Genomic DNA, 144,179 nt, shown 5'->3' on the forward strand with positions numbered 1-144,179 from the left:
AAGAAATTTAGGGACAGCAAGGGCTGAGAAGTGAGGAAATGCAAGGTGGATCATTTGAAGGGAAAAGGGTTGTAAATGGAAGAGCAAGAGGGAAGCGTGGTTGTCTGGAAGAGTGAGCACAGAGGTTCGTGGTGGTATGGGGACTGCGGATGCAGTAGACAAAGAAAAGAAAATGCCACGGGATAAACACTGAAAGGATGTTTTTGTAGCTCCTGAGTGAGAAATCAATCCGCAAAAGCTACATGGCTTCCCTTAACTTCAGTTATTGACTTGTCGGCCGGGGGGGAGCTGCTACCTCAGAGATGGGCTCAGTCGCCCCGCAAACCCAAGCCGAAACACTGCCAGCAGCCACAACACCTGAGGCGACCAAACGCCTCTCCCGCCCCGACGCCGCTCCGGAGACCCCTCGAGGCAGCCGGGGGAGCCCGTCCGGCGGGGGCGCCGCAGACCCGCTGCCTCCGCAGGCGGCGGCCGGCCGGGAAAGCGGGAGCCCCTCTCGGCCGCCCGGGGCCGTTTCCCGTGTGAGGGGCCCCCGGCCGGCTCCCCGCGCGGCCCGAGCCGCTAGGTGTCGCCGGCGGCCGGGCCTCCCCCCCGGCCCCTCCTGCGCTCCGGCTGCCGGCGGGGCTGGCTCAGCGCGGGCGGGCGGAGGCGGCGGCAGCCCGCAGCGGAGAGGCGCAGCCCGGCTCAGCTCGGCTCGGCTCGGCGCCGCGCAGCTCTGTGCCCGGCCCGGCTCGGCTCGGCCGAGGCCGCCCGCTTCGCTCTCGGAACCGCTCGGCGGCCGGCTCCGGAGCACGGCCCGCGGCCGCTCGGCGGCGGGGAGCCGCGGCGAGGCGACGGCGGCGGGGGAAGCAGCCATGTTGGAGCGGGGAATTCAGTGACTGGCCTCGGGGAGGCGGCGCGGCCGGCGGCGAACGGGGGGGAGGCGGGAGGGGGGCTCGGCTCCCGGCAGCGGCGGCGGCGCCCGGACACCGCTCCAGGGCGGAGGAGGGGAAGGAGAAAGGGGCAGAGGAACCGGCCCCGGCCCCGCGGAGCCCCGGCGCTGCTGGTGAGTTGGGGCCGCGCATTGTCTGCCGTGCCCGGGCTGCCGGAGCGGGGCCTCGGCCTGCGTGTGCGCGGCGGGGACGGGGGGACAGCGGGGAACGGGGACGGGAGCGGGCGGCGGGCGGGGACGGAGCCCCCGGCAGGGCCGAGCGGGTGCTCGGGGAGCCCCCGGGGCCGGGGAGGGCTGCGGGGGATTTCCGCTGCCCGCCGGGGGCTGCGCCGCTCTCCGGGGCCGTCCCGGAAAGCGAGGCCCGGGGGGGCGGTGAGCGTCCCCGGATTTGATTGTATTGTATTTTATTTTATTTTTCTGTGGTCCTGAGCGTGCTCGTAACCCCCCTTTCCCCGCCGCCCCCTCCGCTCCAAGCGAGGCTGCTTTCTCCTGACAGCTCCCCGCCTCGCAGCCTCCGCACGGATGACACACTCGCGGCTTGCAGGGCTCCCCCCCCACACACAGACCCCAAATAACGCAGGTTTCTGCGCGGGGCGTTTTGTGCCCCGAGCTTGGAGTTCTTCAGTGACAGGATCCGTGAACATTTGCTGACCCTGAACTTCGGTGAACTCCTTTTCTCCCTCCCCTTCCTCTCTGAGAAATGTAATGGCATGAGGCCAGGAGGAGCAAAATGGTGCTTCCCTGGCAAGGGAGGTGGAAAGGGGTTGCCATTAGGTGTGTTGGACGTGTCAAGGAAACTTGCGCCGCTCGCTGCTTCTCCTTAGGTCTTCGCAGAAGTGGGTTATCCTTAAGAGAGGGCTGACCCCGATCCCCTTTGTCTCGTTTCTGCGTCAGTTTCGGGAATTGACCAGAGTTGTTTTAAACTCCGGACCTTCTGGGGTACTATTTTTAATGGTGGTTGCCAGTATTGTGGGTACTGTGAGGGAGACAGGGCTGAGGTGTATCATGGCCCCAAACAACTGAATTTCAGAGGCCTCTGTTTCCCTTATTTTATTTCATTTCAGTAAGGAACTTACGCGTCTGCTTTTTTTCCTTTTGTAATTTAGCAGATCGATAGCAACTTTCTTGTACCTATCGTGGCATAGATAGGAGCAGAGGAAGCCTACTTTGACATTATTCCATTCCCTCCCTTCCTTTTTAAATTATATTAATTGAAGTGGAAACTAGGTATCCAAAGGTTAAATCCTTGGAAGATGTGGGACAGAAGAAAACTTCTATGAAATTAGAATTAGTATGAAATTCAGGTTTGTTTTCACGTTATAATTGTGTAAAAGTAATGTAGGTGATCTGGTATTGTTTGTGCTTAAAGAAATTGCCATATTGCGGTGTTGTAGGAATTCTGTACGTTCACTACACTGCTCTTATTACTTACATCTGCAATTCAGTAAGCGACATGAGAAGGACCTGTTTTGAGTAATTAGCGCAGAAGTAACAGATACGAAAACATGAAGTCATGTTTGAAATGCATAGTGAAAAATTTCCTTAAAATTGTTTATACTTGAAAGACCGAACTGAATTTACTCCTCCAACACAGAGAAATCATTATAATGTTAACTTGGCGTTAAGAAGGCCGCTTAAATTTGAAAGATGAAAGCATCCTTTTTTGATGGCGTTATTTGAATGCCGCTTTGACAATAAAGAGCCTGGCTTACAGAACCTTTATTAAGGAGAGCGCAGTGAAGTTCATCCCTTGGTTTTGCATGCTGTTTGGTGCAGCCTTGTGTTTACCCAGGTTGGAATTCTGCACAAATCAGTAGGTGGGGTCTGCCTGCAGCCCTGCTGAAGAGCTTGCAAATTGGAGCCTGTGTTGTCTGAGCAAATTACAGTTTGAGAGCACAGGGTCGTTTGTTTTAAGCTCGACCAAGGATGTAGTGCATTAATTGATCTTCTTAATATATAAAACACCCCTAATGCGTAGCAAAATACTTAATATGTTGTTCCAAATACAATTAGGTTTAGAATAACTGAAAAACAGAACAGGGCTGTGTTTTTTCCCTGAATGGCTCTGGCTTCAATTTCTGCGTAACACTGCAGTATAAAAAAATACGAGATTGCTTATGATATGGATGTTAAGATATCCTGTATGCCTGTGTTATTGTTACAATGCAGGGCTGTTGATACTGTGCAGTATTTTTCAGCTGGATTGTTAATGTATATGTTCTTCTAATTTCTTAGATAACTACCTGCTGCTGGAAGAATAAAAAATGTTTCACTAGTCTTAATAAGTTCTGGTTCAGTACGGTATATTTGAGTAAGCCAACCCTAAAAGTGCAATCAGGAAAGGCTTCGTTGGAGACTGAACGCTGTCTGCATTAAAACCTTTCCTGAAAGTTGCTCCTTCCACATTCAGTGGAAGCAGTGGATAATTTGCTCACTGATCAGCCTTTATTTATTAGCCAAGAAAACTAGTCAGCTGTTTCTTTAAAAGGCGTATACTAGTTTTGTCATTACTGAGTCTGGTAGCCTGGTGTAATCTGGTGTGATGTGAAAATGGACATCATGACTAAAAGTCAAGCTCAGTAATAATAAAGCTTCTCTAGTGTAAATTCAGTGTTTGTAAACTTATTCGATGTTGCTTGTAATCCTTAAGTTACAGGTATCTTAAGTTCTTAGCTCTATGCTTTTTAACGCTCGCTTTGTTTTTTACAGCAAGCTCTTTGTATGTATCTAATGACTCAGCTGGACACTACTGTGATCAGTAACACTTCAGAATTTAATATAAATCACTACTCCACAACTTTAGCATTTAAAATTTTTTTTAAATGCCAAATGTTTGCTCAACAATTCTATGGTCTTCGTTCTGTTTGTGCTGTCGAATGCTGTACTTCACATCTAAAGAGCCAGCTGAAACACTGTGTTGCTAGTGATCGTTGCCTTTTTTTGCAGTGCACCTAATTGTAGCAATGACATCTTCATTCTGAGTGTAAGAACTGGAATTTTTTTGGTGCCAGTTCACATGCTGATAGAGAGAGTATTTTGCTGGGATGTTAGGGTTAAAAACATTTTATATTTAAATATTTTGATCATTGAGCAATAACTATTTTTTTATTAAAAAAACTTGAAGAAATTTAAGACTATGTTTTTATTTTATTTTTAATCTACTTACGAAGAGCTTTATATCCAGCTGTATGTAACTTTTGGGGCCTAGACACATTTTTCTCCATTAAGTGAGGAAGAACAGATACTACTTTTTCCAGAAATACTGTGGAATGCTTGTTTAGTCAAATGGCTAGCTATAATTCTGTATCAAATACAACTCCATCCATGTGCGCTCTTAACTGACGTGGTGGATTGGTAATTCTCACGGGGTTATTGGTTTCCTGGCCTCATTTTCATGGACATACCAACTCCAGAGTTCAGCTGAGCTTGCTAACTTGAATATCGACCAACAGCGGTTTAAACCTCAAGCCTTTAACCACTGATGCTGATAATCACGAGGAAGAAACAAAACTGAAACCTACTCTGTTTTTGCCAACTTGGAGCATAGAAACATGAAAAGAAAAAATTCTACTTCAGTTCTGTGATCCGGTTATGTGGAAACTGGTAACTTTAAAAAGTGCCTCCAATAGGTTGCACCTGGCTAGCTTTTGATTCATCATTTAATTAATTATTATTTTTCCCACAATATAATATCCTCTCTATATTCAAAAAAGTGCTGGGTTTCAGTGGAAGAACCAGTGAATGTTATTTTTGTAATTAAAAATGACAGTTTAGAATAGCACTGAAGTGTAGGCTTAGGCTGTGATTATGACCAGAGTGAAGAAAGAATGTAGTCTTGAGAAGGTGATTTCTTGTGTACAAGTTTTACAGTATTTTTGCATTTATATGTTTTTGGAAAGCATTAGGTGTTACTGAAGCAAGTCTGAAGTCACGCAGGAATACAGATTTATGTTTAGATCTTGGCCGCTTTGTGGGATCGTGCAATTTGTGCTGCTACGTGAAATTAGAAAGAGGTAGAAAGAGAGGTTAATTGGGTCATTTAATTGTTTCCATGGCAATGAAGAATTCTGATTTTATATTTGCTGTTGTATTTTCTGATCCATTGTGAAGTTCTCAGACAATAAAGCTTTTGCCACTTCTGTGGAGATCATTACATGCCAGGAATGACTGTATTATCAAATCCTTTAGACACACCAATACCAGAAATCATCATAACTCTCTGTTTCACTGGCATATTTGGGCTTTTGAGGTCTAGTGCCTGTTTTTAAAAGATTATAAATTTCTTTCATTAGGGAACATCAGGTTCTCAGAGGGTGCTATATACAAGCACAAGTGATAAAAAGAAAGAAAATAATGTGAGTAGCATGGTCAAAAAGAAAAAAAAAAAGAAACTGTCAAATCACACCTTAATTTTTCATGTGGTGGGGCAGAATTAGACATACTGATTTTAAGAAGAAGGAATATGCCAACTTTATGAATATTTAAATAAATAAATGCTATGAGGCTTCTGAATTTAAGGACAAATTTCTGGTTGCTAATTTCTCTAATGCCTTGAAAATACAGTGAGTTGAAAAACACAGTTTTATCCAAGGTTTTGACTGTGACACCACCACCACCCCTTTTCGTTTTAATTTATCTTCTCTGGAACAATTATTTGTGCATATATTATGATGAACAAGGCTGTGTTTTTCTACCACAACAAAGAAAGACGTCTTTTCATTTATACTCCTAGCCACGGTTCTTGCCTGTCTTTGTATTTTAGGTTGGACTTGCTAAGTATCTTGTATAAGCGAATGTTACTATGTGCTCTCTAATCATATTTCATTTAATTATAGTCTATTCCTTATAATTGTACTCCTTTCTCTGCTGCTGTTTTCAAGGCATACTAGAGTTGCATGATGGTCTCTGATTCTTAACAGCTGTACTTTGTCAGCTTCACTAAGAATACTTGCATGCTTTCAGTTTGTGTTAAAGCTGGCAAGATCATGGCTTTTCCTTTGCTCTGTGGATAAGGGCGTTTTGCAGGCCTGTGTCTCTTCTGATATTGTAGTGAACCTTTGTAACGCACATAGCCTTCTTCCAGAAATGTCTCTTTCCAGGTGTTTTTGGCTTCCTACTCTCACAGTACTGATACTGGTATAACCTGCTTTGTTTGCATTTTGTTCAGGTATCTGCAATGTGTTTTTATACAGCAATCATTAAATATCATAGTTAGCGAGGTCTACAGTAACGGTACTAATTGTTACTCCCTAAAATTAAGATCTTTGAGAAATATGAATTACCAAGAAAACCCATTGTCCTATTTGGGTTAAAAAGTTAGTCATCTGCAGAAGTAAAGAAGCCAGCTGACTAAAACGTAAAGAAGTTGTAAGTGGATGTGATCGATAAGGAAAGCCAAAGACCGTGATGAGGAAAAACCACGCTGTCTCAGACTGTGAGAAAAAGGCAGGATGTGTTTTAGGAAGAAAATAAATTTTAGCAAGTCTGTTAGCCCATTAAAATGCTGAAGAAAATGGTGGCATTTGATGATACTCAGAAGAAGTCGATGATGATCATTAAGTACTGCTATATTCGGAAGTAAAACCAGATGATAGTCATGTATAATGCTTTGCAACACTTCCTTAAAATAGCTTGGGGGTGTTAAACAACAGCCCCTGAAATTGTGTAGTAAGAATTGTAAAATGTCGATGGGGCGCTTTCTGAAGTATTACTGCTGTTGATGTTTTTCAGCGTGTCTCAGAACGCTGGGAAATTCTGTAATTAGCCCAAATGAAGATTTCTTTCAGTGTTTTTTAAAAGGTAGTAATAAGCATAGTACTGGGTACTGACAGAGAGGGAGTTTAAGTAGAGGAAAAGAATATTGTCGTTGAGCACAGATTTATGGAAGGCTGCTCTTGTGAGAATAACTTTTGAGTCTCCTGATAAGATTACAAACTGCGTGTGGTATAATATTGTTGGTACCGCAGACAGGCTTCTGTAAAGCCTTTTAGTTGGTTGTTTCGTGACATTTTGACTGAGGGACTACAATGACAGGTCAAACGTCTGCGTACGAAACGGTGTAAAACCTGGCTGATAATGGGAATCAAGTGGTTCGCTATAAATAGGTGCCGTTGCGTAACTGCGTGCGATGAGGGCTCGGCAGTGTCCAAGTAGGCTTCGGAGGGAGCTCGGTGCGCGCCGTCAGGCGTTTCCATTAATGAAGTAAAAGAAAGTGAAAATTGCTGATGGTTTTTGGAGATTGCAGAGAATGGGGAAAACAATGGGTACTGCAGAACGGGTCATTAGCGCAGGGGGGATGCTTGCAAAAATGGCAGTTTCCTGGTTGTTTGCTTGATGTGACATTTATTTCAGGCTCTAAAAGATTGAATACAGTATGCTAACTATTAAAATAAATGAATGATATTTTATAATTATAACAATTCAAATGTAAGCAGTTATTAATATTAGCCTTTGGTTTGGGGATTAATTTTGTAAAGCTTCAGAGTAGTTTCTCATGCATAATGCAGGGCAGATAATAAGTTCTGATCTGCATTCAGTATGTGGGCTTTAGGGAAAGCTTTTATTTATTTTTTTAAGAGACAGTGTTCATAAATAATGTACGAGAGGACAGAAATCAATTTTAAAATAATAAAATACATTTTATTAGACTTCCACCGATTTTCTGTACATCCTAAAGCTGAATTTCTGAATGTAAAATTCATAAATATTCTGTATAGGCCAAAGAAGTTGTGGCCTTATAAGTTTAACTGCAGAAAACTAAAAGCCTTCTTCTAGGCCGTCCTTAGCTTATTGCAAGAACCACGTTCTCTGTTCTTTCTCTGTTCACAAAGATCTAGTTGTCATAAACATAAGCAGAGTGTTTAAATATGCAGGAGGGCAGTTGCTTTCTTAAGTACTACTCAGTCTTAAAACTTTGCCATAAATATCTTACTAAATTGTTTGTGTCTCTTTGCAAAAGTATTTCATAATTCACCTTATTTATATTTGCTCCAAAATCTAGGTATAAAGCTTAGGTCTCCCAGTATGATCGTGGGAGACTATGCTTGGCCTTGTGCTGCCTGCAAATACCTTCTGTTCTCAACCAAGGGCTTAAACCAGCGTCCATTTGGCACACTTACTTCCAGCCATGGTTGTTCTCCCCTTGGCTGGCTGGCAGCTCTTATCCCCAGCATCCTTTTACCAACAGGTATTTTTGCGACGGTCTGAGGGATATGCTGGGGAGCCAGTGGAGGTTAAAATAGGCATTTGGGTTCAACTTCAGTTTTGTTTTTACCTAAGTAATAGTCACTTTCTGCAGAATCAATGGGAGAACAACAGTCTGTGATTATTTAATTTTATAAATATCCTGAGCAGATGGGAGAGGAAACTTCCTATTGTACAGGGAGGAAAGGAGGTCCTCAACTGCTAAATATATCGAGCATATATTCTGTATAAAAGTCTTTTTTAAATGATGTGTAAAACAGCAGCTCAGAAACTTATTTTGGTACTGAATAAGAAGGGACAGTGGTAAATAGTTACTGGTAATACGTATATATTATTAATTTTAGTTATGGGTCCATCTTTGAGATGGGAGTTAGGAAGGGAAATAGGATTTTTTTTGTTTGAAGTCGTTCGTGTTGCAGGAGAGAAATCTAAGGAAGCTGAAGATAATATTTTTTCGTGAAAGTAATATTTAAAAACTGAACTACGTGAGCTGAAATATGAGATATGATCCTTGTTGCAGATGTCTGCATAGACAGCAACAACAACAAAGTTAATAACTGCAGTGGTCATCTTTTAAAGCGGCCCAGTAGGGCATTTGTGCAGGGTCCATCTCCTTTCTGAAGAACTGGTCGCCTCAGGAGACACAGGAAGAGGTCTCTGGCTTCACTGAAGCTGCAGTTTGGATTTAAACCACTGAATTTTACAGAGCGTTCGTGAAAATAATTTCCTGTATTTCTCATCTGTACAATACTCAGATAAAGCATTTTTAGAGGCAATTGGAAAAGTTTAAGGTACTCCATGGTGTTTCATTACCTGTGTCAAGATGATTCAGTAGGTTATGGCAAAGAAGCAAAATATTCTAAAGCTTATGCTATTTACCTTCAGGATTAAACAAGATAAACAGCTTACAGTGTTCCCGTTTGCACAAGTCACAGTATTTTTAAACCTGCTGCCTGTAATACTGGGTTGTTTATCAGGAAATGCAGTTAACCTAAATGTTTTATTGTGCCTTGTTTCTGCTTCATCTGGATATAATTCTCAAAAGCAAAATGTTTGGTCTGTAAGCCAAAAAATAGCTTCTAAAATGTATTAAGGGAGAGGAAGGCCATTTAATATTACGTATACTACTTTCTTCTGGACAGCGCAGGAAAGACAATGTAATAGTATATCGCAATTTGCTCAGTAGCTGTATGCTTTTCTTTTTGAGTTTTGCAATTTTAAAACATTAGGAACAATACCAAGTAGATTGTGAGTTCTGAAGTTACAGACTTGATATGCTTTTCTTAGTAAGCTTAGTTTCTGCACTTTAAAATGTGTTTGGTTTTAGTTTGTGTATAAAATGTAAAGTGATGTTAACAAAGTATTCAGAGCCCGCTTCCTTTAAAATGGGATTTTGTTTTGGTATTCTTACCTAATAGGCGTTTTGGTTTCCTGCTATTTGTGAATATTTCTGTTAGTGGAAGAGGTGGACGTTAGTTGATGGATTTAAGTCATAAGTTGTTTGTCATTGTTATGTTATTTTGGGGGTGAATAGGTAGCCAGTGATGATTTGCATCTGTGGCTGTATCTGAGCAAAACACCTATATTACTTCTAATTATCTATTTCTAGGAGTGAGAAGAGATCTTGGAAACTATTTTAGCAAATAGTTTTATTTTAACAAATAGTTTCTTCTCATCTAAAATATGAACTGTGCCAGATTGGCTGATTTGGGTGTTTTGTTGTTGTTGTTTGTAAACTTCTATCTGTAAAATACTGGGGGGAAGAGGGAAGAATTACATGACTGATGGCGAAGAAGAGGAGAAGGTGGCTGGGGAGCCAAGAATTTTCTTACGGACAGTGGGAAACTGTTAGTTGACCCTGGAATTGATACAAAACTGTCTAGTAAGTGCCTCAGGTGCCTAAAGATAAATAATGTACACCCCCTGCCGCCCTTGCTGTTTATGAAGTTGGATCTTTAATACGTAAGCAAGAAAACTCACAGTTTCTTTTTTTTTTATTCTTCACATCTACTTGCAGGTGCCTAGTACAAATTAATATTTCATCTGTGTGATTAGTAGTGAAAGTGTATTTTAATATCGAAATAGATACCTGAATGATCTGTTTTCATTTTATGTCTCATGGCAGTTCCAGAAACCAAGGTTGCAGGGACACGTAAAAATGATCTTTTTCTGTATTACGAGAGCCTGGTTGTTAAAATACATGCACTTCAAGGTAAAGTAAGGTTACTGAAGACTTGAGCATATTACTAAGCTTGTATCTGATGCTCATTACTGACTTTTAATGACATTACAATGCATAAAGTCAGTTGTAAAATTGTCGCTTTCCATGATGAGATTGACACAGTTGCTCCTGGTAACTGAACTTGTAGCTTATTTCAGAGCTTCTTTGTTGGTATTGCTTGGAAGATACGACATCATAGCTCTGTCTTACTTGTATATTGAGAATAATTTCCTTGAGTTTCATTATTTGTAAAGTTTTTTTTTCTGTTGTTAATCTTTTTTGTCTATTTTAGGTAACCTGTTGAAGATGTTATTTTAGTATACAACTGCAGCAGGTTTTGCATAGTAATGTTGGTCAGTTTTCATGGGAATTGGTGCCATCAGTAGCTAAAGAAGTATGTAGGGACAGATTATGTTGAATTTTGTGTGCTTGAGGCTCCTTTAAGATACTAATCCTCAAGGTGTGAGCGTGGGGACGTTTGGAAAATCAGCCTTAACAGTGTCTGCTGCAGACAGCTGTTAACAGAAGTAATGTCCCCGCAGGCTTGGAAAATCTTGTCATGTGTGGTAGACGTAGGTAAAGACATAGACTTCTCTAAGAAACTAGTGGAAGAGAAGGAGAGGTGGTGCATCTACAAAATACTGGCAAGCCAGCGTTATGGTGACACGATGGGATATTTCTCCTTGTCTGGGGCTAGTTGGTGTCTTGCTGCCAGATTTTTTATACCTAGGTAAGTGGATCTGTCCTAGACTGATTAACCCACATTGGTGCTTTACATCGCAGCCGGAGTGTCCGCACGGGTGAACACCATCCAGGGCTAATACAGCATTAACTTACTGCTTCATGCGGCTCTGCAGCATGGGCTGCTGGCTGCCTGCTGTAGGAAATACCCTCTCTTCGCCACGTTGGGTAACTGCAGACTGCAAAACACGTCTTTGTCACTTAGGGAGGTTTAAAAAAAAAAAAGAAAGCTCTGATAAAGCACAGGAAGCAAAATTGTTGACGGAGAAAATTCCTTTTCGGTATAGTCACTCTTATGAGAAGAGCCACGCCTCAAAGGTGATATATTTAACTGTTAGTGGATCCCAGTGACAGAATTGTTTGCCCTTGTATTCAGATGTTTAAAAGGGATGAAGAAAATTACATGGCTTAATATTCTTCCAAAATTATGTATGATACTTGCTATATTATTTGTGTTACATTCAAATGTATAAATATGTCTTTTTTATGAGTGTAAGAGACTTGAGAAGAATCTGTCCCCTTTTGTTCAAAAACTGGAGATGTTTCTGATGGTCTTTTTTTCCTTTTTAAGTCCTGACAAAGCTCTTCCCACAGCCTGCACGAGTCTTGCTTTTTCTGCTTGAGTCTCGCTTTTTCTGCTAGACGGCAAGTGTATTCCTGTTGGCTGTAGTTACCGCGACTCGTAAAGCTTAGCGAGCGTTCTCGTTAAACAGAAGTAAAGGGAAGCTGCACCCTGTTGTGGAGCGCAGAGGTGAACTTGTGTTCCCTGCCCACCTGTGGCTGGGCCGCACCGCCGGGCTCCTGAGCCCAGCCCCAGGGGCAGCAGCGGAGGCCGGGGATGCGAGCGTGTCGCTGAGGCGTCTGGGCGTGCCGCTTCGCACCGGGGTTTAGCCAAGTGTGCTCTTGTGAAACGCTGGAGGTCTGGTGGGTCTGTTTTTGTTTCAGTTTGAGCCAGGGGAAGGTCTAGAGGTTGTGTCAGGGCTTTGCTTTCTGGGCCGTCAACAGCGTTTGGATGTAAAGAGTCAGACGCTCGTGTTCGTCCACTGAAACACGGTGTTCGTGAATCAGACCTTGGACCTCCGTACTGGAGGGCTGCTCTGAGAGGTGCTGCCTGCAGTCTTGTTCATGATACAAGCTGGTTATGTGTGCTAGGCATAATTAAATGTTTCGAACTTCGTTATGCCATAGGGATGTATTCATTTTCATTAAATTCCCGTCGTGAAACGCTGTAGATTGATCTACAATGTCATAGAAAAGCTGGAGGTGATTACTGGACGGTGCTGTAGGGTCACCAGTATTAGGATAAAGGAGATTGAACTGAAGCTCAGAAGTGTTCCGTTGTGTTGGAGCCATGCTGGTTTGTTCCATGCCTGGCTCTGAAACAACAACTCTTCGGCCAGCACCCAACACATCTCGGTTCACTTCTGCACCTTCCTGCTCATGAATGGATCGCTGCCTTCAGAATCGTGCCATGAGCGCCTCTTACTCATTCGTTACTTTTACTGATTCTCTTTTCTTTCCTTTTGAATACCTTCAGTCCTTAAGTATGTGAGATGATAGCAGGGAACACCTTCAGTAAGGTTTAAACTTCCAAAAGGCAAAAAAGCAGCTCTTATCCTTCACTTCCAATATAGGTTTGGTTTAGTTTTGTCCATCAATCTTTTGGGAAGTGCTGTATTTCCTTTTTTTTAAAAAAAATATATATGTAGGGAACATCATGAGGTATGCGATGTTGTTCTTGGGCATGTTTGTATGCGTAAATCTTTGGAGGTTTTTTTTTTTTTTTGCTTGTATTTAAGTAATTTGGACACTGCTAGAAATTATTTATATTTGACGTTAGGCTTTTTAATAAACTGAATTTTAGATGTTTTTAAGAATTTAAAATAGAATACTGTTCATAGAATAATTTTAATTTGCCTTGCTCTTCACATGGCAAAGTTACTTCAAAGTTATTTCAAGCATCCAAGTCACTAAGTGACAAAGTCAGTGTTATTTCCAGCCTAGGGTTTCTTACTTACATGTGTGGTGAAGAAATTTATTTAATCAAATAATTCCATTAATCGTTATTTAGGAAGACTTAGGAAAATGATGGGGGTTTCACAGAGAAATGGAGAATAGCTCTAAGATTTTGTATTACTCTAATAGAGATTGAGACTTGTAGCTTCTGATCCGTAATTTTGCTTTTTGTTTTGTTTATATTAATTTTAGATGGATACTGACATTTCAGTATGCAATAATACAATATTTAGGGTTATTCATTTTTCTATAGTATAACATGTTTAATACAGGTTTTTAGTTTTCATAGATAATATTTGCAACTGCTGTTGTATATACTTTTGTAAGTACTGATGAAGTCTGGAGTCTTCATCTGAAAATTATATATTTTAAACTCAGTTTAAAATTGAATATGTGTATTCCTCTCACCTTACATAAATTCCTGGAATGGCAAAGTAATGTTTGAAAACAATAGAAAGTTGTCGTATAGAATGATGTAAATCAGTTTAAGTTTGTGACGCTACTTGAAGACAGCTTATCTATTATATTTTTTGTTTGTTTTTTCTGAATTGTATTTTAAAGGTGATCTGCAATCTAACACTAAATTCAGACTTAAAAATAGAAAGTGCGATCTATTTTAAATGATAGTTAAATTCATAGAAAATAGAAAGGCTGATGGATAGAAGGACATTATGACCTGGTAGAAAACAGAAGGTATTTAGGATTATAATAATCATTGGTGGGTTTTCTGTACTATAGGCCTTCATGTTTTGTTTGAGGTCTTGAAGTAACTTCCGTATTTGTGACCTATTTTTCGATTTAGTTTGTCATTTGAATTATTGAAAATCCTACATATGGTGTATTTGGAATCTTTCTTACTTCAAAGAAAAGTTTCAAGGGTTTCTTAAGATGCACATTCACATACATTGAGAGGAGATTATAATTGCAATTCTGTGGCTGGGTGAAATTCGTATGTAGCAAGTGAGATGTAAAGAAATGTGACCCCATTTGCCTCCCACATGCAAGACCATGTTCTGTAAGCAATATCTGCAGTTCCTTTTGTTGTGCACTACATGATTAGTTAATGTACATTGGGCATGTTTTAAATGGATGTCTGGCATATCAGAATATGATACTGTGTAAATCATAAATACTTTATTCAGTATTTTCACTGCTCATTACACAGAATTTTCTTGCAGCACTTGAGAGGGTAAATGAATTCTCTGAAGACCTCAGTGCTGTCATCAGCAATACCTACTTGTTTATATTCTTGACTGTATGGGCTGTACACAGACTGCTTTTTGAAATAATAGTCCACTATGTGAATAAAGAATATCCACACCTTTGTCAAGCTAAAGTGTAATGTAAATACTAAATCAAGTAAAAATACTGTTCATTTTTTTGATAGTGAAACAGCCTCTGAAATGTAAACGTTGTGTCTCAGATCAGCAGCATTAATAATTTAGTAGGGATAAAAGAGAGTGCTGCTTCTAAACAGTTTGTAATTACTCAAAGTTAATTGTTTAATTCAGTTAAAAGGGGGAAGTGAACATTTTCTTGGTATGCTAAATGGCGTGCTAAAATGAACCTGACCAGCCGTGTAGCTGGTGATGTGCTTGCTGTTTGTCAAAACACTGCACTGCAATGGACTGATAAGCTTGGGACAGTTTAGGGCAGTTTAATGAGATAGTTGTGCCTTCAAGGTGTTTTTATGTATACAATTAGATGAACAGCAAGGGTTTGAGTTAAAAACAAAGGTAGAGGCTGTGTTACAGGAGGTGGCCATGTGTCCAGCGGGCGCCTGTGGGATCAGGCCCTTCCCGTTGTGGCTGTGCCAAGGCGAGCCGGGCCGCCACCATCACTCCCGTTGTGGTGTCTCTAGTGGATGCTTTCTGCAGCAACAACAAAACTAGCTCACAACCTCAAAGCTCAGAAAAGCATCTTAAATTGCTGCATTAATCCTCTTCTTTGTAAGAGCAGTATTTGGTAAATGCCTGTGTTCCCATTCCTGTCTCTACTCTTACTACATTGATCATTTGGTTGGCGGACTTGTGTATAAAACCTTAATGTTGGTACCAAGATATCCATCTGTACGGAAGAGATTAGGCTGAGTGTATTGTGAGCTACAGGGGAATGAATACTATTCATTTGTGGGGTGAATATTTTACCTAATTGTGCTATATCTCTTTTAAGGATAAAAAAATAAGTTGCAGTTTAAGAGTAAAAAAGCTTTGAGATGAATACCTATTTACGGTCTCCTCCAAAAGCCATGCTTACATGAACATAACTGGTAGCGGGCCTTTTATTTTTACCTACTTAAAAGAATAATGTACAGTTATTTCAAGAGAAGAGGAATTATTTTTTATCATAAAGACTTCAGAGTATAGTTCGGAATGTTCTACATGAGATCTATTGTTATTTTATTCTTTTGAATTAGCTGATGAGTTAGCTTGACAATACTGTTGTCGAATGTTAAGAGACTGACGTGAAACTTCTGAAAAGCGTTTGGCAAGATGATAAAATAATGGATAGACAACAAAAATTACAGGAATATTTAGCATTACCAGTTTGGTGGCTATGCCCAAGAAAAGCATTACAGAGTAGATGGTACACAAAAAAGTAGGAATTTCATTATTAATGCTACATATGTAAGGAACACTAAGCCACAACAAACCTTGTAACTGTTGTATGCTTAAGATGCTGTCTAACATTGTTTGTAAACTGCTAGAAAGTCACACTAATCCTAGTCTTTCTGCAGTGTTCTTTAAAGACCAGGCTGATTTTATGCTCCATGAAAAAAAAAGGAAGAGAAATTTCCAACATAGATTATACAGCAATAAGAGTGATATCCTTCTGTGGTAAGACATTTCCTTAACTAAATCTAAATGTTTGTATAAAAGCTAGTACAGTTTTGTGTTCTTGAGATGTTTGGTTTTTTTGCATAAAGTTGTGATGTGAAACACAAACAAAAGCTTTCCTTTGCTACATTATAGAAAGGGTTCTTGAACTGGAGATGTGTGCATGGCATTATCCCCTGCCTTTCTGCAGAAAACTCGATTGTAACCAGCTCTGGTGGCACATGTCAATGTCTTCATATAAAGTCAGGGTAGATTTGTGTGTGTTCAGGACCAGGCTGTTCTGAAGCCGAACAAACTTGAGTAATTTTTTTTCCTATTGCATTATACGTGAGTTTGAATAGAAAGGTGGTAGTTTTTTAAAAAAGTAAACTGGAAATGACTGTGCATAGCAGTGACACCACTTCCTTTAGCCTTGTCCCCGTGCTGTTTTCCACGTGGTCATGAGGCTGGAGTAGAAAGATGGCCTCTTCCACAGCCCAGCTTCACTGAAGGAGCTGTCCTGTGGGAGGGCTGTGGACAGGATGGTGAATGCGTGGGGCTTTTCTCTCTGAGTGATAAATTTTTTAGAGAAGTTCGTGATCAGTTATCTCCTTCTCTTACCTCAGCTGTTCGCTGTGAAGATATCTGCTGTATGTGCTCATGGACCTAAACATTAACGTGTTGTTCACCAAAAACGTGTGTTCCAAAAAATTGTGTGTTTGCAATTTGGCCTCCCAGTTAACCTGCAAAGTGTGCATAGTGTTTACGTGATGACAAGGAGACGATTAGGTCTTTCAGTTGGCTTGGTGACTGAATTAGGTAATTCACAGAGGATACTCAACTGAAAGTAACAACGTTGGTGATAAGTCATTGGAACTCACTCATTAAAAGCCTAATTAATAGGAAGCCTTTATTACACGCTTACACATCATATCTTCATTGTGTTTTACTAAACGTCAGTTAGGACAATACGTGATTGAAACGTTTTGAACAATTTCTCAAGTATCATAGCAAGTTGTGAAACACATGATGTCATTCCTGTACGTTACAACAAAGCCAGTTGCTTTGTGAACTTGTTGGGCGGTCTTAAGCAAATACTTTCAATAAGAGGTTTTGCTGATGAACTGCAGTGGAAATGAATTTCCAGAAATAGTTTGTGGAGTAGTGGATAGAATAATTATTGCCTTCTGTTTGTTTTGATAGTACTGGAGAGACTTTGATCCTTACTCTTGTTTTCACGTTGTTGTGAAGACTGAACATCCTGGTACGAGGAGTTCAGCATGGTGATTATAACTGGATGTGTTTTTGCTGTGCCTGAGAATGGGAAGTTAAGACTTTGCGCTAGTATGAAAGCCACTGCAGGTTATTTCCTTCCTCTTGTGTTTTTTGTTTTTTTTATTTAAATGTTCACATTGCTCTGTGTTACGGTGAGTAAAATATAACTATGTATATTTTGAAAAGATGATAAAAAAAAATGTAGAGTATATTTCAAGTGTTCTGAAATCATCAGATTTGGCTTTGAAAGTGCACTTGGCTTCTGCATGTATCACCAGCATTGGGATCCCGTGTTCATGTAGCTTTTTAAAAAAAAAAAAAATCCAGTCTGGTTTTTCTCCAAAAAAGCTGTGTTCTTTTTAACAAGAGCAACAAAAAATCTGCTAAATTTTTATACTTTATATCATATTGCTGTGTTATACGTGTGCCTTTTAAAAGGTTAATTTTCTTTACATTCAAACCTTTAATCAACTGAAAGTCTCTTCTGCTTGGCTTTCTTACTCATCTCATGTTCTCATGCTTGAATGGTAAGCAAGAGCAAACCTCGTCTGGAAAGAAACAGGATATGTCGTTTATGTAACTCTGTTATAATAGATTTGTGGAACATGCAGAAAGTATGTGTAGCAAGAATAGGCTTTAGAAGTGTTAGTCCCAGCATTTTTTCCTTTTGTAAATCATTTTAATGTTGAAAAATTTAGTAATGGCATATATCTGAACAAGTCAATGTTAGTTTTATTAACGCTATAAATAGTAAATTCCGTAATGGGATGATAATATTTTTACTGTGGATGCACATGGAGTGTTGAAGAGTTTTGGAAGATGCATGTGGGAAGGACAGCTCCCATCAGTCTGTCAGGATGCCTTGGGTCTGAAACTGTAGGCGTGTCGGACATTCAGCACGTGATCTCTGCGTTTTTCTTCCTCTGATGTCTAATTCAGGACAAGTAGTAAATTTCATGCTAATCTTCAAATCTTCCAAATTGAAAAATTAGAGCTTTTCTAGCAGGTTGTCAGGAAGCTGCATGTTTAATTACTTCAGCTGAGAAGTCAAGTTTGCAAATACAGAAATTCGTTCAGAGCCCCGTTGAAGGGAGGTGCTCTTCAGGCATCACTTTATATACCAGATGTGGTGTAAATGTGTCGATGCACAGCAATACATGTTCTCTACATGAAACCAGCTTAAGATTAGTATGTAGGGAGGCAAGCAATCTACCTGTAGTTATGTTCACATGTTCAGTATAATTTTTTTTTGTTTAGTGTCTAACACGTAGAGCTCTCTTCAGCTTATTCCACGTATAAACTGATTCTTGGGAAGGCACTAGATCTATTTGTACAGAATTTATGTTGTATATGAGAGATTGTCCTGGTTTCAGTTAGGACAGAGTTAATTTTCCTCCTAGTAGCTGGCAGGGTGCTATGTTTTGGATTAGAATGAGAAGAGCGCTGATAACATGCTGATGTTTTAATTGTTGTAGAGCAGTGCTTACACCAAGCCAAGGACTTTTCAGCCTCTCTCTGTCCTGCTAGCGAGCAGGCTAGGGATGCAGCAGGAGCTGGGAGGGGACAGACCCAGGACAGCTGACCCAAACTGGCCAAAGGGGTATTCCATACCATCTGACGTCATGCTGAACAATATATAGGGGTGGCTAGCCGGGGTGGAGGGGGGGCCGGCTGCTCGGGGATAGGCTGGGCATCGGTCAACGGGTGGTGAGCAATTGCATTGTGCATCACTTATTTCGTACACATTATTACTATTAATACTATTATTATTATTATTATTGTTATTCTTTTCCCTGTCTTAATAAACTGTCTTTATCTCAACTCACAGACTTCACTTTCCCGTTTCTCTCCCCCATCCCGGAGAGGGAGGGGGGAGGGTGAGCGAACGGCTGTGTGGTGTTTGACTGCCAGCCGGGCTAAACCACAACAGAGGTGTACAAGAGATTCTTGTTGAAGAGTTGATTAGAGTTCATGGAAACATCTTATGGGGAAATTGGGTACTGGGAAAAGAGGTGTCTCCATGCTTGATTTATTTCAGATTTGCCTTGGTAATGTTTGAATGCATTTGCTTTTTTTGCTGTCAAAATGTCATTATTTGGATCTTTCCCAATGTTTTTATTCGACTGATAGGAAACAGAAGGGAAGGGACTAATTGGTATGAGTCTGGAAAACATGCTCTGAATACATGTACAAGCATTTGTGCATTCCCATCCAGATTTCCAGGGTGTGAGATATGTGACGATAGGAGCATCATTCTGGGAATGTAGTTAGAGCTCTTGAGGGGCCAAAATGTGTTGTCTTCCTTGTTGCTACCAAAGGAAAGTGCTGGTACTTCTCTCCTTGTTACAGATTCTCTTAAATTGTTCCTTTATAATGAAAAGCTTGTCTTGCTAGTTCATTAGTAATTGCTACCTCCTACTATCTCCTGTCAGCAGAGGGATAGAATTGCCTCCTACACCCAGGAAGAAAAAAGAAAGATAGTGATAAAAGCTAAATTTAAAAGAAATTTGAGAAGAAATAGACCAGGTTAATCTTTAGTTCTGCAGGACAGCAATTCTTTCTGTAGATTTTAAGTGGAAATAAAATCATTATTTTCATGATGGTGGTATCTTTGGGGGTCCAGGCAGCACCGATGTTATTAGGCAGAAAATATTTCCACAGATGTTGGACTTGCTAACATGCACTGACACTGCATATTTGATGAAGACCTTTCTAAGTGGAAAGGTATCTGCAATTCAGAAACAGTTGCACCTGATACTCTGGTTGCCTCCCAGCAAGAGGGGAAGGCACTTCTAAAACTTAGTAAGAACATAAGCTGCAAAAGCTTGTGGATCTGTTTGTGCTTGGCATATTGCTGGGACAGAATAGGTAGCGACACTTCAAACAAAAACATGAGAGGAAGAATTTTCAAAACTCTAATGTGATGACTTTTTCATCATCTCAGATTCTGTCTGTGCTGCAGTCACAGCAGTAAAGATACTTCACCAAGCTATAAAATACAGGTTTGCATACTGCTACCCACAGCAGCAGTTCCTTGGAATTAGTTGTGAAAAATGTTACAAAACTTTCTATGAAGTCTTCCAGTCTCCTCCTTTCATGACTTGAAGCTTTTTATTCCCTTCAGATTGCAGGAATTTCCTTTTCACTTTTTCACATTCCATTTAACTTCAATGTTCAGTGGCTATGGTAAATATTTTTTCAACAACGAATCTGTTCCTCAGTCTGTGATTGCAAGTGGACAGCGAAGGTTTATTCCACACACACCCCCCAAAAAACACACCAATTTACTGCTTTAACTATAAAATACAATCTACGTATACAGGGGGAAAAAATAGTACATGTAATGCTGAAGCTGGGGTGTTTGACTGGCACGGTGTTTGTTGAGGCTTTGTGAGGCAATGGCTTATTTTGAAACCATGTGTTTTGTTGGATTGTAGTCACCTGTTGCAGGTTTTCAGGACTAATATGAATGTATTCTACTGTCATATTGAAATAAAGAATAACAAAATGTATTATGGGAAATGATATTTGATGATCGTCATAATACTTCTCTTCCATTGTTGTTGTGTGTAGTTTTTTTTTCTTGTGGGGGTAGACAGCTTTTAACTTCCGTGTGTATTCAGGTAAGTATATGAGCTTAAGTGATCACGATGTGTTTGAATCATCAGTGAGACTTATGTTATAAAACAGGTTACGTGGCATTACTGACACTTTATTCCATTGAACTAGAAAATTGCTTGCAACCTCTTGACTTTAGACCAAGCCTTCTTTTTTTCAGCCCCTGGAAAGTCAAGTAGTTAGTTTTCAATGATTCACTTTTGTCTTGTTTTCTTTTCTTTAATAACTTGGTTATTTTGCCTATTCCCTAGATATCAGGTGTTCACAAGCATGTGGACAGTTAGCATTAATTCACTTCCATATTGTCAGCCTGATGGCAATATTGAGATAAAAGTTTTTATGGAAAAAACAAATACGAAAAAGAGAGAGAAGAAAAAACTAGCGCATTGTTATGTATGCAGAGTAGGAATATGATTTGTTTAGATTCCTAAGATTTTTAAGGTTAAGATTTAACTCTAATACGTTTGTGTTAATTCTCTAGTCTATACAATAGGTACTTATTGAGTCATGGGGATAGAGTAACTATTTCGGTGGTTGATAAACAAATTGATTCACTATTTCAGATTTGCCATTGATGTGCAAACTACAAAGTTTAGTTGGAACAGCCAAAGTATAGGTGATCTTTATTTTTCAAAGGACTTGGTTGTGTACATCTCTGATTTGATCACTGTTCATTTCGTCCGCTTTTCGTCAAGATAACTTACTTAATTCATGTTTGGGAACTTCAGAAGTATGATACAGGTTTTTATATATTTTATGTGTATCCTGAAAAGAATAGGGTTTCCTACATAATTCACTCAGCTTCTCTCAACATTAAAAATAGAATAGGGTTTTGTTTTGACAATTTCTCATTGTAAACATGCAAAGCTGGACATTTTCATTTCCAAGAAAAAAATGTAGCTGATGTTTGAACTAACTTTAGCCTATCTTAAAATTGGACATTTTAAAAATGATTGCTAGATGAGGAAAAAGGTCAGTTCTAAAAGTATTTGTCAAGATGTCTGCCATTTATTCTGTAGGTTATTTCTGATGCTTTCAGTAGAAGCCTCACTCACTAAGTGCCATTTAGTTCTTTAGATATCAAAATTCTTCTTAGTGTTGCTTATTTGGCTGTATGTACATCTTTCTTTACATGCAGAAAGATGACCTTGGGCAGAGCTGGGGAACTGATATTTCACATATCTAGTACAATTACGAAGCACCGTGACACACGAGGAAAAATAAACTGAAGAGCAAAAATGCATATGGAAGTACACTTATGTAAGGAGAACGTTGTAAAGCTATGCTGGCATAGTGGTGTGGATTTTAAAGGCACTCATAGGGTCTTATAAACACATGCAGTTAAGAAAACATTGTGGTCTTATCTGGAACACGAGACTTCTGATACTGTAGAGATCATGAACAGCTGAGAGATTAAATCCATTGTCAGTGCTCTTTCTTATTTTGCTTGAAAGGTTTAGTTTTTTTTGTTTGTTTTAACTGCAGAGAGTCAGGTTCAACTTGCATGTGGTTCGCAAGAGCTTAATGGGGTTCTTTTTCGAATGCTGCATTAGGGTTAAAAAAAAAAAAAAAAAAGAGATGAGCACACACACCAAGTCCCCTACCTTTAAGGCATAATCAAGATTCTGAAAGCTTTTCTGAGCAGTGTCCTTCGTAATGGAATCTGGGTCTGAGCAGAAGAAACTGCAAAATGTATTTACATTCTTCCATTGTTAGAATAGCAAGATGTTAACTTCTGAATGGGGTTTTAATATTTAATTATACGGTTATACAAGATAAAGTAATTATGGACGAGGTAGTGGGGAAGAAGATGGAAAAAACAGATTGTAAACCCAAGTTCATGTGTAATGGTTTGATGTCAGGATTTTAGTTGAACTTAAAAATTTGAACTTGAAATTGAAAATTTTGAAGTTGAACTTTTCTCCTGAAAATTGTCAGGAAAAAAATAGTATGTTTCCGTATTATTGACTTACCATGTTGTACAACTCCTTGTGGAATTTTGATGTTTAACTTTTCTGAACATATTTCATGTTTCAACTCATTGTAAACTTCTTATCTGAGCTTTTAATCCAAAGTCGTCTACTGCATTACTTAAAATGATCCCAAGAGAGAGTTGAAGATAAGCTACGTACCTTTGTCCAGAGTAGTCTTCCTTAAAGATGAGTATATAGGTATATTGATTACATTATTTTCTTTCCAGAAGTGCTGTTTCTGGATTATGTACTTTTTAACAGTAGTCATGGAAATACAATGAAGATAATTGCATGCTTTTTCCATATTCATGTTAATATTTATTACGCTTCTTAATAAATGTATCCATTTGGGGCACAGTGGTGGGACTAGCCACTTTCAGGGGTGAAAGCATCAGGTAGCTGGTTAACGTCAGTGTCTGTATCGCTATATTTTTTTTCTATTTGATTAGGTATCTGTTGTTTAGCCATACCTCCTCTTACATACAGTCAAACTGTGCAAATATTTTAAATATCTGTACCCTCAGTAATAATACATTCATTCCTAAGTAGTATCTAAGCAGTCTTTTCTCTTTTGCTGTTCACTCAAGTTAAAATAGTTTAAAAAGAAAACAGTCTTGAGAAAAAGAACAGAAAAATCAGCACTGATCACCATACGGCTTTTAACTGTAGCTTATAGAATTTTCACAGTAAAGAAGAATCTCTTTTGCTCCCAAGAAATCAGTTCTGTCATTAATATTTAGGCTTAAGAATTGCGTTATTGTATGGCTGTTAGTGTATTTCCCTCATTTTAAGGATTTAAAACACTTTGTTGCAGGTTAGTAATTTATAGTATTTGAAATTTTAACTGTAATTACCACAGCCACATATGAATATGCATTGTGCCAACTCGGAATTATGTAAAATATCAAACCTTCCTGTCAAATTGGCTGAGTCATGTATTTTTCTCAACTTTTTCTTATTTAGTCGAAGCTATTTGAAATTGAAGAAACTCCTATGCAGAGTACAAGATAATTAGAAATAATAGCACACTTCAGTATTTTTACTTGAATAGTTTCATCTGCCTGAATTTTAAATTGGCCGTCTAGTTTAAGGGGCTGAACACAGATGGCAGAGTAATGGGTGGCTAGCAATCTACTTCATATTTGAAAGGACTACCTTAATTTCATGTGCAAGGTAATAGAATTTTAAAAACACAGACTAGAGTAATTCATATTTTTTTCTACTGAGGGCTGTTTAAAAACAGTAGAAGATTTATATTTTAAAAAGTTTTGGTCAATGGAACTGAATTCATAGCTTAAAGTGGTTTGCTTTTGCTTTAGAATATATCTGATTTAATAAACAAAACAATATAGTAAATTTTTTTGCAACATATTGAAAATGTTAGCTAGGCTATGCAAGAAAGAAGTTTGTGTACTGCTTTGTCTCTCATTCTGTGTAAGAGTTGTCATTTGTTTTTATGCTAGCATTCTCGCATAAATCATGGCATGTCTTTTGCTGTTTCAGTAAAGAAATTGTTATTGATTTACCTACGGGGGATGAATGAAAATGAATTCAGTTAAAAAAAAAAAAAAACTTTGAATATTACCTTATTTCTGAATAAAACAAGATTTCTATTTGGATTTGGATGAATTGGAACAGAATTACAGATGCAAAGTGTTTTGAACAATTTGTACAGGGAAGCCAGAGAGCTCTGCTGCTTTGCATTGCATGAATGTGTGGAGTTTTGATCTAGTAATTAGATAGCCCAATACAGTCTTATGATGGAGACCAAGTCCCTGTTACCATTTTCCCTTTTTATTGGTGAGAGAACTTGTTGCATGTAGCTTACTCTAGTACTTTCTTCCTTTACTTTTCTTTTAAATACCTTGTGACTTTCTTCTCTTCTTCTCTTTCTCCCCTCTTGTCATTTCATAGTTTGCATATGGCTGCCGTTCATTCCTAGTTGCAGTTCAGTGCTGAAACATCCCTCTTCAGTGGCTGTAGTTGCTTTATCATGGAAGCATCGATTTACTTTTAGCCTTGAAAATTCTTTTGTTGTAACCTTTTTCAACTGTATATTCCAAAGTGACTTCCCTAACAAAAGGAAGCTTTTGTGTACTGCTCCTGACAAGTAATTTGCGAAGTCTTTTTTTTTTTTTTTAAGTAGAGGCAGTATTGGTAGTATATTAGAAATGAAAATAGCTGATACTTTTATACTTTTTTTTTTTCCCCCCTAGGGCTGCATGATGATAGAACTGCATTTCTCTTCAGTGGCTCATATGCTTTAGTGTAATTGAATACTGATAAGCTGAACAGACAGTTGAAGTAGCTTTTACGTAAATTATAATGTGGACAGCAAAGTACAAGTTAGAGCTGTTAAACACGAGTCTTTGAAAAGGGGTTAGAGTTGTGGTCTTCATAACCTGTACAGTTTTCGCATGTTCACTTGGCTGCTTGCCCCTTCCATAGATTTCTGTATCAGATTTCTCCATTATCAGTTTTCTTTTATCTTTGTTTGGTTTCAGTAACAGTAACCAAGATAATATATATTTTGACTTGTTCGTTCTCTGGAAATTGAACTAAATTATTAAAATTTTAATAAATTGTTAAACAAGAATATATACTTACATTTATAAATTATGAAATAATCATTTAACAACATCTCTTTATTGCAGCAAATTTAGCCTTGAATTCTTGGAAACTACATTTGCTTTCATTAAATTGAGTATGTTTTATTATTATTTTTTGTGTAAAGCAATAGTGTATGTGCTTCTGAAATCTTAGTCAGACAGAAGGCACTTCATATGTACCATGTTGGCTGCCATCAACAACATTCTCATACAACTCTTTTTCTCAATAATGTTAATGAATTCAGAAGGGAAATCTTTCATAATCGGGTAAAAATTTGTCTCTGTTGTCTGCCTGCATGTTCAATAACTACATTTTTGACCCTGCGTCCAATAGCAGAGGTAGCTAAGTTGTGAAGAACACAGCTCTCCTAATTTATGGAATAATTCTCTAAACATTGATCGTCTTGCTATATTATGACATCTTTATAGTTCTCTGGTGGATTTTATTGCCCCATTTTAGGTTCTCATAATTTAGTATCCTGAGCTCTTCATCTGCATTATGTTGGAGCCTCTCCTCTTAAATAGGAATGCATTCATAAAGGTGGAAAGTATAGTTGTTGGGACAGCCTCAAGAATTAACAGAACTGACTGTAGAAGTATCCATAGTACCTCCTTAGAGCTGTTGAAATTGTTTCACTTCGTGTTTTGAGGGCAGCAGAGAAAATAAGGTAAGGTGGTTCTGAAGTTCCAATAAGGAGTTCTCGAATGTAGTAAAAAGAAAATTTTAAAAGCCCACTGGTGAGTTCATTTATCTCACAAAAGGCAAGTTTATGCATGCCTGACCAAGTAAAGGAAGGAGGAGAGTGTCAGCCCACAGTCCTTCCTTCACAAGGAATCTTAGTCTGAGGTCACCATAGCTTCACAGTGAAAGAGCCGCTGAGGCAGTGGGGATCATACAGAAGAGCTAGGAAATCCCCAGATTATGTCAGAAATTATGTAAATACAATCTTTGTGATACCCTAGTAAAAATCCCTCCAAAAAGTGTTTCTTGTGATCGCTGACAAACCTTGATCAGAGATAGACACTGGAGGGATGGCGACATAACTTGACTACTTTGTGCTTTTATAAATTACTAATGAGGAAGAGATGACTATTCCTTTTGAAGGCCTTCTCTTGGGTTCCCTTTTATTAAACAGAAACGTAGACTGATTTTAATGAAAGTGAAACTGCAGAAGTACAGGCACTGCAAGTGAAAACTGCATTGCTCCATAGCAACTTCTCAGAGTATTTAATTTCAGGCTCAGGGATCCTAGTTATAAAAACAAAATGAACTGCAGTGTAAGGGATTCTTCTTGTTACTCTTCAACAGTAGCATGCTTGGGTGGTAAAATAAATTTTCTGGTACATGCATCTAGCAACCCGGAGACTCCAGACAGCAAATGGCGTTATGGAAACCAAGTTACTGCAAGAATGTCATGGGGAAGGAGGAAGGACTTACAGGAGCTTGGACTGCTTTCTTGGTGTAGAGAAATATTGGTCCTACATGTCCTTGAGCAACTCTGCGGGACTGTTTTGAGTTTTAAGTCATCTGGTGACATCATGATAATGGTTAGCGCTCATTTTTTTTCTCCCCTGGAGTTTTAGAGCAAAACTGCTTCAGCACTTCTCTGAAAAAATTGCTTTCAGGATAGATCTATATTAGACTGTGACATAAAATGTTACTGAAGTTATATTCTCTAGGGAATGTTGAGTATCTCCCTGTATAGGCAGTAATTCAGGTTTACCTATTCATAAAACATTTTCTTTGTGAGACAAATCCTGCCGTTTGGCAGCATTATCCAGGTCACTGACAGCAGTGGCAACATCAGCCTCTGCAATGCGATTGAGATTGAGAATGCGAATTAGTTTGCTGCGGAAGGTATCATCCATGGCAGGATGAGACTGCCTACGTGATAGATTCTAACAGCAGAAGAGTGATCACGACAGTAATTCAGAAGAAATAATTTTGAAGACAAACAAAATTCCACTTCCTCCTTCTGGCAGGAAAACAAAATAGAGCAAATGGGCCTGCCCAGCACGATGATGTGCTCATTAACAGTGCTATGTACGGGCTGTGTGATCCTTTTACTGCTTTCTTCTCGTAATGAAGTACCCAGTTATCTTTACTCTGGCTTAAAGGATCCTAGAGAAATTCTGATTTCCGGTGTGTACACCTGCTTTTGTTGACAGATCAGTGTTGCTTACCTGGTATTAGTCACAATTATTTTACCTGTATGAGTTCTGTTTAAAAAAAAATCTGGAGTGTGATTGTCTTTATGTTTTTGTTTGCTAATTTTTCATGTATGGTTTAATATTATTGATTGACATTAATAGTTGCTACTCTCCCAGTTTCCCCATATATTAATGCTGTGTCACTTACTTATAGATTAGCCCATTGCCATTTTACTGCTTGCCATTTGTCTCCTGGTTCCTGAGTCTAGCTGACCTCTTATTACTGCCAAGGGAGATGTGTTCATTAATCCGGGTCTTTGCTGAAGGCCCGGAAGACTTGCTGCCTTCAGGTAGAGAATTGCCCCTACTGAGAGAAGGTAATGTAAAGTCTGAGTAGTGTCCTTCATGTGCTGTGCTATTTGCCCAGCCTGGAATGGAAGAGGCCTCGCAGCTGGTTAGCCAGACTTGCCCAAATTGCGTATTTGTAATTGAGTTGTTTTGCTTCGTTCCGGAATTTGGGAATTCTTGTCCGGACAGTCTCAGTCACTTGGAGGCAGAGTAATATTTAAGACTGTGTGTAGAAGCCACAGAAAGAAGAATTACCTGTGCAGAGAGGGAAAAGTAACACCCAGTGGTACAGAAAAATCCTCATTCTCCAAATCTCTTGTGGGGTTCTTGTCTGTACACCAACAGTGAAGTTGTGACAGCTTGATGTATGGCAGTTGCCTTATTTTGTATGTTTAGGTGAAGAGGTACTGTTTTTTTTTATCTGCTCCTTGAAAGTACCCTGGAAAGTACCTGTTGTGAGGTTTGATGGGGTGACTTTATTTGGGAGCGGGACGTCACTGCAGCAGAAGCATGAAGAAGAACCGGCGCATGGTCATTACGTGGTGGGAACAGCCTGAGCTATTCGAGGATGAAGGCGCTTGCGCTGAATGCTTGTTCTTCGCTTCATATCCATTTGTTCTTGTTTTCCCATGTCAGCTTTCCTTAACCACGTTTGCAGAGTTGTCCTTTATATTATTCATAGGTTACATTTATGCTATCTCCCAGTTTTTGATAAGCAAGGCTAAATAGGCTAAAGGCAAAGCTCTGCAGTTTTTTTGGGCTACCTTTCTAGTACACAGCAGCAATACCGCATTGCTGGACAGTCTGATGTTGCGTTTGATGTACACTAGTGGTCAGTGCTCTACTTCGAGGAAGGTATTAAGTTGACTTAAGCAGTCTCATGCTTTTTCTCCTCTGCCTTGTACAATATGTTGCCACCACCTTGCTGTTGTCAACACAACTATTTATGGATCCAAACATAGATCAAAACTCTTCTTTCTTTCCCAGGTTCTCAGCTAGATCATGATTTGCATTAGGCGTAGCGTCTTATGTGTTTAGTATCTTTGGCAATGGGTACTGAAATGAGAGCAGGAGCACTCCGAGTCCATGTGCGTGTCCAGTTGACCATTAAATGGCAGCAGGAACATTTCAGACAGATGTAGCAGCATTTGTCTGAATGTTGCAACAGAACAAATTGGTCCCATGCTGGGACATCTTGACTGCTATGTAAAAATTAATACAGCAGAAAAATTTGCAATTGACTTGTTGTTCAGAGCTTGTCTGTTAGCGAGGTATTTCTGGAGTTGTATCAATTATAGGATTGGAGAAGGAAAGAAAATATACGAATTTGTGAGTTTTAAAAATTACTGAATCACAGCAATTTATACATTTATTTAGGTAAAATACATTTATTAATTCTAATGCATTCTTGAACCACAGTTCAGAGATTGTTCATTGCTAGAGTGAATTTATTTACTCCCTATTTAGAACTGTCTTTATAATCTCTCTGTGGAGGTTTTACACATACTGAGCCTGACCATGAAAAACTTGTTTAGGCTATTGTTTCTGTCAGCAGTGACTTTCTTAGTTTTAGCCAAGGTATTCCATCTGTGTATTGTTTCAGAAATACTAATTGTACCACTGTTCATTGTTATCAGAAATCTCTAGAAAAGCAGAATATATTGAGCATACGTCTAATGCATTAAATAAATCTCCAAAGAGCCTGTTCTATCACACCAATTTTATCTTAATATCTTGTTTTATGTCCTAATGTAATGCCTTCAGTGCATCGGCTATTAAATGTGGCCGGTCATTCTTAATAGGGAAAATATCGTGTATGTTGTAGAACATACCGTAGAACACACTGTTTATGTTGTCTCTTTTTAACGAACCGAAAATTCTCCGTGTTGTTATACTGTGCTTTATTCCCCCCCCCAAAAAAAATTAAAAAATCAATTGCTTTATTTCCTTTGCAGTTTTTTTTGATGAGTTGCCTTTTGCGCACCTATAGAAGTATGAGAGGATTGCATCCAAAGATGTCTTCTTAAACCATTCCTGACATCTTTGATATTACTCATATGCACAGAAATGTATACATACAGTAATTGTGAAAGAGCTTGGTTTTCCGTTTTTTTTTTGGTTATGGGTTTTAATGTAAGGCCTTTTCGGCCAATTGTAATTCATTTCCGTTTTAAGAGAAAAAGACCAAAACTTTTTAAAATTTTGCTTAGAAATTTTTGTGACTATTATTTGTTTAGCCAAATCAGTGATGTCTTTAGTTTTTATCTTACTTTACAGTGCTACAGTGGTTTTGTTGTATTTTGTGGTGCTTGATTCATGAATATTGAGATAAGTTGAAGATTTCATTGGCCTAAGTCTTAGGCTGTAAATGTAATTTTTTGTTTGTGTGCACAACAAAAAGCAAGTATTGAAGACGAATCATGAAAGTTGCTTCCAGGACAGGTGTTGCTAGACTGAGAACTACTGGAAGTTAAGCAAAGGTGCTCCTGTGTGAGATTCTTCCCTTTTGTGCCCGAATCCTGGCAATAAAAGAAACCCTTTTGAAAGTCCAGACCTTTTATTGATAAAATAGTTCAGGCCCTCAAAAGAGTGCAGTTCATTTTCAGTTTTAGAGTTAGTATTCTTGAGCCTTGAAGAAGTTTTCTGCTAAGTTTTCTTCCAAAGACCGGCTCGTTTGCAAGGCTAAAGAAAGGTGGTCCCAGAAGTGATGACTGCAACACTGTAAATTGGTTACTAAAGCAATCTCCGTGTTAGGGGGCAGCAAGCTTTCCGTGCACAGTTTTTAGACATATATTTTTCAGAAGTTGTGTTAAGGCACTTTATGTGTATTAATCCAACCCAGTCACATTACAGACATTTTGGTTTCCAGTACTCGTTATATATTTAGAGATGGAAAGTTCCATGGCTCATTGGTAATATATACGTTATATTCATGTAGTCTTCTGGTTTTTGCCTTCCCCTCCAAGAGGGAAAAAAGACTTTCGGTTTACGGGTCTAGCAGCAAATGCAAGAAGCTGTGCCAGTCAGCTCATTGATTTTGTTGGCTTAAATGTCAGCCAATTTAACCAGATGTACTGTGTTTTTTCACTTGGCTGGTGAGAGAACAGAACCTTTGATAATTAACATGAAGCGTTAGTACAACCTATCTAATCTAGGGAGATATGAAATACAATGCCTTTATTGATATTTTTTGTTATTTGATATTGCTAGTGTGTACAGGAGAGAATATGTGTGTACGTTTTAAAATATGTAATCTTGCTGTGATTGCCTAAGTAAAACTTTCTGAGTCCAAGAGAAAAAAGGTAAGTATATGACAGGAAAAAGGACTACCAGATTTGACCCTTCGGCAGGCCAGGGGGAGGTTGTTACTTTCAATTCCTGTACCAGTGGTATAGTTAAATACACCCAGAGTAATGATTCTCACGTTTGCTTTTGTTTGTTTGTTTTTAAACATAAAGGTTTTGTGGTTTTGTTTTGATTTATTTTGATTTCTGTACTTCATTACTATTTAAAGGCAAAAGGAGGGAGAAAAGGAAATGCATTCCTAATCTAAATTAAATTAGGACAGGCCAATTTCCATATATTTCCTCTGTATGCAAAGGTTCTTCCAGTTGATGATCTAGATCAGGAGCTGAATATAGATGCCCTTATTCACGTTGGGAGGAGCCTCTTTGCCTACATTAGGTAGGAAAACCAGCCTGTGATAAGAAGTTAAGCTTTGTGAATACATTTGTGCTTCCAGTTTTCAGTAATTAATTGGCTGCGATCTATAAATACATAAAAAGGGGCCTCACCATAGAAGATTAATTCCATATTGAATATTGTCTTATTCATGAAGAAGAGGCTGTGAGGGTCCTTTTGCCTTTTTTTTTTCCTGTTGCTGGGAGGTCAAACTAGGCGCTGATATTTGACTTCATGCTTTTTTTTTTTTAAATCGATAACAAGGGTCTTGTTTGTTAGATGTTGCTTCTATCTGCGCGATGTCAGTTCTTTGACCAAATGCAGCATAAGAGATAATTTTTGAAGTGGTTCTGTTCCTAACAAGAAGGCAGTCTAGTTGGCCAGTCACATTGTTTCTAAAGGCTGAGCATGGAAAAACTCTGTAGAAATACTTTTTTGGCCTGATGTGAACAAATGCAAGTTGGAACAGATGCAATGAGTAAGATGCCACATGTATAATCTATTCTTTTAGAGTGGATTTGTGATCGTAAGGAAGTGCCTCTTTATTAGATGTGAATTTTACAAGTACTCAAACTGTTGGTTTATGATCCTAGATGAATTAGCCGTATATTTCACAGTGTAATTAATTTTGTTCTGTATTTGATGTGCAAGATGTTTGTGTCATCAGTAGCTTTTTTCTTTTCCTTTTCCAAACTCAAGTAGATTGAGAACAGTTTAATAAAAGCAAACTACAGAAAGCTGTTTTTCTTCTTTAGATTAAGGGGACAATATCCTTGACAGGTGTTTCCTGTTTCTGTTTTTAATTAATGTTGTTTTCATTACTCTGAGTTTTTCAGACTTCTTTCTGACACAAGCTTGGATTATCACCTTCAGAAATACTTATTTCTGAATGATATGCATCTAAAGTTATTAATGCAGCCAAACAAATGAATGACACATAGTTTATTATGTGCTTGAAAATAACAGACATGCAACTGGTGTAATTAAAACGCTGGTGGAAGGTTGAATGATCAACTGCTCAGCTTTGAAAGACACAGTGGATGATGCCAGGGATTTTGAGAATCGCGGAGAACTGCAATACCAAGGACCACGTGAGAGAGAGCGTCACGGTTCTTGCTGTTTTTGTTTCTGGTAGTGCGGACAGTTTTTGTTCTTCAGTCAGTAATAGCATACTTGATTTTTCCATCTTAGATTCTAAAAAATGTAAGTCTCAATGGAATCTTCAGATCTCTACCAAACTGCCATACTTGTACCTTTTTTCACTTTTTAAAAAACGTCTTCACCCAATTTGGCCCACTGCAGTGGAAATGTACCACTTTGTACATTTCACAGAATCAGGCTGGTGCCCCTTGTATGTGTTTGCCTTCTTCCATTCTAGGACCTGATGTTGGGCTACCGGGTGAGCATCCAGCCCTTCAGACTGGCCATACTGCGGTCTGCTTTCTTTTATGTCCCCGGCCGGTGGCTTTAGTCCCTTAGCACTTCTTTAAGACTGTGGCGGGCAGACCCAGTACAAAGACCCGTCCCGTGTCCACACTGTTGCTACAGGCTGCTGGTACTGAAGGTTTCTGGACTTGTCCTTTCCTCCCACTTCAGCTGTTGTCTTCAGATAATGAGTTTTTCTAACTGCCTTTAGATGTTTGGGAAGCACCTCACCCTCTTGTAAAGCAGCTTGTAAAAACAATCAAGTAGCAGCTTCATTGTGTGCCTAAGTGGAAAAGTAAATTTTAAAATGCTTAATCTCTGTGTAGATGCATCTTAATGCAATTTAACATCTGGAAACAGAGGAGTCAGCACTTAGTCTGATCCAAAGCTTATTGAAGTTCAAGGACGGGTTCCCACTGACTTCAAAGGGCTTTGAATCAGCCAGATCTTGGTGAGCCACCAGTATCTTTGACCTTCCTGAAATAAACCAGCTAAAATGTAAGCTGTTAAATATTTTCATTGCTTCTGAAAATTTCAGCTGAATTTGTTTAAGCTTACAAGGATTAAGCACATAGCATACGCTAACTGCATTTAAAGACCTGCATTCCTTTTTTTCACTTCACCGTATCGGGGGCTGGGAGTTGGAGGGGGACAGGATTTTAGCTATCAGCATTATAAGGCCTCTGATTTTTGATGTGTGGAATCCAGATATTAATATAGAATGTAAATGCTTTAATATGTTTCTGCTATATATCCAGGGTACTGTGGACATCTGGTTTGGCCAAATGGAAAGTGCTGTAGTACAGGCGTTGTGGGAAGGATGGGCCTGATACAGAGAAAGGGAGCCAGAACCCACGTGTTTAAATCTGATTTTACCTTGATGATTTTAAAACTGGGGAGTTTGTTTTTAGAAATTTATACTTTTAAATGACATTGAGAGGGAAGTGGGAGTTTGAAGCAAACTGAGCTAATGACAGTGAGCATTGGAAACTTTTTGTCGCGGGTTCTGAGGAGAAAAATGTATGAAAGGTAAATTTTAGTATAGTTTGGAAGGATTTAATAGCGGTGCTTCTTACGATGAAAACGAACTGTTCAGGGTTAGACTGGAAGTCATTTGTAAGAAGGAGCAGTGCCTTTAATACATTATTTCTTCCTTCATATCAGTTTAAGGATTGAACAAATATGTCTCTGCTAGCTTTTCTGGGTTGTAACAGATAGTACCGTGTCAGATTGCCTGTCCTCATTCTGTCTGCAGAAGACTAGAATTTCCATTAGCTGCATTCAAGTGTATGCATCTATCTGCTATGACATCTCAAATAGTTGTTTTGGATACAAATTTGAAATTCAGAGTAGGTAAATCCACAAAACAGAACAGTCAAGTCATAGAATCAGTGGTTTGGGTTGGAAGGGACCTTAAGGATCACCTCATTCTAACCCCTTGCCATGGGCAGGGACACCTCCCAGCAGACCAGGCTGCCCAAGGCCCCATCCAGCCTGGCCTTGAACACCTCCAGGGATGGGGCACCCACAGCTTCTCTGGGCAACCTGTGCCCATGCCTCACCACCCTCATAGTAATGAATTTCCTCCCAGTGTCTAATCTAAACCTCTTCTAGTTTAAAGCCATTACTCCTTGTCCCATCACTACGCTCCCTGACACAGAGTCCCTCCCCAGCTTTCCTGTAAGCCCCCTTTAGGCACTGGCAGGCCGCTGTAAGGTCTGCTCAGAGCTTTCTCTTCTCCAGGCTGAATTACCCCTACTCCCTCAGCCTGTCTTCACAGGAGAGGTGCTCCAGCCCTCTGATCATCCTCGTGGCCCTCCTCTGGACTCATAGTAAAGGAGAGGCCTGCACTTATCATCATCTGTTTTCCGCTGGTGGCTCTGTTCTGGGTTCTGTTCTAAAGCTCCAAAACAAAAATAACAGCACGCATTCATCTCACAATTACTAAGAACTTAGGGGAAAATCATCAGTCTTACTACATCTAATCATAACCACTGGATATATATTACTAATTAAGTAACTCCCTTTTAGATTTGTCAGGTTTCCTGTTAAACAGTGAAAATAAGCATGCATCTATTACAAACTGGTGAAAATGAATGTCAGATTACTTCCCTCTAATTTTGTTTAAGTGAATTAAAATCACCCTTTCTCTGAAGTTGCTGTCATTTTAGAGAACCAGTGCTACCTTTGGGTTGTGTAGATTGTATTTTGGAAGATCCGTTCTCTGAGACCTTGTCTCCAAATACCAAGATTTATCAGGTTCTACAACTTTGGCCACAAGTGAGGATGAAGAAATCAAAAAGTCAGGACATTCTCAAGTGCTAAATGCTGGTCACTCCTTCTAAATTGCTTTCCGTTTTTTTGTTTGTTTGTTTGTTTGTTTTTTAATATATATCCTCTACATGTCTGAATTAGCAAGAACACTGATGCTTTAAGGCAGGAACAGGAAAATTTAGTTTCATATCAGTGAGCAACTTTTTTTCCATTTTAAAAAAACATTAATTACATTTCAGTAGAAGGAAGCACTTACTCACATGTGGATTCCCATTCCTGATTCCTTTTTACTGTTAAATTCTTTCAAAGTCAAGTCCTGAACTTGCTCAGAATCTGGGTAAAATTAGTGCTTCAGCACTCCACGAACCCTTCTGTAACAGGAGGAATTTTGTAAGTATAGTTAACAAAATATGTACTTTTATATTATCTTGAGATTTAGAATCCCTTGGATTTTCTAATCTGTCTCTGTTCATTTGTATGTAATACTGTTCAGCAGTAGATCATCTTTTTGATTAGAAAATTGTGTAGGCTTAAATATTTGCAAGATTAAAAGCCAGGAACAGCCTGTTTCCATATAAAGGCATCTGTTTTTTCAGTTACTGCCCAAGTGGAAAATTGGAAAGAAATTGTTGTGCTTTCAGTTAGCTTTAGGGCATTACATAGCTAAAAATTCCATGTATCCTTTTTGAGAGTAATACATGTAGGGAGATGCAGGCTTCAAAAACACTGTAGGAGAACTGAGTAAAACCACAAATAAAGAATGTGCCCTGATATATTTTTTTAAAGACTAAATTTTTAAGAAGAAACATAGGCCAGCATTTTGGAAAAGTTAAACACAGAAACACAACAGTCTCAAATAACTTCTTTAGAGCAGGTCCTGAACAGGAAAAGTAAATGTTCTCTTGGAACATGCTCTGAGTTCAGTTTCTTAACAATAAGAATATCCTGCTTTTGAGTGAGAGGAGATAGAAATTATTCATGCTAAGGTGTGGCTTTATTGCACGTACAGAAATGCATTAAAAGAAGAGTACAGTTTGGAAACTGATGGCCTAACTGCATCTCCAGAAGGTTATTTTTTTTTTCTACGTGTCTGTACACAATGCCTCTTTCTGCCTACTGCTGTAGTAGCTGTGGCTGTCTAAGGCGTTAACCTTGTTTTGTAATCTACCTCTCTCCCCTTGGACACCATTCCTTCTTTGTCAGTGTTTGTATTGTTCATCTCAGGCTGTTGGGCTCAAATCCCAAAGGTCATCTTTTATCCATCCCTATGTGTTACTTACCGTAGCAAGCAGCATAGTCTTGTGATGTTTTAGGGTGCATAGGCGTTCTCCTACCATCAACAGCGACTTTCAGCTTCTTCCACCAGTTTGTTCTCCTTTTTATTATCTAATATCTAGATAAAGAGTAATCTACGCAGTTGCGAAGTGTATGCTTAGAGGGATGTTGTCAATATAAAAGTAATCATATTCAGAATTTGTTGTTCAGTGTAGATATTTAAAGTACTACTTTTTGCATTTGTCTGGAGGAGGACATCAGGGAAAACTTGATTTTCTAATTTTGTATGCAAATTATGCATTTTGGAGTGTGAAGAGGCTGATAGAAGCAGGAGAAAAGATAAGAGCAGCTCAGAAATACAAGTATGCTGTGCCTGTGTTTGACACTGCCTGTATATGTGTATTTGAGGCTATGAGCAGATGAACAAGTTCCTGTGAAATAACATTTAGGGTGAATTATCCATGGGGGGAAATGAAAGACACAAGTGTGCTTACTGCAGTGCGCCATGTGTTTGCCCTTACATGACAAAGTTCACTTACCAGCTTAGACCTGTGGCAACATGCTTATCTACCTATACCTTTGTTATTATTGCTTCTTTGTTTGCCTACCATTTTCCACAGAGAAGGTGCCTCTGGTTTGTTCCCAGTTTAGTCTTATTGCCTGACTGGAGAGAAGCATCCATCCTAGCTGTCATTGTCAGGTCCTGGCTGTCATCTCCCTAGGTAGGATTGGGTTTGAGAATTGCATTTGTGTTTAAGGCTTTTAGTGTTGTCCACTTCCTCCTTTTGTGAAAAGGGCAAGATACAGAGCAGGTCAGTAACCTGTCATCCTTAAGCAGATGGGCTGAAAGGGAGTGAAGGTTCAGCATCATCATCCTCAGCAGGTTTGGTGACAGGGACTGTAGGGGGAGTGCAGTGACATAGGCAGGGGAAGTGCGGTAAAGGAGGCAGTAGTGTGCGCTTGTCAAGTCTTCCAATGACTGCTAATTTTTATTATTGGATTGTAAAATTAAATAGCGATCAAATTAGCGGTTATGTTTTTTTCTTAAGCAAAGATTTTTGCTTTCTCTAACAGTTACCAAAATTGCAAAAGTGTATGGGCACGTCTCTAGACATTCTTCTTCAGTCCAGTAGAGTTACTTTTGTCTAAGGATATTAATGTTTTATGGATAACTTGCATATTGACTTAAACTTCTTTAAGTCTTCCTTCATTTTTATGTGAGTTAATTGGTTTACTGATTAACTAATTTTTTTTCACTTCTTGTTTTTTAATCTCTCTTTTCAGGCTTCCTTAAGCCAGACTTAATATTGATAGAATGAAAAAGTTTAAGAGAAGACTTTCCTTAACCTTGCGTGGAAGCCAGACCATTGATGAATCATTGTCTGAGCTAGCAGAACAAATGACAATTGAAGAGAACAGCAGCAAAGATAATGGTAAGCATATCTTTTCATTCAAATACGAATTTGATCAGGTCCTGCTTGAGTGAATGGTGTTGGGTTTTTTCATGTTTCATAGCTGCATGGAATTCCTTATCAAGCTTTTAATTTAACTCACATTTGACTAGCCTAGTTCTTTTAACAGTCTGATATGTTGTCGTGTATTGGTTTACTTTAATATCAAACTGTTACACAGCTCTTTATCCAAAGCTTCCTAATTTGCTATTTTAATGTAGTGAGCAGCAAGGATCGTAATGCTCTTTCAATAAACACCTTATTGTATGACTTTAAAGGGTCTTACATCAACTTCATATGGCTTCAAATTCAGTTTATTTCCCAAAATCGTTATTCAGTAATATATTGATAATAATTGCTTAAGTATTTTGAATAAAACTGTTTACATTATCTTTGGTGATGTAGTGCACTAGTCTGAGAACTCTGTCGCCTCTTCATGTCTTTGAATAGAACTTCTCTTCAACAATATGAAGGCATTTAGAAGCATCCGGGACACCTATCTTGTTTGTGTATTCTTATTCAGTTCTTTCGCTGATTCCATAAGCGTACTGGCTGCTGTAATATCCACGGTAATGATAATACTGCATCTGAATCCAAGTTGCAGTAATAGCAACTAGAAGAGACTGTGTTTCTTTGTTCTGTTTCCTTGGCTGCAGCATTGAAGTCATATTTCATCTTCTGTGCTGATTAGTATTATTTCTTGTTCTGCTGACATCTAAGATTTTCTCAAGTATCAAGTGATCTGAATTTTTTTCACCTCACACCAATAAGTGTTTCTGAATATTCAGTGGGAATATTCAGGCAGGACTGGGAAATTTAAACAGAAGTAGAGGCAATGGAATTTGCCCTGCAGACTTTTAAACCCCATCCAAGATCTGTTGCATACCGAGCTGACTTTACCTTTGACAAAACAAAACTATTCGTGTTTTTCATTTTTATCTTTAATCCCTGGCTTGTTCATCGCTATTGTCTTCATCATGGGCTGTGCCTGATAGCTTGGAAAATGATGTCTGTTAGAGCTTTACGCATTTATACAACAGATCTACTCCAAAACAATAATTGTAGCATTTTTGCACTAGTATGTATAAAATACTTTCTGAGACATTCTGAGCAGTTGTCCAACATGGTTTTGCTTGTATTAGCCTTTGTTACTGACTCATATTTTCTTCAGACCTCTATATACTTCTGATAGATTGATTCCATTATGCAAATAAGTGCTAAGAATATTACTTCTATGCTGGGAAATAAGCATCAAAAATTGTCACCAGCATCAGCGAATGTAGTGAACTGGGTTACTGAAATGATTCAGTTGAAAACTGCATTCAGGAAGAATAAAAAGACTTTGATTTAAACTGGATCACGTTCTGTGTTATAGCTCAAGGTAGAAAGAACACAATAATTTGTTTCTGACATGTGAGCTCATGCTATCCTAAACCTTGTATAACTCTATTTGTGGTTTATAATATATGAGAATTATCTCAAGCAGCAATATTTAGATGTCTTCTGCATATTTCTCAACCAACTTTGACAGACTTAACTTCTCTGTAGATACTTAAAATGTTTCTAGTTACAAATTATTTATTTATCTTCCAATACTCATTTTACTTTGCTTTCCACAAAAAAGCAAAAATTTTTTTCTCATTGGCCAAAAGGAAGCTTATATGCCAATATATGCCAATATTTTGTGGTATAATACATACTATGTTTAGAACTGCAAGATATTGTCAATGCCATAATAGAATACCTTTGGATACATTCAAGTGTTGTAGATCTTTTTCAAAGAGGAAGGATAGTAAACACAGATTGTACTGTTGCTACATGTAATCTTTAATTCACTTCTGTCATTTAAAAAAGTTTTACTGCCATTTGCTTCCCTTTTCTGATACTTTTACAGTGCTTGTATTAGTATCAGTTTTAACTTTGATCTTACAGAGATGAATAAGATAGTAGCTTGTTGTTTTGTTTTTTTTTTCCTTCAAAAACTCTTAGTAAGGTTGGAAAAATGCTTGCTACACCATATAGTCCTGCTTTTCTAAAGGAAGCTCTTAACTTTCCCACTATTTAAGATATTTTGGAAGGAGTAGTTCTCAGATGGATCATAGGAGAAAAGATTTGGGCAACAATTGCTGAAAAAAACCACAGGAAATGAGTTCTCTCTTCTGGTGAAAGATAAGTTAGGCTTAGGTCGTGAACACGGCCTGGAAAATGGTCCTTCAGTGGACATAAAAATTACTTACAGAGAAATGCTTAAATGAGAAGGGCTTGCCTCAGTGTCTTTATATGTGTAATTGGAGTGCGAAGAAACCTGTACTAGCTGTAAATATCAAATTGGGACACATGAGAAGATGTAGTCTCTTAAAGAACAGCTTATGAGTTGATAGAATCATTAGGGTTGGAAAAGATAGATACATTAAGGTCTCAGAAGTGCATTTCTTTACTGCGGTAATGCTGATCTGAGAAGGCAGGAGCAACCTTCTCCCCTAGTTTTGCTTTTAAGAGGAAGAAATGGCTTGTCCACCCTGTGGAACAGAGAAACACAAATGTGACCATTTTGCAGACTTTGGGTCTGTTCTTGAACTTAGAAAACACAGTGTAGTAAGTAAAAGCAAGCCAATATCTTCATCTACAGAGAATCAAAGTCCAGGGTACAGACAGTCTTCAGAAAGTGGTTCTTCATATGTAGTTTAGCCAATTCTCTTACCCATGCCAAAGGCAAGGGTAGAATGTAAATACCAGAGGCATTTACAACAGAATTTTCTTCTGCTGTTGTGAGTTTTGTTTTTATTTTTTTCTTCCTAGAGATTAACCTGTCTTGTCTTCTGTCATTCCATCCTGATGGCCATGTTCACTGAAAGATATTTTTTATACAAGCCAGCTTTTTTTCTTCCTGAAAAGTGTGTTCAGCTGCACCTTAGAGACTACATTCATAGAAATCCACTTCTGTGCTGACCTAGGATCCATACTCATCTCTGATTTTTCATGTGTGTCCTGTAAAATCTATATTTGAAAGTTACGGTTCAGCACTGTGATTCCAGATGTAGATCACATGCACGTAATACCAGGGGCCTTTTGTCACAGTTGACCTTCTGGAGTAGCCTGTCTTGTTCAGCACCCTCTCAAACTTTTCCTCTCCCAGAACAATTGCCTCTGATTCCAAGTAGCTGCTGCTCTCATCCATAGACCTACCTTGTCATTAGCTCTAACATTTGAGTGGGTTGTTTGAAGATTGGTTTTAGAGAACATTACTCCTAATGTAGAACAAATTGTCCCATTTGTAGTTCACAGATGTAAAAATAGATGCATAACTTGATTTTTTCGCAATGCATTGATACCACTGAATCAGCTGACCTTTTGTATGCAGTCTCATTTCACACACAGCCTCCTTCATCATGTTATGTCAGTACAGTCTCAGCATGCAGCACTTACCCATCAGCAGCAAAATGGGATTAGCAGGGATCAACCCATATTGTTCGGTGCAATAGCAATGCTGTAGCACAGAGCTATTGCACTGAATGTGGAATAATCAACAGTATTCTTTCTGGAACACCATCAAATTACTTTGTGACCAGAAACCTATGTATGATTAAATCTGCCTTACAAATTACATTCATCATAATTGGCTTTTGGGTGTGAAAGCATCACATAATCAGATGCATAAACTGTAAAAGTAGAGGGACTGATGAAATGCCTAATACACATCTGAAGCCTTATGAACTGTGGGCTGTACAAAGGATACTTTGGGGTATTTTTTCATCTGAAAACAGCAGCTTTGTCATGGTCTCTGATGTTTTAACATACAAAACTAATTAGTTGGATTTGTTGTTTGTTTTTAATTGTCTTGATTTGAGCACAATAACATTTTGCTGGCTTGTTCCTTTAATTTTAGGTTCTACATTAATATATGTATTCAGATTAATATTAAAAATACTAAATGGTAATTTGTAGCACTTGACAACTAAACTTGCTCCTGAAATTTTCGTTGCCAATGACATACTAATGAAATTTGGCTAGAAGAAACATCCAGATCATGCATATTTAAAGCCCAATTAACTGTAAAATTTATGCAAATACTTTAAACACATATGAACATGCTTTCTAATGAAAGTGAAATACCGGGCTGTATTGTCTAATATTATTAAATACATTATCATAAGCTCCAAGCATGCTTTTAAGATTAATTACAAGATATGTTCCTAAATACATACACAGCTCTTGTGTTAATATATAAGTAACAATTTGGTTGGAAAGCCATTATATAATGCCTTTTTTTTTCTTTATATATATTTATATATGTATACATACTTGCTAAAACAAAACAAGTGAGGTTCTGATAGAATTGACTTCATGAACTTCACAGAATCATAGAATAATATTTATCTCCATTTAGTCTGTTGTGGCTCAGTCATATGATCATGGGATCTACTCTCACAAACACTTGCATAATTTTTTTGTAATTTTACAGGTGTGAGTAATAATGGAAGGATCAGCTACAGTAAAGTGCGTAAGTGTTTTTTAGGTTTAAGGCCTTAATGACTAGTTACTACTCTGGTAAGAAGAACAAACGTTTGTAAAATTGACACGTTGCTGTGCTGTCTCAGAACAGCCAAATCTTTATGTAGTTGTAGTCATTTCATATCATCTTCAGTACAGCTGAGAAAGTCCCATCTGCTGTGTGTGATTCCTTGAGTATGTAAGGAAAACGGTGAATTGCAACATATTTTCAAGACAATGTTCTTGGATTGAAAATATGAGCACAGAAATGCTTACAAGTAATAAATCAGTACAATGTCTTTCTTGATACTGGAGGAAAGTATCAATATAAAAATGCTGGGGAGGAAAAAAAAAAGAAATCCCCAGAAGTGATAGAGCTCATTCTAGAACTATAGATTACCACAAATAACTGGCAGTTGTCACAGCTAAATACTGAACCTCGTACTCTTCCTTACACCCTACTGACAATGGTTTTATTATAGTCTGTACGTACCTTCTGTGCTGTGGCATACATCAATTTTTGTTATTACTGTTCAGTACGTTTTTTCCATCCCACGTATCCTGCACAACATAGTGTTCTTTCTTCCCTTCTGTTTTAATTTGCTCCTTCCCACAAAACCTGGAGGCTCTGTTTGTGTGTGGAAGTGCTTATAAAGTGAAATGAGCATGAAAATTCAGGGCCTGAAAGCATGCTTCAGAGACCTGTAGTCTTGAGGAGTTTTTGTCCACTCCTGAGTCTGTTCCTTCAGAAGCAGAGCACAGGTTTGGCAGGAGAACGTGGCGTGTAGCTGCAGAGGTGGACTCTGTATATACAACAAATTTCTACTAGCGTAGGCTCACTGATGAAGATTTAGAAATTTGTTCTCAAGTGCCATTCAGATATACTTGTGAAGTACAGAAAAGTAAAATAAATGTTGGCTGTTTTATTGTTGTTTTTTTGTTGTTGTTTGTTTTTTCTGAAAGTAGGGTAGAAGGGAACTAGGTCCTCTCTTTCCTGATTTGATTGGCAATGTAGCCTCACAGATATTTGTGTTGGGAGCTACAGGGTAGTTGTGTGTGGGAAGGCAAGGGATACTTGGCTGTAATGCTGACGTATTGATTTAAATTGTACCTGTAACAGTGTTCTGAAGGATTTTGTGTAGTGTAATGTCTTCTGGAAGTGGGCGTTTTAGAGGGAAGATTAGTACTGGTGGTATGTCATGCATGATAGAAGATGTAGAACTATCAAACTTGTGTTCAAGTAAGTGTTCTGATGGCCAGAACTACAGTCTTGAGAATTGTCAACAGTATGAAATATATAAATCTCAGAGGCAGACTTTCAGCTTTGACTATTTTTCATTTGTTTGTGATCTTCTTCGTCTTGATACCTAGACAGAAGCCAAAAACTCATCATACATGAATTCAACTTTGAAAGGCTTTTTGTAGTGTATTTTGGATGTCCTGGTCTCATTTTTACCTTGTGTGTTATCTCTTATTTTATAGCTTATACAGAATCCATGGAAAAGCTTATCATCCACCCCACCCAAAAAAAATAAAAAATTACAGGATCATTACAGTGCCATTGTAGTCACTGAGGTACTTCACTTTCATTTCTGGGAGAAACTTGAAGGCTGTGTTTCTTTAGTTTTCTTTCAGCATTTTTCTTCCACTGTTTTACCAATATTTTCTGCCACATCTTCCAAGTGAAGAAGACATGCTCTAGGTATCACTGCTCTGCTCAAATGGATTAATTTTGAGCAATGGGAGGAATCCTTCAAAGGTTCTGCTTAGTTTGTAATGTTATAATAGTCAAGTTTGAAGCTTTCATCATATTTAATGAATATATACAGTGGTTTTGAATGGCTGCTCTATTTTTAGAGCTGTTTAATGTTTTCCTGGGTATCACATAATAATGTTTTGTTTTCCTGGGTATATTCCTGTTTAATGTTTTCCTGGGTATCACATAACGGAGTCCAAGGAAACAATCTCATAAAATAACGTATAAATATACAGTAATTTATGCAGTGCTCTTTATGCAGCTCCATGAGAGTACAGGTAACAGCAAATCTATAGCTGCTTTGGGTTATTCAAATATTTCTTCTATGGGAGCCATCATCTGCAATCAACTAATTTTACTGATTGGGTCTGACAGGCTTCCAGCAGTGTAATTAAATATTGTATAGTGCAGGATATCAGCTCTACAGTGTCAGAAATTCACATACTTACATTCTAGGACTTCTGAAGAAAGAAGGGGCTTCTTGACAACAACTTCTTCAGGAAAGCAGTTTATTCAAAATATTTTGTATTGCAAGTCCAAAAAAAGTCAGTCTATTGCCAACAGACATATAATAACTGAGTAGTCATTAATACAGCATATATTCAGGTTAGTTAAATGAATATGTTCTAGATATTGTTAAAATATGATTAAGCTATATGACAGTAGCACTTAAAACCTTGAAGCAGCTGATATAAATATTTTTAAAGGGTTATGATGAATTGCAAGCTTCATGCAAAGCTGTCTGGAGTATGAAAATTTAGTTTCGTTTGCATAGACTTAACATTTCCCTGTTCTCTATCAAAATGGAGAAAGGAAAAAAAAAAACACACTGGAAGTTTTCTGAAGTAAGGGTGAGGTCAAGGTAGATGGAGAAGAAACTGCATAGAGTTCTGTCCTACAAAAAAACAGTAGCTGATTCTCAGGGCATTTAGTGAGATGTCACCATAGTTGAGCCAATCCAAAGTCAAGCTGCAGCTAAAAGTGATGAGTGAAGTTCTGCCTCCTCCCTCGTGTCTGCACTTAGCACTCTGCGTGTCCTGTGATGGCCTAGTTCAGAAACCTAAATCAAAATTACCCTTCTTTTTGCCAGGGAAGGACCTAGGACAATCTTTCTGGTAGCAGCTGTGAATTGTCAGGCTTGCTGTTACACGTTTACTTAAAATATAGGGCACGCCTGGGTTCATTCCTATTTCAGAGGTCATAGGTGCTTTAGTCTGGGTCTCCAACATCTGTCTTATTTTGATTAGACAAAACTCCTGTTGTGTACATTATTTATATGAAATTCAAAAATATATTTATGTATTAGTATGTTTTCCATCTCCAGAATGGAGGTTACTGAATAATGCGTTTTTGTGCAGACTTACTCAGCTCTATCAGCAATGCCTGATTTAAGGGGAAAATGACATCATGTATGACAGGTGATTTTGATTCTTTATTAAAGCTAGCTGAAGCAAATATCATTCCACAATTTAGACAGTGAAATCTGAAAGCCAGCTTGGTCTTTCTGTCACATAATAGAGATACTCATGGGACCTGAAAAAAATAAAAAGAGGTAGTTGAATATCTGGTATTAGATATTCATAAAATGTGTTTTAAAATGCATTTACATTCCTAATAAAAACACTTTCTTTCCTTAATCCACCGACTGACTGACATGTGACAGTATGTCAGTAGCTGAGGCCTTGCATAGAAATGCCAAGCAATTTGCAGTCTCTCTGGATCTCAGATTAAGTAAATCCAGTTAAGTAAATTCAGCACAGGAACAAAAGAAGTGGTGTGGCCCTTTAAGACAGATGGGTAACAAGAAGAAACATTGGGGATATATTGAAAAATGCTGAACTTGGGAATAATTTCAGGCCAGAGTTTGTGGTTACTTTAAATTACAGTTAAAGGAAGAAAATGAGGCATCTTTATAACCTCGTAAAATAGTTGTTTTTAATTAATCCAGTGGACAAGCTTCTTGGTTATATTGACTATTGTTCTACTCTATACTGGCTGTGCTCCTATTTATGACATAAAAAATTGGTTTCACTTATGCTTAAGCATAAATTTCTGTCACTTTGTAATTGAAAGATTTCAGCGTTTTATTTGAGTTTTCTGTTTCTTACATGTTTGTTAGCAGTGGTGTTGGCATTATTTCAAACACAGCAAGACAGTACCTTACTGGGCACTGTATTTTCTTAAAATACAAGTGTGTTTTCTAAAACAGATCAGCAATGTGGTTTAGGAACTCTTAAAACATCAGTAAGCCAGGCTGCCTGTATTTTGAAGAGTATTTTCTTTCAATGGTGCTGTTGTAGTTATTTTGTATTGTGCCAATAATAACAGAAGTTTGAGTGATAGGATGCAAGCAATACAAGAAAATGATCCAAATAACATAAAACAGCTCAGCATACACCAAACTTGAAAATCAAGTAGTGCAGTAGTGTACAGTCACTATGTGTTGCCCAATTTTAAACTCAGAGATTTGCCAAGATGTACACATAGCAAGGTAGCATGCATCTTGCGTCATAAAAAAGGTGCACGTGTGTGTATGTGTAAATAATTACAACAAAAGGGTACGTTCATGTTTCAAAAAGGGTTCGGGACACTGAGAAGAAAAATGTGTTTTCTGTACACTAGCATAATGTGTCTAAATATTTTCATTTGGAAAATACTAACCTTTTTTACATTTAAAGGAAAGATTTGCGTGATTAGTCTTAATGTACTAGTAATTAGTACATCTTAAGAAATTTAGGAGTTGAACTGAATTTAGTAGTTAATCCTTGAACGATGAGACCAAGATGAAGTGATTTTGTAACCAGAATATGAAGCAAATACTGTATTAACTGACCTGATATGATTCAAAAAGAACTACCACCTCTCTTCCAGCTTGCTTTTCATTTTATAAGCTTTATCAGTTTGGAATTAAAGCTTGTAGAGTGGACTGAGGAAAGAGAGCTGGAGAAAAACAGTTACTGAGGCCTTTGCAGGAATGAATGGTTGTGACAGTGGGAACAAAGCACTTGCAGCTGCACCCCTGCAGCAGGAGTCTTGCAGTGTAAGGACAGCCGGAGTTCTGGAGAGCTGTCCTCCTGTCTCTGGTGGTGACAATTAAGGGAACGTCTAAGATTAGAGCTCAAAATGTAACAGCATTTCCCATGGGTACTCTAACAGTTTCTAGTTCGGAGACTTCCTGAACGTGTTCCTGTGCATTTAGTAACCCTGAGCAGGTCACTTGTTCAGTCTCCCCTTGCATCTTGTAAGCTCTGGGTGCTCGTCACATCCTGTGGTGAGGAGTTTCCACAGACTGCGCATTGTGAAGAACCACTTCCGTCTGTTGTACTTACCCTGCCCCTGCGAGCTTTCGTAGTGACCCTGCCTCTTGGGCTGGAGGAGGTGATCAAGCTGTCTGTCCCCTTACAAGCCTGTGGATTGTGTCACGTCTTCTGCAGTTGCTGCTTTTCGAAGTGGAACAGTCTTAGGCTGTGTAGGCATTCTTTCTGCAGCAGCCCTTTTGTCTTCGGTCACCCTGGTAGTACTTTTGAGAGCCCTTTATGGTTTTCATCTGTTTGAGAGAGGAAGACAAGATCTTGATGCCCAAAATGCAATAGACACATACATTTGCATGGTGATTACTCCCCTATAATTTCTGATCATTGTTTGTTGTTTTAGCTGCAGCTGAACGTTAAATCAATAGCCCCATGAAAATATCTACTGTAGTACCAGAAAAACCTCCTTCTCATCAAGAAATTCGTGTCAGCTAAGCCTTTGGGTGGTTACTGAGTTATATTTACCAAGTACAGTGATGCTAACTTAAGGAATGTTAGTGAGTTTTATATAGTGAAACATTTTTTTTTTTGAAGACAAACCAAACCTATAATCACAGAGATAAAATTATAAGAGGCAGTTTATAGATGTATGTAATAAAGGCATATAACTTTTATAGATAGCTTTGACTCATCTTATTCAAGAAAAATCAGTTGCACTACAATCTCACCATAAAACCTGCCGCACTATCCTTCAAATGTAGTGATTCAAAGTATTACTAATATTGCAAAAAATGAATTCTCAAAGTGGCTGAATTGAAATTGTGACTTAGGGGTCTTGGAGATTGTTGGACAGCGTTAAATACTGTTTTTGAAAGTGCGGCTTTTAAGTGTTTCTATGTTTAAAATGCACAAAAATAATAATAAACAGTCTTGTAAATTCACTTTCAGCAGAGTTTGCTTGATCATTTTCAATATTTGTTCCAATTCTTACATGTTACTGTCACTTGCAGGGAGGAGGCAGCACACATGATGAATTCATGTGACCATTACTTTAAATGTTTATAGCATACCACAGTGCAAATTTAACTGTATAGGCTATAACAAAAAGACTTTTTCAGATCACAAGTCTTTGTTATACCATCATAAAAAGAGAATGCCATATGATCCTTCCTTTAAAAAAAAAAATTAGTATGTACTAGGAGTAAAAAAAAAAAAACACCTTGTAATCAAGTACCATTAATAGTTCTCTTAGTGAAAAGCACAGAAATAATTTGAGAGCTCGTGTAACTTCATTTCATTGTTTGCAGGTAGTTATGCCTGGCCTACTACATGACCTAAATTATTTTTGCTAACTTTTGTAATGGGTTCCATAATTTAGAACAGTACGTATGACTGTGCAGAAAGGTAATAGTTGCCTCTGATTACAAAAGTTATTTTTGTATAATTAGATCTTATTATATTAAACATTAGTATTTCATTTTATATAAATTAGCCATTTGCCATTAATTTTATCTGTGTTTATCCTTACTGACCAGACTTTTTTTATATGTTAAGATATTTTAGTCGTTTTGTTTTAAACTGTAAAATATATGCAAATCTACCAGTGCCACAAGGAAAATAAATTTTTGAAATAATCATCTCTGTTCATCACACTTTTATGTTCATTACTAGCATAAAACCTAATCTTTACTTAAATCATTTGGTGTATTCATAAATTCTGACCTTTTTAATGTGCTACGCAGTTCATAGAGATGAACTTTTGATCAGGAAGACAAAAACCATAACATACAACGGAAACTGTCAACTTCGTACATATGTGAATGCAAATGTAGTCCACATGTGTGGGTACGCTCCACTGTGGTTAATTATACAAGACTCATCAGAAAATGCAAATATCTAGATGTAGGGTACGATTTGACAAGACCAAGATGTTATACTGTCTCACTTGTAAACAGCTTTGCTTCCAGCCATATGGCCCTGCCTTTTCCTTGTCATGTTTTTGGTACTTTCTGACCCTTCTTGAGGTGTATGCTGGCATCTTACTTTTCTCATTGTAATGAGAAACTGAATATTTTTCATGCAGAATTTTCATTTTTGTGAGAGGCACTAAATCTTGTCACATGAGAGGTATTTTCAGTTACACGTCAGTCTGTCTCAGCACTTTGCTCAAGGTTTAAGTTACCCTCCAGTGTGTAAAGATAGTGACAGTAGTGTCTGAGCTGAAAAACATTTGAATGTTTTTTAGCAGTAGACTTCCATACTAAAGAAATTTTCAGAGAATTTTGTTACAAGGTTTACTGTTAGAGTTTGGGGGAATTTGAGGGGCTCTTGCTGTTCTTGGTGTATCAGGGCTTGGTCAAAGGGAGGAGAGTTTTGCTTCCTGTATTTTCCCAGAAAAAAATATCTTTGAGTTGGTTTTCTTTTCTCTTGAAAATCTGTTTTAGAAACAATTGAAATTAAGTGAAATTACATATTTTATATATATTATTTATTACATATATAGGTAATAAAAATGAAGTAATAATTTCAAAATTAGGCAAGCTAGCAACTGGAACCCACCAAGTGCTGTAGTCACACCCAGTGATGACTGTGTCCACAAAACAAACTGTGCACTGAACAGTGGTTTATATTTTAAGAGTTAGCATTCTTTTGTTCAGCATTGTGTACAAATTCATGGTGAGGTTTTTGGTCTAAAAGCTGGGTGAAATTCAACCAAAGATTAGTAAGAAAGTTGGAAAGCAGAAGGCAACTTTTAATATGTAGAAAATGAATGCAGAAGTTGTGCTATATCCGAACCAATGTGTTTTCTGTCGTGGTATTAGTAGCTAGGTTTTGTTCAAAAATTGGCAAGGAAGAAATGTACTGCCTGCTGCCCTAGGATCGATGTAGTATTGAATGCACAGAACAAGGAGGCTGATGGCTCAAATAAAAAGAGATGATTAGAAATAAATACTTAGGCCAGAGAAGCACAGAGTTTTGGAGGTGAAGGCACCAATCACACTTCACGTACGTATACACAGATGCCTGGTGTATTCTTCCTCTTACTCACCCCCCTCTGAAGCTGTGTTTATGAAGGATGCTAATGGAAAGCTGCAGGCAGAATCACGGCAGTGCTGACATGTCCTTTCAAATTCTACCTTCTGCCTGAAGCCTTTTTTTGGCTTTTTATTTTGTTTCCTGCAGCAGCTGGGTTAAAATGATTTTTGTCTTAATATATTATTCATATTATATGCAAAAAATCCTTGCATAATTACTTTTTAAAGTCATTGGCCTATCCTTGGGTATTTCTGTCTGTGTACTTCTGCCTCTTGTTTTAGACTGTCAGGCCCTAATATATCCAGGGTTTTTGTACATGTGTGGGAGTTCTGGGGGAGAGAAGGGGCTCCCTTCAAGACCCTGTTTTGCTTAGGTTACGAGGTGTTTGTTGTTTTCCTTTCTCGCTGAAATTCTGCTTTCTGTGAAATTAGGTCTCCTTGCTGTATTCTTCTTATTTTGGAAGGAAAAGCAAGGTTTTGGGATCCCTGCATGTGCGAATATGAGTCAGGGTGATGAAACAGCATCCCAGATTGCTCCCTGTCACAGCACAGAGGGAAGCTGTGAGCAGATCCCAGCTGTGCCATGCCCTCAGAGCAGCAGCTCCAAAAGCGCCTGGCAGGGCTCCGCTCAGCTGCACTCACCCTGCAGTTGCTCGGTGTAGGGGTGCTGGCTTTTCTGTCCTCCAAGCAACACCAAACCAGCTGTATCTGTAAGGGTAATGAGAATCAGATGATGGAAAAATAAACTGAACTGTCCTTTTGGCACATTTAGTCTGCAGTACTTGGGTTCTGGGCATTTCCCTAGCGTATGGGGGTAGCGCTTGTATGTAGCTTCCTTTCCCCCGTGCACGTTTTCTGTAGTGACAGTATTTCTTTTTTAAGCTCTTGTATGAGTGACTTCATCAGTGGCTCTGATCAGTCCCGCTTTGTGATAAGCAATGCAAGCTGTCTTCTGTTCTGCTTCTCGTTGTGGTTAAAAAGCCTCCCTGCTTTTGGAGAGCCTGCTTCCAGAAGCACAGCTAGTGCACGTGTGCAGTCAGGCTGGCTGGGGGAACACGAACGCTTCATTGATGTATGCAGCTGTGTAGCGGGTTTTAACATTTCTAATGTTGCTCCTCTTTTAGAAAGCGTTTATCAATAATTATAATAATAAAAACAAATCTTACAATCCTGCTGTTGGGTCTAAGTCCTGTGTGAGACATAATCCGATGGAAAGCCAAAATAACTGTTTTAAATACTTAAAGGTTATCAGAATAATAAATCACCTTAATTACGGCATGACCGCTGCAGTGTGTACGGACAGGTACGTTTCCTTCTAAGGACTTCCAGTAGCAGGACCTCACTGCTAGTGACCCTCAAGAATTGTGAGAGCATGAGTATTTCTAAAGGCATGCTGTTGAATTTGCTCATTGTGTGAGTTGATCTAACAGCTGGTTTATTTAAATTATAATAAAGATAAAAGCATTGAGCAATCAGACAAAGCATTAATTCAGAAGAAAAAACTAATATTAAAAGCTACTTTCTGTTATAATTTGCATTTTTAGACTGTATATTCAGACTGTTTTTCTGATCAGTAGTAGAGTGACAGAATTTAATAAAATGAAATTTGGGAAATATTTAATGCTGTGCTTTGTATTAACTTGCTAATGGAGAAATGGCTGTAGTATTGTGGTCTACTGTTACTATAAAAGAGAATCTTACCAGAATGGTGATTTCCTGTATAGTAACTGTTTTTTTTCTTTTTTCTTTTTTCTTTTTTTTTTTCTTCTGGCATGTTCCTGACACTCCTACTTGCTTATGGGAATGAATATTTTGATCCTTGTGAATTGTAGAACCAATTGTGAAGAATGGCAGGCCTCCAACGTCTCACAGCATGCACTCATTTCTCCACCAATACACAGGATCTTTCAAGAAGCCCCCTTTACGGAGACCACATAGCGTCATAGGGGGCAGCCTCGGCTCTTTCATGGCAATGCCCAGAAATGGGAGCAGATTAGGTAATATACTATATTGTTTGTTTAAATTCATTTTCCTATGAAGAATAATGTCTGTATTGGTTCTTAGCAAGAGATATAGTTACTCTAATGCTTTAATAAATCTCTGGAAATGCTTTTTTTTTTTTCTGGGGTTGTTGGAGGAATTTCTTTTTAAGGTACTGAATGTCTCTTAAAGATTTTCAGGAACAGCAATTACAAGAACTCACAGAAGTCATCCATTAATTTTTGACAAGTTACAAAATAACTCTCATAATACCTTATAAGGAACCTGTGTGTCCAGCTCAGTTAAGTATTGGTGAGAACTACAACAACTGAGTATGAGAAAAATAAAAGGTTAATCATCCTATGTGTGGAATTGAAAAATAAATGGTGTATTATTTAGACTTCTCAGTAATATAGGGGGAAAAATTGCTTTTTTCAGTGATAAAATAAGACCACTCAACTATAATTATCTTGTTGTGGTGTCGAGCTATACTTGCAGTTCTGTTGGGCAAATGACTTAGAAATATGTTTTGTCTTCTGCTTCAAGTAATTTGTCATGTTGCTGCCTCCAGTCACCGGTAATGTTTTACCCTGCTTTTATGTTATTTTAAATTATGTTTTATTAATTGATACTAGAAAATGAGAGCAAGCCAGTTTAATTAGAATTTTATGAATTTTTTAGTCTTTTGCCCTCCTTTCGAAGTGTGATATTTAAACTGATCTTGCTCAAGATTAAGCTACAAGTGAAGATACTCATCAAACCAATTACATCCTCCTCTGCCGTAATATCACTTATCACATTAAAAACATTGCCTCTTTACTGTTTACGTTACCATTCAGTCCAGGAAAAAAGAAAAAAAAAAACATTCCGTCCTCTTGAATGGAGTTTAGCAGCTGTTATCACACACACAACAAAACAGGTTTTCATGTGCATGTAGATTTGACTACAGTATGAATTCCTGATTTCACTCAGGTCTTATATATTACTCTCCTCCCACCCTCCCCCGTTTTTTTTCCTAGACAAGCTTTGCTTGAGTAAAAATTGTCAATAATCGAACAGGAAGACAAAGGGGTTTTTTGTTTAGTTCTGTTTTTTAAGTGTACATAAAGATATCTCTGCTTAGGACTATTTAGTCTTTTATGGGTTATTTGCCAAATCAGCTGTATATAAAATACGTACTGGAACAGCAGAGATGTATACTTTTGTATTCCTGTGTGTTGCATTTAAAAACATGCTAAGCATTTTTAAATGCAAGTTTGCCAATAACTCATCAAGCTTCCACTGTAAACTTCAAATGAGCTTTGCTTAAATTTATTTTTTTTTGCTTTTTAATGATTTTCTGATTTTCTCAGTGGTATTTTACACCTGAAAAAAACTAATGCATAAGCCATACAAAATAATGTAATTTGTTTTTCAGGTGATCAAATTTTGTGTGTTTAACTGACACAATTTGAATGTCTTAGTCTGTAGGAAGTGTTATAATACCATATATTAAATAGATACAGATTCCTGTAGAATTTGTAATTTCATTGAAGTAGTGTTCGATAGTGTACACTAAAACACCTCTGCTTCTTTTGGATGCAGCGATACTTATTCTGCAATGCTATGGTGCATTCTTTATTAGGGTTCTCTGAGTCTGAGTTTTTTACATCTTATTCATCATCTGTTTTCCCTCTTTTTCTCTGTAAGGAGTAGTCTTTGAAAGCTCTTTATTTTGTTTATTATCCCCTCCTCATCTGATGAAAATTTAAGCTACTTGTATATGTTATATAGTAGCATTTGTCTGCACAAGCAAAATTACTAATGTTCTCTCCACTGCTTCTTTGCATCTTTCCTCCCTTTGTTTCTACCATATGGGAATGGTTATTACTCAGCAGGATGCTGAAGTTTTTTTCCATTGGGATAATGACATCAGAAATGAAATGGTCAAATATCCCACACTACATGAAGCTTTTTTTTTTTTTTTTTCCCCTTTGGTACCTTCATCCTATTTTCTTTCCATTTTTTTCTTCTAGTCAAGTGGTGGGAACTTGCTATTAGAGACCCTTGAAATAGCATGAAATGGTGGCAGTAAGAGGATGGTTAATTGGTTAAAGCAAACAAACAAGACCTGCCACAGATGCATCTCAGGCTGATTTGCTTTTGAATTAAATAGAAACGTAAGAATTGGTTGTGGTACCTGGGAGAGGTTTTTGTTTGTTTTCATTTGTTTTCTGAGCACTGAATATGAGTTCCCGATGTTGTGGTAATGTGTAAAATGATAAAACATTCTTTTTATAATTTTCTGCCTGAAAAAAAAAACATTTCTGTTAGCTTTAAGTATTGTAAAATGTTCTGTAAAGACAAAAAATTTTGGCTTATCTCTAAGAAGTCTGTGTTGAACATGTTGTAATCCTTTTTTTTTATCTAGTTTCCAGGTGTTGAGTTGTTTAGCTCACGTATATCTGTATAGCTTCTAAATTTCTGCACTTCCAGAGGCATTTAACTGCTGCAATCTATTACGGTGCCAGAATTAATAAACTGTTTTTGGACTTGATCTGGCTGAATGCAGGGCCAACTTAGCTGTACTTGTTCCATATTTATGTTACTGGGAACATTGAAGAGGTGCTTGGAATACCCAAAGCCAGCTCTGGCTGGCATGGATCTGAAGCTAACCATCCTGGTGATCTTCAGTAGGAGCAGCAGCGTATCTATGGTTTTGCTAGCTGTGTTGATACAGTTATGGAGATGTTTTGTTTCTTTGTCATAACTATTAGAATTGAAAGGAATGATGTTTCCATACTGCTTTCTATTTTGCTCATGTTAATGGCAAAGGCAGTTTCTCAGTGTTGCCTTCCTCAATTTGAATTGTTGTTAGTAAAACTGGTAATAAAATCTAGCCACTTAATAGCAAAGTAAGCTTTAGGAAAGTATTCCTTGAAGGAATCCAATATGCAATTCTTGTGATTTTTATTTATTTATTTATTTTGTAATAATTTGAAATAAGATAGAAAGATCATGCAGTCTGACTCACTACTGACTAATTAGTGGGTATTATTTTAGCTCACTTGGAGGAGTTTTCATCTGTTGCACTGAAGGTTCCCTTCACTAACTTCTTTTGTGGTACACTCCTCTCAACTGAAATGAGGACAACCTTTTCTTTTAAATGTACTTCCATAATTTTGTTGCTATATTGCAGTCATCTAGACCTTTTTATTACACAGCCATACTGGGTATTTAATTAGGTATGTAGAGTACATTAAAATAAACATCTGCATAAGAGAATGGCTGTGGTATTCAGTGAAGCAATTCAATAAATTATTGAACCATTAAAACCTCTGAAGACTATGCAGGCTGGCTTTGGTGCAGGTGAACTTGCCTTTAGAAAAACTTGGTGAAATTAAAGAACTATTTGCATGATTTTGATCATTGCTTAATTAAATATTATCATCGTGCACCTGTATAAAATGATCAACATGCCTCATTCCAGTTCTTATGCTATTAAAATAATGAACATAAGGCTCTACTAGTACCTTTTTAATTTAATAAAATAAAAGGACACATTTTAAAAAAGCTTAAAGTATCCCTATTTAGAATATAATTAAAACATTTGCAAACTCGTATAGATAGGAGCTGTTGCGTAATCAGCCTATCAGAAATTCAGGCATGTGTTTAATGATAGATTTATTTGGATGGTACAGACAATATCTTGCTTAAAATCTTTAGGTCCGTTATGAGTATGTAGCTTATCAATACATACCAAAACTAATCATATCACTGTAGTATTCGAAATAGACTGACTGTCATCTCATTTAAGTTTGAAATACTACATTTTTGACTTGAATGGGACAGACCCACTTTGTCTTCTCATTCCTGATTTGTAAAGAGCAGTCTCTTCTTACAGCTAAAATATCTGTTCCAAATGTATGATTCTGTGTTACTGGTTCTGGAAATATTCCTTAGTTTTGTATTATTGCATAGGTGCTCTTTTTAGTAGAAGAATTATCTTTGTCAACTAGGGTACTCCTTTGTAGTTGTGGATGTTGCATTTTGAAGTGTATTTTTTACAGCAATTTCATAATACATAGGCTTTTGTGAATTGAACAGTGTGTGTTCCAAGATAACAAGTATGACAGTAACAGTTACGATTACTTTCATGAAAGTGTCAGTCTCTCTCTCTCTCTCTCTCCCTCTCTCTCTCTCTTTTAATGATGTAATTGCTTCATGGCTTAGAATACAATACTTCTTTAGTTTCATGAATCCTACTTTGTGAGTTTGCCTAGATAACTGTCTCTTGTGTAGCTTCTCTAAAGAAAGCAGGCTTTGGGACCGCACTTAGACTAATACAAGGATAGATAGATTGGGTAGCAACAGTTAGGAGCTCTTACACTTAATTTTACAAGGAAAATCTTGAGAATTATAATTGCTAAAACAGATAACATCTCTCAGAAAAGTCTTTTAAAAAGAATTGTTATAAAATAACTCATAGATTCATAGAATATCCTGAGTGGGATGGGACCCACAAGGATCACTGAATCCAACTCCTGGCTCCACACAGGACTGGCTAAATATTAAATCATTTGTGTGAGAGCTTTATCCAAATGCTTCTTAAGCTCAAGCAGGCTGTGGGGCCATGGCCACTTCGTTGGGGAGCCTGTTCCAGATTGTCCACCAGTTTCATGTAACCCCATTTAATGTACTCTTTTGAGCTCCACCCATCAGCCATAGTATTATGTGCTTGTCTAGCTGCATGATATACATTTTGTCCGAAAGGATGCTGTGAGAGTATCAAAAGCTTTGCTGAAATCCAAAAAGATCACATCAGCTGGCTTCCCTTGGTTAACTAGATGGGTAACCTTGTCATAAAAGGAAATTAAGTTCAGTAAACAGGATCTTCCCCTCATGAATCCATGTTGGCTATGACCACTAACTGCAATGTCTTTCGAGTGTTTTTCAATAACTCCCAATATAATCTTCATTATTTTACCAGGCACTGAAGTGAGACTGACATGCCTGTAATTACCAGGGTCATCTTTCTTGCCCTTCTTGAAAATTAGGACATCATTTGCTAGCTTCCAGTCAAATGGGGCCTCTCCAGATTCCCAAGAATGCTCAAAAATAATTGAGAGGTCTCACGGTGATATCAAGCAGCTCTTTGAGTACCCTGGGATGAATCCCATCAGGCCCTATGGATGTATGTGCATCGCTGATGTGGTGAATGTGCTGCGTACCAGATACAATGATGCTGAGATAATAGGTTTGCTGCAAATAATGTTTTCAATAATGGTTTTATATTACTAAAACCAATTTTGTACAGTCTGCTACAGATCTTTAAAAACACAGCTATTGAGTTTCTGTAGAGAATGGGAGAGATCTTGCAGAGATTTGGCAAAAAGAGTAACATTTTGTCTGCTTAGCTTGAGGTTAAAACTGATCTTTCGGAATCACTTTCTGAAAATCTTTTTCCTCTTGTTCACTAACATTTCTCTAGAAGCACTGATGAATATTTACCTTGTTTGAAACCTGAAGATTGCTCCTTATTACACAAGGAATGCAGTTTATTTTTTCCCTTTCATTCCAAATCTGAGCATGACTTGCTGGCAAAATTCTGATGCATTGTGGTCTTTTAATCAAAATTCCGTTTAGATCCACATTGCTGCTGAAAATTGTGCTTTGTGTATGGGATATGCACTTAATTCGTGTATTTAATTACAGTAGTACTTTTGAATTAAAATGCTGCCGGTACCTTACGAGTTAATCTTTTTATATCCATTCTGTTTTCTCTAAAAGGAAATTCTTTGTACTAAGGAAGAATTTGGTCCTTTGAAGTCTACATGGTTCAATGTGAGCTAAACTAGACAAACATTTTAGAAGATGTGTTGATAACCAAATTTTGGCCTGAAGGGTTTTTTTCTTGAAAATCCAGCTTGCTTTCTTGCTGATAGTGATGAAACCTACACATTCTCTTTTTGTTTTTTATTGCTGTAATTCTGTGCAAATGTTAAATATTCTCAGGTATTCTGGTGGTAAGATTGAATTGAGCTCTGCATGTTTTGTTCATGTTAGTGTTTTTTCAGGGTAGAGTTCTGGAATTTTTTAGTTGTTCCTCATGTTCTCTTTTACCTTGTACAAGGTCATGCCTAATACCTGGGAACAGAAAAGGTCAGGGAATTTGTCTTTTGAAGCACCTCCTTTGTAGGTATAATTATCACAGAATCATAGAATATGCTGAGTTGGAAGGGACCCACAAGGATCATCGAGTCCAACTCCTGGCTTCACACAGGACCACCTAAGTATTAAACTGTATGTCTGAGAGCTTTGTTCAGACACCTCCATGAGCTTGAACTCCATGAGGCTTGATGCTGTGAGTACTTGCCTGGGGAGCCTATTCAAGTGCCCGACCACCCTCTTGGTGAAGAACCTTTTCCTAACACCCAGCCTGAACCTCTCCAGACACAGCTTCATGCTGTTCCTTTGGGTCCTGTCGCTGTCCCCAGAGAGCAGAACTCAGCGTCTGCCCCTCCGCTCCCCTCATGAGGAAGCTGCAGGCCACCATGAGGCCTCCCCTCAGTCTCTTCTTTAGGCTGAACAAACCAAGTGACTTCAGCTGCTCCACATATATCTTGTTCTCTAGACCCTTCACCATCTTTGTAGCCCTCCTTTGGATGCTTTCAAATAGTTTTATGTCTTTTTTTATACTGTGGTGCCCAAAACTGCACACAGTATTCAAGGTGAGGAGACTACACCAGCGCAGAGCAGGACAGTCACTTCCCTTGACCAGCTGGCCATGCCATGCCTGATGAGTGCCAGGGTTCAGTTGGCCCTTCTCGCTGCCAGAGCACACTGCTGGCTGATGTTCAACTTGCCATCAACTAAAACCCCAAATCCGTTTTTGTGTAGTTACTATCCAGCATCTCGTCCCTCAGTCTGTACATATGTCCAGGGTTGCCCCTTTCCAGATGCAGAATCTAGCACTTACTCTTGTTAAACTTTGTATTGTTAGTGATTACCCAGCTCTCTAATTTGTCAGGATCTCTCTGCAAGGCCTCTCTACCCTTGAGGGAGTCAATAGTACCTCCCGATTTAGTGTAATCCGCAAACTTACTTAGTATACCTTCAAGTTCTGCATCCAAGTCATTTATGAAAACATTAAAAGTGCCCCAAAAATGGAGTCCTGCAGAACCCCACTAGTAACTGTGGAGTTAAATACTAGCAGTATTTAATCTCTATAGTAATTTGGAGCTCAGGTATTCCACAGGCGAGGATGGAACATTTTTTAGAGTGAATTGCTTATATGACCAATTTCCCATCGTGTATGCTTTTGCAAGTCACTTGCATCTTTATGCTATAAATGACACCACCATGATCTTCTCTTCATTCTTTACAGTACTTGTCTTCCAAAGTCTGGAATATTCTGTGGTGCTAAAAAGTAACGTATATGTACATACATAACATAAGTAAACCGTTTTATGTGGATGAATCTACAGGATTGTGTTAAAAGTTCTAATTTAAATTTTTGTAAAGATCCTGCAGTATCATGTAACTCAAGCTGTCTGTTACCAATATTTCCCCATAAAATAATAAATTTCACTAAATTCTTTCTGAATCCCAGGTCCTCTGCTGAATTGACTTGTGCATTGTAGGCCTCTGTTCAAGCAGTCAGAATATGTCCCGTTCTTCCATGCATACACGCCAGTGGTTTTTACCCCTACAATTTCTGTATTTGGCATTTCTAAAAATAATGCCTATACCTTTCAGTGTTTTTTTTTTTTTTTTTTTAAATTTTCTGAAGATACATTTACGTGTCTAGCATCAGGTAGTCTGAAAGTCTTAAATATTCTCATTAATGTTTTATATATTTTCCAGTGAATCTCAGGTTTCCTTTGCAAACACAAGTTTCTTAATCCAAGAGCAGCAAAACAAGAAGAGTTAATGAGGGAATTCAGGAACTGAAATCCTGAGGGGAAGGTGGCTTGTAGGAATTAAAATTAGGATTTGACTGTCTGTCTTCTGTTTTGGAAAATTCGGTTCTGCTGCAAACCAAGTAAGAAAAATAATAGCGAAGTTTGCATATGAATTTTATGAAGTAATGCTTTTCATTTTGCAATTTGTGAGGCATAAAAAGTGTATCAGGACTACCATTGCTGGGATGAGCTTTTGATATAAAAACCACTGCATGGTATAGATACAATTGTTTTCTGTCTGTACAAGAGAGTTATTTAGTGGAATACTGATTGATTGTTTTCATTATTTCTTTTTGACTATTTTTAAGATATTGTTCATGAAAATCTGAAAATGGGGTCAGATGGTGAAAGTGACCAAGCTTCTGGAACATCATCTGATGAAGTTCAGTCTCCCACAGGTGTTTGTCTCAGAAACCGGATACACAGACGAATCTCAATGGAGGTAATTTACTTTTCACAGAAGGATTGTTTAAATTGACAAGAAAGATGGAATTTGTTTTAGTTGTTGTTTATAATTGGTTGTCTTCTCAATCAACTTTAAATGTTCTGACATCCTTAGTGTAGAGAGCATTATTATAGTAGTGCTTAAATGTCTGTCTCCATTTGTCACAAATCAGACCACTATCTTTCATTGTTGATGATCTGCTTATTTTGAAAAGCTAAATATGTTTTGAAACTTTTTTTTATGAAGAATGTAATAAGTGTAGGTTTAGAATACCTTTCCTTCACGTTTTGTGCAACTCATCAAGTACGTTGAAGAAAATGTGTTTATATATATATATATATATTTTTTTTTTTTTTACATAAAACTGGTTTCTAATCTTTCTAAAACTAATACTACAGAGAAGTGATGGTCCTGACTGCTTCAGCCTTTCTCTCTCTTCCTGTTTTTTAATGAACGGAACTTTACAGGATGGTAAACAAAAGGAGGAAAAGTACCTTATGAATAACTGTGCACATAATTTCCTTTATTTATGAGTCTCATTATGAATACTAGCCACCCTTGTGCTTGCTTTGTTGTCATTTCCCTTGGCAAAGAAAAACAGAACACTTCCCTGTTTCTTGAGTATGTAAAAGTTAACATTATAATGATGTCTTTGTTACATAAGCATGTAAAATTTTGCAGTTGCTCCATTATAGCATATATACCATTATGCATAGTTTGCAAGATTTTAAATCTTCTTTCAAAGCATGATACAAAATACAGGATTGGAAAAGCAGATCTGAAAAAGTTATAGTAGGGTGCGCATGCCAAAAATTTTTGTTTTGTGAGGCGCTCCATTATGCTTGGAATTCCAAGACTCCAAGCATGTAATCCTGGTCCAATTCCAAGAACTTATGAATTATTTGTATTAATTATTTATATCTTTTCCAGCACCTGTTTTTTCTTTGTCTGGGTATTCCTGAGTTCATCTATTAATCTCGAGTTTAATCTAAAGACTATTAAAATTGGACCTTTTACATGGGAGACCTAATTTAAGTCTATTAATTTATGCAGGATGCTTACGTTAAAAAAAAAAAAAGTCATCTTGAATCTTGCACATTACTCTCAGTGGCTTTCATATTTTATTTTTTTTATTTCAGTTTTGTTTATTCAGTGCTGATTTTCTCGTTTCTCTCTAAATTCCAAGTGCTTGTTTCTGATTCTTGAAATTAACATTATTTTTTTCATTGATTTGGCCCAGTCAATGAGATCAGCAATTTTTGGCAGCTATTTGTGTATGTTCTATGAGAATTTTAACATTTCCCCCAAATCACTTCAGTGTTGATTTGGTGACTTTTAAAATAAGGTTTCAAGCATATGTCTGAAAACACTCTTACTTCTGAATATGAATTATGCTGTCATTGATAGTATTTTTTAGTTGACATAAGTTTACTCCTTTGAAGTGGTTTGTAGGATAGTAGGTAGGTTTTTTACCTGTTTGTGCATGCCAGAGAAAAAGAACTGTAACAATCTCTGTAGCCTTTATTAAAATACCTTTCTACTCATAATCTTTTCAGTCTACTTTACCTAGTTTCTTAATCAAAAACACCTTAAGTGATTACGTTGTCTGTCTGTCTTTGCTTCATCCTATTTTTCCCGTGGGTCGTTTTCAGTCAGTTTTGACAGATGGATAGAAATCTCAGATGCTAATTTTCTACTAATTTCTGTGGAAAAAAAGCTCTGAATCAGGAGAGACTACTAATGCATCTGATGCATCTACTACTGGGAAAGATGCAGCCTTTATTAAATACCACAGGATCCACATAGGAGTTGAGCCACAATAAGAACATCCATAGAAAACCAGGTTTTCCTGGCTTTGCTGTTCATCAGATGGGATCACTTGCTTCCTTGCTTGCCTGCCTTGGGTGATTTGTGTTATGTAGCTAGCTGGTTCAATAGTAGTAATGTGATTATAAAAAGAAAAAGAAACGGTCTTTGTTGAGAAGTTTCTGTTATTTCAGTTTTGTTTTGTTGGTGTGTAGGGATCTGTCATCTCTAGACATATTCCCTTTATATTCATTTAGGATGAGTTATAGCTGTATGTTGCCCATACAGGTTGGAGTAAATTAGAGTGTGTCATAGTCTTTATTTGCTGTAGTCTGTTGAAGTCATTAATCACATTTGAAATCCATTTAAAAATATATGGGATTAAAATATCCAAAGTTGGATAAACTCAACAAACCAATATTCCTTGTTCCTCTGCCTTGTACTAAATGTGTCACTAGGACTATATCCTTGTGTTTATTTTGGCTAATATTCAGTGATTTAGTAATACTTTTGTACATCATTTCTTATATATGTTCATTTCTCTCTACTGAATTGACAGAAGTACCGATTTTTATTTTTTAAGGAAACAAATCAGGTAAAACTGAAACCTTGGAATAGTCATTTTTATTTGTAATAACTTTTTGTATATAATCACTTTTTTATGCTCAAATTCCTCTAAATTCTGCAAATTAGCAGCCCATGAAAAAAATAAAAATAAAATGCTTGCTAAAAACAAGCTATAGTCAAAGCTAAATAGTCGAAGTGCTAATTGCTGATACTGTGTATTAGTATTCTTGGGATGTTTTGTATATCAGAATACACATTTTGAATATCAGAATACACATTTTGACCATTAGTGTCCGCCACACTACTACTTTCTCTGTAATGGTAAAATAATCCAGAACTAGAAATAAAATTAAAACATTGTGGGAAAGCAGAAAGAGTCTCTTGTCATAGAATCATAGAATGGTACGATTGACTCTTGTCAATAGTATTTAAAAGATTCTGCTGGGAAAAAGTTTGATCTTTCTGAAAAAAAAAATGCAGATATCCTGCAAGATAGAGAAGTGTAAACTACACAATACAGATGTAACTAGAAAAATGTTTGTTCTAGTGGTATCTTCATAGCAATAGAAACCTGAAATTTCATAGCCATAAAATAACCGTGTTAGGTAGGAAATCATCGTGCTGCAATGTAAGCTAAGTTTGATGCGTTTTAGATATGAAGTGGTAATACTGCAAGTGAGAGAGAATCATGATCAGCAGCTGGGTTGAAAACTTCCTATCCACAGTAGCAGCCATGCAGATAGCAACTTTCAATTCATCATCCCCCTAGCTGACATAAAATTTAGGCCAGTGTGATTTCTATAGACGGGGAGATGATTAAGCTTCTGAGTTTGACAACATTGCAGTTGTGGGACTAGGTAGATTTACCTTTAAAAAAAAAATCCTTGTTAGCATATTCTTAGAAAAGTAAGAGAACATACTAGAATCTCATTGTATTGTCTAGACGAAATTTATTTTGTGTGTAACCCACAGACTACTAACGGTCCATAAAGCAAGCAGTTGCTTCCCCCTTCACCCCATTCAGGAACCGTATTGACACTAGCTGTAAACATGTATTGTGTGCAGAATTTGACTCACACCAGCTGTTGGTTTTTAATTTAAAAATTTACTAACACAGTGCTAATAGTAATGATTACTTAGTAAATCAGTAAAACTGTTTATCAGAGCAGATATATAGAATCCCTTTTTTTTTTTCTAAGTTCCAGAAGCAATGCGGCCTGAGAGTGAATGCCGGTGTGTATTTTAAGCGTCGGTGTTTTTGTCATATGAGAAACACCTCTCCAGATCATGGAGTTACAGCTTAAAGCATTTTCGCTTTGATTTGCTGGAAAAGGAGGCATAGATGGTAATGCATTAATATAAATACACGTTTCAAGCCGTGAGTGTTCATTGGAGGCCTTGTGCCCTGTGTGCTGGGTAGTGAATGCTTCATTAAGAACGGTAGTGGATAAAAAATAGGGAGACCGAGTCTGTGCAAATTGAAACATCTGTTTCCCTTTCCCAGAAGTCCAAGGTCTGTAAGCTGTCTTCGTATGTTAGCTGGCGGAGGGCCATAACCCACTGTTCACCAGCCTGTTTCCCAGATATTTTATCCTGAGAAACAGTTCTTATCCATCTGACTGTCACATTAGTGGCAGGAGCTTGTTCCAGATCAGACTGCTCCTGCCACATTGCTGTAGGGTATAATTTTATTTTCCCCTGGGAGGATTAGCTGCAGGTTTAGTGCTTTTAGCTCAAAAGAGAGAAATACAAAGGCCATGAAGTGAGGCTATAATTAGGTGTGAGTTGTACTGGTTACCTTCAGAAAGAAAAAATGAATATAGATGAAAATAAGGGGTTTTGGTGAGCTCACCCTTTTACCAGGGTTATGGCTGACACAGGAGTCTTGACTGCTACAGCTTGAATAACTAAATCAGCTGTCGGTCCAGCTAGGCAAATGTACCTGATCCAGCGGAAAACCCACAAAATTAATTGAGATTTAAATGAATGTACTGCTAATATTTTCTGGTTTTAGGCTTTAAATGAGAACACTGCTCACAGATCATCATTCCCGTGTGTAAATAGGGCACTGTAGACTGGATAGCAGTACTGATTCAGGCTTTCAGTCAGAGGACATACAGTATTTTCTCCCGTCATTAGTTTTAGCAGCAGGAAAACACTTTGCAGGAAGCACTGCATCAAAGACAAGCCTGAGCATTCAGCCCTACATCTCTTGCCTACTTGACAGGGTGCCTTGGATCACTAGCAGGCATTACTACATAGTGCCTGTTGGGTCAGGCTTCACTAAGCAAAAATTGTTCCTTCCTCCTTACTACTGTGGCTGTCAGCTGTATAACTCTTTCTGCCTTATTTACTGGATTTTGTCTAATTTCCATCTGCAATTCCAGAGAATGTGTAGATCTGCTCACCTCTGCCATGAATCTGTGGTCACCTACCACTAGATACAAAATAGAGAAAGAAAGTAAAGCTGAACACAATCAAGACCTTTTTTAATTTTATTTTATATCGCCTACATGTTCACTGTATTACTTGTTTTCAGTCATGCTTGGAAGCTGTGTCAACCTTTTGTAAGGTTACACAAGAAAATATGCTGTTCTTTTTGTAAATTCCTACTTTCAGATTCACGTGAAGCTTGATGCTTTGGAAATCCCACTTCTAAAAACACAAGTCCACGTTCTAAATTACTAGCATGATCTTGACAAAAGCAGTTGAACTCCTTTTAATCTATTTGATAGGCAGACTTTGATATCTTTTTCTGCAGAAGAAAATTGTCACTGCCACAGGAAAAATAATTTCAGCTTGGATAACGGACAGACTTCTGGAACCCGCATTTATTAGATCTTCTGGGAATAGGGATCACTGTCTGATATTAGTGACGGATGCTTTTTTGCCCTCCTGTTAGGGACCTTTACAATCCTAAAAGTTCTTGCATTCCCTTTGCAAATGCTGTTTCCCTTAGTTACTGCATTTGGTGGTACCTGAGGATGGAGTATCTGCTTTTTTGCTTTTGTTGTTTCATAACTCAGTTCCCCTTTTAAGATCCTTGCTCTAAGTCCTATTTACAAGTAATGTGCTATTATATTGGATAGCCATCTACATCTATAGTGTCCGGCCATCTACAAATCAGATCTCATTCGGGTGATTGGAATGCAGCAGATGAGAAGTTAGCATGTGGATGCAGCTTCATACCCTGCACTCCAGCCTCACTGTGCTGTCCAGTGGGTCAGATTTCCAGTTCCTGAATTCAAGAATTTGATTTGTTCTGAATCAGCCAATTTCCTCATGGGACTTTCCCCCAGTAGTTGCTGCTTTATGTTAATGTGAATGTTTCATTATTAGGAGTTAACGTTAGAGAGAGTTACTCTGTTAGACTGCTTGTGTTGTTGGCATTGTCTTGTTGGCATCGAAACCTTACTGCTTCTGCTGCAACTTCATTCGATTTGCTGGTTCTTCTTTTGTTATCTCTTGAGTCTCTTGCTGTCTAGCAATGAGAATTTTTCAGGAAGAGTATAGTGGAAAGAAAAGATTATCTTACTGCTCAGGATCCTGACTTGTGCCATCAGGGCTCTGAGCTCGCATTTTTTGCAGTGATCTGTTTCTCTTTGGATTTTTTCCAGTTCCATTTCCCTTGTCTTGCAAGCTAACCAGCTTATGTTATCTCTTTCTTCTGGGCAGTTTCTCCTACTGCTCAGTTAGAGAAATTGATCAAAACATACAGAACTCTACGCTTAAAGATCAGGAAGTTATAGTAATAAAGGAGGCAGAGATTTTATTAGCATCTGTTACTCCTCAGCACCTACCACTCAGTCAAACAGCCACCAGACAGTCCGTATCAGCAGGGCTTATGTTAAGAGGCTAAGGCCACAGAGTGATATCTTGTTAGGCGACAAAGCCAGACAAACAAAATCAGAATTTTTGTATTATTATTATTTATTCTTCAGTATACTTGAATAAGTTCACTTCCTTACAAGCTCTCCCAAGTAAAGTAGTAACACCAGCAACAAAAAAAGCTACAAGGAAAGAATTTTGAAGTATTTCTCTTCTGTCACAAATTAATTGTAACATATTTTTGGTGTATTGATACACTTGACAAAAAGAAAGTAATATCTCACATTTAAATTTTACTTATCCTTTCTCAGATTTTTCAAAACTGGTTTTATGTATCACACATATTTGTTTTGTTTTCATTAGTTATGAACAGAAGCTCCTGGAATGCAGTTTCTCTGAATACTGTATTTGTGCTAAACAGTTTCAGCTTTACACCTTAAAACTGCTGATGGAGATGTGAAATAAATGAAAAACTGCCTCTTTTTAAAAACAATAAAAAGAACAGTTTTTATTCAGCTAGTCAGTGGTCTAAACAACGTATCCATGGAATTAAGATTCTTGTTAAAAGTATTTTGATGAAGAAATGGTTCAGAATCCATACTTTTGACTCTTTATGTGAAAAAAATCCTGCCTATTGAACTATAATTCTCATTTCATCATTTCAAGCATACAGATTGTTACAAATACTAATGGAAAATATTTAAAAGATTTCTCTTTATAAGTTTGTCATTGCACTAAAGTAAATAAAAGCAAAGCTAGCTGCTTGTGTTTCTGTTTTCTGACTTTTTACAAATTATAACATATTTTTATTTTAGTGGCCATAACTACTGTAGAGGTTGGTGATAATTTTTTTGAACTGGCAGTAAAGTCCTTGCTTTGTTTATTGATGTAAATAGATGTGCTAGAAAACTGTGACTCCTAGTCCCAAAATAGAGGTTAAACCTTTGAATTCTTAGTAATATCTAATTGATTACATTCGTTTCTGCATCCCAGCATCAAAACTGACAAACTTTGTTATGCTGGGGGCAGGGAATAAGCAATATCTGTGGTCATTGGTATTCCAAGCATGAAGCAGCCTCTGGGCTCAGTCTTATGATAAAATTCCTGAGAATATTTTGCATACTTGATCTGAAAAAAAACAACAACAACAACAAAAAAACCCTCGTGATTTAATTGATTCGTGAATTCCATGTCTTGGATCATTTCTGTCTCAAATATAAAAATGCTTGAAATTGATGCTTTCTTGAATCGTGCTGCATTTCAATAGAGTGACTAGGGAACAGCATGGATTTATGGAGTGAGAAATAGCAGCGATCTTTTGTAGATGTGTCTTAAGATTGTATTTTCACTACTGCTTCTCACAGAAGAAAAGGTACTTTGACACTTTCTGCAGATTTAATGTAATAGAAATCAATTCATTGTGGTTTAATGTTTTCGGGGGGGGGAAATAGTATCAGTAATACTATTCAAGTACAAAGGACAATGTAGTAGTTGCATGTAAACCATGCTGTGGGAGGCATAAAAAATGCACATTCTGCATCACAATGAAATCGGTTACACCTGTTTGTAGAGTGCGTTTCTGCTCTGCGGTGATCATGGCAATATAATCCACGTTTTAGCACCGAGGATTTCCTGAGACTGAGAGTCAGATATATGTTGTCTAGCTACTTGTACATTTTTTGAGTGGTCCTTTTAAAGACTTTTTACAATCTGTTAGAAGAATTTTTGCTCACAGTGTGCCGTGGAACTGCAACAGAAATGATAGCCCCTTTCTGAATGCTTTCAGAAAGTACAGACTGGTTATATCTTCTGTACACGTGCTCACTCTCTCTTAGCTCCATGATAAATGGTGGTATCTTGAGCCTATTATTTGTATTACAGGCATATTTAGGAGATTGCACTCTAATTCTCATAAGCACTAATGGTGTGCAAAGCCATTTTTTACGTGAGGGTATGAATAACTACACAAAGGGATTTTAGTAGGCTGTTTGTCAACTCATGGTACATAAAATTTAAACATAAATAAATAAAGAGGTAATGATGGTTTTATATACCTAATAGGAAAATGGGTATAGATAACTCATCCCAGCTGTTAAAATAGTGGTTTTGGTTACAGTAATTGAGGCTTGTTTATAAAGACATAAAAATAGTGTGCTGCATGGATGGTATAGGTTTCTTTTGGTGGATGTGTATGCTGGTGTTTTGATTCGGGATCTTGGCAGTGTCTAAATCTACAGTGCTGTAACCAAACAAGAAAAATCTGTACGCATATATTCTCTGAATCTGGGTTGTTTTTCTCTATTTGTTTTTGCCTCTAGCAATCTTGTAGTATGTCATAATTCTGTAGAGGATAAAGTTGGCTTGAACTGTGTTAACTGTCATTTGACAAAAATGCACTGAAATTTGATAAAGCAGCCTTCAGAAAAAAAATCTACATGGTATTTGATACTGAAATGGTGCAGTAAGTACATGCATGTAAGGATGTATATTAGTGTGTTTAAATTCTTGTAGGCATAAGCAAATGTTTTTCAGTTCATTTTCTTTGTGTTTCATGAAGTAGTGCATCATACACACTTTTATGTGAAATCTGCAAGAAAAGTATACTACAAAAAGATTAAAAGGGGGATATTTTTTTTTACTTTTTTTTTTTGAGTAAGCATGAAACTGAACTGTGTTGCGTAGAGGGTTATATGATGTAGCATTTCAGATCTCATTAAGCATTCTCCAGTGAACAAAAGCACTATGACTTATTAGTGAACAGCTTGTGCTTGCAGCTGACATGTCTTGCTGGTGCTTGCTGAAACTAGTGAGAAGGCTGATTCAGACTGATGCTTACACAAGAGAGCAAATCGTTCTCATTTGATTTATAGTGGATTGTTTGGGCTGTCAGATTGCTGTCTGTAGACTTAGAAGAACAATTATTTTTTTTTGTGAGGCTGTTAACAAAACTTCAGTGATGTTATTTAGCATTATCAACTCCAAAAAGATAAGCTAAAATCTTAGGGAGAGGTGGGGAGCTTGTTGACTGCTGGCATATAGTAAGTAGTGGTGGTCTGTGAACATAACTATCAAGAGTGAACTGAAGAACCAAAGCAGTAAGGATCGGCATAGAATGATACGGCTTGGCCACATCATTAGGCTAGTCCAGTGACTAGCTGCTCCTAACAGAGACAGCTTCCTTCTTGTCTTGGCTCCTAAACTTGCATCAGCAGGTAATTACTCACATTATTTCAAAGGGGTGGTTTTCTGCCAGTTTTGTTTCTTAAGCCACGTTGCTGAGTCGTTAGCTTAGAACCTCTTCTCCTCCAAGGAAGTGATGGGAACATGTGGCCATAGGCAACGGACTGTTGGTTCTGGAGGTACTCAGCTGTTAAGTTGGCTAAATGAAGCATTTAAGAAATGACATAATGAGGGTGATCAGACAATAAATCACGTTTTTTCCTTCTGGCTTTTCTGACCAATTGCTTGGTAATATAGGACTACCTATTTTTTCACTTCCTTCTACTTCACTGGCAGAAGCCCAAATCTTTTTCCTCTTACTGCAGTTGTGAGTGCAGTATCAGCCTGAAAGAAATCCAGGGAGTTGAAAGATTAGTAGCTTTTGTAGCCCAGTAGATATGGGAAGGGTTTATTATTGCTGCTCCAGCAAGAAAGAAGCAGTTGGCGAACTGGTACATTGTGAATGGTAAAAATAAAAGTAGTCTCAGTTTTTCAGATTTTCCAGTTGAGTTATATATACTACATTACAATTCTTGCTACATTGTATTGTAATGTTGTGAGAATTGGACTCAAGAACACCTCAACAGGACCTTCACTAGGGCAACTCTTTTGGTTTTTTGTTTGGTTTAGATTGTTGGTATTCTATTTTGTGCAAAATATATGTTTATTGTCTAAATGTGCTAAGTCAAAGACATAATGACTCAAGTCATCTGAAGGCAGACAGTGTGAATGTTTCAAATTGCTTCTTTTTACAGCATTTTAACATGTACAGATCAAATATTCTGTATCTGTATTATTCTCTTTATTTCACTTCATTGAAATTTACCAAAATGTATAGTACATCTTGGCAAAAAGTAAATGGTGAATTAAGGAAAAACAGAAGTTGATTTTCATGTCTGATTCAAAGTTCAAAAAGTTAAGTGTTGCTTTCACAAATAAGAATAGGTTCATTGTTATGGGGGAAAAAATGTACTTTTTTGACAGTTTTTGAGAGAGGAGTGAAAATTTAACTACTAACCAGGTATGAGACTCTGAAAAGTCTCACATTATGACACTGAAGGCTGTTTATATGGGCCAAAGCAAGCAACTAGAAAGAAGAATAGTTGGTAAGTTTGTTTAGGGAGAATAGGAGAACAGAATAGGATAGGCAGAAAAGGAATAGGGTTGTTTTAGAGAACCAGATGTGGGAAAAAAAAAAAAAAGTAGTAGCAGAATGCTAGTACTAAACTCTTGTGAATGGTTTACTGTAGATGGCAAGTGAAGAAGCTGACATTTGTAACAGTATTTTGAGACATCCAAAAGGTGACCAGAAGTAAAGAAATCAAAAAAGTTGTGTGTATTTTTCAGTGGTAGTGGTTGGTTGGTTGTTTTTTGTGTTTGTTTTTTTTGTGTGTGCGCGCGTGATTTTTTTCTTACTTCCAAGTATGTGGAAAAAACAGAAGCTGTTTTGTTTTTTGGTTTGGAAGATGCTTATCTACTTAAAATGTTAAATTCCTCAGCTCAGAGAACCTGCAGGATTTAAGTTGAAACACCTACCTCATCTTCCTGTGCCCAAGAGTAAGTAATCTGTGGTAGAGAGAACATACACATCAAGTTATGGCAACGCATTTGGGTACTAGCCAGACAAAAGAAAAGGCTCAACAAAGTGCAGCTCTTCTCAGAGCATTTGCTGTAGCTAGTGTTGGAAATAGTAAAGATAAGCACAAGTTGGGGTAGTTTATCTCCGTAGACAGCAGTGATATTAATGTCACAAGTGCTTACATGTTTATCTCCCATCAGGCACAGTAGAACAAATGTGGTTCTCATTTCAAGCAAGTTATAAAAATAGTATGCATTTCTCTGCCAGTAATAAAGGAAGACTGAGAAATAAGCATTGCACATGAAGATAGAAAATGTGTTTTTAAAATGTAGGAGGGGATGCCACCAGCATTCTGGTTACCCTAGCAAAGCAACTTATGCTTGAATATGTTCTCCAGAATATTTTCTGGAGATGGATCAAAAAATAGCTCATTAAGGAACATACAGCTAACTGTAGGCTTTTGAGCATTTAACAGTAGTTTATTTAATGAATATTGATTTGTTTTGTTGCAAGTTGACCTTAAAGATAACCATAAGAAAGTCAAACTAGAAGATGTTACAAATTAACAGGAGCTTTTTTTGTGAATTAGTCCTTATTTAGGAGAAGTGACATATAGGAAAAGGAAAATTCATATTCATCAGAAGTGACATATAGGAAAAGTATCATTTTAATTTTCTAGGAGATAATTTATTTTACACGAAGCACTTTGCTGTCCCTGAAAACAAAAGTTTTGCATTCTGGTAAAAACGTTACTTGCTGTAGTTACAAAGGAGTGCACCCAGATTCCCCTTGCATAGTTGAGGTTGATGTACATCAGTCGTACACATCTTGCATTCAAATAAAAGGGTACATAAGATAATGTAGGGGAGTTATTTTAGTTTCCTACCTTAAAAATGAAACATTTAAAAGATTCATAGATGGCTACAGGATTAATTAGTGTGTCAAAAAGACATTCGTCTCTGTAGTGTTGACAAATTTAAAAATCTTAAGTAGCAAACATTAAAGAATGTTGGGAAAATAATCCTGCAATTAATTTTACATGCCTTTTACATTCCTTATTATTTCTTTAAACAGCATTATAGCAGGATCTTGTAATAGCCTGCATTTTTAACAGCCTGCTAATAACTTCAATTTTAAAAGGTTTCTCGGTTTTAGTCTTTTTTGTGGTTTAGGGTTGTGGTTTTTTTTTCTTCTTCTTCCTTTTCGAGAACTCCTAACACGTCATTAGATTTGGTTGGCCATTGAAATTAGTCTGGACAAAGTCCTCTGTCCAGAGAGTGTCCTTTCCATTATTTCGCAGAATTCCACAGAGGTTTAAGAGAATTAGGAATTCCTAAATATCACCGTTTCATACTGTTGCTTGCCTTCCACTAGGGCAGCCTGGCGTCGTACCAAAACGACAGCAAGCAGCCTGGCCGGAGAGGGCGGGTTTTGCTGCTGCTAAATTAATAGCCGGACTGTAATGGGCACGTCAGGGCACAGCTGCAGTAGGGGTGTGAAGGAGTGAAGATGGCCATCCCGGCTAATGCACAAGCTTCACATGCCAAGGCTTGTGCTTGGCCTGGCTGCCCCATCCTCACACAGACCTCCGGCAGGGCAATACGAGCGGTCAGCCCGCGCCAGTACCTCTTTTACCTCTTTTACCCCTCTTGGGGTTTCTTTTCCCCACTCAGCCCCTCACAGCAAGCTGGCTGTGGGCAGACGAGAGTCTGGGGGGGGACATGGCCAGGACAGCCAACCGAATGGATTTTCTATCCTGTATGCACTGTTCTTAGTGAAGAAAGCTGGGAGAGGAGGAGGATGGGGGATGTTTGTGGTTGTGGTGTTTGTCTTCCAGTCTCAGGCAACCGTGGGGCGCGCTGAGGCCCAGCTCTCCAGGAAGGGCCTGGACATCTGCCTGCCGGTGGCAAGTAGTGAATGAAATCCTTTCACTTCGCGAGCACGCACAGCTTTTGCTTCCCCTATTAAACCGTCCTTGCCTCGCCCACAAGTCTCCTCACCTTTCTGTTTTCTCTCCATCCCGCGGGAGAGGGCAGCGAGTGTGTGGCGGGCGGGCGTCCGGCTGCGAGCAATGGAGGGCCTCTCGCTGCTGTCAGCCAGCGCAGGCAGCCCCGTCCGGGAGCATTTGAGGCTTCAGTTGGCTCCTGTGGCAGTGTCCTCCTGGATTTCTTCTTAGCATCTCTGTTAAATTAAACGGGTTTTTCAGCCGTAGCAAAGTGATGCAATTTTCATTTCCGGTTTTGCTGCTTAGCTGCTAGGAAACATTGTGCTTATTTCTCTCATACGCACCTGATGAATCCCCTTTCATGTTGCTGTATAGCATTAATTTTGCTTGCATTTCTTTCCCATGAGATGATTGCTTCAATTATTACAAAAGCTGGCAGGAATTAAGGTGACACAGGCAAACAAAATGCCATAATTTCTGTCTTTCAGCTATTTGGGTTTGCAATCTAGATGACTTTCTTTAATTTTGCCTATATTAGGTAGTTAGGTAAATGATAATTATAATGCAAAGAAGACTTCCTATAAGTAACTTTCTATACGATCTTTCAAATATTGGTGTCATAGAAGGCTTCTGACTGTGGTAGGTAATGATTTTAATAAATGGTTTAAAAAAAAATGTGGCTTGGTAGATATTTCAAAACAGCCAAATAAGCATGAGTGTTACAAGTAGAATAGCAGTGGAGATCCTAGGGGGAAAGTATTTGTGAAGTACCTGCTGCAGTTTCCATGAAGTCCTTTTGTTTCCATGTGAAAAAGAGACTTTCTTCAGCTCTATGAAGTTAAGGAAAAATGATTTTTTTTTTCTTTTTTTTTCATTTACAATGTGACAAAATGGTAGGCTTCTAGCACTAAACATTAATTGGGGGGGATTTACTGTTGCGTATTGTACATTGTTACAGATGTAAATACTGAAATTATATTTAAAAACAGATATTACAATCCTGAAGAAATCTTTTCCCTACAGTTTTCATCAGGTTCTGTTAATGGTTTTTGGTTTTTGTTTTTTTAAAGAAACACATGGTGGGGGGCTGCTGTATGCTTAAAGTAGACTGTTGTTGATTAGGGTTTTTTTCCTAACTGAATTGGATTTTGGCCTTTACATCAGTAAGTACATCTATTCAAACAGTGTTTGCATTATGCACTGCAGAGGACAACATGAAAGTTTGCAGCGTAAGCTCTGTTTAGAACTGAGGATGTCACATGGATCTCTGGAGTAAGTCATAGGGAGTTTTGCAATTGCCTATTGCAAAAGTGGCATTGGCGGAGCTTTTGCAAATGATGAAATGGGAGTGCTGTAAGAGAATTATTAGCTCCCATTATAAGATCTTCTAGTACCTAAAATGTTCACTCCAGTTTTTACAGTGGCTTGAGTCGGAACCTTAGATTTGTTTCATTTCGCATCCTCTCCACTTGGAAAGGTATTACATGTTTATTGACAGCAGGCCTCAACAACAGTAGTTTTTCAAGCATAGTTTTTGAGTTGCCATCAGAGCTTGAGGCTGCCTTTACTTTCTTCTTCCCACATACCCATCAAGTTTGTATGCTTGGAAATGCTTCTTCAAGGCTGTGGATCTAGCTGTGAAGCACCATGTCTGTTGCCCCAAGGATGAGTGCTGTGGGAGAAGAGAAGATATAAATTGAGAGCTCCGGGGTACAACCAGTTCAGTATTCCATGAGTTGTGGGCCATGATTTGACTGTACCTGTAAACGGGTGCTATTAAAATACTTATTGTCAAATAAGCTCTACGGAACAGTAATAAGAGAGCACTACAGCAGATTTCTTTGCCATAGTGATAACAGCTAGGAGTAGGAGAGAGCTATTCTGCCGCAGGGAATGTAGGATAATGATGAGTTATCTGCTGTTTTCAGGAAGTTACATTGAAAAACTCGGCCCAGTGCTCTTTTCTTTTGCTGGCTTGGATTTTCTGCTTTAGTTTATGTTCCTGACCAATGGGGAAAAAAAGAAAATTAGGATATTGCCCCCACTCTTTGATCTGGGATCATGATAGGAAGATGGAGTAGAGGCTGATACTGGTCCTCTTCCTGCCCCCCACCCCCTGTCTTGCTGCAGCAATTCCAGGGTTTCCCTCTGCAGTGAGATGATCCAGCTGCTTTCTGTAAGGCAACATGTAGCTCTTCCCTTTGTGCTCATCTCTTTTGAGACAAACACAAAAACTACAAAAATGAAATTAGCAGAGCTTGTAAAAAAGAAGGAAAATTCTTTAGTGGAAAATACCATTTTACTGAAGGATTACAGCTAGCTCTTACTATAATTAATTAGTTCCTCCACTCTCCCCAAAACCACATACGCAGTTTTAATATTGGCAATGTTCTAAAAATTTTGAAATACCAAAGCTGAAAATTAGTAAAGAAAGGGGAAGCTGCCAGTAGTGAGGGATCCTTTTGTTTATTTTTAATTCATCTTCAAAATGCTGGTCAAAGCTGTGATTCTGTGAACAGTACTCCTTTTGTTTAAAGACTGTGATTCCAATTTAAAAATTCTTTACCAAGTATGAAATGCAGGCACTGAATTTTGAAGTTATGCAGAGAAGCTGATATTGGGCAACAAAGCAGAAGCTAACAGAGACTTTGTGCTCTTCACTGACGCAGGTATGAGGAGCGGAAGAAAAACAGGAGGGTTAATGCCAGAAGTTAAGCCTTTCTTAGCAGCTCTTCAGAAATTTGTCTGTATCCATTGGCTGTACTGAATAGCAGACACAGATCAACTATTTTGAGGGTGTGTGTTAGCACTTCTGGCCTACCTGAAATTCAGTTAATTACATTTGTGGTTTTTTAATATATTTTAAATTACATTTTTGTTGACCTCTTGTTCCAGGTACATATACAGATCATACATATACATGGTTCAAATACTTCATCAGCACTGAAAGCTCAGCAAGTTGTCCACCAAGATCTTGTCCTGAAAAGTCTGACGATCCAGTTCTTTGGCAGCCTAAGCCAATTTAGCTGCTGGCTTCCTGGGATTGCCCTGCTGCCTCTCTTGCCCTGTGTTCAGGCTCTGAGCTTCTCTGACCTTACACTGAACCTGTTCAGGGCACAAAGCTGGCAGGAAGCTATGCACTTCGTGTGAGATAGTTTCTCAATGATTTAGCATGCTGAAATAGTTCAAAGCTGCTGCAAAGACACGAGTAGAAACACATGGCCAGGGGGATGTTGCTGTAATTATAAACTGAAAGTTTATAACCTTTAGAAGTCAGTGTAATATAGTTTGAATTGTGGAGATCTCTTGTTATTAATTATTACGTGAAAAGAAATATATTAAGCCTCTGAATTCACAGTTTCCATCATTCTAGGTATTTATGAGTATTTATTCCAGTAAACTCAGCACATTTATCCACAATGCAATTCTGTTTTAGTATTTCATTCCTCTTGTTTTGTTAATGTGTGTAAAGCACTGAATTTTTGAACATGCTAATTCAGCAATTTGAAGTATTATTAGAAGAGAATCGGTTTCTAAAAACAATTTGTGTGATTGCTTATTTTTCATTTATATGAATATTTCAGTTTTAAATAGTAGCACTGTAGTAACAGTAACCCTAACCAGTGTTAAATCAAGTATAATGCAGATGTTCCTAAAACATGAGAATTCTCTTTTTAACTTTACTTACTGCAGGATTTGAACAAGCGTTTGTCCCTGCCTGCTGATATCAGGATACCTGATGGCTATCTTGAAAAGCTGCAGATTAACAGCCCGCCGTTCGATCAGCCCATGAGCCGACGTTCTCGTAGAGCTTCACTAGTAAGTGTAATGCATCTGCGCCTTGCTAAGTCAACCTCTTGGGTCTTAAGGTTCCATTTCATGCAGATGTCTCTGTATTGTAAGCATCATTCAACTTCATTTGTACCTTGGCTTTTATGCCCTGAAAGATGGGGGCACTTCAGCGTGTACTGAGCACCTGTCAAAATCCACTGAAAAAAATCACCCTTTCCTTCCTTTCTCTTCTGCAAACTTTGCCCCTCATTTCTCAGTGAGGGTCTTAACCCACTGAAATCAGTGGCTGAATTCTACTCCCAAAGTGCATACATAAATCCTTTTACTTGTTAGAGCAGTGATGATTTGTGTGAGCAAAGAGCACCTCCAGTCTTAGATCCAGGCTGTGTGTCTCCTGTGATATAGTATGGGGGCCCTAGAGTAGCACGGCATGAAGGCAACTAGTCATCACCTTTCTTTTTGTATTTGTTAACAAATTTTTTTTCTCAAATTTCCTGTTGATATTATACCAAAAAAAAAAAAGAACAATCTATGAATTCCCAAGAGTATTAATAACTAAATTCATATATACCTTTTTAGGTATATATTTTCATTGGGTTATTTTAAAAAATAAGTCTTTCCTTGTGAATGGGAGGATTCTTATGTTCTAATTATAGTATAAATTCCAGAAATCCCAGATACCGATACTAAATATGCACATCCCTGAAATAGTCCAAAACACAGCTTTTTCTTATTTTTACACAAATCATTCAATTTCAACCATAATTTGATATATTACATTTCTTAATATTAATTGATGCCTTAAAGGAATTGCTAGACCACTACTGAATTTCTGAGCAAATTCATTGGTGTAGAGAAAAACTGGCTAGGTTTTTGAAACCCCTGTCGTTCTTTTTCATTGATTTAACTGTTTATTTGCTGGAAAATAAATATGAAAAAATATATATTTATAAGTCACATAAAATATGGAATCATTCTTAACTGTGAAATATCTTTATTCTTTGCTTTGTTACATACATTATTAATTCACAATGTTTGAGATTTTTGATGTATTTTGCCCCTGAAAAAATACAATGTAGTGTGCCGGACCAAGGCTCTGTTCTGCATGTTTCCTTTTATAAGCACAGTATTCAAAGAAGGGAAGATTGGATCAAAGCACTGGAAGTAATAGTAATGTAGCAAGCTTAAATATTTGTGCCAGATTTTTGTAGCTCATTAACCACTTACTTACTGACATAGCATTGAGTTGGGGACTGTATTTCCCAGAACCTTCTCTTTTCAGATGCTGGCGTACTGAAGTACTTTTTCATAAGAGTCTTTTCAGTGTTGGAATATAGTATTTGAGGGCTGGGGGGAGTTTCCTGTGTATGTGATTTCTGTTGCTCATTTAATGTTGAGCCCTGAGTGCAGTTGGAGTTCTCTCCTCTTTACATTCTAGAAAGAAAGAAAAACAGTGCCCTCTAATGAGTATGATGTGTGTATGGTATCAACTTCCTGTCACAAGGTTGTTTGCTTTTGCCTTTCAAAAATGCTTTTCAAGGCTGAAAAGTCCAAAATGAAACCTGCCAGCAGCGCTGTGGTGTGCAGGCATGCATTTGCTGCATTGTTCTTTCATTATTTCAAACTACCTTTAACAAAAAAAAAATGAGAATCATTATTCTGAGGTTGTCATTGAAAGCTTGCTAGCAGATTAGTAATTGTAGTATATGAATACTGTGTGCTGCTGTAAAGGTATGTCTCTCTTCAAGGCGTAGTAGGAATCTAAACAGCTGTAAAAAGTATTAGGTGAGAGCTTGTTATACTTCAGGTCTGGTGCATTTCTTTGAAATACAACAAAAAATTAGATTAAATGCATTGTGCGCATCCTGGTACAGTATTGCATGCACAGCAGCATAGGTGCATCTCTTAAGCACCAACCATTAGAAATAAGAGACCATAAATATCCATGTTCCTGTATAGGTGAAGATGGGTAGATGGATCTTGCCTGAAAAATTTGTTTAGAAATGATTTTGAGGGAAAAATTAAAATGAAATTGATCTTGGTTTGAGTAATCTAAAAAACAGTTTTTCTTCTGAGGTGGTGGTCAACTGAAATGTGGTTATAAATAAGACACACTGCAAGGCAGGTCTTGACGAATATCTGTCCTCTATATGTAGGAAATACTTCATTCTGTTGTCTAAAGATTTTATGTTTATTAATCTTGAACAGTACTGAGGATTCTAAGAAATCAGACTTTCAAGTTGTATTCCAGACTTCCTGGCAGTAACAAGGCTAAATAGGTACATGGTTGCATATAGTTTCTCCTTTCAATTCAGAAGCATATATTTTTATTTCTGATACCATCCATTTATTCACTTCAAGTTGTATCTTTTTAAGTAGATTAAAATGCACTTTGGAAACAATACTTGCTTTACTAACATTGTACTTATGTCAGTGGTATGTTTAAAATCTCACTGGAGTTTTACGGGTTGTCAAGTATCAACTTTTCCTGTATTTTGGGATAAGCAGCTTGGCTTCACCAAGCTCTGAAATATGCTTGATTCTAAAGCATGCGGTTCGAAAACGTTTCAGTCCTAACACTAATTTAATAAAGCAGAATTTCTCTTAGTACCATGTTAACAAAATGATGTGCCCATTTTTTCTGTTACATATGCCAAATATGCTTGTAGACAAGATCTTACACTTCAGTTGTGTTTTCATGCATATGTTCTGAAAATTAACAGAAGCATGAATCCAACATTTCTTAGTATGCCTTCATGTTATATTGCTGTCAAATCTTAATGCAATCAACAGTATTTGTGTTACAAAGTAAAATATTATAAAGTTCTAACATCCGTTGGGTTTTAGGAGTAAATCAATATTTTTTGACCTGAGGAAATAGGTGCTGAAGCCAGTCAGAGGTCAAAGTATCTTTCCTTAGAAAGAAATGTTAAGTGGAAGGAGGAGGTGATGCTAGGAAGAAAACCTGGCCTTTTCATCTTACTGTATGTTGAGTTGTCAGTAACTCAAATCCTCGTGAAGCCAGTGGATTTTGGATTTTGACACGGTACAGGTTATATGCACTTTGTAAATCTTTTTAAAAATTGACTTGTTTGACATGTCAACTTTCAACATTCTTTACACTGTAAGAGCAATATAAAGATTTAGTGTAATTGAGAATTGTCTTATACAGAAATAACTACAAGAGAGATCTACTGAATAGGAGAGTAGCAGTGGATTTGAATAGGGAAAAATAATGATCTTAAAAGCCGTCTTGCAAAAAAGGTGTTACATGGGCAGATAAAATCTGGCTTGCATTGCCAAGGTAAGTTGGTGACCAAAAAAAAAAGGTGAATAGGGCCAAGTGAAATATGTAAAGACTTGAAATTATAGGCCATGAAATGTGAAGTGTTGAGGAAAAAGCTGAAGCTTGTGGAGGCATGATGTTTAAGGATTTTACTGGTGGAGTGTTGTACTGAAAAGCCTTTGAGAAGCCAGAATGGAGGAAGAGACCTGGAGCTGAGGTCTTGAATGTGTTCTATGTATTTACAGAGAGAAAATGAGTAATGGAAGTTATTTTGGAAGAAGCAGCTGCATATGGATATGCTAAGCAAGAGAAAGGATGGAATAGTTTGAGATGGCTTCTGTGCTTTAGACTATAATAACCTCATTAGTAATCAGATCAGAAGAATGGAGAAAAATTATGCAGGAGTTAGGATAAAGTGGGGTTTTGTATGAAATGTAACTAAGTACATAGTTCTTCTAGGATGTGCAGTGGACTGACTAATAGGCTGAGCATTCAGCTTGGATGCTGGGACACATAAATATAATATGCTAAATTGTTTTTAAAATAACAGAATTTAGTGGTGTTTGCTGTAATACTATCAGGTATTTTTCTGAAAGAAAGTTCAGTTTGCTGATTAAATGATGTATAAATTAAGGGTCAATATTATCAACTTTCTGTATTTTTTCATTGTAGTCCGAAATTGGATTTGGAAAAATGGAAACCTATATCAAGTTAGAAAAGCTTGGAGAGGTATGTATAGCTTTCTTTTGAAATTAAATGACTACTGCTTTGATTACATTTCTTTAATTTGCAGCTGACAGAGCACTGGCAGATGTTGCCTGAAGAGGTTATGGAGTCTCCTTCCTTGGAGACTGTCAGAAGCCTCCTGGACATAGTCCTGGGCAACCTCCTCGAGGTGTCCCTGCTTGATAAGGGGAGTTGGACCAGATGACCTCCAGTGATCCCTTCCAACCTCAGCTGTTCTGTGATTCGATGGCAATGTTTTATGTAAAATCTTTCATAAAAGTTAACTGAAAATCTCTCTGTCCTTCAAAATATCCGTTGGATTTCTCTTTTCAGTAAACCAAGCATTTAACATGCATAACAACCACAAAAAGGTTCTATGCTTCTATAATAAAACAAAAAAAAAGCAGGAAGAACTTAAGTGAGCTGGGGAAGAGCAAGACTTCATTATTGAATGGTCTCTGACCTTATTATGAAGGCTAACATTGTATACAGATAGACAAAATTATTCTGTTGATAATGAAACTACTTAAGTCTGGTTAAGTACCCTACTGTCATGATTTAGGTATTAGGGAGCACTTGTATTGGGCAGGAAAACATCATCTGCAGTAAGCAGGCAAATAACTATCTGTGTTCTGAATATAGACAAGCCAACACACTTGAGCTCAGTGGCCAGCTATGTGCTACCAGTTGAAATACATAACACTGAATTCTGTTCCCCTTCCCTGCTGGGAGGGCAGTAATACAGCTTTCCTCTACTACATCCAGCCACTGATTTTCAGAGAACCTGTAGAGTTCAGGGGAGAGGTCAGGTTTCTGACCTGTTCAGTTTGGCTGAGGGTGACCAGTGGGGACAGAAGAAGGATGAGGAGCACCAGGATGGGACGCGCTGAACATTGCAGAAGTTAGCGGGGCTGATTGGTTTGTCTTCTGTGAATATTGCAGTTAGGCCTCCATTTACAGTGTTTTCATTTCCAAATGCATTTTTTTTCTCTCGAGTACTTGCTAGGTGGCTCGCTAGACATGGCGTGATGTCACACAACTTTGGAAAAATATTAATCAGGCAGCTATCAAGTAATAATTGTGGGTGTATTTTATCCCGCTTGCATTATAAAATGTAATGGACAATATAAGGTGTACCTACAGTAATGCAGGGCATTTTCTGTAACTTTTTTGCTTCCTCTTTGCAATTCCTGGAATTAGTTACACCAACTGACTGTTTTGTCAGGGTTTCTTGTCATTATGTAAGAGTTTTGAGTCTTTCATTGTCTAAGAAAACTAAAAGATAAGTTTCACTATATTCATGTTCACCATGTCAACAAAAATGGAACTTCAATTTTCTCTCCTCGCAGAGCATGCTCATGTAAAATACGTAACAAAGAGAAGAAACAAACAAAAGGAATTGTATGTTTTCCTAAAAATAGTAGTAGAATTTGTCAGCAGCCATTGGTAAAATAACTGCAGCAAAATATAGAGGTAACTGCGCTAGCTTTATTTAAATAGGGCCTTTCTAGACAGTAAATGATCCCAGCAGTGAACTTAGTGAACTTAACACTACCTGATCTAACCTCTTTGGTAGGTGTATGGTGTACAACTTCTTGTGTAATTTTCAGAGCTAGTAAGCATATGCATCCCTTGTGTCTTCTGTGTGTTCAGATGTTTACAGACTATTTTTCTAGTTTAACCTACATCAAAAGAAAAAAAAAATGTAATAACTAGTCATACTCAAAATGAAAGCTATTAAAACCTTGAATAGCAGTTCATATTTTCTTTTTGAACTGATTTTTCAATGAAGGAGCAATTTTTAAGAGTTTTCTTCTTTTTCCATTTTGTAGGGTACTTATGCAACAGTTTATAAGGGGAGAAGTAAGTTGACAGAGAACCTGGTAGCTCTGAAAGAAATTCGCCTGGAACATGAAGAGGGAGCACCGTGTACAGCTATAAGAGAAGGTGATACTTTTTTTATTACTTTTTAGAATTTCAAATATTTCTGGCTTTCTTTTTGACCAAAGTACTTGGAAAATAAATCGGCTATATGGGACATGAGAAAAAAAATATTAGTTTTGATAAAGAAAATTTTAATCTTAGACGTCTTAAGAGTTAGTGTTTCAAATGTATTTATTTTATTGGGGGAAGGTTGTGTTTTCAAATGGTGTTATAAATTGATGGTTTTATACTGAATTAGATTAATACTAGGGAGTAACTTTCAGGGATTCAGAATACATTATATGAAATGACTGCTTCTGCGTGAACTGTACAATTTAGCAAATATTTACAGTTTGCTACCCAAATGTGTTTGGTCTTTTAATTAAATACATTTCTCATATTTAGTGTTCGTATGGCATTAAGTTAATCTATGTTCTTTAAAATAGCTTTTTAATTATAAATAAATAAATAAATAACATATATATGAACTTGCTAGAAATGTGTTTATTGCTTATGTTGCATTTATTTATTTTATATTTACCATTCTCCTTTGCAGTGTCATTATTAAAAGATCTGAAGCATGCGAATATTGTTACGTTACATGATATTGTTCACACAGACAAGTCTTTGACTCTTGTTTTTGAATATCTGGTAAGCATTTAAACCACTAGTGAGCTTTATATTCTGTTTATCTCCTTACAGAATACTGAGTAACACAGACATAACAAAATTCTGTACTGTGTTTTTTAAAATACTCTGTTATATTGTTGTCCTGCATCTAGAATTATTTGGCTGAAAATTATACATCTGTATTAAGTTCTCAAAGTGCAGTAAGTTAGTAAATACTGTTGTCATCATTGTAGTGTTTCGTTAATAGCAGTTAGAGGTGATCTACCTGAGAAAACTCGTCCTGCATTCAGTAACTGTAAAAAGAGATAATTATGCTATTATCCCAGTGATATTTTTCTGTTATGACACAATTTTGCAAGTGATCTTAGAAAAAAAAGTATATTTCATATTTTTGTAATTCTTTTCAAGCAAGTGCCCACAATTGCATCTCTTACTTGCTTGCCTCTTATATTATAGACTTTTCATTTTCTCACTGAAGCTTTAATTATATTTTTGCTGGAATATATGAGCGTAATAAGAGGGTTGAAGAACAAAATCTTCACTTCCAGTGTAATTGGAGAATGTAGTAATTTCATTTTAAAAAAAAATGTGGCACACACAAGGTAGAAGATGAAGGCAATAACAAGTAATGGTGTCTAAGATAATGCAACCTCATGGACAACATGGGTATTTCTGCCCTCTGGAAAGCCAATTTTCTCCATGTTCAGACTTCCGTGGTTTGTTTTGTTTGTTAGTTTTGGGGGAGGGAGAGGTTGTTGTTGTTTTTTTTTTTTCAGAAAAAAAAAATACAACTTTTGCAGAAAACACAGTTTTCTGATGAGTAATTTCTTCACTAGTTCTAATAAAAAATAATAGTCACATAATCTGTTGTCCATAATTTTACTGAACAGTTATGATCTTTTGACAGGACAAGGATCTGAAGCAGTACATGGATGACTGTGGTAACATCATGAGTATGCACAATGTAAAGGTGAGTGTTTTTAGTGACATTTACTGTTCTCCAACTTTCTCTGTTCTGACTGAAGAATTTCAGAGAACTTACTGATCAGGAGCTGTATGGTTTAGGGCTTTAAAAAAAAATAAAACTTAAAAAAAAAGTTTTTGACCCTTTGTATGTGGCTCAACTATATTTGACATCAGACAGAGTCTTTCTTTTTGGTTTTGATAGCGTTCGAATGTTTAAAGCAAAAAAATCAAGAGGTTACGTAACTTTATTTAAGATTTCATTCTCTTTGAAGTTACACTTTTAAAACAAAAATTTCCGAAAAAGTAATAAATTTATAACTGTATTGACCTCTTTTTGTCCTTCCACTATTGTGTACTCATCTATTGAGGTCAGTCCTTAGATTAGTATATCCTCAAATAAAATGTGTGTGTGCACCAAGGAAAGTGCGACCAGAGTCATGATTATGGGATTGGATTCCACTGCCAAGTAAGATATTTTTAATACATATTTAAGAATAAATGATGGCCATGTCTCCATTAGTGATAAAATGGAAATTATTTTCTTTGAGAGTTAGTTGTCTTTTGCTTTTAGCTATAGCTATGGACTAGTCTAGTGGCTCAGTTGCAAATCAGGCCTGGTGAGACTTGCTCAGTTGCAAGTCTCCCTCCTAACAAGCAGTTTTTCATTTGAAAAACTAGAATACCTGTTTGTATTTTGTTAATACTTACAGCTCTATAAACAAGATTCCGAAGAGAAGAGATTACTAACTTGGAATAAGTAGTCAAATGAGGCTGGATTGTAACAGCCATGACAACTATCATGAATATCCACAATTTCTGTAAAATAATCTGCATTGCTTTTTTGACCAATCCTTGTTGTCCCAGGGCACACTAGAGTTGTGCTGTTAACATCTCTTGGGAATGACTACCCCTGCAACAGTGTAGGCCTGAGTTGACAGGAAAAAAAAAACCAGTTGTTTCTCATCCTGCTCTTCCAAAAAGGAAAGGAAGAAAGAAAAAAATGCTCCAAATTCCTTTTTTCTTGAGTAGATAGATCCCATATAAGCAGACTGAGAACAGATGGATGTAAAGTACACCTGCTGTGTTGTTTGTCCAGTTTAGGAAAAAGAATTTGGTGGTGTCACCTGGTACAAAAATAAGCTGCTGTGTTAGGAAATGGTCATATAAAAATGTTCCAGTGTTTCTTCTCAAAAGCACTATTACATGGTGAATTTTTCATATTGGTAAACATCATTGTTTGTAATGCTCTGTATTTTTTTCATTGTACATTTCATCATTGATACTGCCTGAGGGCTTCTGTGTAGGAATTGATACCATCAATGGCTACCCAGAAGGCCCATATTCAAGTTCATATGCTTTATACACACAGAAACTGCAATGTAGCATTTATTAATGCAGTGATAGAGTAAACTGGTTTGGCTGCCCACTGGTAAACCTTTCTTCATCCCTTATTACCTTTATGTCTATGAATATGCAGCATTAATATGTGTGAGTGGAGTTGCTTGGTTGGCTTGCTGTTCCAAAGGACTAAAATAAACCTGTGTGTATTGAGGTCAGGGGATGAATATAAAATGCCAGAGGATGTTGGGTTGTTTGTAATGTTCATTTCCCCACTTCTCCACATTTCATGAGCTTGTGAATCTAGTTGTATTTTTCCAAGAGCCTGCCAAAACATCTTTAAACAGTTTTTGCACAATTGGATGGAAAAGGTGCTGAGCTGTGGCAGAAAGGAACTTGAGTGTAGCCAGAGACAGTTACATTTAAAGACATTAGTGTGGGGAGGAACACTGGTAAATACTTAAAAATAAACAGCCCTGTGGCTCTCTTCAATTATGCAGAACAAATCTCTCTTAAAATCTTTATTGTAAAGTATTGTGTAAAAGCAGTGCATTAGCATAAAAGTATTTTAAATCTGTAAACAATAATGAAGATACTGTAAGTGTGCTTATAGGGAAAACTAATTTACTTTTTGAGAGGTACTTTTGTCTTGCTTACAGTATAGAGCTTTAACTCTGCAGTGCCCAAACAGGCTGTTATAAGTTAGTGTAATCTGAAGATTAACATTTTTGGCCTAATTTATTTAAATGTTCTCTTTTGTAGCTGTTTTTATACCAGATTCTTCGTGGTTTGGCTTACTGTCATAGAAGAAAGGTGTTGCATCGAGATCTGAAGCCACAAAATCTACTAATTAATGAGAAAGGAGAACTGAAGCTAGCAGACTTTGGTACGGACTGAAATTACAACAAATACTTTCTTTACTCACTATTAAGAAAATACTGAAAACAAATTATACTGAACTTTGAAATCCTTTGGAACTGGGAATGTGCATTTGCAAACCACTGTGAACATCAGGAAAATGAACCAAAGATGTGTATTTAATTCATCTTTGTACATCCCTACCAATTCAGAAGGCTAGGATTTAGAACCTTGTCCTTGTTGCTGTTTGTCAATAACTGGAAAAGTAACATCCTCTAGTCAGTAGGCAAGCCATTTGCTGCCTGTGATGTAGCTATCCTGTCTTCCTTGCAATGGCTTCTGAACTGTAACTGCAGGATCAGCATTCAGTCTGTTGGCTATGGTCCCAGCCCAAGTCTGTGTCAGTTTCACAGTTTTCTGTAGAAGCTGGTACTTCTTAGTCAATCTATGACTTCAGTTGTGAACACTAAGGAATATTCCACAAAACGTTGTTTTGGTTTCTGTCTTTCCTTTAAACGAATTCGTGAAAGCAATCATCTGAAGGAGACAAAAGAGAAGTGGGTATGTGCAGTTGCATTTATAAAGGAAAGATAAGAACATCAGGTCTGTGGTAAATTTGTGCATTCTCAGATGGAAAATGAAAGTCGTCCTTTTACAGGATATTAGAAAATAGGTGTGTAGGTCATACTATCACTTGACTTGAGGTTTGAAAGTAGTCTTACAGCTTCCTTTGAAACTGACACTTAGTCAAATCCTTAAGCTGGAGCTCAGGCTGTTTTTTTTACTCACGCTCCACAATCACTCCAAAGCAGAGTTACCAAGGTGAGCAAGAGGAAGGGTCTGTCCCTATACAGAATTGTCAGGTGTTACTGATGCACCAAGTTCCTTTGAGATTTCCAGTGAGCATTTGCAGACGAGTGCAGCATTCACAATTTCCTTTTATTTTCTATGTCAGGAAGGTCCTTCGAGAATTGTGCTAACACTGTTTTTTTCCCTGGTTTGTGAACAGAAGTTGCTCAGAAGATTGTATTTAACACAATAGACCTAAATTGTATTGAGGATGTTACTGACAAACTGACAGTATTATTGTGGAAAACCTCTTTTGAGCAGTCCAATGCTGTTGGTCCATTTCCACTGTTTCATGGTTCATTTGTTGCTTTCTTCCTCTTGCAGTGTAATTGTTAAGTGGTGAATGTGGGATTTCACAGATTGTGGGGAAGATGCTATATTGACATAATGCTTTGTTGTTTCGATGACATGTATAGGCTTACTGCAAGTTTTGATCTGCTTACCTGCCTTCTATGCTTCAAAACACTTACCATGAGATTTCTGTAAATACTAAGACAAATCGCATTGTAGAAATATATTTGTTAGGACTCTTGAATAAATATAATTGGGAAGGTATTTAACAAGTTAGTATATTAAAGTTGACTTCTCCTGTAAAAGTTCTTTGTCAGTTCCATGGAAAATAAGATTTAAGAAAAGCAGCATTGCGTAGAAGCAGCACATTACCCTTTATTTCCCTTTTTATCAAGGATTGGCTAGAGCGAAGTCTGTTCCTACGAAGACTTATTCCAATGAAGTTGTCACGTTATGGTACAGACCACCTGATGTTCTCCTTGGATCTTCAGAATATTCAACTCAAATAGACATGTGGTTTGTATAGCTTTCTCTAGTTTTAATTTTTATTCTCGGTCAAGTTGAAAAAATGCCAATTCTTCATTGCTGTATAGTAGCATTCGAATACTAATCTTTTCAATTTTTGAATGCTATGACTGCTTTAGATTTTATAGAAAGGATCGACAGATGGGGAAGATGCTATTATTTGTCTCTGAAAATGCAGAGTACTTTTTTATTGCTTAAACATGCATCAGGCCCACATTTCTAGGGGAAAAAAATTCCATGTTCTCCTGATGACATAACATGGTATTTTACTATGAACTACAATACAATTGATTAACTTGACATCTGAAGGGAGAGGATATAATATAGCTATGACAAAGATTTTATTTGGTCTTTGACAGTTCTTTTGTTGCTGTATATCTTCTTTCAAAATAATATTTTTAGTAGCAACATGTGGTTAACTAATATAATTGTTTTTATTTAAGAGAAATTACAGAAGTCTATAAGAGCAGAAAGCTTAAATTGCTGTTGTGGTTTTTTTTCTGATTTACCTTTTTCTCTTTTTTTCTATAAAAGGGGTGTTGGATGCATATTTTTTGAAATGGCATCAGGAAGGCCTCTCTTCCCTGGTTCAACTGTTGAAGATGAGCTGCACTTAATTTTCAGGCTTCTAGGTAAGCGTTACTTTTAGCAGCACTGTTACTGGTATGTGTTTATTCTTCTAAACACGTTTTTTCTGGGAGAACTGTAGATCTTTATCTATTAAAAATTACATTTTATGTTCCATTGTCTTTATGGTGAATGAGTGTGCTCTTGATTAAAAGTGATCAACCTGAGTGCACAGATGAGTTTGTACAGCATTGCCTCTTTTTCTTTCCTGTTCAAATTACAGGATTAAGTACTTATTTATGTCAGAGCTGTTTCTTTACAGGTCTGTGGGGGAGAGGGGTTATTTTTGTTGTTGTTGTTTTGTTGGTGGTGATTTTTTTTTAAGTTGAATTTGTTGCTTTTTTTAAATACAGGAACCCCATGTCAAGAAACATGGCCAGGTATTTCTTCCAGTGATGAATTTAGAAACTACAACTTCCCTAAATATAAACCACAACCCCTAATCAACCATGCACCAAGGTATTTTGTGTTTTATTTGAAAGAACATATGTATTCCTATAGCTTTGACTATTTGTAAATGTGAACAAGGTTCCAAGTATGGTGTGCTAGTGAATGCTGGAAAACTGTACATCATTGTGGGCAGATATTAATGCAAAGCATAGTTCCATTACTATGCAATTACTTTGTCTAATATCATTCAAGGCTCCATAATGAGCTATAGAACTGTAAACTCCTTGTTAATAACACCTGCATAGTGGCAGTATTCACACAGCACTTCCAAATTCTCTTGTTATATAATAGGCTTATTGTTAAAATGGCAAGATTTCCTTGAGCGGTCTCTTGAAATCATTCTAAAATCATTATGAGGAATTTGAAGGGTCTGCATCAGTATTGTTAACAGCACAGAGGTTGTAAATAAACTTTATAACAAAGCCTAACACATTTTTATTGACTCTGAAGAAAAAGATCTAATATTGTGTTCGCCTAGTGAATGACCTGGGTCAGCCTACTAAATCACAATACAAAGCTCAAGATTTGTATGTTCCCAGTATTTTCATGTTGTTCTGAGATAGTGCTACTTGTATGTATACACATTCACAAGCAGAAAAGTTGTTTGGGTGAAAACATTCACTTTTTTAAATACAACTTTCATCAGTTACTTTGCAGATCGGCTTTTGGTAAATATAGTTCAATAACTTTTTTTTTTTAATATTTTTATTTTTAGGCTAGACACGGAAGGAATTGAATTGATAGCGAAGTTCCTTCAAGTAAGATATGTTTTGTGGCTTTACTTTATTAAAAGTGCAAGTTTAGAGTTTTGGTGTAGTATGTAAAATTTTAATTACAAGCATAGTACCTGTTAGATCTAACTCAAAGTGGAATATACAGCTCAGTATGTAGTGGATGACAGATTTAGGAAGAATGATTGTTAGGCTAAATACTGTAGGAACATAAAAGCTGGTATTTTGGCTGTGTTTTTTTGTTGGAGTTGTGGTTTTGGGTAGGGTTTTTTTGTTGTTTTTTTTTTCTTTTGCAAGAAGCAATTTTTTCTCTCTGATTACTGTTTGTAAAAAAGTAATTGATTCTGTTAGCAATTCTCTGAAAAACTAAAACGCGTTTGAAATACAGTATTAAAACAGAACTTTTAAATACAAATACTACAGTTCTGTAAAGATGGATTTCACTTACCACTAGAGAAGCATCTACTAATGTAAAGAATACTCTTTGATCTTTCAAACTGTTTGTATTCAAAAGGTAAAGTGTTTTGTGGGTTTAATCTTTTAATCTGCATTAAAAATGAGCCAAGAAACAAGAAGAGGGGAGGCAAGATGGAAGGCCAACTCTTAAGTCTTTGAACAGATGTAGACGCCCTGTAACTTCACTGTGTTAAGAAGCCTTAGTATGTAAGGTGGAGTGCAGTAACACTGCTTTGCAGCCAGCGATTTAAATTCTATACCAAGTCTTCATCTATTTACACAGTGTGAGAACAGTAGTCCTTGCAGTCCTTGTTTAGACTTTGTTCTTCTTTGTGTACGCCTTTTTTAAATGTCTGCATCTTTGTCCAAATGTCCAAATATGCCAAACATGAGATGTGTTAAGCACAGATTGAAGACCATGTTGTCTGAAGTTCCCTTTTATGCAAAATACCGCAGCATAGTCCATTCTAATTAGAAAGCTTTTGTGATCTCATGTAATTGTGATTTAATATTAGAACATAAAGTAGCCAGAAGTCTGACATCTGATCATTGTTACAACTACAAATAAAGATTAAGTATACTTTTATTTGCATCCATTTACAGCAGTTGAGTATTTTAGCAATCTCATATGTTGATAATTCTAATTTAGATAACATATGTTAGGTGTTTCATGTGTGAAATAAAAGTAATGAAATCAAAGATGTCCTAGTGAGTTGGTAGGAAAGATTTGAGCAAGTTGAACTCTTTCTTCCTTTGACGAAATCACTTAGTGCAAAGGATTTTTTAATGAAAACCAATGCACTTACATCCTTTTATTTTAACAGTATGAATCAAAGAAGAGAATTTCAGCAGAAGAGGCCATGAAACATGCATACTTCAGAAGTCTTGGAACAAGAATACATACTTTGCCTGAAAGTAAGAATAGTAGTAAAGCAGCAGAGTATTGTTAAGATAGTTCATGACTGTCCTGGGTCTGGCTGGGATGGATTTAATTTTCGTCATAACACCTTGTATGGTGCCATGTTTTATATTTGTCACCAAAACAGTGCTGATAACACACCAGTGTTCTAGCTATGGCTCAGCAGTGTTTGCAGTGTCAAGGCCTTCTCTTTTCTCACTTTCCCCCACAGTGAATAGACTGGGGGGTGCGCAAGAGGCTGGGAGGGGGCACACCAGGCAGATAACAAAACTAACCAAAGAGATAACCCATGCCATATAATGTCATGCTCAGCAATCAAAAAGGAAAAAGGGGGGCACGGTGGGGGGTGAGGGGACTGTTGGGGAAGTTAGCCATATTTTGCTAAGGAACTGGCAGGGCATCAGTCTACACATGGAAGGTGGTGAGTTACTGCCTTTGTATCTCTTTTGTTTTCTCTCTCTTCTTCACCCTCTCCTTCACTTACTAAAGAGTTTTCGTCTCAGCCCACAGGTTTTCTTGTTTTTACTTTTCCTTTCCTCTTCCCAACGCACTAGGGCTGTGGGGAAGTTAGCAAGCAGCTGCATGATGCTTAGCTATCTATCAGGGTTAACTGACAACAATTGCTTAATGAAAAATTCTTTAGTCTGTTAAAGAAGTCCAATACATACTGACTTAAACATTTGGGAATAGGGAAAGGTTTTTTTTCCTTATCAAATCTGCACAATTAAAAATAGAATTTTGCTCAATAAAGCATGGTTGTGCTCAGATAGATATGAATTAATTTCTCTGCTACATTACAGGTGTTTCTATATTCAGTCTAAAAGAGATTCAGCTGCAAAAAGACCCTGGCTTTCGAAATTCCACTTACCCAGAGACAGGTATGGAAAGATTAATATTTTCTCATACTTACAAGTTGCATGCTAACACAATAACTGCAGGTTAAAAAAAATGTGATACTGGTTGAAGCCCAAAGAAAGGATATTTTCTTGGCATAGAAGGAGAGATATAGATAATGATTGAATACTCTGTTGCACGAATGCTTAAGTTTCTTACCATGGTCCATGTTCTGTTGTAGGACATGGGAAGAACAGAAGGCAGAGCATGCTTTTTTAAAGTGGGCGGTGCAGAGTCAAGCCCAAGCCTATCCTATCAATCAAGGACTTGGATCTGAAGGCAGTGCTCTCTTTTGGTGGACTTGGAATCGCAGTTTGTCTACACTGTCCTCTTCACAGTGGAGTCTTTTTATTTCCAACCTGCAGATTATGTTTTTATATTTGTTGTCACAGTGTGACAATTTTTTGTACAGTTGGTTTTAAGGTCTCCTCTGCCACTAGAGCCAGTAGGTTACAGCTGTTGATGTAACTGTAGCTGCAATTTTTGTGCAGGACTGAGAAACACAGTGCATTATTTATTGCGGAATCATTGCTGCTAAATAACTACTGTCTGTATAGTTAACACAACAGTTCCATGCCTGAAGAAGTTGCAATGGCTTTATAATATGTGAATGCATCTGTTTCTCTTCATAAAACGTTCTACTGCTGCGGGTTTTTTTGTATTTCTTAAACTGCAGTGTTTCCTGGAATGTAAACATAGCTTTGCTTGGCTATAGGTGAACCATCTTTAATGCTCTAAGTTCATGGCACTTAATTCCTTATTTAACATTGGAAGTATGTGTTGAAATAGTTGAAAAATTATAATGCATATTATGTTTTTGAAAAGCACATGGTGTGAAAGTTGATTCAAACAAGTGAAAAGTAATTATTATTTGCTCTCAGATCCTATATTAGTTATTGATAAATTAGAGCATGGAGACTGGATAATAAATTTTGTCAGGCTCACTCCAGCATATTTGCACATTGTTGTGCATATGAGACCTGACAGAAGCAATGACTTTTTTTACCTTGTTTTTAACTTAGAAATACAAATAGTAAAAAAAAAAAAAAAAAAAAGGAAAGAAAAAAAAAAGAAAAGAAAAAAGAAAAAAAAAGATTCATATATGTTGGACCCTGGCTTAATTTTGAAATTTTGGATCTTTTCATTACAGAGAAACAGGACGACTAATTACAAGAACATGGGAATAATGTCACACTTTTCCCACCCTGTTGCTCTCCCATTTGTGCATTATTCACTTGAAATCAACTGGAAAGATGCAAGTTTGTACTTGATAAGAACTCACTATACTACAGAACTTTTAAAATGGGAACTTAGAGAGTTTCTCAGATCTTAGACGTTATCTGTTTACCAGAGATAGTAAACATGTTACTACTATGCTTATGCATCTCAGTGAGTATCATAAGTACACCCTTGGTGATGGTTACAGTATTTTTAAGCATTTGTGTTCACCTTTATGAACCTATTTGTTTAGTGCATCTTAAAGAGACTGTAAATCTTTATTGGTATATTTTGAAATGGTCATGTAAATCTTTGGCTGGTATATCATGGAAATAGTCATAGGTAACTTAATTTTTCCTGACATTCACTGTAAAACATTCAGGGGTCCTACCATTTCTGTTCAGGAAATCTTGTAGTTTATTGTTATTTAACAGTATTAAGTGAATTTTTGTATATTTCATTTTAACTTTATTTGTGAATAGTGATTGTGGCATGTTTGGGGGTGTTTTATTAATATTTCATTGATACTGGTAAATTTGAATTGGGATTTTTTTTTTTTATTTTCTGGAAGAGAGAAGTTAATGTGTAATGGTGACTATTGGACCACTACTGCTTTTCAGCATTTGTAAACCAGTTTTACGTTAAATCTTGTAGACCTAACAAACTGCTGTTATTTCTAACTGACCGACCTGTATTAATATTGTACTTTTGAAAGTATAAATATTATGTGGAATTCTTTGGTTTTGTTTTGAAATTTATAACGACAAAGGCCCTGTGCTGTTAAAAATACAGACTAAGTGAACTTGCAGTTCTTGGGGCATTGTTGAAAACTTAGCTAGATCTGTGTGTTGTGGGAGTCATCAGTTTTAACTCTAGCTGCTTATGAATTCATGCAACCCAGAAGTAGTGGCAGCGAAGGTGGTATCACTCATCTGCAACTGAGGCCGTTCAGGATCTTATCATAAACATGGTCCATAGTCTAATTGTTAGCGGTGAAGTCCTGCATGTCACGTGGAATCAGGAGTTTTGCCTAGCTCTAGGAAGGTAAGGTGTGTCTCAGATGCATGGATTTGAAATCCCACTGATACCAGCGGGAGTGTCGTGTGTGTCAGAGGCAGATTTGGCACTGATTGAAAAACCTTTGTCCTGAAATAGTTGTTATATATATTTTTATAGTTGGATCTGATCTAGATTTTATACTGATTAACTTTGTAGGAAATACATTGTAGATGTAATGGTGTTGAAGAAAGGAGTATCAAAAAAACATCTTTTTTTTTCTACAGAAGTAGTGAAGATATAGAGTAAATGTTCACTGTGGATAAATGTGGGATTTAGCATTTCTAGAACAGTAATATTTTCTAGGTCATAAAAGAACAAGAAATAATGTGACACTAATGAGTAAAGGACTTAAAGGTTTAACTGGTAAAATGAAGTGCATTAACAAATTTAGAAGGGGATCAGCTGCAGCTAACAAAAGGAGATTTCCATTTTGGGTAGGAATTTGGTTTTGTTGTTACAGATGAAAAGATCTTCCATAAAATTGAAGCACTCTGAATATAAAGAGATTTTTCTAAGGATCTACAAATGAATTGGTTTGCTTCACTAGGAGGTAGCTTTAACGAATGTATTTTTTAAGAAATTTGGCATCTGTGGTCAAGCCAGTTTTGTTGGGGTCTCTCTCTTTTTTTTTTTTTTTTGGTCCATAATTGAAATTCCTGCATCAGCAGAGACAATTCTGTGGCAGATGCCTGTTTGGGGCAGTAGTCAGTGAGTATGAAGTCACTGGGCATTTCTCTGACATCATTTTTGTGCGATTCAGTGTTCCCGTCCCCTGTCTGACAGCATCAGGCAGTATAGGCTTGGTTTCACTGTCACCGAGCATGTAGCGAGTGCTGACCGTTCTGGGAGGAGCCCTCAGCCATGGTGAACATCAAGCAGATGCTCACTAAATTTGGATGATTGACAAGATTTGGTTATGACAGCTTCTGCTTGAGGATGGGTGATCAGTTAATGAGAAATGGCCTGCAAGTAGTTGCTGATTTAAAATAGTTATTTGTAGAGGATATGCCCATTGTACCCCATCTACCCAGAGGTGGAAAGGCCAAGGTGTGTGTATAGGTGTGTGTAGGAAAAAAAGTGGATTCGAAGACAGGAAAGAAGCAGGTGGTCATGAGGTGGTGTGCACATGCAGATGAAGGCTGAAGAGGAGAAAGGGTGGGTGGAGGGTTGGGAATTTACAGGCCAGGAAAGAGTGGGAGATTGAAAGGGACAAACCAGCTGCTCAGCAATGCTCTAGTGAAACATGCATCTCAACACAGCTGTGTTATTTTTGTGCAGCTTTACCACAGCATTAAGTAGCCAGAGTGTATCCCTGAATTGGGCAATAAAAGTTAAAATAAACAATTATTAAAGAATGAACATACTTTGTATCTGCAAATCATTTGGAAAACTGCAAGGTAGCATTCTTTGGGCTGCTTGCTTGGTGTTTTCACATGAGTTTTTCAATTTAATAAAAGCACATTGTTTCTGTTTTGCAATGTTAAGATGGAATTAAGGTTAAGAGTACATTCATTTATTGAGGACAAAATATATGAAAGGTATGTTGTAAGTATCCACAAGCTAAGCATTATAAACCCAGGAAATACCCAGAATTAAGGTCAGACTTGAAAGAAATCCAAACAAATTAGGGTATGGAAATGCATGGCTGTAGCCTGTAGTGACACTGAGAAAAATTGGAACGTACCTTAGCTGAACACTGCGTTGCCACAGACGTGATCAGTTTGTCTGGTCACTAAAGAGCAGAGTTTAATAATTCTTGTACCTTGTTAGCACATTTCAATGCTTTTTTTCCCCCCTTAGTAGTGTTTGGCTTTGAAACAAATGCAGTGTATTTATGAAATTTTCTAACTTTTGGCAGGAACATTTACGCTTTGTTTTTACAGTCCATGCCCCCCATTTCAGAGACGGGCCTGTTAAGAGATCGACTACTACTGTTTGGCCCACACATGGGTCAGTACTTGTATCTAACCAACATCCGTGTCAGGCCAATTTCAAAGACTGACAAGAAAACAAGCATAGGGTATGAAACACAATGGAAACACTGCACAAATGTTTAGTTAATTGGCACACTGTAAAGTAAGCTGACTGTACGGGTATGGTGATTTTGCAAAGTACAAAAGCCAGGCAGATTTTTGGGCTTGGTAATTTGTACCCTAAAGTCTTTTGTCCACGGAATTGAGTTGAACAAGAGTTTGATCTCTGCTAGGCCATGGTGGAAGTTGTTGTTGGCAGAACTGGGATTAGAATTTAGCCATTCTAGATTTTTAAAAAAATCTTTTGTGTGTGTTTTTCACTAGACTGTACTGCCTTTCTCTCATTATCTGAGAGAAAAAGATTGATGTCAGTGGAAAAATGTGTACATTAAAATGTTCCATTATTTTCGCGTTCTCTGAAATCCCTTAACTCATTTAAGTCTTGTGATTTCTGAGCCAACTTAAGCTGTGAACACACATCTGCACATACTTACCGATGTAAATAACTGCTCGATTTATTGCCCTGGCTGCATCCTCCGAAATCACTTAAGAAACAGACCTGCCTGAGCAGATTGCTTTTATGGTCCTCTTAATGAAATACGAGTCATTTCAGCTCACATGCCATACCTTGAAAAAAATATATCCCTCCAAGAGCTATGAAGTTTCTTTGTTAGTTGCAGTGGGATCTTCTTGCTGACAGAAATGCCATCACTGTGGATTGCAGAGCTGGGAGAATGCTCTTCCCCATCCCCTTTCCAGCATGCTCTTGCAGAACACCTCCCTCCAGGCCCTGCAGAGCAGTGCCAGTGCTGCTGGCTCCTCCTCTTCACACCATGAGCTCATTTTTTCAAAGACTTTTTGTTTTCACTTTTCCATGTCCTTTTCCTTAATTTGCAGAGGGAGAAAGCTGGCCTGGAGCTAGATTAGGGATAATTAAGGTTGCATTTATCCATATGCGCTTCTAGCAGAGCAAACATGAAATGAACTGATGGAAATCTTTTGGGGGGGGGGAGAAAGCAAGAGTCCTTTCCTGTAAGAAGCTGTTTTACAAATACCCCACGAGGCAGGCCATGATACCTGTTGCTCCAGAGTCCTTGCCTGAGGTACATTCTCCTTTTTTTCATTTAAGTAAATTTGTGTTCCTCCTCACTATTGCTGTCAATCTCTTTGCCCTCGAGAAATAGGTTTGTGCTCCATCTGTGCAGGCAGAGCACTCGTATTAATTGGTAAGAGCTGCTACAGTTAAACTAAAAGGGGCTGGTGGTCATGATGGCTTCTAAAGATGCTTCCTATACGCACAAGATTACACAGCCTCTTAATGTAGAAACTCGTTCTGTTAAATCCTATAGTCTGTTTTAAAGGAGTGTCTCCCCTTTAATCACTCGTCTTGTTGACAGTTCATAATTTCCAGATTGGCAAGTGTCTGTCTGATGAGACTGGTTTTATTCAGACAAAACAAGTTGTTCTTTGTTGACGTAATGGACACATTTCAAATCTTTCTTTTTTTGTAGTTTGTTATCACACATCACTGTTTTCCCTGCCTTGGAAGCCTTCTTTAGAGCAGAAGGCACCTACCTGTGCCACAGAAGCGCAGGCTGAGTCAGGGCAGAAGCTGTGTGTCATCTCTTGGCAAAACTACCAAAACTACAAACAAAACTACAGTAGCTGTAGCCCTGCTGGTGGATACTTGCTTCTCCGGAAAAAAAAAAATATATATATATATATATATATAAAGGTAAGCCAAAAAATAGCCTGATCATGGGCCCAGCCTATAAACCACTGAAAACTTAACTTTGCATATTGCTGAAGTATGAATAAAGTGTGAACCTATCCAAAAAAATCCTTCAAGTATGATCAAACTGCAATGATCGCCAAGAATATTCATGAGGGAATAACTCCAGTGTTGTTCCCCAAGATTGTTGTCTTGGAGCTCTCCACTGCCACAGAAATACTGACGCTTTCACAGTATTTATTTTACAAACATTTATTTGATTTTCTTTCTCTACAGTTAAAGGTATTTGTTAATAAAATTCAATGGAAAATTACTAATGGAATATTTTCTTTGAAACATAAAGCATAATGAGCTAGTGTTTTAGGTAAGTGTTAGACTTGAGAGGCTGGCCTTTATTTGTTTAAATACCATTTCATTTTGTCCCCAGTAGGAAGAATTTTTGTTCCACATAATTGACCAATTTGCAAGGCAGATTTCATTTTGACAACCTTTTTTTTTTTTTCAATTGAAAAGTCAACCAGCAGAAGAAAACATGTTCTATTGCTAGTTTTTATTCTCTCAAAGATGAGAAGACAGCACTAATGTTCTTGTTTTTGACTGCCTTCCCTTAAGTTTTTATTGGGTTTTGTAAAGGATCCAAAAGTAATTTCTTGAAACAGATTTTTGTCCTAGAATTGTTATTTTCTTTATTTTATTTTTAAAAGAAAAGTCATTCAGGGGGTGGGGATGTGCATATTGGAGTGAGGGGAGGTGGAAGAGGGGTGTTGAGCTTTCTGAAAAGAAAAATGCTGCCTTGCTAACAATAAAACCTTGGAAGAAACAAAATTATGGAAATCTGGATGTTTTTTGTTTTAAGAATCTCTTCTCTGTTATGCACTTCTTCCTCTCATCTTAATCTGTTTGTTGGTTTGTGTTTTTTTTCAGTGTGGTATCCAATACCTTTTATTAATTCAAAGATTAAATTTTCATGAGTATTTGTCTTTACTTTTTAATTCACAGTGAGAAGCACTTCATCTTTATGCCTTGTTCTCCCATTAGCTATACTGGTTATATGCAAGGCGAGACTACTGGAGTAGGCATTTATGCTTTTTAAAAAATGAGAAGAGAGCTGGCTCTTGAGTGTGAATAATTGCTTCTGTGTAACTTAGTTACTGAAAAAATATTCCACGTAGCTGGGAGGATTCATCTGTTGAAAGGGAAATGTTTGACCTGCAAGCCCTCGTGATTTAACCTCCACCAGACTAGTCAATCTCATTAGTTATGTGCTGCCTTTTCTTCCAACCTATTCTGACTTTTCTTGGTGTAAAATTTCCCTTCACTCATAAATTTTCACTAAGTTCATCTTCTGGTTTTGACTCCATGGGATGGTACTTCTTGGAGCTCTTAAAATGCTGAATCAAGCGAATGACTTCCCGTTTGTTTCATTCTTTTTCCTTGTGTCCTGCATCTTAGTGCTCTGTTAATCAGTGCTGGTGTTTCATGCAGATATGGCAGTTTTTTAGTCAGTTAATTAGTCCCAAGTGAAACTGAGGAGTCATTTTCGGTTGTGCAACCCAGGAGCCTGAGAAAAATTCCTGCTCCCTTTTGTCAGACGACCTCTCCCAAAAAATGGCTTTTCAACATCAGAACTGCAGTAATAAAATGTTTATTTAGCACCTTTCAGGTAGAAGGATCCAAAAGCACTTTACAATTAACTACACACATCATCACTGAAATGCATCCAAGCAGAAAATCAGCAGACAACTCACTGCATAGGTTTCAAAACGAATGGACTTTTGACCAGCTGCTTGGCCAGAAAACAAAGTAGAGGCTCTAATGACCTGTAGCAAACAGGATCCTGATTTTGGTTTGGTTTTTGAAGGTCTCATCTGAAAGACCTACGTGGTAAAACGGCGTTCGACCCAATTTAGCCACCTCAGAAAACGGACGATTTGCATCAGCCCTGCTGAGATTAGAATCTGTGGTGCCAGGGAGTCTAGCCTCATCCTAACCTGACATTTAGATGACTAAACCATCACCTCAAGGTAGAGGACATACCTTGTAGGTTCAAGTTACAAGTATATGGTAACACAGTGCTGTTTTTTAATCCAGAATTCAGATGTTTATACATAAACATCCCACATGTACAGTATGCCTCTTTACAAGCACCAGACATTAATTTACAGTCCTGTAACTTTTCCAGCTTTCGGGGAAGGGGAATGTGACCTTCTCAGCTTTAGTAGCTAGAAGAATCTTTCCACGGAAATGGTAGAAGGCACTTGGCACAACTGAACAAAGCACCTGGAAATTCTCTATCGGGAACGATCCTCATTCCCTGGGAGGACAGAGATTACCTGCAGTCTTTCCAGCTGTAATGTCGACAGTTTGTAAGAAGTATATGCCAAATAAATTCCGAGCAACGATCTTCTTTTCTACAGAAGTATTTTCAAATGCTGGAAATGTTTCGTGAATACACAAAGCCCAGTTCCTCCCTGTTGCAACTCCACAGAAGAATTTGGGCGTAAATGTGGCTTTGTTACTCCTAAATACATCTCCTGACTGTAACATTTATTACGTTTTTCACTTCAGCAAAGAAAAATTATAAGGCTATTTTTATACAATTTGAAAGCACTTAATACAAAGTTACATGAATACACTGCATCATACAGCCTATCCGTGGAGAAAATACTGAAATACTACCATAGGGCTGTTCAATACTAGTTTTGTCTTTCAACTTTTTATCTTAATACTAGAAAATATATAAATCATTTACATGACATTATGCAAAAGAAGGCACAGCCGGTTATAGTTTACACAAGCACAATGCATAATATGCAGAAAAAGGTATTAAAAAGAAGCTTCACATCCTTATTAGATACATTGTTGCAATCCATTACAAAAAGTACTTCATCAACAACAGAAGTGTTCAACACTTGAGAGCTATGATATAAAAAAAAATTATAATTCATTTAATGCAAAACAGATTTATATATATTTTTATATATAAACACTGTTTAAAAATGCTAACATAATAAAAGTAGATTATCCATGTAATGAAAAGTGCAAACCAAAGTAATAGAGGGTTTCACAATGTCCTTCTCATGACACAGGAAAAACTAGCCCATAGGAATGAAGTGTTAAATCCACCAATAAGTCCTTAACGTGATGAGGCATCATCAGGATTTCTGAGCGTTTGGAGAAAGCAGTACTGGAGAAGAGGCTCCGTCCAGACTGGGGAGTGGCACTGGTATGTGACCATTTAGCAGAGTTGGAAACTGCAAGAGGCCAAAAGGTAAAATAAAAAAAAAAAAAATTAGTCTTTATCTCAAAGCATTCAGCCCCAAAGCACGTGTATTTAGCATTAGCAACCGACTCCAGATGTTTTCAAGGCTTGTGGTTTCTGTACAATACGATAGATACCAAATGCCTGCATCAGACACCAGGAATGTGAAGCAGAGGATGGAACCTGGATAACTTTTCAGTGTGCAGGGATGTATGAGCCTATTATTGGCTATATTTCATATCAAAGTTGACATAACAATACAGCTGTAATCACGATGGGAAAGTTAATAATAGAGAGAAATGTTTGCCATCCATTCTGCTTCCAAAAACGTTTCTTAGTCTACAGAACATTAATTAAAATCCATGTTTTTCACCTGCCCTTCATAAAAGCTAAGCAGGAAAGCTCTTTGCAAAAGTGAAAGTCAAGACGTAGCTTTAGGACAGAAAAAGCACAATTGTGAACACGAACCACGAGGAGAATTTCTCTCAAGCAGTTATAGTTTGTGTCTGTATTCACTAAGAAACTGTCCACTAGCTACGCCAGACCAGATGAGGAAGAATATACTACACATTAGTACTAATGTTCAACTTCTGACATGCTGTGCAGAGAACATTTGCTCACTAACTAACCCATGCAGTCCTAGTGCCTGCAGCTGCCTGCACCAGCGTGTGCTGACGAGCTCTCAGCGTCTGGGCTGGGGAAGGGCAAGGCAGGAAGATGCAGCAGGCTTGCTGCAGAGCGAGGCGGGGATTGTGCTGCCAGCAGGCACTTGTCTGCCTCGGGGCCGACTCCATGAGGCCTCTCTCCCGGTCGCTACGGTCCTTAGAGGAGAAGGGCCGAGGAGCAGCGCTCCTGACTTCAGGGACAGCCATCGCCCAGCGCTGGGCAGCAGCCGGCAGAGCAGCAGCTGGGACTGGCTTTGGCCCGACAAGGCCTGGGGACACCTTGCTATCGCTTCCACTGAGGTTCATCACAGCACAGAACCTGATTATGAGCTCTTGCTTTCCTAGTCTATCCTTCTCCAGTGAGGCACATAAATTACACTGTGCTTGATGTGCCTCATAAAGCTAGCAAAAAGAGGGTTGTGTGATCTCAGGTGTCTGTCGAGGCCAGGGGCTGGCTGGCACCGCTGAGATGCCGGCCATGGTGATGTTTCGGTCACATCCTTCCCCTGCTCTCCACCCCGGCCCAGCTGCCCTCCTCTTCTTCCTGCTGCTTCCGTCCCAGGGGCCTGGGACATGGCTGACCCCTCACTACAGTAGAAACAAATAAAACAGCTTCTTGTGGCAGTGCTTAATTCAGGCTCACTTGCTAGTTCTTAAGTTCAGCTGCATTTTCTTGAATTAATCAACTCTGTGCAGGTCTCTCACTGTTCCAGTTACGTAGTAATTTCCAGCTCATGATGAAACATCCAATTACATTTCATTACACAACAGTATGGCTTCAAAGGGGAGGCTCTCCAGGCAGGTCAGGGCTTCAAGGTGAGTTGTGTGGAGGAGGCTGCAGCATTCAGGGACGTTCCACAGCCGCTGGAAGGGGGCACGGGTGGTCGCGTTTGGGAGTTGTTTTCGCCTTGTAAGCACTGAAGGAGAATTTTTAGCAGTTACTAAGCATCCACGGGCTCGGTGAGGGAGCATTCATGTAGTTGTGCCCAGCAGTGACAAAACAACTCCTCCTGGCCTGTTAAGGCAGGGACCACACTCCCATAGGTAGGCCCCGGGCTTAGTCAGCCTGTCGACGTGGATAGATCCCATCCTGGTCCTCAGACTACAAAAATACCAACGCTGAGGAGCTGCAGCCAGTGCCAGGCATGGTGCTGCTGTGAAAAGCAGCAGGCACCTGAAAGAAGATGACGTACCGGAGCCTGCCCTCACCCCCCTGTCAGTCAGCAGGCCCGGGTGCGAAGGCGGGCAGGCAGCTGCAGAGCTGCGCCGGCCTCCAGCTGCTTGCAGGATTTTGGCTCCTCTAACGCCGAACAAATGCTCTTTCGGCTCAGCTGAAAACAAAAGCAGCTGCAGGGCTCCCGCTGGAGGCAGAAGGATGTTTCACCCCACCTGAGCAGTGCTCTTGAGCTCAAGCCCAGTCCCAGAGGCTCCAGCAAGGTTCAGAGGCAAAAAGCAGGTCTCGGCTCCGCAGCAGCCCCCTCCTGTGTTGGTGCTGGCCAGCCACAGCATTCGGGGATTTCATTCCAAGGGTTTCCTTGTGTTCTGCGGCCACATGGCCTGCCACCAGCTTCTTGTGCTTCCTGCCAATTAGCTGATCAGCATAACTTCTCCTGTGACTGAATTGTGGCAGCTGGAGCTGCTAACACCATCCCCATGGTCCCCTTCCTCAGCCTCGAACAAATGCTGCCCCTGAGCTCTGCAGCCATCACTGTTTATTTAATGCCTTTGCTATTTATTGCATCTCTAGAAAACTCAGATTTTTACACTCCCAGTATCCACAAGAGAGGACAAAGCCGCTTTTCTCCTGTTACATATAGAAAAGTTACTTCAGAGAGCTGAAGTAACCAGTCTGCGGACACCTGGATACTTTGCAGAACTGGAAACGGAGCCTTCAGGTTCAGAGTGCCCTTCCTTTAAATACAACGATGTTTTGTCTTCCTAAGAGAGAAGTATCTCTTCCTGAGAGAGAAGACAGAAGGCTGAACCTATGCACACCTCGCTGTGTGAGGCCCAAACTGATCTTGTTTTTTCCAGAGTCCTCACTCCACTGCTCTCCTGGCCAGTCCCTGCCCAAACTGTGCTCTCTCCCTGAAGCCCTGGGGGCTCAGTTACACACTCATCCTAAGGTCCTGCATTTATTTCTGTTTCCTTCATCCAATAAGTACGTTTCTGCTGCACTACCGACACTGCCCAGGAGGGTCTGGCTGTGCTGCCAAGAGAGTGCAAGCAAACGGGCCCCTCTTAAATATGCCCACTAACTCCTGTATTTTCTCAAACCATTTGAAAAGCTCCAGACCAATGTGAGATGTGAGATGTTCCCCTGACGTCTCTTCCACGTGTACTTTCACACACGAACCCCGTGCATTAGAAAGACCTACCTGGAACAGAGTGTTTGGTCCCTGCAGCCTGGCAGGACTCAGAGGAGCAACGGGACTGAGGCTGCTCCAGAAATGAATGCTAGACAGCAGCGGACTTGGGGTCAGCAATAATCCATTTGGGGTCTGCAAGACAAAAAAAAAAACCACCCCGTGACGCATGCCTGCAGCATTCACAAGAGCTGACAACAACTAAGAACCCAACAACTACGAACCCAAGGGTTTTCCCAACTCTGAGATGGTGCTTTCCAATGTCATGGTGCACACGGAGAGCTGTGGGTACTCTCAAGCACTTCCAAAGCACAACTGGAGGGGAGCTGGAGTTAAAGGACATGCAAATCTCTGTTCAAAGTCACATGAATTATTCCGTACCCAGAGTAACTTTTATCTTTACAAAGAAGAACATGAAAGTGATGTGACAGTTTTGAACAAAGTAGTTGGCATAATGAATTAATCTCTCCAGTAATCTCAATGCCAATTACCAAACTCGGTCCCATTCAGCAAGGCGTTTAATGGAATTCGAGCTCACACTTTGCAAGTAGGTGCGTGTGCTGGGGCAGCCTTTAAAATAGGTAGAGAGAAGACAGCAGACAAGGAGTGTCCAGCAGGTCGTGCACTCTGGTGCCTGCCAGCTGCCTGCCTGGCCAGAAATGCCAGCTCTGCCTCCCACCTGTGGCCAATGCAGCTGGGGTCTCGCTTAACCACCCAGGCCACCGGCTGCTGCTGCTGGGGCCCTGCGGAGAGCAGCAGCAGAGCGGCAGGTAGCACAGGTCAGCTCTGCTCCAGACCACGACGGGCGTTTTACTTGCAAAGCAGCATCCCAGGGATCCGCTGTGCTGTTTGAGGCTCTGTGCAAAGGCCCAGCAATACACGGTCCTGCTCCGACGTGCTCGCAGCGGGGTTCAGAACAGGGTCAGACAATTAGTGTAACAGCGCCAGGGGAGAAGAAAGGGAGAGGCAAGGAACAGCAAGCCCCAAGGGCCTCCCAGTGCTTCTGTCCCGAGGTATCTGAGAGCCTGGCTGCTCTGTAAGTGGCCGATTTCTCTGAGGCGTCACGAAAGAAGCAGAGGGAGACATGCGAAGGGGAAGGGCGCTGCCATCTCCCTCGTGCTGAAGCAGGTGGAACGTGAATACAGCACCACGTGGCAGAAACCACAGCTGTGGCCAAAGCAGCAATAAAAACGTGGTACTGCTGGTAAAGCACAAGTCTGCTTGTGCTGGGAAACTTCTGATCGTCAGAGCACTCGTATTTGCAAGTTGTGCCAGAGCCAAGAGCCAGCCAAAGCGAGCCTCTGAATCTGTTAATATTTCATGCGAAAAGAGCACAGTGCCTTCCAGGGGTGTTCTCAGTATCACCATCAGGCAAGCATCAAAGCCACCCAAGGAAACAAGTGTAAACCACACCACAGCACTGGCTGGCCTCGAGTTACATGTAGAAATTGGTGTCTCCCTCCTTTTCTGCCCTCATGTAGCTATACCTCTGGTGCTGGAAGTGCAAACCAGTGGGATGTTCCTGCTCAAACCCTCTTTATAAGCTAGCTTAGGAACAGTTTGAATGGAGGTAACTCAGCGCAGAGAGAGGGCCAAGCTCAGCAGCGATGCTCCCAGCTCCGGACTTCTCTGCAAGAGCCCGCACGTGAGCATAGCCCTCCTTGTCCCTCCCAGCTGCCAGATAAAGACAGTTAGGAGAAACTAGCTGAAATTAGAAATTTAGGAGAAATTTCTTTACTGAAAGAGTTGTGCGGCATTGGAACAGGCTGCCCAGGGGAGCGGTTGAGTCACCACCCCTGGAGGTCTTCAAGAAAGGTGTAGCTGTAGAGCTTAGTAGCATGGTTTAGCGGTGGACTTCAGTGCTAGGTTAAAGGTGGGCCTGGATGATCTTAGAGGTCTTTTCCAGCCTGAATGATTCTGTGATTCTCTGAACTGCTGTCACTTGCACATTGCTTCCTAGCTCTCTGGGTACGGGCAGGGGGCCGGTCAGTATCTGTGGAAGCTACACAGACCACGCACCTGCTGGCTGCAGGCACGCTGCTTTGTCTGTGCATGTTGCAAATGCTAAAGGAGAGGCCTACAGAAAAGAGCCGGTCAAAACCATGCATCCACGTCAGCCAAGGGAGAGCCAACGAAAATAACAAGTGTAAGTGATTTTTTAAAAAAGCAAGTATGGAACAAAATCTAAATGGCTCTCATCGAAAGCTAACCAAAAGAAAAGCTGACATTTCGCACTAAAGCATTGTGCTGAGTGTCCTGAGACCTCATGTCTCTATTCTGAATTGGTTTTGCAAATCAGGTGCTCTTTCATGGGGCTCCCTGCACCTGAGGGCTTTGCTCCTGACCAGCAAAATGAGATAAATGAGAAACTCTCTGAAGCCCTCTGAAGGAGGGCAACGGCAGCATAATTCCTTATGACTTTCAGGGGTAGTAAGTACTCTGGTTTAGAGATGAATGAGAAAATGAAGTGTTCAAAGAAATAATCACAAAATGAGGACAGAAATCACTCATCGTACTGAGTTCTGGGGTAGCAACAAATTAAAGCAAGCTTGTAATAACATGCTGTCATTGTGTCTAGTCGGCATCTGATAGGATTTGTGAAATTTGCTCCCCGCAAGCAAACTACTTACTGTGGTTATGCCACAGATCGAGGCCATACGAGCCTGTCAATGCCCCTCTGTTTTGGTTTGCCACGCTCCTGTTCTTCCTGCTGTGCACAGTAGCACTGGGAGGCTTGGCGGTGCACAGAAATGACAGGCAGCGGCCCACAGATCCCTTTTCCTTCGCAGCACAGCCCCTATCTCGGTGGCCTGTGGGTGTGCCTGAGCTGCCCCACGACCAGCTCGGGTTGGAGGAGCTGTGCTGACCGAGCGCGGTGGTCGCTGCTCTGCCTCCTGCGGGGAGGGCATCGCGCAGTGCGGGCACACCGGGTGCCCCGGGCAGCTCCCAGGACACGGCCATGAGGCCACACGACACCACTCAGAACAGCGAAGAGGTGAACACGCCAGATCACTCTCTGTTATGTGATTTTCCTCTTGCCTTCTAAATTACTAGATTTCTTCCACAGACTTAGCTTGCAAATGAGACCTCATTGACATTACCACAAATAAATGACCAATGGACAGCTATTTTATAAGAACAGAATAACCTACCAGGTATTCAGTAGGTCTGTACTGAACGGCAGCTCTGGCAAGTACTCTGTGGACCTGTAAAACTTTGGAAATCAAAACTGGCTTAAGAGCCTGTCTTAGAAACCAATTAATTTACTCCCTATTTGAAACCTAATGAAAATGCCACACTTTTTGAATGGATACAACATCCAGTAGAGAAATCTAACCAGGCACCCCACAGCACGCACACTCAGTTTCTGAGCTACAAAACCCCTGTGTTCTGTTTTTCTTCCTGGCTTTTTTTCTGCTTGTTTTGCAGACCTGGAGGCTGATTTCCCTTGGTAAGTGATTTGCTCGTGTTAGCAGCTGCCCGTCTCAGTATCCCCCAGGCACCCTGTGGTGCTGCGCTCCATGCTGATGCTCACCCTGGGAGCGCTGTGAGGAACCCGCTCTCCATACTTAATTCAGACCTGAGCTGTGTCTTCCTCTTCCCCACGTGCTGCCAGATGACAACAAGCTCCTACCGCTACTGGCCTTGGCCAAACTGAGGGAGAGCTGGCTAAGGCAAGAGCTCCCAAGGCTGGAAGGTCTTACCTGTGCAGTGAAGAAAGCTGGAGTCAGGGATCCCGAAGGAAGCGCGGGGCTGTTGAGGGCAATGGAACCGATATCGGTGCTGGATAGGACCATAGGTGGGGCTGAGATTTCCAAGCCTTTGGGTTTCTTAGCCTTTGGGGGAAGAGATGGCGATTTTGCCTTGGAGCCTGAGGAGAGGTTCAGCGGCTCAAGGGAATCTGAGTCGTGGCAAGCGGACTCAAGGAAGAGGTTCCTGTGCTCCGCAGGGAGGGGCGAGGTGGGAGACAGAGACGGCGACCTGGAGGAAGATGACGACGGAGATGAAATGCTGGCACTGTTTGGTAGCATTAAGGAAGAGATTTTGGCTGATACGGGCGAGTTGAGAAAAGCAGAGGCAGCTGCTGTTTCGGAGGTGGAAGGCAACGACACCATGGGCCTCATAACTTGTTTGTCTGTTTTGTTTGTCACAAATCTTATGACAGTCCGAACTTCTTCGACCGGTGTGTTTCCTTCTGACTTCTCCTCCAGTTTTTCTGTTTTGATTGGCTTGTAAGTGTCTGGCTGGTTCTGCAGAGAGTTGATGGTGAACGAGGAGTAGAGGCCAGAGTGGATGTACTCGTTGCGGCTTGTGCTTTTCAGTGCCGACAAGCTGTGCTTGTGCGCGTCCCTGCTCTCGGCGGCCATCTTACAGTCGCTGTCCTGCAGCAAAAGGCTCTCCCTGCTGATTTCCACGGCGTGTGGATCCATCTTTAAAATCTCAGGGAACGAGACAAACTTGTACACGAACTTTTGTCCGATCACCTTCTTGATGATGTTCTGCAAGTACAAAAGCAGACGCTAGAAAGATCAGTATCTTGGGGGCAGCAAACACGAAGGGTCTCACAAGGGTAGGGGAGCACTGCAGCCGCCTCAGGCTGATCGGGGCCCCCCAGCGCGCCCTCCACCGCTTCTCGCCCTCAGCCTGTCCCCACGCCTCTGCTCAGCCGGGGAGGCCACAAACAAGGCACCACCGCCAGGTGACAAAGAGCTGCTGGGGCCTGGCTTCCTCCCGCTTCCTCTGGGAACCTTGGGAACAATTTATTTACAGTAAGAACAGTTTTGCCACCTTGCTGGCTGAGGCCACTCCGCCATTTGATTTCACAACGGAGGCAAACGCCTTCATTTGTGCTTCCCAAAACCCAGACCCATTGCTCTGAAGTATGAAACTCTCTCCTGAAACGTCTGCAAAGGACAAAACAGGCGCAGCCCGCCTGCTCTGGTCACTGACCCTCCCTTCCTGCCCGCGCGCAGAAGGACTGACGTGCACCGACGGTGACTGCATTTCTTTCAGCAGTCCTGATCTACGTCCGTGACAAATGCAATCGCTTGTGTCCTGACGTATCCCCTGTACTAGCTCCAGGTCTCCATCAGTCTAGACTGACTATTGAAACTACAGAAAAACAAGGAGTGCTATTTCCTGAGATTTCAGGAGCAACTGTGATTCCCTATTCTTGAAGCTCCTGCTGGAGAGCTTCTCCAGGAGCGTCCTCTTAAAAACCCATTCCAAGAAGTGACCCTGTCGTGGGGCACGTGCCTGCTGCACCTCCACCTAGTACTCTGCAAACAGACACCTGCATTCCTGTACGTAAGGGAATGTAAATATTTACATAATTCCTAATAATCTAATGTTTTTACTTTCAGCCACAGATTCTGAGACCAGTAGAGAAAATATGTATTGATTGAAAAAGGAGAAAATGGAAAAGGGAAAGGGAGCAGCAGAAGGGAAACAGAAACGGGAAGGGGAAGGGGAAGGGGGAGGGAAAGGGAAAGGGAAAGGGAAAGGGAAAGGGAAAGGGAAAGGGAAAACGGAAAAGGAAAAGGAATACATCCTCCCTATTTATATATGGACAAGTTCTAGTGCTGGGTGCTCACAGAGCCTGAGGTACATCTTTTTTTTTTTTTTCTTTTTTTTTTGTCACAAAATCAAGGCTGATTATGGGGAAGAGGAGTCTGTACGTCTCTATCAGATTGTCTTCTGTCTTTCAACTGAGCTACTCCACCCCGTAATTTTTCTGTCTGAGCATGCTGGCACTTCATTCAGGCACCTTCTTGAATACAAAATGAATCCCCCAGCGAACCCTGGGATGTAGCTTTGCTCCACAGGCCAGGAGCTGCAGCACAGCGAAAGCTGTTCCCCAAGCTTACAAGTGGAAACTGCAGCAGGGAGGAGAAGTGAATTTGGCGAGCTCAGGATAAAGACACAGAACTGTCCTCTTCCAAGCCAAGCTGTACTCACATCTGCCCATCCAGGTGATCCCCCCATGCCTGTTTTTGCACTCCAAAATTTCAGGACACGTATTTAGCCCACAGAATCTAATTTTGCACAAGCTTTAATTCCCATGGCTTTGGCCTTGGCCTAGATTTTTTTTTTTGGGGGGGGGGGTTGCTAATTAGGTGAAACATTAGATGGACACACTTTTTCTGTGCAGTTTCATTTATGAACTCAATTTTATATTTTTCTTTATAAACACAAAACCTTCAAACTATTCACATCTGAGAAGAAACATCCTAACCGGATTTTTTTTTCTTTTAATATACACACTTTAACTTAAAATAATCCCATCCTTTGGAGTTATTGTTCCATCAAGCACTGGCTACTGAGATTCTACTTGGAAAATGTTGACTCCCAGAAGGACAGGATTAAATGTATCGAAGGGTGCAACTTGAAATAAGGGAACTGGTGCAGGCTTCAAACAAGGGAGCATTGCTATAAAAAGCAATGGAATGGGCTGGTGAGTTTATACTTCCTCTATTGTTATTAAATATAGTTATATTTTCAGAAGGTCTCTTGGTGCGGCGCCTCTGTCTCCATACACCTGCAGCGATCCCACTTAATGATGGCTGCAGATGAAAGGGATTCAAGTGCAAACCCCTCGAGCACTTCGCAGGCTTCTCTTAAATGTGGAGCCTGAGGAAATCTCCAACAGCATGTAAGAGAAAATAAGGATGCAAATTAATTAACTGCCTCTGAAACGCTGCTGTCATTTTGAATTTTTTTTGACAAACAACTGAAGGTAAAAAGCAGCTTCTTTTTACCATCATCTTTGTGATCTGTCAGAATCACTCTGAGCTGCAGAAGATGGTTCAAACCAGGGAGGACAGTGACAGGCATCATGACAAATGGGATTTTTCCACCCTTGGGTTAAAAAGGCAATGGAGGTTTCCTTACATTAAGGACTGCTTTTGCAGGGAGACTAGACCACTTTGTAGCAGGACAATAGGCGTATGTGCTTCTTTAGCCCCTTTTTGCTGTTGTCTGGATTTTCTAGGGACATCACCCACGAGCAGGCTGGCAGCGAGTGCCAGGGCTGCTGGCCAGGGCTGTGGGATGCTCCAGGACTGCTGGTGGGGACGGCGACTGCCAGGCCAGTGCAGCTGCTGGGGAGGAGAACTGGTGGCTTAAAAACCTCTTAATAGCACCCTCTGACTCTGGAAGAGGGCAGGGGCTGGGAATGCCCCTCTCCTGTGGGCTTCTTGACGGGTTTAATCCCTTGCTCCCTTTATGCTTCCCCTCCTCTGTCCCAGCCTGTGAAATGGTGAATACAGCAAAGGTGGCCGTCCTCCATCGCGCCGCGCTCTGAAGGCTGACAATGCCGGCTGGGCACACCGCTGCCCGGCTCCAGCCCACCAGCATGCCAGGGAGCTGAGGCACGTTCACGCCACAGCACTTGGGGCGCTCTGCTTACGAGGGCCTCAAAAACCAGCTCAGGGCAGGTGGCTCTGACACCAGCTGGGGGGACAGGGACCTCCCGCCACCCTCCTCCTGAGCAGGATGCCGAAGGCTCAGTGACTAGGCTCCCCCTGCATCTCCAACCAGGCTATGATGTGGCCGAGGGGGTTTGTGATGACTATGTGCATGCACTACCTTTGGAAGCCCTGCCAATATACACGTGAGCTGTTTGTCCACCTCAACAGAACGTGACCTCTGGATTTCCTTTTTTTGTTTTTCTTTTTCCCCGTTTTTCTGTGTATCAGTGCAATCCAGGCTCCAGTTCCTCTATCATATTATTGTGTTTTTATTTTCATCAGCTCTCCTACTCCTTGTTCCAGTCACTTGGAGTTAAGGCGTAACTATACTACCAGTGCAATGCAAGGATTTTAGTGGCTTCACTCAAACCTGTTAGCTCACAAGTTTGCTGGCTGCAGGAGCTACTTGGAGCATGAGCTGTAACAGGGACCCAGTTCCCAGTTGAACTTCAGACTGACGAGGGGTCCCAGGGCAGGAAGACAGATTGGGACACTTTCTCCTCCTCCCAGGAACTGACCTATAATCAGGGTGCCTGCGATCTCAAAATCTATGTCAGAACGGGATGAACTTGTCCCTAGGTGCTAAAAGGACTCTGCTTGGGAAAGAAGAAAGGCCAGAGCTGCTGCACCTAACTCCCATTTGGATGTGTCGCAAGTTCCCTGGCTCTGAGAGTACCCAGGGATGCAACATCATGGGGATACTTAGGCTGTGAAGTCTTCCCTCTGTCTTCCACGTGATTAAGATTCTACCAGAACTCGTGGGTGGAATAATTGCCTCCTCTTTCTGAATGGTAAAATTACCATGAACAGCACAAAAACAAGGCAGGAAGCTAGGAAATATTCACACTCCCATGCCTGAAGTATGTAAGCTGGCAGGAGGTAGCTGTGGCTGCAACACTCCAAAAAATGGGGCATATGTCCATGTCAGCGTGTGCAGGCAGGCAGGCTCTTACCATACTTTGTGCCCTTACACTTATTATACTGTGTGTGCATAAGCCAGATACTGGTTTTTGTGATTTTTGACAGAGGCACAGGTGATACCTGACCGTGCACCTGCACTGACCTTTGGGAGTGCAGGGCTCTCACAAGCTGGGTGTCAGTCTGTCCTCACCCCACCTGGAAGGCAAAGACCACTCTCCTGGCTCGCAGCTTTGGGCGGGCTCTCTGCTCTCTCCGCAGTTCACTAGGCTTCCCTTTCCCCTCACATCAAACACGAACTAGTTGTCATTCCTTTTGGGGGGTTTCTTTGGTTTCTTCCTCTACCCGTCACCTCCTACTCCGTATCAAACTCTTTACTCCCTTCCTTCCCTGAGGACAGCACCCACGAACCACTTTGATGTCACTTCACACAAGCACTTTCTTGACTTCCACCCATCGCTCTCGAAAGAAGCTCCTTTCAGATCTCCATAAAGCTATTTTCTAAAGTTCCTTCAAAGTATTCCCTTAGAATACCTCTTACCTGTACCACTGCAAAACATATAGCTGGCACGCTAGCGCCATCATACTGCTTGTATCACTGCAACCTTCTGTTTTTCCCTGCGCTAACTCAAGAGAAGACCTTCACAGAAGTAAAATAATAATTTCTGCTACCTCTTTATATCCTGAAGTTTTGCAAGCAGGCCAAGCAAGAGACCCTCTTCCTGAGACAATTCTTCTACACTGCCACCCACACTTGGGCATTAATAATTGGAATTAGTAAGCCGGCTATGGGGTCTGACCTCTTGTGACAGGGAGGGAGGGAAGGCCATGGGCACCACAGAAGCCTGTGAGCACCTGAGAAGCTCTGTCCCTTCTGCTGCACCGAGCACAAACAAGAAGCCTTATTATTTATGTACTATACATCATGCTGCCAGCCCATCTAAGTAAGAGGGTAGCCATTAACCAAAGTTAAAATGATTTATTCTGTCTTTAGGAGACAGATTGAATAGCAGTCATTGAATAAAGCCTAGGGCCACAGCCTGTTCAGAGAGGATGCAAAAATATTGAATTGTTGTGCTTGTCAAAGCGATATATGATTGTGTAATTAAAGACGCAGCATAACTCATGCAAACGTTGAAGTTATGCAGGGAACCATGACTTTGTTATTTCTTAACTTCCCTAATTTTTGAAGACCTGACTTCCCTCAAAAAGCAAAAACAAAGGAAAACCAAAAACCACACACCTCACGTGGAGAACTCACTAGCTTCTCTCTTGTGATGTCATCTTGAAATATTCATGGGGACCTTTACCTGTCCTGAAACCTCTAGAGACTTCAAAAGGTATCTGCCATTTGGTTATCAGAAAAACAGAGTACCTGGGCAACTTTACCCATAAGAAAGGTACTAATACAACTTTAAAAGGTATTTTGGTTTCACACACCAAGAAAAAGAGCTCTGCATGGGCATATATGTGAAGGGTTTCCTCGCCTGAAAGCATTACAAGAGAATTGTGCCTGGCCCAAGTGTGTGATATGATGGACATGCTGCTCAAGCTGTAGGTAGAGATGGCGCAGGAAGCCTTCCTTTCCTTAGTGCTATTTGTCATCTGTGCCACCGCTCTGTTAAGGCGACAGAGGAAATACATTAAATAAAAAGGGAGGAGGGGAACTTGGGTAACAAATGAAGAGGGAAATGGAAAGTCTCCAGATGATCTACAAACCTCGAGTGACCAGAAACGCAGCAGCAAATTGCAATTGAGACATGCCACACCATACCTTTCCTGGGGTGCTTTATACATGAATTTACATAAATCCAGCCATCAGCCTCAACAGCACATCATGCTTGCTTTCAAAGCCAAGCTGAGGAACTTGTCCTAATTGTGTTATTTTTCTCCAGCACTGGAATTAATTTGCTTTTAACTCGAGATGAATCAGATGATGAATTTTAACAAGCCAGTGTTCCCCCCAAGCAAAATGGCAGAGCTTATAAACCTCCATTTATCCACTGATCAGTTTTTATTTCTCCACAGTGAATAATTTCAAAGAAAAACCATGAAGCCGTAGCTTAGTGTCAGCTGCATGCAGCAGCAGGGGGCAGCCCAAGAAAGAAAGGCCCATCCCACAGGCCACCATCACCACTAAAAAATCACTGCTTTTGCCTCAAACTCACGTGCTGCCAGGTCATCTGAGTTATAGCTAGGGAAGTCCCTGTAGACACAAGGCCACAACCCAAACGTGGTGCTGTCCAACAGTTCTGCCACTTTCCTTTCCTGCAGCCACTCCCGACTGCACCACAACATCCATCCCATTTGCCCCAGCACATCTGGCTGCCAACACATCCATCGCTGCCAGCAGCATGGGAGGTGACAAGGATCTCTGAAGGCTCCTTAAGGCTACCTCAGAGTCTAGACTGCTCTTGGGTTGTCCCACAGATCAGTGAACAGCCCGGCGGAGTGCAAAAGTCCAAGACAGGCTCTTCCACTTCACCATCCCTTCCCCTTTTGTTTTGCAGAAAGGAAAGAAAAATGACAAAGAGACTTTCTTCCCCTCCTCAACTTCCTCCCTCTCTGTGCTATGCAGCATAAACTGAATCAAATGCAGAGGATTTGATTCAGCAAGACTGAATCCGCTGCTGAGCACTCCCTGACAGCCTAACAGGATTCATAACTTGCTGTCTTATGCCACTATCTCTCACACTTGGAAACCTGCAGCAGGCTCCCCTGTCCTTCTGCACTCTCCTAACAATCCTCCTTTCTGAACTGCCTGTGAACCAGTGGGACACAACATGCCATACCCATGCAGAAAGTAAGAGGCTCCCACTGTTTTCTGATAAAGGAGTTGCTCCTTCCTCTTAAATAGCACCAGCCACGTTTTTGGGTTGGGGTTCGAGCCCAGATCACAATACATGGGAAAGGAAGAGCTTATCCTCCTTTCCACCCAGGAGCCCTGGCATCCATTGGGCTGCAGAACTCCTGGAAAAATGGCCAAAATCCTTTGCCACACCTAAGTAAAATCATCAGATGGAGGAGAGCGCAGCTGTAAGAACAGTGAGCAATCACCACACCCAGGTGAAGAGACTGTACAGCCACTCCTCCAGGAGGTGCTGCACGAGTGGAGACAAAGAAGATGACAAAGGTGTGTGTCTGTGATGCAGGTGGTGGTGGGCAAGGAGCTGAAATCAGTACAAGGCTAAAAAAAAAATAGGTTAAGGGACAAGCGAAGAAAGGGAGGCTCAAGTAAAGAGCCAGCCCGTTCCTTTGATTTGAAGAGATCAGAGAGATCTCAGAGGACAAGCGCTACAATATATTGTCCCTTATTTTCAAGCAATGTCTGATCAGTCACTAACCATGTATTTGGATTTTGTCTGGGTGTGCTGTTCATTCACCAGCAGGCTCTCTGTCCCCACTGATCCCAATCAAGTTTATAATCAGAGGGGTTGGAGTCATATAAAGAAGTGGATTTTCCCATGCTGAGCAGGAGCTTTTTAGCACTTTGTGAAGAGGAATTCATCATCCCAACTGCCTGGAACAGCCGCTGCAGTGTCCTCTCTGAATCCCTTTGTGCCTTCTCAGTTAGGCCACCTTTGAAAAATGTTAAGTGGAAAAAACTGACTTCTAGAGGACAAACATTTTATTGCAAAACCTAGAGCTCTAAATCTGCAACTAAAATTCTTACAGTTTCATACAGAGTCTTTCCAAATTCCACTGTGAGGAACAAAAAGGTTGCTCAGAAAATTGTGCGAAGTCAATTTGCAATCAACGTGGCTTTTGGTTGCTGTATTGGACTTGCTGCACAGCACTTAGTCCCACTGCGCACTTTGAGAATTAGCGCACTAAAATAATACACGACAACAATACTTTGAGCTCAGTTCTGAGACTGAAACTGAAAAAGGTGAATATGCAGACATTTTAGCAGCTCAAAAGTTGTGTTCTGCAATTTTTTCCTTCTAGTATCTTGTCACATCTGAGAGATTTCCTTCAATCATCTTTCTGTTGTAGCAGTCTGAAGTAAATTCTGCTTACTTCCTATTCTCATATTTGTATTCTTTATTACACTGTTGCCACTTTACTTCATGCCAAGACTAAACGTCAAAGTGAATGATGGTTTCATGAGAGTGATCCTATGAACTGCCACAGTACTGCAGAAATCTGATTTTCAGAGGTGCCAGCCACCAGTACCGCCTACTGCCTTCTCCTAGATTATGGGCATGGGCATGTTCTCTGGAAATCAGAAGCAAATTGATTGATCTAAATACTTCCAGATTATTACGTTCAAGATATTTCAGACTTCGGTTTTAAAAAGAGGTTGAAAACAGAGCTCTAACAGCCAACACTGCGCTAAGTGTATGCCTGCGCTACCCATCTGTAACCAACTTCTGAGAGGAGCAAATGACCACAGCTTGCCAGCTACAAGGTTGTTGCCTAAATTGTGCGCACTCCTTGGGTCAAATTAGTTCTATCAAACCTCAACAGATGTATCCATGGCCACTTTTGTCAACATGAATGAGGAGCAAAATTCAATAGGTTTTGCAAAGGCAGATAAATCAGACAAAGAAACCCAGCGTAAAGCACACGCTCCATTATTTTGTCTTGACATACCCTGAGGATAAATTCAGAAGTGGGAGTAAATTTAACATTCTACTGCAAATATAGCCTTCACCCGAAATGAGCTCAGCATGAAACTGCTACCTTGACAAATACACCCAATCATAACCCACTGACCCCCATTACCTGACCAGTTGCTTGTCTTTCTGTTTGCTACTCTCATTCTGCACTTTCATCCAGTTAAACATCAGATTAGTGCTCACTCACATATACTGCTGCTAATTAAGTGATAGCAGCATATAAGCTAGGCTACTGTTGAAGCTAACACATATTTTGTCCTACAATGATATGGTGGAAAATTTCCCAACTCTAGAAACACTGAGCATTAAGAAATGAAGAGTTACAGTGAGATTCTTGTGAGGTAATGCTGCACTGTCAGAATAACTCTAGAAGTGTTTCAATGTTGTATTTCCAGCTAAAAAATATTAAGATCCAATACAACTGTAAAAAAGGGTCTACTGGAAAGCTCTGGGAAGACCAGCTAAAACATGGGGCAACAGGATCTATGTTCCAAAAGATGTGTCCCATGAAAACTTTGAAAACTCATCCCCACCCTCTATACTGCTGGGTTGTTTGTGTCCTTTCCCTGCTCTAACATAGGTGGTACCCGATGCTAAAGCTGCCACTGCCTGCTGTACCACAGCATTACTGCTTTCTGCCACCTCCCTGCATTCCTGAAGATCCTGTGCAGGCTGTAATAATCAAACAGTTCTCCGTTATTAACAGTTATTTTATTGTTGTCAAAAGCTACAGAAAATGTTGGGTAGCCAAACACAGAAACACATGAAAGCGTCAATAAGTGTCGATCTAGGTCAAAATCTTCCCCCCCCCACCCCAGGAAATGGATGTGCAGTGTTTTCCTGTGCATCTTTCAGCTGCCCTCTTACCTCCACCACGATTGCCTTCAGTAGTACCGTCTGTTGTAAAAACTGCTTAAGGGAACTTTTAAAAGTGTCCACATAGAGGTGAAATATTAAATGGTAGTGTTTCTATTTTCTTAGTCTGCATGAGAATAACAAAATTTACCTTGTCATAATAGTATCTGAGCGCTCGGCTCAGCTTGTCATAATTCATATTAGTTTTGTTTTTTCTGAGTCCCCACAGCTTAGCCACTTCTTCTGCCTTGAGTAGCTTGAATTCGCCATCATTAGACGTCCAGCAAATCAGGTGCTCATGTTTCTGGTCTAGCAGCAACTGCAAAAGGAACTGCCACAGCGTGATTGCACTCTCCATACCTACAAGGGACAAAGGAGAGCAATGGTGTGAAAAACATCTGGGAGGTGGTAGCGGGAACAACATTCATTTCAGTAATAAGCTCTGTGTAAGAGTCATCCTGCATAATTTGGCAAATGAAACCACATCATTCACAACCATGCTCGTCCATGAGACCTGCAAGTCCTGCACTCCTGTTTCAGTATTTTTTTTCCACTGCTATTTTCTGATGGGACACATAAAATACAGCAAGTATTTAGGAAAGCACTGCCCACTTAGTTCACATGGTGCAACAGAAGAATAAATGTAAGAATGACTATATTCTAGTTCAGCACAGGCGCATACACAACTTAACTTCAGTGTGCTACCGCTGAAGACAATTTTTATTGTAATAAAGATATAGCTGTAACTAGCCTTTTGAACCACACAACTACAAGATGATATTCACACACACAAACACTTTCAACAACACTGCCAGCCTTAGCATGTTTAACACTGTATCAAATCATTTTTTCTTGGCCTCTTTTGATATAAATATCTGGCCATGTCAAGGGAGGGGATTCTCCCCCTTTAACTCCACTCTCGTGAGACCCCACCTGGAGCCCTGTGTTCAGCTCTGGGGCCCCCAGCACAAGAAGGACCTGGAGCTGTTAGAACGAGTCCAGAGGAGGGCCACGAGGCTGATCAGAGGGCTGGAGCACCTCTCCTACAAAGACAGGCTGAGGGAGATGGGGTTGTTCAGCCTGGAGAAGAGAAGGCCCTGGGGAGACCTCACAGCGGCCTGCCAGTGCCTAATGGGGGCCTCCAGGAGAGCTGGGGAGATGTCAGGGAGTGCAGTGATAGGACAAGGCTTTAAACTAAAAGAGGGTAGGTTTAGATCAGATAGAAGGAAGAAATTCTTCCCTCAGAGGGTGGCGAGGCCCTGGCACAGGTTGCCCAGAGAAGCTGTGGATGCCCCATCTGTGGAGGTGCTCAAGGCCAGGCTGGATGGGGTTTTGGGCAGCCTGCTCTGGTGGGAGGTGTCCCTGGGGTTGGAACTGGGTGGACTTTAAGGTCCTTTCCAACCCAAACCACCCTGAGATTCCATGTTATATCTAACTAATGCAGATTTAAAGATGCCAGCACTACTGGATTAATTCACTGTGGTGTGAATGGGGTTAATTATTACTTGACTTACCTTTCAGTATGTAACAATGTATGTTTTTGTCTTTCTCTAAACAAACTCTCGATTTTTAATTTCCCTGCTCATTTTGTTTCCTGATATATTACTCTTGCACGTCGGGTTTCCTGCTTCACCTTTCCTTTGGTGTGTTGACCACCAGAGGGCAGAAGACTTCTAACTATTCCCTGTAGGCAGCAGTACAGCAGGAGACTGAGCCTCTTCAGTACGTCCCCAGAGAGCAGAAATCGTTTGTCTTACTAAATTCACCAGATGCTGCTGTATGCTTGCCTTCACCACACAGTAGTTGAAGAAGAAAAATTGCGTAAGCTTCACTCGTGTAAAAACCAGGTAAAGATACAAGAGAATATTGTAAATAGTTTTACACAAAAATACAGAGTTTGGAGCATTGTTTTGGTCAACATAATTTCCAAGCACGCAGGCCAAACAAGGTTTTGCAGAATTAATTATGGTTTTACTATCCCTGCAAAAGCTTTGCTTCTCTAATTAACTGAGGATCAGTTAACTGAGGACAGAAACATACACCCTTGACACCCAGCTGTGTAACACAACCACGCAACACCTTCAAGAGATGGCAAAGGCTCACAGGACCACAATGCATTGAAACAGAACTGCCTATAGGGATGCTTTGGCACTTTCAAAGGTCTTGCATTTGCTCCATTGCATTTTTTATCACTCTATATCCAGCGTAGGGCAAGAAAAAAATATACAGCTACAATTCAAAATAGCTGAATGCTATATACTTGCTTTACTGTCTTAGAGATTCCTTTAAATTACACCATCAGTGCAAGTATTAACATCCTTAGTGGATTAATCATCTGTAATGTCATTGCTATTACAGTATCCCTATTCATTGGCATCACAGATACATACCTTTTCATTAATATTTAAAGTTTTGCAACTTACACTACTATACATAGTAGGTATATGCAGCCATATTGCTCTAAAGTAATCATAGTTTCTATACATTATATATTACACAGAGGTACTCGCGTAATTCCAGCTCAAATCACACAGTTCTCTTGAACAAGAAAGCACACAACTTTTTTTTTCCTCTGGAAAATTAGACGTAATTTTCTTCAAAATTGTATAAAAATGCATACAGGTGTCCCAGGTTACAAAACCTGTCTACGTAATGTCAGCTGAGGAAATTAACAGATGGAATAGTTATACAATCACCAATACAAACTCCACCCCCATGCCGTTACCCAAAACAGTGTAATACCTTAGAGATGCAATTCTCTCCTTCCAGACCTGAAATTACGTCTTCCCTCAGATGATCAGCAACCACGTCCCCTCAAAGAATTTAGGTGGAACTGAGCTCACAGCACAGTGTACTTTGTTGCAGGCTCCTCCATCCCCATCCACCTCTGGCTAAGAACACTCACCACGTAACCTACGGCTAACGCTGCACTACACTTCCCATTATGAACGTGTTTTCCCTTGGTTATCATCTTACCAAATGTAAACAGTTTGGGATTCCATTTCCTTTACCAAACGTGGGCCTCATGGCAGCTCAGCCATAGCGTAACGCTGTGGAACAGCGCAGGCCTGCGCTGGCCTACGCACCCTACACGGGTGCGTACCCACCCAGCGCTACCCTCGGGTTACATTATAAAAGGTTATTACCACCACTTACAGCCATACAAGCTTAGAGCAACCGTACGCATGTGGTTGCTGCACGAGGCAGATCAAGCAAACTACATTGTCAGCTGATCATTAATTGTATGTCCCCTGTCTTTGTCCCCTCGAGCACCCAACTTGAGGCCATCGGGTCTGATGTGCTGAGGGCTGAATGTTCACAGCCAGAACCACCTTTAATGGAAATGCTATGCAGAGCATATACGGCGATGCAAGATCTTTAAGTATTATGAAAAAGGAGGCTTCAGGCATTTCAAATGGAGTACCATATATTTGGTAAATTGGTGTTAATGTTTGTGCCTCATTTTCATTCTCTAAAATGTGATTTGCAGGGGAGTACTAAAAATCCAACCTGCAGTGACAGCATTGTTTTTTAAACGGTCCAAAATACTTTATTTCCAACCAGGTCAACTGAAGTATTAACCTGCCTTTGTTTATGGGCACCATTTTGGCATTCCACAAATTATTAACTATCCTCTTGGGTGGACAACGTGGCCTCACACTGTACTTGCACCTGATTTGACTGGTGGAGCAAAAGAATCACCCAACAGATGTATCCCAGGCCATGTAATTTAACCAAAAACACATTACTACACTAAAAAAATATTTTAAATTATGACTGGGAGGAGTTGGAAATCTTCAAAATACTCTGTATTTCATTTACGTATTTTCTAATTCTTTTGAACTTTTACTGACTCAAAAGGAATCCAATGTTTCTCCTTAATTTGACAGAAATGGGTGCTAGGATGTGATCACTTCCTACAGGGAATATATTTCACATTTCATTCAACTATTTACTAATATTAAATTGTAATAATAAATATTCCTGTTACTTCTGTGCTCTGTACAGGATTTGAATGCTGGGCAGAAGATAATACATGTAACCACATACTGAATGATGGTGATTAAAAGAAAAATGGTTTTAAAAAAATCCCTTATTTAGACAGTGACATTCGTCTATGGTACAGAATGACAACCTATGGAAGAAAAATATTCTGTGCTATGGAAAGTCTAATCTGAATTCATATAGACAAAAGAATCAGAATTTATTTTTTCATGCTCTAACTTGAACATGTGGTTACCATTTTTCGAATATTTATACAAGGCATTTTACACTCAGATATTTTCTAAGCCACGAAACAAAGTTTGCTAGGTTGACCTCACCTAAATAGTCTGGTAATTTTACTTTGTGTTCAGTTCCACTACCACTGATGCAAAAAAATCAGTGGCAGAGCTGATTACACCCTAAGAATTATACTTGGAAGTGCAGCATCACATGGCAAAAGGATGTTTCAGAGCCGAGTTTCCTGAAAGTCTATTTCTTGGGCAACAGTGACAGCCAACCACACTAATACCCATGTGTGTGCAATGTGCATTCTTCAAATGCATCCCTCTGTAAAAAGGCCACCAACAGCATGGCAGTGTAATCTGATGCGATCTCCACACATCAAATTTTACATTCAGGACTGATGTGGGAAGGAGGAAACCCGGAATACCTGCGCTGGTAATATCACCCGTTTGTTTCAACCAAACTAAGGGCCTAACTTAAATGCCTGGACTTGGAGCAGCAGTGAAGTCAGCACTGAAAGCTCTCCCTGAAGGCGAAATACATCCGCGTGGGTGAGCATCCCACCCAAGATCTGATTTTCCTGTAAACAGGGGGGAAAATACCAAAGACTGGCTCTCCACTTGGTGTATTGAGATTGACTTCTACCAGCACGAGCAAATGTTATGAAAACATTGTGCAAGTTACACTAGAAATGGTTAACACATATGAATGTGTGTGCTGATGACCACTTTTTTGACCAAGACAGTGCATATAAAATTCTATAGGACAAAACGTCAGTAAAGCGGCATTAAGGCTACAAAAATAAGTCATTAACCTACCAGGAAAAGTAAAAGAAACAACCAAGCCATCTTAATCCAGGCAGCAGAAAACCAGAAGGCTCAGAAACAAAGCTAGCTAAATAAAAAGTTCATTATCAGAAAGATTTATGACATGAACTGTGAGATACATAGGATACTCTTCGAAGCATTAAGTTTTGTAGGACGCTTGCAAAGGAAAAGCTAGGGGAAAAAAAAAAAGGAAGGAAGCTGGAAAGCAGCTCTGTAGCATTCAGAACGTCTGCACAGGTTCTTAGCTTCCATCTGACTGCGTTAAAGCTGCATACTCATCCCTCATTCTCCCAGATATGCCAGGAAGATTTCCTGAATCCTTTCTCCCCACTCTACGTTAGCTCCTCCATTGGCCTTTCTGAAATAGAGAGACATACTGCTGCTCCTGGGCAATCAACGTGCACAAGCTCTGAAGTCTAGACCCAGAGATTCCGCCAGGCATTAGGGTCAAAACCAGTCCCTTGTCACTTCAGAGGGTCTGCAGAGGGACATCTGGGGCTCTGAGCCACACAGCAGGTCAAGGGATGTGGGGATGAGGAGGAGGAGATGAGTGGGACAGACTGCCTGGGGAGCCCAGGGACTGGGGAAAAAAAATGGGGATCGATTAAATCAGGAAGACATAAAAGTGTCAGCCAGCATTATGCACTGTAAGTAGTCACACAGAGCTGGTGATCAGACAGGTATGTGAAAAGGATTAAGACACAGAGTCAGGGCAGGGAAATTAATTTCACTCCGTGTATGAAAAAACGGCTGATTCCTTCTGCAGCCAAAGCAGCTGTAAAGGATCCAGCTCCTTTTCTTACACCCCACCGCAGCAGGCACGCACCTCCATTTACACGGCTCCTACAGGGAAGCGTGTGCTTTTGCAAGCACGCAGCATTTCTCTGCAACAGATGCCTTATTTTTCCTTTTCGACTAGTCTGGGAAATGCGTGTCTATTTTTTTGTGCATCCATTTACTGCTTTTGAATCCTAATTCTGGCGAGCAGCACGTTTTTTGGAGCAGCGTGACGTGGGGCATTGTTAGGTTCTCATTCACGTTCACATTCGGCTTCCTTTATTTCTGCAGGTTGCAGCCAGGAAACTGGAAAATGGGCCACAGGAAACCTGGCCTCCTACATCTGTCCCAGTTTGTAATAGCAGCTCTGGTTTTATTTTTCTAAGTGTCTCAGGTTCATTTTAACCCTTGAGAGGACTACTGCAACAACATGTGAAAGAACGTGTCTCCTTTGCCTTTTGTTTTTAAACACGATTTCTCAATATTGGAAACAGAGAGGTTGGTAAACGACACTCACTTTTAAAATGCAATAATACTTACATGCAGTTACGTGAGTTTAAAAAAAACACTTTTGTTGGAAAGGACCAAAATAATTCAATTCCACAAGGGCAAGGATCAAAGACGAAATAATATATTTTGAGAAAAATATAGAATAAGGCAGACTCTAGCTGTTCCAGCCCTATTTATTTTTGACATAGTTCTGACATGAATGTTTGCATGGAAAGTTAACACCTTACAAATGCTCTTCGCTGATCTTACTCTTTTGCATTTTAGTTTCTAAAAAAAAAAAAATTATTTGTTTTGTATTTCATAACAGAAGCAAAAGAGAGCTGATTGAAAAAAGGTATTTTTGTAGAATAACCACAAAAATCAGTCCCACCTAACATTTTCCACTGAAACTTAGCCTGCATAATGAGTATATCACAAGAGATTAAAGAGAACTGCCAAATCTGTCCAAGTGTTTGCTATGAAACATTTGAAAGACCAAGGCAAAAGTCTGAGTCAGTCCTCACACTTTGTTTCTCAACAGAGATGCTTCAAGGGTGATAAATAGGATGTGGTTGGTGAAAAGTCAGTGATTCTGCCAGAAAGGAGGAAAAACAAATATCAATGTGTTTATGTAGCAAGTTTTCAACTACCCATCATCAAAGGAGATCTTGCTGCTAATTTAATTGGCCTGGAAAAAATAAGCTCACAAATGAGTGTGTAAATATACCTAGTTTAACCTGATGCAGAACTTTCTATGTTAAAGGTTAATAAATCAAACTGATGGTGCTATCCACATCCACTGCACTTTGGGGCACTGGCGGTGCGTATGATACAGAGTGCTGGTAATTTTTCCACATCCAGCAACGAGGACATTTCCTGCCAGAGCATCCTCCAAGTTCTTCTATTGTGTTGAAACTGCAAAAACTTTCTAAATCAGGACTTCCTCCTATTATATTTCAGAGGCGTCTTTCTGGGAAATGCAGATTCAAGTGAAAAAAAAAAATAGGAATTCCTGCAGCACCACCCAGTGGAAACATTAGAAAAAGTTGCAGAGTGCCCCGGCACAGAAGTTCGGATCCAATTCAGCAGTACAGTAATGTTGCCACACAAATCCAAATCGGTGTAGGGATGTGCCAAAAAAGCACAGAGGGTTTTCCTGGCTGGTGTCCTTAGCAGAATCACATGAGGTGTGCCTACTCTGCGTCTCCTGCATAATAGCCGTCTCTTTATATTATAATTTAAAAGATTATTTACAGTAAAGTGTAATAATTTGCAGGGTTTCCTTCTCAAGCAAGAATACCCACTGTTCTGGCCTCAGCACGTTTAAAAAAAATAAACAGACTCCTGCAGTTAACAGCAACATGAAAGACAGCAACAAGACCTAGCAAAATATTACATGCTAACACGGTTACATTGCAGAAAAGAAAGCATTCGTACACATGTCCAGCAACAGTTCCAGCAGGTATATTTGGAAATACAATGTTTTCAGTGTGTTTTATTATTATTATTATTATTATTTATTATTATTTTTAATAAGTCAAAGAAAGGCTGAGGTGGATGTCCAAAGGAAAAAAGTTCTACAACCTGCACATTAATACAACAAAGGTCTGATTGCCTGCCAACAAGAGGTGTGGTGACACCACCTCTAAAACATGGGTGTTTGGAGATTCTCCGTAAGGATGTAGTTCTTAAATTCCTTGCATAAGGATCCTTACTTCCATCCATGAGGATGCAAGAAACCATTTTAATCAGACTGTGTGGAAGCCCTCAGCAGGAGGAAACACGGCTAGGCTAGTTGCCTCCCTGTGAAGGGCTTAAAAAACAACCTGCTCAACTATTTCTAACGCTAGCTGTAAACAGAACTACATAAACCTGTAATGGCTCCAACCATTCACCTTGGGAAAGACATAAAATGAATGCAGGCTCCTCACACTGCTTTCTGTCTCCTCATGTGGTGCACATCTGTGGCATGCTGGCAGTACGCTACGCTGCAATCCGAGGGACTTCTGGTTTCAAAGCCAGCTCTATATGTTTATTTTCCCCATACGACTTTCTCTTACATTTTTGCCAGCATCAGTAGGACACAGTTCACGATTATTTGACTGTCCTATGTAAACCCTCTGACAGCCTCTGGTAAATTCAGAGAAAATATGCATGGAAACAAAAAAATAGCTAAAGACACAAGAGGCCAGATGATAGTCTTCAGCAACAGTGGCTATCCTCAAAGTTTCCTTGGCATACTGATGATTGCTCCCAAATTTAAATGCTTTTTCCTTCGCAGTACACCTTTCTTAAACTGAAGTACCAACACCTCCAGTGCTGTGACAGCAGACTGAATGCTCGGTAACTTATGCTAGGGGCTGTAAGTTATTAAATGGTGTATTAATACTATCAGCTGCATCAAATGGTGCTTTTCAAAGATTTTATATTCAAATTCTTAAACTAATCTTCCCCTGTTGATTTTTCCTAGACTAGAAACTCCGACAGACAAGCAGGCCTTGTCTAGGCCTGCGGGCAGACAGGAAGCTGGTCAAAACGAAAGGAAATGCAATTCTGGCAGTTCTGCTCAGGCAAACTGAGGCAGCTGGCAATTTCTGTGAGACCTGAAGCACGGCAAGGTGATGGTGGCTCACACTGGCAGCTGGAGCTCGCCTTCCTATGCACACCGAATTGTCAGAGCGTGCTGGATTAGCACGATGAGTCACTGAACTATTCAGTGACATCAACAGCTTACCTGTATATTCTCACGTTGCAAGAGGACTCAGTCACAGCATTATACTGAAAATGGTGTAACGCAATTCAGCAGATGGCAACCTACGTGCATATAGGAAGATTTTATCCGGACTCTTCCTTCCCATACAATTAGCACTGCTGTAACAGTTCATAGAGCACAAGCCATGGTGCAAGTTGCTTAATCATAAATAATGAGCAACCAATCACAACACTAGTTAAAGTCTGTTTTTCACTTTAAATGGTATTAATTCTGTGTGCAATGGTCTCATAGTAAAAACATAAATTAAGAATCTCCTTTTACGTGTCCAGATCTCAAAAATCTGGTATTCTCCTCCCTTCTCAGTGCTAATCAACGTTCTGTTATGCATGTTTACCATGAGCTAAGCTAAACTGAAACCCAATTGAAAGTCTATTTTAGCTTCTAACATTACTCACTTGTCTGGTACACCAACAAGAACTTGAATGTCACACCTACACTCTTCCCCTAGCATCAGTAATTAGCCAGCGGAATACCCGACAGAATGTACCTTAAAATGTGTGAGATTGCAGCCAACAGAAGAGCTGGTTGTTGGCCTCCTGTACTGTCCATGTCCTGTCTATTCGAACTAATTGCCATGGCTGCTGCAAGCTACGAAGGAGAGAGAAATGGGAGAGTATTTCAATGATTATAGCAAACTTCAGCCCGTAAGAGCTGCCTAGATTGCCTGTGCTTAGAAATGACATTAATACACCAGCCAGGCTGTTAGTGTCTCTGCTGCTCAGGATGCACAACAGCCATCATTTGGACCTGCACACTGACTCCTCGACGAGATTCCACGTTCAAATAAAGTTTAAAGACTACATCCCCTCTCCTCAACTTGGACCAGACTGCGCAGCCAGTTTTATTGCACCCCGTTCCCAGGAAAGACCAGGAATCAGCCCAGCCTTGATACCGCTCTGTTTTGGAAGCGTTTCTATCGGAGACCTTCAGCACTGCAGCAGCGGCAGCAGGACGGAGGGCTGCAGCCATGCTTGCTGTACCAGCCCAACTCCACGCTAGCAGCTTGCTGGCCTAACCACACATGCTGGCTGCTCTGAGTCTGCTCTGAGTCACCAGGCTCCACAGGGGCCCGTATCTGGACTCCAAACCCAATTCCCATCTCAGCCATATTAGTGTAACACGGAAGAAATTCTCTGAAGGTAGGCAACTTTCTCCAGATTTTGCTAACATAGCACCAACAGGAATTTGCTCTTACTTTCTAAGTGCTTTTTAAAGATTGTTTCTTCTCATGAATTACTGTAAATTGCTGGGAAGAGGTAATAGTGCTACTTGAGTCTATAAACTTTTTGTTTGTGTTGTACTGTGACTTGATACAACAGAGGCCACTCAACGTTACCACAAGATAAACATTTAAAACAATAACACTCATTAGCATCCTTCCCCAAAAGCTTACACTAAAATATATCTGATCAATTTTCTACATATCAAAAAAAAAAAAAAGATGAAGAGAGATGCAGAGCTGCAGTGAAGAGGTGCTGTCACCACAACAGAGGCAAATGGATGTGTAATAGAAACCTGTTTTCCAGACAAACTGCCAGCTGTTTTGCAAAACAAGGATGGGAAACTTACAGGAGGTCATTCAATTAAAGGCTTTATGACTCTTTAGATGAATTATATAAGCCAAGTCTATTCTTATTTGTACAACTGTAAAAAACGTTATTTTATATAAACGTCTTTTTTGCTGGTTCACTAACGTTTTCAGAGAAAGACCCACCTAGTCAAACTACACTACCAGAATTTTATACTTAGGTTAGTGCTTAGAGAGCTTTTACCAATTTTGCATGATTAGTAAGCATCACAAAAATTACAACCAATTGATTCATTGCATAATTTAATGTCAGCTAAAGCAATGAGATAATGTGTAAGACGTGGCTTTTCCTCTCCTAGTACCTCGCGTGATCTCTCACTTAGGATCCACAAGATTTGAAAAAAATTGCATAAAGTTGGAGAAACTAAGAGCGTGTTGTTTGCACAGCAGCCCAAACCCATCAGCAGGTAGCAATGGGTATTTGCAAAGACCATCCGAGCTGTATCCTGAATCTGCAAATATGGAATAGCCAATTGGCCAGCAGAGACCCAGTTTGTGGCACCCTACAGAAATCCTTCTTCTGAAGGGCCTGAGCTGCACCTAACTCCTCCGCTGCGGAAAGAGCATGTGGTATAGTCTGCAGAAAACCTTTCCGTAGCTAACAGCTATTTATCTGCGAAGTTCCCAGGTGTCGCCACCCAGGTGAGCAGTTTTCACCGCGTGGCCCACGCTTGCAGGGCTCAGCGGATCCCTCCCACAGGCCAGGCAGCGCAGCACTGCGACAGCCACGCTGACACGCCGGCTCCGCGCAACCGCTCGAAGTAATTACGGATCCCAAAACCACTGCTATAGATAGCCACAGCAGCGCTACCAGAGCAAGAAGGGCAAAGGCAGACACGGTACTGGTAACTGTGATGCCACAGGAGCGATAGAAAGTGTAACTTTCAGCTGAGCTGTATCTGCTAACGGCAGGGCGAAATTTGGCCTCTGGCGTTCTCAACTATAATATGACTTGAAATAATTTCCTAAACAGTTAGTTATTCAGCACACTGTGAGATCCTGACCATGAATGACACTGGCTAGACAGACTGAGAATTCCAGAGTACTTTGGGCACCCCACAAAGCGTCCATATAAAATTAGACATGCAGAATGTCTGCGCAGTAATTAATCGGTGTTGAAGTAGCTGGCATGCGATGTTTTTGTACCAATGCTAGCGGCAGGTATTTTGTTTAGTTTTTGCTTTTAAAAAAGCAGCAAGTCTCCTTCAAAGAGCTTTTGAGTTTAAATCCACTCTTAAAAGTAAACCCTTAAGAATCTGAGTTTGGATACAATTCCTGGTACATAAACGGGTTGGGGTTTTAAGACAGTTTTAAGGACAAAGGTGCGCTTTCTGCTCGTGAAGCGCACAGGTAAGGTGTGCTTGGTGCTTCATCTGCTTTGTTTCCAGACACGTGGCCTTGTGTTTTGCAGAGCAGTGAGCTGGACTTCCTGCTCCTACACCTTGACATTCTCCTGAAAAACCATGACTAATTCTTTCATCACTCCATTCTTTAATCACTCGATCACACTCCAACATGAGAACAGATACGTTCAGTCTTTCAAGAGCTCCCAACAGCCTCCAGAACATTAGATGATCCTTTCAAAAAGCCACACGCCAGGTAAACACCTGCCTAAGGATTCAGGGCTGCAAGATTCCCTGCTGCGGGGAACACGGAGGGGAAGGCCACGGCGAATGACTCCCACCATGGGCAGCACGAGGTGGTTTGCAAAGGCCCCACAGCGAAAGCCTGCTGCAGGAGCCACTGGGTGTGGTTACCAACCACGCACAGCAGCTCAAAACCAGCCGCACTCCGAAACCAGCTCGGGCTAGCCATGCCCTGTAATAGGTGTCAAAGAAAAAAAAGAAAACCAGCCTTCAGACATGCTGCAGACTGGGGCCACTGACACCAGCAGGCTGCGGGCCGATAAATCGTGTGCTGCACGCAGGGGTGCAACCTGCCGCACCTCTGTGGCACTCCTCGACTCGCCAGTCCTTTTCTATCTCGGGTTATTTAGCACTGTGACACGCAGCCGCTCACCAAACACAGATAACTGTAACTACCTGACCATACCAAATGGATGCCATGCCACCGAGGTACCCGAGCTCAAATAAGGGTTTATACACACGCGCATCACTAATAACCATGCTGGGTCTCCCAGTCTTATCCCACTTTCCCCTATCTTTAGTGACCAAATCTTTTTATTCCAGCGTTACTTCTTTTCTTTGATTTTCTGAAGCCACAAAGTGCCATGTAATTGCATTCCCAAAGCTAACATTCGCATTTTCTATACAACTGAGGGGCCCAAGCGCCCCTACGTATTGCATATACCTGTCTTCCCACACGTAAAGCAAGCTCCATGCACCACGGTGAACCTGCCAAAAGACTTTCATCCTGTGGCAAGTCCTCCAGAACAGGATGTTAAGTGAAGGCAGATTTCAGCTATACTGCCACTTGACCAGCAATACCGTCCCGATACGAACACCGCGATCATAGCACGCCCTGAAGTTGGCCTCCATCCCAAGAACGGCAATACAACGAGAAAGCAAAGTGCACATCATCAGACCTAGCACGCAGCAAAGGAGAATAATTCAGTCTTTGGAGCGAGACACTTGAATTATTTTCGTGATTTAAGTTTAATGAAATACTAAGTAATAGGAGCAAAGAAGCACCGTGCATCAGTAAGCAGTGAGAAGTGCTAATGGGTAAAACAAAATAGATTTTTGTTTCTACACATAAAAGCATCCATGCGTGTTGTGTTTTGTAAACACAGTTACAAGGAAGGCTGTAGCTGAGCTTCTCCCCCGTGCTTGTGCTGCTCGTTTCAGCTGTTGCATAGAGGAGGAGTTGGCAATACTGAGAAGGATAAAAGTCCTTTTTTTTTTCTTCTTAGGAACAACTCATGGAGGTGATTAGAAAACTGAGATATAAGCAGTTATGATAACATCTCATCCCTTAGCCAATAGCGTATTTTCTTCTCACACACTCTGTATTTCATAAATTAAAATAGGGAAAGAATAAAATCATAGTGAAACACCTCTAAGACCTTTTTATTACATAAGTGGAAAACCATCATGCATCGTTGGGTATTTGGATTTTTCTCTCTTCCAAACCGAACTGCTGTAACTTTAATACAATCTACGGACTGCTTCTCATTCACTGTTTCAAATATACAGAACACACAACTGGTACATTACTACTACATCTATTTTTCCATGCGGACATCAAGATGTTTTTAATTAAGCTGAGTGAATGCGCTATATGAAATTTAGATGTGTATAGTATATCTACACTGCATATCTGTACGTACGAATGTGCGTGCTTCACCTACGCTGATTCAGCAGATGGCACACTGAAATTCCAGCAATGTTTAACGCAGTAAGTGGGCAATTAAATGTGCATATCTCAAGCAGAGATAATAAGAGCAAGGGAAAGCCTCATCGATAAGAGTTTGGGTGTTGTATGTCAAGCCGACTGTTCCCTAACGTATTCAACACATTTTTTAATGTTATGCATAGTGATGCACCTCTCCCTAAAGATCTAGAATTTTACAAAAGAAATAAAACTCCAAAACCAGAAAATAACTCTCACTACCTGATGACTGCATTCAGTTGGAACAGAGGTCAGGCGTTTTCTGGTTTACATATTATTTTTAAATTTTTTTCTCTGCCCAACCACGAAATCAAGGGGCATCTGTGTCTGGAGGCCGTGTCAGTAATCCACTAATAAAACTCCTCCATAAAGTGACGTTAATGAGGAATTTTTCTGTGCAGCCTGGACACAGAAAGTACAGGAAACACCGAAGATCCTCAAAGGTAAACACATGGTGTATTGCAATTAGTCCTCCATCCAGTTACTATTTTGTTGCACACTATTTACTAGTTTAATGGTATCACACAGTAATTCAAGTTAAGTAGCTAAGTGTTATTTCCTCTAACTTGCAATTTTGTTCACATTTTGGACATTTCTTTAAGGATAAGAACACTTGCAAGCAACTCTCCATTTTCTTTGTTTACTCCAGACTCTCCCCCCCCCCAAAAAAAAAAAGTTATCTTCTAATTGAAATTATAGATCACTGGGTCACGGCAAAAATCTTTCTAATTCTGAACATGGACATTTTTCATGACTGCTATGAAAACCAATCATCACAAAATAATTACACAAACCAATAAGTTAAAAGTGACATATACAAAATAAACATCACTTGAAAACCAAATACGTAAAGAAAGTACCAATACAGCAAGGTTACGTGAGAGAATATACAGCTGAAACACGCTCATCGCCCCAGCACCGTGTCACAAGAGTGTCTTTTTATCATTCAATCACATGCAATCGTCATGGATGCAGAGCTCATGTTTATCTTAACACAGCCTTCCGCATTCCCCATTTCTGCACTTCACCTTATGCAAATATTTAATAAATTGCTTTCAATCTGAAATAATCAAGAAGCCTGTATGAGCAAAATATGAGACGAACCACAACTTTCTGCTTGAAATCAAATGCAGCCATCAACTCCTGTAGTCCTCACGACCAAAAAGATGCTGCATTGTACAAACTTGTCTTAGCACTGCACCCCTAAGTAAATAAAGATGTAACTTGTCTCCCTTTCAACTGCAATGCTAGAAAGGCTGACAGGGCTTCACAAAACCCTCCTGTGTTAGGGAACGGAAACTCCTAATGAGATTAGTTGGTGTGTGTGCAGACATTACTTAGCCATGACTAAATGGGCTCTCTTCCTGCAGCCAGTGGAAAATTCAGGGAACTTTTTCCCCCTGCAGCATCAGAGTCCCTCTAACCTTCAGCAAAGCCAGATCCAAAAACAACTCTCCACTTTCTCTCCCTTTCTCTCTCTCTCTCTCTCTCTCTCTTTTTCCTTACAAACATTTTCAGGGCTTTTTTCAGCTGGTCGTGGAAACTATCAGCGTCGGCCAAGGGGTCTTGGGTAAGGGGGTGGCTCAGCAAAGTGGGGAGGGGGAGGGCCGGGCAGAACGCAGAGGACTACAAAGGAAACTGTAAAAAGAGCAAATATATAAACCTGAGAGGGAGAAAACCACAGAGTTTCTTTGTGAGCTGCAGTGACTCATTTTCAAGATGTTGTCTGCTGCCAGTTTCAAACCGGAAGCGCATGGCAATTAGTCTTGCTGTTTCCAGACAAGCCAGAAACTCTCCCGACACTTTTTTTTTTTTTTTTTTTAAAGCCCCTTTTGCAGTTTCTGCGGCGGCCTCCCCCCTTCACCCCCGCACCCCCACAGGCGGCTCCGGGGTCCCCTCCGGCGCCCCCTCGGCGGTGTCACCCCCCCAGGCTCCCTTATCGCGATGCTGCCCGGGGGGAGGACCGGGGCAGGACGCGGCTGGGGGGCTCTGCAGGGGGTTTGGGGGGACCCCATCCCCTCTCCTACAGCCCCGTCCCCCTCGCAGACCCCTGGGGCGGCGGTGTCCGTGTCCCCACCCCCTCCCGGTCCCCTCACAGCGCCCAGCCGCCACCCCGCACCCCGACCCGCGGGGGCTCCCCTCTCCAAGGCGGGGGGTAAAGTAGGGGGTTTTGCGCCCTCCCCGCAGCCCCCCGAAACTTTTGGGGAGTTGTCCCGGCGCGGCAGCACCCGTACCTACCCAGAGCCTGCGGGGCTTTCCCGGTGCCTCCCGGTGCTTTAGAGGGAGCTGGGTAAAACCCCCCGGCTGCCCATGCTGACAGTCCTCTGCGAGCGCTCTGTTGCTCTTGTAACGAGATCCCGATCCCCCCCCTCTCTCTTTTTTCTTTTTTTTTTTTTTTTTTTTTTTTTTTTTTTTTGTCGGTGTGTGTGTGTGTCTGTGCGAGAGAGAGCGAGCAGGAAGTCAGGGCAGTCAGACAGAGAGCCGGCTCACTTCCTTTCCTGCATTATTCCCCAGGCGGTTTGCAGTCTGTGTAAACAGCCCTTTCCTCCCCTCGCCCCTCTCTCCGGCCGCCGCCGCGCAGCATGGCCGTAGCGCCGGGCGCTCGCATGGCGCAGCCCTCACGGCACCTCCGAGCCCTCACCGGGAGCCCCGGCGGCTCCCCGACCTCCACCTCTTCCTGCGCTACACCCCCGGGGAGGAGCCTCCCGCCGCCGGGACCGCGGCTCTCCGGCACGGCCCCGCAGGTGACGCTCCGGGGCCGCCTCGGCCTCCTGGCGGGGCGACGGCCCTCAGGGGACGGCCCCGGGGGGGGGCCCGGGCAGCGCCGCTGTCCCCAGCGGCTCCTCCGGGGGACCCGGAGACGCTGAGGGGAGCGGTGCGACCCGGCACGGAGCCGTGAGACGAGGGAAAGGAGGGCTCGGAGTCGAGGGGTGCTCGGGGTGCCGAGCCTGAGAGGGACCGTCCCGCTCCGGATCGCGTCTCTGAGGCACCGGAGGAGGCGTGCTGGGATGGGCTTAGGTTCTGAGCCTCGCTTCTCAGCCGTGTGTTTGGACTTACTGAAAGGGGATTTATTAAAGGATTTATTAAAAGTACTTCCCATGCTTGGTGTTACATCGTTGTATCTCATATATCTTCATTACATCTTCACTATATCCTCACTACTGATTTTATTTGGAAACTCCCAGAGCGAGGGACGTGTCTTCTCTCTGCCCAGCATAAAGTGCATCAGCGATGTAAAATACATAATACTTTACAATCAATACTGTGGTGCTATTTCTTTTAACACATTTACTCTTTTTAACAGATTTACCGTTTCTTTTAACAGTCACAAGAGTTACCGTTCAAGCAATGCAGCTCCAAATGTTGTCAACGTGAAGTGACGTAGAAGCTGTGATTATTCTTTACCTCCCTAATGGCTTGTTCCTTGCAATGTCACTGGGAACAAAACTATGCTCCGATGAGATTAAAAAGCTCGTCGCAGTTTGCCACCAAGCATGAGCCAATAGCTTCCAAACAGCTGGCAGTAAGCAGACTGGTGGGAGTCTATGGAAATTGGTTGTGTTTCCCCATTCTCTTCCTCGTAACACGGTACTGGCACACCAAATTGCATAACTTTGTCATTTTCTTTAATTCCCTTTCAAGAAGTCATTCTGAATCAGAATACAGATGTGAGGTCTGCTCACTTGGTGTTTCCCAAATAAAGAATCATTAAAATATTTAGCTCCAGAAAGCACATTTCCTAGATTAAAACATGCAGCGGACAAAGTCCTTGCATTAAGTATCTAAGTCATCAGGGTGCAGGAATCAAGATTCACTTGGGAAGTATGACTGAAGACCTGATTTTCAAAAGCTGGGCAGCCAGAGGGGCTTTTATGGTCCCCATAACGCAATGTTGGACCAACAGCTGGGGGTACCCACCTTCATCTTCTGCATTTATCTTCCGTTAATTTTGTGAAGATGAGAAGAAGCAGAGACATTCCAAAGTTGCCTTGACCAGTACCAGTGGTGTGGAGATCTGAGAGAACAAACTCTCAAAGTCAATATTACTTTTCCAAACCAAAATTTCTTTTCTTTTACACAAAGTAAATAATGCTATGTCCTTAAAAAAGGTTAAAAAATGAACATGTTTATTTATCATGAGCACTAGAAAACCTTTTACAGCACTAGTTCTTCTTTGTCAAGGTAGTGAAGTAGAAAACTAAACAAAGCTGCCATGCTGGAGGCTGGGCAGGCACTGAGGGAGGGCTCTTCGTATCACCCCATGGATGGTGGAGAAGAAAATGAGAAATGTGTTCAATTGAAAAAAAAAAATCAAGATAAGTTGGAAACTCAAATTCAGAAAATTCTGCTGGAAGTGGAAGAAAACGTGAGCTTTTGGCCAGGGCTAGTGATTCTAATAATATGGAAGTCATCTAGAAAATATTTTTTGAGACTACATCTATGTGCTTGGTAAAAACACTGTGCTTCACAGAGTTGTTATTAAAATTCTCTCATCCATGATATCTACCTAGCTAAATTAGTTTAGACTTAACACTATCCTTAAGGACTAGCTAATACAAAAATACAAGATGGTGAACAAGGAAAATTGCAGGTTTGTATTGTGGAGGAGCCCTTTTCCTCTGCAAAAGCAATTCCACTCAGAGAACCTGTTTGTTAATGTAGTCATAAAAATGCTGGTTATGTTTTTAGCAGGGTCACTAGTCAACTTCCATGTCTCTATTCATGCCTATTCATCAGCGCATGCTACCATTACAACTGTTAATTATAAAGCCCAAGTCCTGTCCTTAAGCTGTGGAGATTTGGGGGTTTAGCTTTGGAAGCTGTTGTTCATTGCTCAGAGCTGGTCCAGACAACAGCTGTCACACTTGGAAAGAACTGGGAGTAACTAGAGGCAGCTCCCCTTCCACCAGAAAGGCACATTACCGCTACTGAAAGCCCTAATCTGATGGGTTCAGGCGAACTCTGCACAAACATATGCACCCAAGATGTCTCTGTGTGGCCTGTTTATCTAGGGATTGTAGAGTTTGTAAAAGAGCCCGTATTTATAAACCTGGCTTTCTGTTGAAAAAAATTGCCCCAAAGCATTCCTAAGTATAGTGACTATAATTCTGCCTCATTTTCATTAGATTACGTCTATTAAGAAACCAGGCTTTGTCTGTCCTTTCAGATTGTTTCTACTGTATTTTTAAAATGTTCATAAATCTCATGTGCTTCTATAATTAACCTATCTAAAGCAAAGAAACAACAACAACAACAACAAAAAAAAGGCAGATTTGCTGCTCTCCAGAGCTCTGTCTAAGCTCATCAGGCTGAGGGTCATGTCTGTTGGTCTATGTTTTACTGTAATTTCACTCAGAGTCTTCAGTCCCACTGTAATTATAGTATTAAATTAAATAATTGTAATGCCACTTTGCAGTACACATTTTTCCTTAAATGTACATAGATGTTTATAATCATGTATAATTATCGAGAACAAAGTTGAAAGCTGTTGGAAATAATTGTCATTTCATTTACTAATTTAATTGCAAGTATATTTAATGAAAGTATGCATTATATCGCCCTCTCTGAACATTTTGTATTTCTTTCCAGGTTACAAGCTCTGTAGTGAAGAGGTTTCGCATTTGTATTGGCCTTTCTGACATCTGCCACCGTAAGTTGTTTGGCAAAATCGGAAGTAACCATTCTTCGCTCTTATTTTCTAGTAGTTCTGGCTTGAATAACCACCTGCCAGGTTGCAGGAGGATTTCCGGGGGATTTTGGAAGGTGGTTGTACAGAACCTGATCACCTGAGTTGGAACAACAGCCTAATTCATGCAGGATTTTGGGTTGCCCTCCACAACATTGCTATTTCAAGGCCTTGCAAATGTCGCATCAAAATTGATGAATGTTCCTCCAGCAGGTTTGGCTTTTCTCTTTCACACTTCCCTGTAGCTGGACAAACATGAGTTTCAGAGCCAACAACTTCATTATTGCAAAAAGTCCCGGGGGATCCGTTCTGCTCACAAAGTGGCCTGGTCTTCAGCTTTATCTCATCTCGCAGGCAGCTTCATTGGCAAGCAGAGCCAGTCTGCAATACTGTACAGTGCTAGCTCCAGGGTGTAGCACTGGCTCTAAACCCACGGAAACTCAGAAGAAGGCACTGCACATTGCTCCACTTCAAGCATTATTCCTTCCTGGGCATTTTGCTGAGCTGTCCTGAGTAAAATTGTGAGCTTTACAAAAGGGTTTAGATGGCAGACAATGACAAAACTGTGTGTGTTGTTCAATGCTGGATCCGAACAGTGGGAAAAACAATTGCATGTCAGCATCGAAAGGTTAAAAACCTCATGCCACATTTTCTGGAACAAAGAAATCCTGCAAGTTTCAACCTAAAAAGTTTGCTGTCAGTGGCAGAAGGAGGGCTAAGTGCTTCTTCACACCACAAAGCAAGTATCCTGTGCAGATGGCAGGACCTCAGCAAAGAAGCGGGAGCCTCTTCCCTCCTCCCACGGACTTTTGTTTCCTTGGGGAGCGCATTCCAGTCCCTCCTGGCAGAGGCTGTGAATGAGCATTACTGCTGCGTTGCGATTAGAAATCTGCATGCAGTCTTGAGGGAATGATGTTTTGGAGTCCCTGAGGTGTCCGTCCTGTCCCCTACCCAGCCCGGGAAGGCTGCGGTGCTGGATCAGGAAGGAGTGTTTGGGGAAATGACTGCTTTTACGCTCCTCTTCCTCTGGCACGTTTTGCTTTCCTGAATGTTTTGCTTTCCCTGTGTGTTGTTGTGGAAGAAAGCACATGACCCAACATGTTTAGATTAAAAGCATCACTTAACGTCTGCTATTTCATTAGGTTTGCCTTCTTAGTGAAAGATTTATAAGGAATTACCTCCTGCGTGCAGTGCAATTGCCTATGATTTTTTGTCATTTCAGGAATGTCATGCTGCCGTGTGCTGAAGGAGCCTATAGCACCTAAATGAACAATCCATGAAAACAGGGAAAGAGGATTCCGGGAATCTTTGAATAACCCCGTGGTCTAATCTAGCCACAAAGATTAACTATTTGAGAGGTCACTGAGCTTCTCTTAAATCTTTCAATCTGTTCTACTGCATTTTTTTTCCCCAGGCTAATTAATTAAAGGTCTGAGGTAAAAGTTTAGCTGCATTTCATCTATCTTTTTTTTTTCCTGCCTCCCATCTGTCTATTTTATTCTAACCTAATCTCTAAATATAACTTAACCAAGGTATTTCTGCTGCCAAGTATCACCATAGCATCTGAATATAATTAAACTGCTTTTACTGTTCTCAAATGCTTTTGGTCAAATGGAGCGCGACTCACTGCCACTTCTGTTCAACCCGCACTAATTTTAAGATTTTCAGATGACAAATGAAGTTGTGCAGATTTTGTCTTCAACATGTGACCTTGGAAGCTTTTATGTTTCCCTGTACGACACACACTTGGGGAGACACTTCTTAATTTTCAGTTAGGTGCATATGACAATGTTTTTTTTTCTTTTAATTACAGTGTATTTGATTATAAGGTTCCAATGTTTGTGTTATCATGTTTGTAGTTACAAAGTTAATTGTCCATGGTCTTGGTGATGTGCATTTTCTAATAATCAATGTTTTCTTAAAGCCTTCCCTGTTCTCATATGCAATAGCCACAATTATAAAACTCATATAAAAGACACATTGGAAAAGAAAATAAATCTTCAAAATGTCTTTGGGCTTTTAAAGCCAAAACTAACCCCTAACCAGCCATTGGTACAGACCATAAAGCACATGCACTGTGTGTTTCTTATGGGAAATGACTGCCATTAGCATAACTGTAGCTACCTTTTGCTTGCTAGAAAATCCTTTTTCGAAGTCACGTAACACAAAACAGTTAAAAAATGAATGTATTTTCTTAATACTTTATGTGTGCATGTACACTCATTTTTCTTGATGTACGGTGAAGGAGAGAAACTTCAGAAAACAATTAAAAGAATGTAGTTAGGACCCTGCCACCAATGACCCATAGGTGCTCACCTCTCTCTGCTCTCTATGCAGAGATCCTGGGGAACTTTCCCAGCTAATGTAGCTCCCCAAATAGGTGCTTCAAGGTAGGAGACACAGATACATAGATAAGAGACACACATTCGTATTCTGCCTTTAGCACAGCTAAAATGTGAATTTCCTCTTCTGCTGTCTATGATGGGATGTTATTCTTTTTTCTTTTTTTTCCCCATACATTTAAAATACAAGTATAGAAACCTTTCAGTGTAGCCATACCCAGATCTGAATCATTTAAACGTGACAGCATTTTGATCCTTCTAAAAGCTCAAGTAATGCAGGCTTGCAATGCAAACTTGATTTGTTCCTCCAGAAATTCCCTGTTTGTGCATCTTTCTCATGCTGGTTTGCTATGTATTAGCTCAGGACAGCTCTCCTGTCTGTACCTTAAATATACACATTGAAAATCTGATATCCATTTGCCTACCTGATACACTTTTTACCAAGTACTAATGATAGTTGCAGTTCTAAGAAAATTGCTAATATGCAGCCAGAGCTATGGTTATATGAATATTGTCTCGTATTTTGTTGTGTGCTGTTGACCAGTTGTTATCAAGAGATGCCACATTTAAATGGAAAGCTTTTTTGATACAAACCGTATTCTCCTTATACCCAGACTTAGCCAAAGACGGTAAACACAAGCCAAAATCCACCCTCTTTAAAGAAGCCCTGAAGAGTTAACCATGTGCTTTCATGTTGTACTGAAGATAAAAAAAAAAAGAAATCAAGCAACCACAAATTTAGGAGAATGGTTAAGTTGGCTGTTGCCCACCACTAGCACCATCTGGTGAAGCACAAGTCTTCCAGGTGAGAAGAGAGGGAAGGCATCAGCTATAACCCTTTTATCCACATTTCAGCTGCATGCAATAACAGATTTAAGCACATTCTTAAAGCTTGGCTGAAGCAAGACCTCCCATCCTTGTGCAAAAGGTGTTGAAGTTTTAGCAACTTTCCTTTGACTTCAGTGGCCTTCAATTATTGTGGAAGTGGTCTTCAGGAGGATCTTTTTTAACACCAAGTTCTTTCAAAATCCTACAGAGGATGTAAGATAAACTTATTAGTCCAACACTCACTTACTCTGCTAAAAGGAGAATGCTATACCACATAGATTATTGCTTACATTAGCACACAGAATATAGTTTGCATAATTCACGTTAAAAATTGCTTTAAGATGCTATTGGGAGAGAAATTGCAAAAATGGATATACGTAGAAATGTATAGTAAACTATAATGTAAGTGTCTTCAAGTATTTGAATAGAAAAAGGAAATGTTCTAAACTGTTGGTAAATTTTTTTGGATGCTGTTTATGTTTGAACTTTTCTCCGTTTTCCTGTAGAAACTTCCGTATCCTCTTCCTGTGTCCCTACAAAGTTTTGCACAATGCAGAACAAGAAATGCTACAGGGATTGTGCTCCACCTTTCTCCTTCCTGCTGGGATATCCTTTCTGTAAAGAAATGTAAAGTATGTCATATTCAAGTAAAAATGTTATATTATTCTTTATCTCAGTCATTTTCTGTTATCTACAGCATATCAAGCTGAGCCTACATTGGTTGCAGAAGTACACCACTATTTTCACATTTTTATGACATATGAGTTACTCAGCCAAAGGTAGCTCAAATCTATTACAAACTTTCTTGTTTTCCAGAGTCTTATCAAGGGTTCATGTCTAAGCCAAACAAGACAAGGGCGGGTTGGGTTTTTCTCTTCATTGTTTCGATTGAATTAACAGGAAGGGGGGAGTGCTTTACCTGTCTGACACTAGAGCAATATTCATTAGCTCCCACTTCTCACTTGCCTGTCTGTGCAGACTCTGTCTGCATCCTTGTGGGAATTGTACAGGACTGATTTCTTGACTCCCAGTAATAAATAAGGAAATTAGTAAGGGCCTTGGATCTGAGCTGCAGTGTCTTAATTCACTCTAAAAAGTCAATACTCACAATTAAAAATAAATAAATAAAAAAGCCCAGGACCTGAAAAACTTAGTTAATGTTAATGGAACATGTTCCTGAGCAGTCAGGAGGGTAGGCTTTTACTGTTGTGCTGTTTTTCTGTATGTCACAAGCATGTTTTATAACCCTATGCATATATAAATGCAGATGTATGCATATATATTTCTCATTTAGATCATTGAGCAGTCTTTCCCCTGCAATAGCAGTAAGGCACGATGGTGATCAAGACTGAAGAGAATTATTCTGTAGTCTTGTACACTATGACTAATGAAGGTCAGGTGTGTAAAATAATAGATGATCCACTGGGGTATCAAATTAAAATAATGTGAAAAGACAGAGACTTAAAAATATGCAGATGTTTCAGACAGTTTATTGAAATAGCAAGCAGGAAGTAGATGTTTTAAAAATTATCTTTAAAATAACACAAAACAAAATTCATCCCTCTGCGTGGATGAGATTTGCTGAGTAAAACGTTTCTTATAGTTACCAGCTTTTTAATTTCCTCTTCACCTTTTCTGATAAGGTATTATACATTTCATTGGGTTTTTTGTCTTTCTTTTTGTGATAAATAGAACAGGCAAATAGAACAAAGGGAAATGTTTAGACTTATAGAAAGTTAGTATGAAGAGCAAAATAATGTAGTCAACAAAATTAATTGTTTTAAAATTGTGCCTTCACTGATTAACTAATTAAACTTCTTAATCAGTTTGGTAACCTTTATTTTATTTAAATGTTATTTATTTCACTTGTTTATATTATAAGGTTCTTCCCTTTTATTTCTATAAATACTATTTCTTTGATAATAAATAATTTAGCACAAGGCTAACAAGCAGCAATGAATGGTCCCTAAAATAACCCCATGTTTAAAACTAGCACATTGACACTGTAAATTGATGAGGGTGATAGTTTTCCCAAAAA

General features: G+C 39.6%; 2 protein-coding genes and 2 long non-coding RNA genes across 9 annotated transcripts in view; 3 read left to right on the forward strand and 1 right to left on the reverse strand.

Annotated features, from left to right (window-relative positions):
- Window positions 1-777: 777 nt before the first annotated feature.
- CDK17 (cyclin dependent kinase 17) lies at window positions 778-96,746 on the forward strand. 4 transcript variants are annotated; one of them, XM_040556739.1, is made up of 18 exons: window positions 778-1,045; window positions 37,842-37,990; window positions 42,471-42,509; window positions 52,374-52,538; window positions 60,773-60,906; window positions 77,547-77,672; window positions 81,604-81,660; window positions 83,490-83,604; window positions 84,137-84,231; window positions 85,118-85,180; window positions 87,277-87,400; window positions 88,908-89,028; window positions 89,572-89,669; window positions 90,018-90,123; window positions 90,830-90,872; window positions 92,126-92,216; window positions 93,021-93,098; window positions 94,265-96,746. In XM_040556739.1, the coding sequence occupies exons 2-18, from the start codon at window positions 37,873-37,875 to the stop codon at window positions 94,279-94,281; spliced, it is 1,590 nt and encodes a 529-aa protein (XP_040412673.1). In that variant the 5' UTR covers window positions 778-1,045; window positions 37,842-37,872; the 3' UTR covers window positions 94,282-96,746. The 4 variants fall into 4 exon arrangements, with proteins under 4 accessions (XP_040412673.1, XP_040412671.1, XP_040412694.1 ...); XM_040556737.1 differs by having other exon boundaries at window positions 784-1,045; window positions 93,296-96,746; XM_040556760.1 differs by lacking the exon at window positions 42,471-42,509 and having other exon boundaries at window positions 789-1,045.
- Window positions 96,747-100,728: 3,982 nt separating this feature from the next.
- ELK3 (ETS transcription factor ELK3) lies at window positions 100,729-135,998 on the reverse strand. Of its 3 annotated transcripts, XM_040556766.1 has the most exons (6): window positions 135,524-135,972; window positions 128,834-128,934; window positions 119,405-119,613; window positions 109,094-109,888; window positions 105,402-105,524; window positions 100,729-102,350 (listed from the first exon to the last, which is right to left on the reverse strand). In XM_040556766.1, exons 3-6 carry the CDS (start codon window positions 119,609-119,611, stop codon window positions 102,252-102,254), a joined length of 1,224 nt encoding a protein of 407 aa, XP_040412700.1. In that variant the 5' UTR covers window positions 119,612-119,613; window positions 128,834-128,934; window positions 135,524-135,972; the 3' UTR covers window positions 100,729-102,251. The 3 variants fall into 3 exon arrangements, with proteins under 3 accessions (XP_040412700.1, XP_040412698.1, XP_040412707.1); XM_040556764.1 differs by lacking the exon at window positions 128,834-128,934 and having other exon boundaries at window positions 135,524-135,998; XM_040556773.1 differs by lacking the exons at window positions 128,834-128,934; window positions 135,524-135,972 and adding an exon at window positions 134,390-135,055.
- The window catches only part of LOC121070125, a 15,099-nt gene continuing 6,863 nt past the window's right edge, over window positions 135,944-144,179 (forward strand). The window contains exons 1-5 of the long non-coding RNA XR_005819912.1: window positions 135,944-136,029; window positions 136,611-136,840; window positions 138,875-138,935; window positions 140,194-142,354; window positions 142,648-142,773. This is a non-coding gene — a long non-coding RNA (uncharacterized LOC121070125). The remainder of the gene's footprint in view (window positions 136,030-136,610; window positions 136,841-138,874; window positions 138,936-140,193; window positions 142,355-142,647; window positions 142,774-144,179) is intronic.
- Window positions 144,033-144,179, forward strand: part of LOC121070132 — a 3,976-nt gene continuing 3,829 nt past the window's right edge. The window contains exon 1 of the long non-coding RNA XR_005819916.1: window positions 144,033-144,179. This exon is cut by the window's right edge and continues 333 nt beyond it. This is a non-coding gene — a long non-coding RNA (uncharacterized LOC121070132).

This window comes from Cygnus olor, chromosome 1 (genome assembly GCF_009769625.2).
Source record: "Cygnus olor isolate bCygOlo1 chromosome 1, bCygOlo1.pri.v2, whole genome shotgun sequence".
In the NCBI taxonomy this organism is placed as follows: domain Eukaryota; kingdom Metazoa; phylum Chordata; class Aves; order Anseriformes; family Anatidae; genus Cygnus; species Cygnus olor.

Excerpts from the sequence above, each read along its gene's own strand:
- ELK3 (XM_040556764.1), bottom strand. The coding sequence starts at position 119,611 with ATGGAGAGTGCAATCACGCTGTGGCAGTTCCTTTTGCAGTTGCTGCTA. Across the intron at positions 109,889-119,404 it reads TCAGATACTATTATGACAAG|AACATCATCAAGAAGGTGAT; the intron begins GTAAATTTTGTT and ends TTGTACTTGCAG. Across the intron at positions 102,351-105,401 it reads GACCAAACACTCTGTTCCAG|TTTCCAACTCTGCTAAATGG; the intron begins GTAGGTCTTTCT and ends GGCCTCTTGCAG.
- CDK17 (XM_040556737.1), top strand. The coding sequence starts at position 37,873 with ATGAAAAAGTTTAAGAGAAGACTTTCCTTAACCTTGCGTGGAAGCCAG. Across the intron at positions 83,605-84,136 it reads GTGTACAGCTATAAGAGAAG|TGTCATTATTAAAAGATCTG; the intron begins GTGATACTTTTT and ends TCTCCTTTGCAG. Across the intron at positions 93,099-93,295 it reads TTCCACTTACCCAGAGACAG|GACATGGGAAGAACAGAAGG; the intron begins GTATGGAAAGAT and ends GTTCTGTTGTAG.